Below are 144,179 nucleotides of genomic sequence, written 5' to 3'. Positions count from 1 at the left end.
GTTGCATGTTTAGTTTTTTTGTTTAAGAAACTACCTAACTTTTCCAGAATGGATGTACTGTTTTACATTCCCACTAACAATGTATGAGTGAACCAGTTTCTCAGCTTTCTTGGCAGCATTTGGTGTTGTCATTGTTTTTTATTTTATTTTATTTTAAAAACATTTATTTATTTATTTGGCTGCGCCAGGTCTTAACTGTGCCATGGGAGATCTGGTTCCCTGACCAGGGATTGAACCCGGGCCCCCTGCATTGGGAGTGCAGAGTCTTAACCACTGGACCACCAGGGAAGTCTCTGTTATTATTTTTTATTTTAGCCATTCTGATATGTGTGTAGGGGTATCTCATTATGATTTTAATTTGCATTTCTCTAATGGTTAATGACGTTGAACATCTTCTCATATGCTTATTTGCCATTTTTATAGCTTCTTCGGTGAAATGTCTATTCATGTCTTTTGCCCATGTTCTAATTCTGTTTTTAATTTTTTTCTTTTTTTTAACTGTTGAACAATTTAGAGAGTTCTTTATATAGACTAGATATTAGTCCTCTGTCTAATATGTGGTTTGCAAATATTTTTATTCCCCAGTCTGTAGCTAGTCTTTTGATTCTCTTAGTAGAGTCTTTCACAGAGTAAAAGTTTATAATTTTTATGCAGTCCAATTTATCAACTTTTACTTATGGATTGTGCTTTCAATGTCAAGTTTAAGAAGTCTGCCTAGATCCTGAAGAATTTCTCCTATTTTTTCTAAAAGTTTTATAACTTTACAGTTAAGTTTGTGATACATTTTAAGTTAATTTTTATATAAAGTGTGAGACAGATTGAAGTTTATTTTTTATTTTTTTGCCTGTGGATGTCCAATTGCTCCAGTAACATTTGTTGAAAAAGCTATCTTTTCTCCATTGTATTGCTTTTGCACCTGTGTCAAAATCAGTTGGGCATTAGTTATGAGGGTCTCTTCCTGGGTTCTCTATTCTGTTCCATTGATCTATGTGTTTATTCCTTCACCAATATCATACAGTTTTTTTTTTTTTAATTTTTTTAAAATTTATTTTTGGCTGTGTTGGGTCTTCGTTTCTGCACGAGGGCTCTCTCTAGTTGTGGCAAGCGGGGGCCACTCTTCATTGAGGTGCGCGGGCCTCTCACTGTCGCGGCCTCTCTTGTTGCGGAGCATAGGCTCCAGACGCGCAGGCTCAGTAGTTGTGGCTCACGGGCCCAGTTGCTCCGCGGCATGTGGGATCCTCCCAGACCAGGGCTCGAACCCGTGTCCCCTGCACTGGCAGGCAGATTCTCAACCACTAGCGCCACCAGGGAAGCCCTATCATACAGTTTTGATTTACTGTAGTACAGTACAGATAGTATAGATTACTATAGTACATCCTGAAATCAGGTAGACTGAACACATGGATACCTAAATTAAAAATACAGTACCTTTCACAATCATTCAAAAAAATAAATAGGTGTAAAGCTAACAAAACATGTATGGGACTTCTATGAAAAAGACTACCTAACACTGATGAAAGAAATCAAAGAGGATGTAAATAAGGGGAGAGAGATACTGTGTTCATGGATTAGAAGATTCAACAGAGTAAAGATGTCAATTCTCCCCCAATCGATATACAGATTTAATATATATCCTATCAAAATTCCAGCGAGTTTTTGCAAACATACATAAGATTATGCCAAAATTTATATGAAAAGGCGAAGGAACTCATAGCTAAAATAATTTTGAAAAATGAGAATAAAGTAAGAAGAATCTCTCTTCTCTTTTTGGGAATTGATGACATACATATTAAATATTTTCTTATAGTTCTAGAGGTCCCTGAGTCTCTCTTCATGTTTTTCTCTGTTGTTAAGTTTGAATAATTTCTATTGTTCTGCCTGCCGGTTCACTAATTCTTTCCTCTCTCTTCTCCATTCTGCTATTGAATCCACCCAATGGGCTTTTTTTTTTAAGATTTTTTTTTTTTTTGATGTGGACCATTTTTAAAGTCTTTATTGAATTTGTTACAATATTGCTTCTGTTTTATGCTTTGGTTTTTTGGCCCCAAGGCATGTGGGATCTTAGCTCCCCAACCAAGGATTGAACCCTCACCCCCTACATTGGAAGTCAAAGTCTTAACCACTGGACCGTTAGGGAAGTCCTTGGTCTTTTAATGTCAGTTATTGTGGTTTTTTTTGTTATTGTGCTTTTCAGTTCTAAAATTTCCATTTGTTTTTTTCTTCATTATCTTCTAATTCTTCTTGGAGACAATTTTTCATGCTAAGGCTTTCTGTTTTTTCATTTGTTTCAAATATGTACACAATTGGTCTTGAAAGCATTTTTATCATGGCTGCTTTGAAATATTTGTTAGATAATTCCAACATCTCTGTCTCTTGAGATTAGTATCCATTGACTTTTTTTTTTTTAAGAACTTTATTGAACAATGTATTCACTGTTTTGTTCCTCTACCTTCTGCCATTTTTCAGGCAACTTCATAACTCCATCTTCCCAAAGTATTTGTTTATTTATTTATTTATGGCTGTGTTGGGTCTTCATTTCTGTGCGAGGGCTTTCTCTAGTTGTGGCAAGCGGGGGCCACTCTTCATCGCGGTGTGCGGGCCTCTCACTATCGCAGCCTCTCTTGTTGCGAAGCACAGGCTCCAGATGCGCAGGACCAGTAATTGTGGCTCACGGGCCCAGTTGCTCCGTGGCATGTGGGATCTTCCCATACCAGGGCTCGAACCCGTGTCCCCTGCATTAGCAGGCAGATTCTCAACCACTGCGCCACCAGGGAAGCCCTCCATTGACTTTTTATTAAAATTTGGACATTTTCATATTGTATTAGGAGACTCTAGATCTTATGTAAATCTTCTGTTTTTAGCTGGAAGTTTCTGACAGTGCTTTCGCAGGGAAAGGGGACCCTTATTACTGCCAGGGGAATCTGGGTGGTCCAGATTCCCTATTTGGTATCTATTGACACCAGAGCAGGGAGGTTCCTAGTTGCACCTAGGCAGGGATGGGAGTTCCAGCTCTCCAGAGATACTGCAGTGGGGTTGGCCTTGTTACCACTGGGCCATAGTGAAATTTTTGACTGTCCACTAGGCCTTCTCTGACATTACCTCAGTGGGGTATATTCACATGTTTTTAAAAAATCTTCCATATAGCTAGGAAATGGATGTGAGTAAATTTCCTTAATGAACTTTTTAGTTTTCCATTTCTGTCATTTCTCTGCTGATTAATTCTTTTATTGACAGTAAGTATCTTCCCCTGTCTGAGTCTGGCAACTGCCTAGATGCTTTTTCTTCACCCATAATGAATTTTCTTACATGCAGCTACTATTTTCTCTCATCTTTATTTCTACTCCTCCTACTGTTTATCACAATTCACCTCCTCTTTGCCTTGCTTCTCATTGTCTATTCCTTTTGAAGGTTTGTTTGTATTGTGTGTGCTCTTTTCAGAACATTTCACTTTTAAAATAAGGGGGTTAAGTTAAAGTGCTGAGAATGCAAGTCAATGCATCCTGAGTTGAGATTTCTCCCAGTGAGTGGAGCAGAACATCTCAAGTTGACTGGGGAAGGGTCAATAGGAGACATGAGCTGAGGAGCTGATTTTGAAGACTAAAACCCATTTCCTCTGAGGAAAGGAAATAGTGCAAAACTATTTTGGACCATATTTCCTTGTCTCAGCCACTTGCGTGGTATAGTGGCAATCAGAAGCTATAAATAGATAAACTTTGCTAGAAGCATATTAAAGAACCATCAGGAAATGGTTGGCCTTGTTCATGATATTTTAGAAAGTAGCATGTTCCCAGCTGATACCTTTATCTCTAATTTCACTTTTGCAAATATTATTCATGGATATTGTCACCCCTTTGTCAATCTCTGGGATTCTCAGAGGTGTCCTTTTAATTAATGCCCCATCCTCCCTGCTCTACACACTCTTGGGCTTCTGGATGGCCAAGTCAGATTTCAGTGATTGATTAGCAAGTTCTGCTAATGATTTTGATTAGTTTTATTTGTTTTGCATGTAATTATCTTTTCTTGGTAATTAGAAGTTAGTCACAGTTTCATACTTGATATAATTTTGGATAAAGAATATCCTAGTTAAACCTAGATATATTTATAATTTCCAAGCAGTTATAGAACAGGCTATCCAAATTTATAGTGGTTGTATCTTCTGAGGGAAATAGTGTTCCATTTTGTCTTAAAATATAAAGCAGTTTTTGCTTATGAAAGATTACTGATAACACATTGATTGCATTTAAAAAAATAATGTTTCTTGACAAATTATTTGCTAGATAAAATTGATATTAATTTAGGACATAGTAACCTTTTCTTTGGAGAGGCATCTGAGTGAGTTGGCCTTTTGGATGCATTTGTTAGATTAATCTCTTTTTCGAATCCCAGTTACGCCGTATCTGGTGTCTGGAAAAGAAACAGTGCAGTGTCCCTGCCCACCTGTGTTCACAGACCCCAGTAAAACAGTATATTTGTGGACTATAGCATTCATCTAGTGTGTGAGCAGGTCTCCCTTTATCCCCTTAGGGAAAATGAAGTGGTTATGTGGATTTATCCAGGTCAACGGCAAAGCCGGGCTGAGCAGGGCTTTAGCTGATCCTTCTCTGAGTATGTGGACAGCTGTGTGGCTCCCTGAGCCCCTGCTGAGAAGAGCAGAAGCACCAGGGCACCCTGATGGGGTGCAGTAGCCATCCTTCTTTCCCTGGCCTGCCGGGAAGGCCAATGGGATGAGAACATTGCTGCACTTTTTTTTTTTTTTTTATAAATCACGGTTCTCAGCTCTTCTTTTTTTTAAATTAAATTTAATTAATTAATTTATTTTTGGCTGTGTTGCGTCTTCGTTTCTGTGCGAGGGCTTTCTCTAATTGCGGCAAGCGCGGGCCACTCCTCATCGCGGTGCGCAGGCCTCTCACTATGGCGGCCTCTCTTGTTGCGGAGCACAGGCTCCAGACGCGCAGGCTCAGCAATTGTGGCTCACGGGCCTACTCGCTCCGCGGCATGTGGGATCTTCCCAGACCAGGGCTCGAACCCGTGTCCCCTGCATTGGCAGGCAGATTCTCAACCACTGTGCCACCAGGGAAGCCATTGCTGCACTTTTGACAGTGTTCATTTTGTCAGCCACGTTCTTTTGTAAGCTCTCTTTTGGAGGCACTAATGATGAGTATGAACCACTTTCTACGAATGCTTTAAGGTCATCTTAATTGGCTGTTTTTGATTATAAAGCCTTTTAAAGAGACTAACTACATATTCTTTGACTCACAGCTGCATATTAATGGTATTTCCTTTGGAATTTGATGAAAGCAGCTTCAACTCCAATTTTTGTATGATTTGATAGTGGTTACAGAGTAATCTAAACTAAAGCTCCCAGTGTGACACGATTCCTCCAGCGACCCAAGGGGAACGTTGGCACTGAATGACTCCCATGCGTGTGCTTTATCGGCCACCTGGCTGTCACGAATGGCAGCTCGTGAGCAGGTGAGGGAGCCGCGCCAGGGGACTTGTCAACGTCACTGATGCTGCCGGCTAAACAATTCAACTCCCTTCGGCTTGGTTTTCCCACAGATACTGCTGACTGTGATTGCTGATAAGCCGAATAAGGCTGGAGGTCAACAATCCCAAGACTGCTCTTAATTATTAAAGGATCAACACGTCTTAATGCGCACGTCCTCTGAACTGAGGGCCAATCAACGGGGTTTCAGAGAGGGACGCTTTCCCTTTCTCTTTAAATATAGCAAAAAGAAACAAACAAGCAATTGTTAAGGGGAGCTAAAGGGTTTTCCTTGTATTTTGATTCTAAATTTGGAATTTAAAATATTGAACAGGGAAGCAGCTGTTAATTACCATCCAGACTCAAGCTGCTGTTTGAGTCTCTTTGCCGCCTTCATCTATACTTGGTTAATGGAACCCTGACTTCGTCCCACACCACAGAGCACTTGGACCCAACAGCACAGAGCCTCATTGGAGTCTTGTGTGACTGCCATGAATTAGTGGCTTCTCTTATCCAAAATTAAGCTCCTCGACGTGTAATTATCCATCCCATACATTGAACCTATCTCCAAGGTAAATGTTTCTGCAAGGCTAACCACTGATTGTAGCACAAAACAGGTACAAAAAATGAGTCCTCCTCTCCCCACCGGCTCCCTGTCACCACCATCAGGCAAGTCGTGCATCCTTGCTCCGGTGGTTGGGCTGGGCTGCTGTAACATTTTTAAAAAATGGAAATATAGGGACTTCCCTGGTGGTCCAGTGGGTAAGACTCCACCCTCCCAGTGTAGGGGGCCCAGGTTCAATCCCTGGTCAGGGAACTAGATCCCTCATGCATGCTGCAACTAAGGCCTGGGGCAGCCTAAGTAAATAAATATTTTTTAAAAATTGACATACAGGGGGCTTCCCTGGTGGCGCAGTGGTTGAGAATCTGCCTGCTAAGGCAGGGGACACGGGTTTGAGCCCTGGTCTGGGAAGATCCCACATGCCGCGGAGCAACTAGGCCCGTGAGCCACAACTACTGAGCCTGCGCGTCTGGAGCCTGTGCTCCGCAACAAGAGAGGCCGTGATAGTGAGAGGCCCGCGCACCACGATGAAGAGTGGCCCCCGCTTGCCGCAACTAGAGAAAGCCCTCGCACAGAAACGAAGACCGAACACAGCCAAAAATAAATAAATTAAAAAAAAATTGACATACAGTTGATTTACAATATTATGTTAGTTTCAGGTGTGCTGTAACATTTTTGGTGATTACACAAAGGCAAAGCTAGCCCGAGGAAGTGTTGGCGGTGCTTCCCCCCTTTTTCCCTTTCTTTTCAAAATTTGAGGGAAAGGTGTCAAATTTGTTAAAAACTGTAAAGTTGGATTTCATTAAAAAATTAGGAAACCACTGAATCAAAATAGTTTACAGTTTACAGTCTACCAAAGGAGTGAGCAGCTGGGTGGGTTATCTCCAAACACGTTTTACTTACAAGATGATGAGACTACCCTGAAAATTTGGCTGCAGTGAGTCATCAGAAGTGTCTGTTCCAATTCTTAGTGAGATGAGGTTTCAGGGAGTCTGCCTGAGTACCACAAGTATGTGGCAACTTCCACATTCAGTTGCTGAGAGGTTGTACACTAATAGCAGAAAAGACAACAGAAACAGGCAATTCACTCTGAAAAAGCAAGACAACAAAATGGCCAAAACACAGAAAAAGGGAGGTTGAAACTAATTAATAAGCCTAGAAATCCAAATTAAAAATAGATTTTTTGCCTATCAAATTTGCAAAGATAGAAGAAATCGTAATACCCAAGATTGGCAAAGGATAAAGGGGATTTACTAGAGTCAGATCGACTGGTTTTGTTTCCTAGCTCTTTCTCTTACTAACAAAGGGAACTTGGGCATTTCATTTATTTTCTTGAAGACTGGTTTTGTCATCTGTAAAATGTAGATAATATTAGTAACCGCCTCACAGGGTTTTTGAGGGAATTAGTGAAATAAAGTGTTGAATATATCATCTGGCACATAGTAAATACCCAATTAATATTAGAATAATAATTATTATTATTAGAAGCTAGAATCCTAATACACTGAAAGGGGAGTATAAACTGGTAAAACCTTTAAGAATGAACATTTGACATATATGTTAAAACCTTAATGATGTGTATACATTTTTTTGTTTTAAACTGAATATTTAAAAAAAATTTTTTTTAAATTAATTAATTTATTTATTTTTGGCTGTGTTCGGTCTTCATTTCTGTGTGAGGGCTTTCTCTAGTTGTGGCAAGCGGGGGCCACTCTTCATGGCGGTGCGTGGGCCTCTCACTCTCGCGGCCTCTCTTGTTGTGGAGCACAGGCTCCAGACGCGCAGGCTCAGTAGTTGTGGCTCACGGGCCTAGTTGCTCCGCGGCATGTGGGATCTTCCCAGACCAGGGCTCGAACCCATGTCCCCTGCGTTGGCAGGCAGATTCTCAACCACTGCACCACCAGGGAAGCCCCGATGATGTGTATACATTTGACTTAGCTGTTCCACTTCTAGAAATTCGTTCTTAGGAAACAAGGCATAATGATACGCTTACAAGGATATCCTTCATGGTATTTTTTATAATGATAAAAATGGAAACAATTAAAATGTCTCAAAGTAAGGGAATAGTTAAAAATTACAGTTTGTCCAAAAACACTAATTCAAAAAGATACATGCCCCCCCCACCCAGTGTTCATAGCAGCATTATTTACAATTGCCAAGGTATGGAAGCAACCTGAGTGTCCATCAACAGAGGAATCGGTACTTACCATAACCAAGTACCACAAATTGAGTGACTTAAACAATAGAAATTTATTTTCTCGCAGTCCTAGAGGCTAGATGTCCAAGATCAAGGTTTCATTCAGGGTTGGTTTCACTCTGAGGTCTCTCTCTTTGGCATGCAGTTGGCTGTCTTCTCTCTGTGTCTTCACATGGTCTTCCCTCTGTAACTGTGTCCAAACTTCCTCTTCTTATAAGGACACCAAGTCATATTGGATTAGAGCCCACTCTAGTGAACTCATTTAACTTAATTACATTTTAAAGATCCTGTCTCCAAATTCAGTCACATTCTGAGGTACTGGAGGTTAGGGCTTCAACATATGAATGGGGGGGAAACACAATTCAGCCCATAACAGAAATCATTTGATAATATTTCTTGTCTGAGTGTTACTCATCTGAGCCATATGGTAAACTACGTGTCCATTCCTTTTCCCTTCAATGGGATATTTTCAGCCCCTTTGCAGAGCCCCTTGAGGAAGACTAATGACATGTATCTCTCTTGGAAAGTCTGCTCATTGGCCTCAGCATGGGCAGCGGTGGAGATTTCAGTTTGGGTGAAGGTTACCTTAGATTGGTTGTCCTAAATCACCTCCGGAAAACAGCAACATTCAAGGTTTTCCTGGGCACTTTGAGTCTGCTCCAGAGTGAACTCGGGGCTCCTGTCTAGTCCACGGTCCCTAACTCACAGCTCAGAAAGAAACATTCCAGGTGGACCTCCCAGGGAGGACTTCCTGAGGTAGAGTGTGGTGTCCCAGCATCTCACCAGATTCAGATGCATAGTCTGAAAATGAAGTCTTCTTCTGGGTGTGGCTGGGGCCACACAAGGAGAATGAGTCACTGGTGAAGATCAGTAGTAAAAATGGTTCTATAACTCTATCAACCAGAAGCTTCCTTTATTACATAAATCCAATTTACTTTCATTAAAACAGAGATTTAAAAAAAGAGAGGACATAGAAGATTATTCTCAACTGGAGGATTGCTACAGTTTAAGATTAACGTAGAAGTGGAAGTGAAGCTAGAGACATCAAGTTCAACCCCATGTTTGAAAGGTTGGGAAACTGTTCCTCCAAGGCTGTCTGGATTTGCCTCCAGTCACACATCTGATGAGCATCTATGGCTGATCTCAAATCCAGAGGTCACTGGTCAGTGTTATTTCCCTGTACTCCATGAGGGTTGGAGGAGCATGTGTGCTGGAGGGAATGTGGGATGTAGGATTTAGGACCCATGAGTTTCCACCCCAGCTTAGCCACTAAGCAGCTGAATGCCAATGGGTACCCTGAATCCTCTCTCTGGTCTCCTGTTTTTTTTTTTTTTAACCTTCAGAATGAAAGTTGGATAATATAGTTCTTTCTATCACTAATAGCCATCCCACAAGTCTTTCCTGGGTGCCACTCATTCTGTATTCAGGTGACAAGAGTCAGCAGGTGGATACAGATGTGTTTGACAGAGAAAGGTTATGTAATGGTGTCTACCATACTAAAGGAAAGAGCAGTGAGTGATCCCACATTTTATCTAACGATTTCATGAAGATTGAGAATTAGGAGGTAAGAAAATTACAAAAGACATAAAATGAATAATAAAAGTTGCAATCTTATGTTCACCTCCATGTACATTAAAAAGCGAGCTTCTACCCCACTATTCATATATTGATTAAATGCTGATACATTTTGCTTGCTTTCTCAGATTTCCTGTAACAATAATTTTTGCCTGTTTTTATTAACAAGTAAAACATCTTCATTCCGGGGATTGGTTCAAGATGGCAGAGTAGAAGGACATGCGCTCACTCCCTCTTGCGAGAGCACTGGAATCACAACTAACTGCTGAACAATCATCGACAAGAAGACACTGGAACTCACCAAAAAAGATACCCCACATCCAAAGACAAAGGAGAAGACACCATGAGATGGTAGGAGGGGTGCAATCACAATAAAATCAAATCCCATAACTGCTGGGTGGGTGACTCACAAACTGGAGAACACTTATACCACAGAAGTCCACCCACTGGAGTGAAGGTTCTGAGCCCCACATCAGGCTTCCCAACCTGGGGGTCCAGCAACAGGAGGAGGAATTCCTAGAGAATCAGACTTTGAGGCTAGCAGGATTTAATTGCAGGACTTCAACAGGACTGGGGGAAACAGAGACTCCACTCTTGGAGGGCACACACAAAGTAGCGTATGCATCGGGACACAGGGGAAGGAGCAGTGACCCCATGGGAGACTGAACCAGACCTACCTGCTAGTGTTGGAGGGTCTCCTGCAGAGGTGGGGGGTGGCTATGGCTCACCACGGGGACAAGGACACTGGCAGCAGAAGTTCTGGGAAGTACTCCTTGGCATAAGCCCTCCCAGAGTCTGCCATCAGCCCCACCAGAAAGCCCAGGTAGGCTCCAGTGTTGGGTCAACTCAGGCCAAACAAGGAACAGGGAGGGAACCCAGCCCCACCCATCAGCAGACAAGTGGATTAAAGTTTTACTGAGCTCTGCCCACCAGAGCAACACCCACCTCTACCCACCACCAGTCCCTCCCATCAGGAGACTTGCACAAGCCTCTTAGATAGCCTCATCCACCAGAGGGCAGACAGCAGAAGCAAGAAGAACTAGAATCCTGCAGCCTGTGGAACAGAAACCACATTCACAGAAAGATAGACAAGATGAAAAGGCAGAGGGCTATGTACCAGATGAAGGAACAAGATAAAACTCCAGAAAAACAACTAAATGAAGTGGAGATAGGCAACCTTCCAGAAAAAGAATTCAGAATAATGATAGTGAAATGATCCAGGACCTCGGAAAAAGAATGGAGGCAAAGATCGAGAAGATGCAAGAAATGTTTAATAAAGACCTAGAAGAATTAAAGAACAAACACCTAGAAGAATTAAAGAACAAACAAACAGAGATGAATAATACAATAACTGAAATGAAAAATACACTAGAAGGAATCAATAGCAGAATAACTGAGACAGAAGAACGGATAAGTGACCTGGAAGACAGAATGGTGGAATTCACTGCCGCAGAACAGAATAAAGAAAAAAGAAAGAAAAAAAATGAAGACAGCCTAAGAGACCTCTGGGACAACATTAAATGCAACAACATTTGCGTTATAGGAGTACCAGAGGAGAAGAAAGAGAAAGGACCCGAGAAAATATTTGAAGAGATTATAGTCGAAAACTTCCCTAACATAGGAAAGGAAATAGCCACCCAAGTCTAGGAAGCGCAGAGAGTCCCAGGCAGGATAAACCCAAGGAGAAACACGCTGAGACACATAGTAATCAAATTGACAAAAATTAAAGACAAAGAAAAATTATTGAAAGCAACGAGGAAAAAACGACAAATAACATACAAGGGAACTCCCATAAGGTTAACAGCTGATTTCTCAGGAGAAACTCTACAAGCCAAAAGGGAGTGGCATGATATATTTAAAGTGATGAAAGGGAAGAACCTACAACCAAGATTACTCTACCTGGCAAGGATCTCATTCAGATTCGATGGAGAAATCAAAAGCTTTACAGACAAGCAAAAGCTAAGAGAATTCAACACCACCAAACCAGCTCTACAACAAGGCTAAAGGAATTTCTCTAAGTGGGAAACACAAGAGAAGAAAAGGATCTACAAAAACAAACCCATAACAATTAAGAAAATGGTCATAGGAACATACATATCGATAATTACCTTAAACGTGAATGGATTAAATGCTCCAACCAAAAGACACAGGCTTGCTGAATGGATACAAAAACAAGACCCATATATATCCTGTCTACAAGAGACCCACTTCAGACCTAGGGACACATACAGACTGAAAGTGAGGGTATGGGAAAAGATATTCCATGCAAATGGAAATCAAAAGAAAGCTGGAGTAGCTATACTCATATCAGATAAAATAGACTTTTAAATAAAGAATATTGCAAGAGACAAGGAAACACTACATAATAATCAAGGGATCAATCCAAGAAGAAGATATAAGAATTATAAATATATATGCACCCAACATAGGAGCACCTCAATACATAAGGCAACTGCTAACAGCTATAAAAGAGGAAATTGACAGTGACACAATAATAGTGGGGGACTTTAACACCTCACTTACACCAATGGACAGATCATCCAAACAGAAAATTAATAAGGAAACACAAGCTTTAAATGACACAATAGAACAGAGAGGTTTAATTGATATTTATAGGACATTCCATCCAAAAACAGCAGATTACACTTTCTTCTCAAGTGTGCACGGAACATTCTCCAGGATAGATCACATCTTGGGTCACAAATCAAACCTCAGTAAATTTAAGAAAATTGAAATCATATCAAGCATCTTTTCTGACCACAATGCTATGAGATTACAAATCAATTACAGGGAAAAAAACATAAAAAACACTAACACATGGAGGCTAAACAATACATTACTAAATAACCAAGAGATCACTGAAGAAATCAAAGAGGAAATAAAAAAATACCTAGAGACAAATTACAATGAAAACACGATGATCCAAAACTTATGGGATGCAGCAAAAGCAGTTCTAAGAGGGAAGTTTATAGCAATACAATCGTACCTCAAGAAACAAGAAACATCTCAAATAAACAACCTAAACTTACACTTAAAGCAATTAGAGAAAGAAGAACAAAAAAAACCCAAAGTTAGCAGAAGGAAAGAAATCATCAAGATTGGATCAGAAATAAATGAAAAAGAAATGAAGGTAATGATAGCAAAGATCAATGAAACTAAAAGCTGTTCTTTGAGAAGATAAACAAAATTGAGAAACCATTAGCCAGACTCATCAAGAAAAAAAGGGAGAAGACTCAAATCAATAGAATTAGAAATGAAAAGGGAGAAGTAACAACTGACACTGCAGAAATACAAAGGATCATGAGAGATTACTACAAGCAACTATATGCCAATAAAATGGACAACCTGGAAGAAATGGACAAATTTTTAGAACAGCACAACCTTCCGAGACTGAACCAGGAAGAAATAGAAAATATGAACAGACCAATCACAAGCACTGAAATTGAGACTGTGATTAAAAATCTTCCATCAAACAAAAGCCCAGGACCAGATGGCTTCACAGGCGAATTCTATCAAACATTTAGAGAAGAGCTAACACCTATCCTTCTCAAATTCTTCCAAAATATAACAGAGGGAGGAACACTCCCAAACTCATTCTATGAGGCCACCATCACCCTGATACCAAAACCAGACAAAGATGTCACAAAGAAAGAAAACTACAGGCCAATATCACTGATGAACATAGATGCAAAAATCCTCAACAAAATACTAGCAAACAGAATCCAACAGCACATTAAAAGGATCATACACCATGATCAAGTGAGGTTTATCCCAGGAATGCAAGGATTCTTCAATATACACCAATCAATGTGATACACCATATTAACAAATTGAAGGAGAAAAACCATCTAATCATCTCAAGAGATGCAGAAAAAGCTTTTGACAAAATTCAACACCCACTTATGATAAAAACCTTCCAGAAAGTAGACATAGAGGGAACTTACCTCAACATAATAAAGGCCATATATGACAAACCCACAGCCAACATCATTCTCAATGGTGAAAAACTGAAAGCATTTCCACTAAGATCAGGAACAAGACAAGGTTGCCCACTCTCACCACTGTTATTCAACATAGTTTTAGAAGTTTTAGCCACAGCAATTAGAGAAGAAAAAGAAATAAAACGAATCCAAACCGGAAAGAAGAAGTAAAGCTGTCACTGTAGATGACATGATACTGTAATAGAGAATCCTAAAGATGCTACCAGGAAACTACTAGAGCTAATCAATGAATTTGGTAAAGTAGCAGGATACAAAATTAATGCACAGAAATCTGTTGCATTTCTATACACTAATGATGAAAAATCTGAAAGAGAAATTAAGGAAACACTCCCATTTACCACTGCAACAAAAAGAATAAAATACCTAGGAATAAACCTACCTAGGGAGACAAAAGACCTGTATGCAGAAAACTATAAGACACTGATGAAAGAAATTGAAGGTGATACAAACAGATGGAGAGATATACCATGTTCTTGGATTGGAAGAATCAACATTGTGAAAATGACTATACTACCCAAAGCAATCTACAGATTCAATGCACTCCCTATCAAATTACCAATGACATTTTTTACAGAACTAGAATAAAAAATCTTAAAATCTGTATGGAGACACAAAAGACCCTGAATAGCCAAAGCATTCTTGAGGGAAAAAAACGGAGCTGGAGGAATCAGACTCCCTGACTCCAGACTATACTACAAAGCTACAGTAATCAAGACAATATGGTACTGGCAGAAAAACAGAAATATAGATCAATGGAACAGGATAGAAAGGCCAGAGATAAACCCACGCACCTATGGTCAACTAATCTATGACAAAGGAGGCAAGGATATACAATGGAGAAAAGACAGTCTCTTCAATAAGTGATGCTGGGAAAATTGGACAGCTACATGTAAAAGAATGAGATTAGAACACTCCCTAACATACAAGAAAAATAAACTCAAAATGGATTAAAGACCTAGATGTAAGACCGGACACTATAAAACTCTTAGAGGAAAACATAGGAAGAACACTCTTTGACATAAATCACAGCAAGATCTTTTTTGACCCACCTCCTAGAATAATGGAAATAAAAACAAAAATAAACAAGTGGGACCTAATGAAACTTAAAAGCTTTTGCACAGCAAAGGAAACCATAAACAAGATGAAAAGACAACCCTCAGAATGGGAGAAAATATTTGCAAATGAATCAATAGACAAAGGATTAATCTCCAAAATATACAAACAGCTCATGCAGCTCAATGTCAAAAAAACAAACAACTCAATCAAAAAATGGGCAGAAGACCTAAATAGACATTTCTCCAAAGAAGACATACAGATGGCCAAGAGGCACGTGAAAAGCTGCTCAACATCACTAATTATTAGAGAAATGCAAATCAAAACTACAATGATGTATCACCTCATACCAGTTAGAATGGGCATCCTCAGAAAATCTACAAACAATAAATGTTGGAGAGGGTGTGGAGAAAAGGGAACCCTCTTGCACTGTTGGTGGGAATGTAAATTGATACAGCCACTATGGAGAACAGTGTGGAGGTTCCTTAAAAAACTAAAAATAGAATTACCATATGACCCAGCAATCCCACTACTGGGCATATACCCAGAGAAAACCATAATTCAAAAAGACACATGCACCCCAATGTTCACTGCAGCACTATTTACAATAGCTGGGTCATGGAAGCAACCTAAATGCCCATCGACAGACGAATGGTAAAGAAGATGTGGTACGTATATACAATGGAATATTACTCAGCCATAAAAAGGAACGAAATTGGGTCATTTGTAGGGATGTGGATGGATCTAGTGACTGTCATACAGAGTGAAGTGAGTCAGAAAGAGAAAAACAAATATTGTATATTAACGCATATTTGTGGAACCTAGAAAAATGGTACAGATGAACCAGTTTGCAGGGCAGAAATTGAGACACAGATGTAGAGAACAAATATGGTATGGACACCAATGGGGGAAAGTGGTGGGGCTGTGGTGGTTGTGCGATGAATTGGGAGATTGAGATTGACATATATACACTAATATGTGTAAAATGGATAACTAATAAGAACCTGGTATATAAAAAAATAAATAAAATAAAATTCAAAAAAAAACTTCATTGTCTTTTTAAAAAAAATTTTATTTATTTTTTGGCTATGTGTGTCTTCGTTGCTACATGCGGGCTTTCTCTATTTGCAGCGAGCGGGGGCTAGTCTTTGTTGCAGTGCACAGGCTTCTCATTGCGGTGGCTTCTCTTGTTGCGGAGCACCGACTCTAGGATGCATGGGCTTCAGTAGTTGTGGCTCACGGGCTCTAGAGCACAGGCTCCGTAGTTGTGGCGCACGGGCTTAGTTGCTTCTCAGCATGTGGGATCTTCCCGGACCAGGGCTCGGACCCATGTCCCCTGCATTGGCAGGCGGATTCTTAACCACTGAGCCACCACGGAAGTCCCTGTCTTCTTTTTCTTTTTTAACATCTTTATTGGAGTGTAAATGCTTTAAAATGGTGTGTTAGTTTCTGCTGTATAACAAAGTGAATCAGCTATACGTATGCATATATTCCCATATCCCCTCCCTCTTGCGTCTCCCTCCCACCCTCCCTATCCCACCCCTCTAGGTGTTCGCAAAGCACCGAACTGAGCTCCCTGTGCTATGCAGCTGCTTCCCATTAGCTATCTATTTTACATTTGGTAGTGTATATATGTGTCAGTGTTACTCTCTCACTTCGTCCCAGCTTACCCTCCCCCCTCCCTGTGTCCTCAGGTCCATTCTCTACATCTTCGTTTTTATTCCTCTCCTGCCCCTAGGTTCTTCAGAACCTTTTTTTTTTTTTTAGATTCCATATATATGTGTTAGCATACGGTATTTGTTTTTCTCTTTCTGACTTACTTCACTCTGTATGAGAGACTCTAGGTCCATCTACCTCACTGCAAATAACTCAATTTCATTTCTTTTTATGGCTGAGTAATATTCCATTGTATATATGTGCCACATCTTCTTTATCCATTCATCTGTCAATGGACACCTAGGCTGCTTCCATGTCCTGGCTATTGTAAATAGTGCTACAATGAACATTTTGGTATATGACTCTTTTTGAATTATGGTTTTCTCAGGGTATTTGCCCCTGTCTTCTCTTCTTGAAACACTAAGCTGTAATTTTTGGGGTGCCAAATGTCAAGAGATTGAAGAAAGTTACTTTTCTTTTTGATTAGGTTAAATATTTTTGCCTTTCTTCTCTTTTCTCTTTCTCTTGGAAGTGTATGATTAGATTTGTTTTCGAAAGGTATTATAATCTTAGCAAAATTTTCATTAGCATTCCCCATGCACACTTTTGTTAAAGGAAACTCATGTTTTGCTCAAGTCACCAGAGAAATGAAAGGAATAATTTAATGCTAAACATGCTTGTACTTTGCATTAATTTAACTGGACCCACTTCTCTGATATGAGAATAGAAATAAGGCCATAGACCAGTACCCACTCTCAGAAAAATTCATAAGTAGCGTGATTTCAAGACTGTTTCCAATTATCCCATGTCCTTTTTGGTTTTAAAGGATGAAACTCTAAATGAGGAGTTGTACCTTCCTGTAGGAAATAGAGCAATAATTGCTGACATTTTTATGTGCTGCTGGAGAGTGCATGTGAGGTATAATGCATATATTTCTACATGGTTCCCACATCAGTTGTACAATTTTGAACCTGGTTTACTTGCATTAGTCCTTTTACTAAATTGATGCAGCTAATTTCATTCATTTTATGAAAATTCAATATATATGGAAATATATATTGAAAATATATGGAAACCTGATAAATTGTATTTTACTTGCCAAACCATCTCTTATCATACAGAGTGATTATGAGTAAGTGTTCTTGGGATTTTTTTCTGCTTCTCTTTTTTCCAACCAACAAGGGAAGACCATCTATTTTCTCTTGGTATGAACTCCCATTTCTGTGATTTTAAATGTACCCAAAACCTTGCTCTGGAGAGTCAGATCCAAGAGCCTATATTGCTTGTGACCTTCACGTGGTCACTTTCAAACAAATTGCTTTGGTAAATCTTTCATTTTTGTGTGATTTTGGTCAGTGTGAGTTAGAAATTACTCAGGTTGGTGAGGAAATTTGTTTTTTTTAATTTTTAAATTTATTTTATTTTATTTATTATTGGCTGCATTGGGTCTTCATTGCTGTGCATGGGCTTTCTCTAGTTGTGGCCAGAGGGGGCTACTCTTTGTAGCGGTGCACGGGCTTCTCATTGCAGTGGCTTCTCTTGTTGTGGAGCACAGGCTCTAGGCACGTGGGCTTCAGTAGTTGGAAATTTTTAAGATAACTCACTCTATGTACCAAAGAACAAAATGTTACAAAAACTGCCTGCTTGTGTCCTGTAGTTCTTGACAAAGAATCCTGGCTGAAAAGAACTGACAGTTATAGAGTATGACCCCTGCCCCTGGTCTAGCTCCTTCCACCCTCTGTTGTAGGCTTCCAGGGACTTTTGCTCCTGCAACCATTGGCTACTGAAAATGAGAAGTGAAGTAAGAGCCGCTGAAATGTGCACAGAGCAAAGAGTGGATAAGACCCCATCCTGGTCTGCTCACGATCCGTGCACACCACAACCGTAAGGGAATTCATTAATTCACAGTGAGAAATCACTGTCACAGAGACCTGAAATACTCAGAATCTGCATGTCTTTCTCCCTATAAACAGACTTACATGGGAAGCCAAATAATAATTATAAAAATTGCTACATGAGTATGGAATTAGAAAGTGAGGAGTTAATAGCATCAGGCTGAAAGAGCTGGATGTATCCATTTCATAAAAGGGATGTTCTTACTAATGGGACCACAGTATTTGAAGTCCATTAGCTAATACTCCTTCATCCCTAGATGTGCTTGGATAGGCATTCTAACATCTACCTCGGTGACTCACCTTGTTCTGTATTTCCTAACTGACCAGCTCCTTTTAATGACTGATACGTTCTTTATTTAGACCTGTCAATATATTTAATCGTATCGTGGTGAAGTTAGCCCTGCCTGGGAGCCATTCTGTCTCTTTAAAATGATGGTCATTCATCCATCAAATATTTATGGAATGTTTCCTGTGCACCAGGTCCTGTGCCCTGCATTAGGCCTGTAAGTGAGACAAACAAGTGATACAGCCTGGTGGGGGAAATAACAATTACACAAGCAATCACAGCAATGTGTGACGTATTACAGAACGAAAAGAGCAAGGAGCCATAGATCACATCTAGTCTAAGGGGCTTCTGGGAGAAAGTGATGCCAAATTTGACAGCTGAAGGATGGAGGTGGGAAAGGCAGAGATGAGAAGAGTATTCTTGGTAAAGGGAACTTCCTATGTGAAGGCTCTGAGGAGAGAGAGTACAAGCTACCTGTAAGGCACTGAAATACTGTCATTAGGGCTAAGTTAGAAGGTGAAGATGATAATGGCTGGTGATCTCGGCAGGGAGCTTCATGAAGGATCTTAGACCTGTTAGGTAGATTGGACTCTTTCCTAAAAACAGCGGGGGAAACTTTGGGGCGTTTTAAGCAGAATGATGATTAGGTTTGCAGTTCAGAAAGATCACTCTGGCTGTAGCATGGAGAAGGGATTTGCAGGGAGAAAGATTAGAACAAGTGAAGCCAATGAGAGGGTCATGGCGTTACTGCAGGCAAGAATCGTTGGTGGGTTGATAGGGTGAATCAGGGTAGTGGCAGTGAGAATGGAGAAAATAGTGTTTTCAGATATATTTATGGGGAAGAATAGATAAGACTTGATACCTAGATGAATCTGAAAGGCAGAGGCGATGAGGAATCAAGAACAACTCCAGGTTTGCTGAGATAAGGGATAGTAGGGGAAGATCGGGTGTGGGGAGAAGATGATGAATTCATGCCAGAACTTACTGAGTTTGAAGCGTTCATGAGTCTGGAAGGCAGCTGGATACGTAAATCTGTAGCCCCGGAGAATTGTCAGAGCTGGAGACAAGATTTTAGAATCATCATCATCAGTACAGTCTTCGAAGTGACGAGAAGAGATGAGCTCATTTATGGGAAATATGGAGAATATAAGAAGAGATCAGCAGGAATTCCCTGGCAGTCTAGTGGTTAGGACTCTGAGCTCTCACTGCTGAAGGCCCTGTGTTCAATCCCTGGTCAGGGAACTAAGATCCCACAAGTTGCGTGGCCAAAAAACAAACAAACAAACAACAACAACAACAAAAAACAAAAAGAAAAGAAGAGATGAGCATTAAATTTCTGCTGGAATAAAAGCAGCCTGAGAGGTAGAAGGAGGTGGTTTAGATGAACGGCAATTCAACCCTCAAATCCTGTCCTGTGTGTCTGCTCTAGAACCATTTTCCTATTCTGATTTTCTTAGCACAGCTTTCTCTGGAAAATATACTAAGGCAAGGGTTAAAGTGATGTTCATGCTTTGTATAGTATGTTCCAACCCAGTGTAGCAAGGATGAGGAAAAAGGAAGAGAAGAAAGAGAATCAAAGCAAAATGATGCTCAGTGGGGACCAGATCATGAAAGATCTTACTAGACGTGTTAAGGAACCTGAACTCTACCCACGCTTCCTACCGTTGCTACCATTTCACAATGAACAGGTGCCCCAAACTGCTGAGTTCCAGCAACATATCAGATGCCTGGTCCAGCCAGGTCTCCAGCAGAGCAAACACAGGGAACAGTGGAATTGTGGCACACGCTTGGGAAGTTGATGAAGGAAAAGAGCTGGCAAAAGAAGAAAAAGAAGTGAATGAATGGTTACTGGAGGTTTGGTGAAGTGCCCTTTTGTGCTCGTTGCATGAAAATGTAGCTTCATAATACTAAACTCTCGTTTGAGGAGAGCAGATCAGGTTATAAAATTCATGACAGCTTCCTGCACCTTCTGCCATTTGGCTTTTGGGCTCACTTACAATGTCATGGTCACAGTGCTCTTTGTGCCCCATAGGTCAGCAGAAGAATTATCTTCTTGCCTCTGATTATAGCATATTCTCATTTAAGAGTGGTCTTTCCTGATCTTTGCTTGCTGCTCCCCCATCTGTCCCTCCAGTTTGCACATTTGCACAAATTCAAGCTAGAACTCACAGCTCTCCCTGTAATGTAACATGTCTGCAGTGCTCAGTGTTAACTCACTGAATTGAAAGGATCAAACAGACTAAAGTTTTCTAAACAAGAAAAGCCTCTTATGTTGAATGCTTCCTGAAAATGTGCATATTTTCATTTCACTGCTTTATAAATTATCACCAGGAAGTTAAATCTTTGTAGTCTATAAACAATATGGTGAAGTGCAATTCTTTTTTCTCTAATGGATTTGGTTTTAAAGAAACAAAAGCTTGGATTCAAATGTTTCGAAGATGTTTTCTATGATCTCTTGTTATTTAAAACTCATTCATTAAACATCTGATGACTAGGTCTATTACATTTTCTTAAGCTGATGAAACGCTCGTTTTGGAAGGATGGAATGAATAATCACACAATGATTTCACTGCAATACATCTTTGTAGATGTCCAGTGTTATATGGAATTGTGTCACAATTTGCTCTACAAATTGACAGGCTAGCAATCATTATTTTTCATGTATAAGCAGGAGTCCATCTTTGATCTTAATCATATTTTCAGTGGTGGAGGAGGTGGAGGTGGTGAAGCATTATTATTTTCCCTGCATAGAAAATGCCACAAAATAAATCATGTGCAGGGCTGTCATAACGGCCACAATGGTTATGACAGGAAAAAAGAATAGTTACAGCTACCCTTCAGTACACAGTGAAATAGTGAACAATTTGTTAAATATCTCTGGAGTCAATTAAACTGGCATATGATCAGTTTGGTGGCTGCCCAGCCTCACTGGGAGCCAATTAGAATTCCCCCAAAATGAAAATGGATGAATCTGGAAAAACATTGTTAGGTTTACGAGGAAAAGCAAACACATCATTGAGCTAAGAGTAATCTTGGCGGGCATTCTCTGAAGGCTCTCGATCAGTAGAGGACTGTGTAGTTGTGCCATATTCACAGGTTTTTGACTGTTTCTTCTGCAATATTTTAAGCCATCACTGCAAGGGAATTAAATTAGTCAGATTTAGCCTCCACAATGCGACAGAACCATTTTGTAAATTGCAGCCATTATTAATTTTGTTCCAGAAGCAGCCTTGCATGAAACATTCGTGTGATTTTTCTTTTCTTTTTGCATTTAAACTACAGATAAACACCACAGATTGCTCCAAATGAATGCTATGAAAATGCTGAAGACTTTACTGCAATTTCTTTTAAAGTCACCTCTTCAATTGTGAAAGATGTTCGAACAATCCAATGATGGATGTTCATTAGTTCACTGCTGTCAAGACAAGTTACTCCACATCTCTGATACTGATTGTGTGTTTGCAGTCATGGTTGAGTGGTTGAAGAAAAAACACTCCACAGAGCTCTCTCGACTGTGTCCAAACCGGCACCCGCTTGAAATATCATTGGCTTACTCAGCAGCATCAAAACCCACAAACGCAAATAGGTTAGATCCATTCCAGAGACTTTTCTGCAGCAGTAAATGGATTTGCCCTCTTTAGAGCAGGGAGCACAGTTCCAACACAATTATTCTTATTGGACCAGACTAAGGAATTTACTTCAAGTAAGGTTGCTGGTTGTCCTGTGGAAGCTGTGTCAGAATAAATATTCACCAACTCTTCAGAGGCATAATTTGTTCATTCTCCCATGAAGCATTTGTGCCCCATGAACTGTACATAGCGACTTTGTTTAGACAGCAGAAAAATTCTTCTACTCTGTTAACACTTGTGTAGCTCAGGTAAGGTACCATTTTAATGAAAACACGTTAACATCCAGTTCTTTGCAAAGGGCCCATTTTCACATGCCAGATGTCCTGAAGCAGTCGCTCTTTGTTACTTGTTCACAATCAATTTTATTAAGGGAAAAATTCCAAGTGACAGATGTCACCAGTGAATGTCCACATCAGTTTAACAAAGAAGCGCTTTGAAATGTATCATTGTCGGTAACTATTTAAATGCAAAACCTATACTGTTACGATTTGACAAGATGTAAAGCTTTTCAGATGCAGGAGGACAGTCACTGCCAACTCCTCATGTGGTAGAGCATATACTTCATCCTTCTCCGCATCCAAACCTTCCTAAACCTAAGATAGTGCTGGACATAATGGGCATCTCCATAAGAGGAGATGCTTGATGATGAAAGAGATGATGACTATGGCCCAGTGCTTTTTATGGAGGTGATGGGGGTATCTGACTGATTGAAAGGAAAAACTAGAGAGACTGGTATATGTCATGACCAGTAGGAACAGGATGGGATGTGCTATCAAGAACAAACAAAACTTTTTATGAAAGTGTGAAAATTCATTCTTTCTAAAAATATTGTGTTCCTACTAAGTATAAAATATTAGGTAGAAATTCTAAGTGATACAAAATCGCTGTGGGATAACTTAGATTTCCTGATGTGGCTTGGGCCGTGAATGGTGGCATCTCATTTCTGTGTCTTGAAATTTAAGGACTGTCAACTGTGGGCCTCTAGTTAACAGAAGGTCATAGTATTGGTTTATAATGATCTTGAAATGAGGTCGTTAGAACTGTCCCTAAAGCGGAGCACTTTGGGAGAACTTCTTCTACTGGACTGAGAATTAGGCAATAGGAGCTCTAGGGATACTAAAAATGACCTTGGGAGTGTTAGGTCATTCCTAACACCAACACCCCATGTGTGTTTAAAGCAGCCATCAAGTATATTAAGGCTTGTATCTTATTCCTTCGTCCATTGACTCTGGAAATGTCAACACCATTTATATGTGTCCAAGGTAGCCTCCATTTGTATACGTCAAGCTGGGACACCCCTCTTCTGTTGGCCCTGTAAAGGGAATGCTCCTTGTCCCCTAATATCCTGGACGTGACAAATTCCATGTCCTCACTGTAAAGGCGTCATTCAGAAACTTGTTTGATAATTTTCTCTTCATATGCCCTGCCCAGCTGACAAAGGTATTCTTATTTTTTTGACAGGGATTACTTTTTCTCCTTAGACTTTTGAATCTTTTAAATATTTAACGTAGTAACCAAGTGCTACAGCCGAGCCTCCTCTTTCACTGGTATCAGGGATAATACTGGGGCAGATAGGGTTGGAAATAACTCCTTTTCAAAGAGACATATTTTTTTCAATTCGGTCTCTGATTAAATCAGTGCTTCCAATTTATCATAGCATGTTAGTAACAAAACCAGTCAATTTTTTGCCAGGGGCATTCCATCTTCTAGTAAAATCTCCAGGACACAAAGAGTACATTTATCATGAGGGGATTATAAAGGTTCACTTTGACATTTCAAGGGAGACTGATTATATGTATTCTTTTCATGAGATGCTGAAAATCTATGTGTATGTCAGTTATGCCCAAGAAACTACAGCTCTTGACAACTTCCCTACCTCCAAAGTTAGACTGCTGGCTCCCCCAGTTAGGGGAAATTTCCACTTTTAGCTTGCTATGGACTGAATATTTGTGTCCCCACTAATTCATGTGTTGAAATCTAACTGCCAAGGTGATGGTGTTAAGACGTGGGGCTTTTGAGAGGTGCTTAGGTCATGAGGGTGGGATTAGTGCCCTTATAAAAGAGATCCCAGAGAAATTTTTAAAAAAATTAAAAAAGAAAAGAAAAGAAAAACAATAAAAGAGATCCCAGAGAGATGTCCCTTCCACATGTGAGGTCACAGCAAAAAGGCAGCATCTATAAACCAGGAAGTGGGCTCTTATCATACACCAAATCTGCTGGTACTGAGATCTTGGACTTCTCACCCTCCAGAACTGTGAGAAATAAATATTTGTTTATAAGCCACCTAGTTTATAGTATTTTTGTTATTACAGCCCAAACTAAGATGTAGCTTAAATATAGTTCCTAGTATGTTGTAAATAAATAGAATTTTTAAGCTTTAAGCACATTTATAATATACAGATAATTGGGAAAGCAAACACTTTTTACAGTTTTTATTATGGAAATTTTCAGATACTCAAAGGTATAGAGTATAGTATAATAAACCCACATATACCCAACTTCAGCAATTATCAACATTTAGCTAATTATGCCTCCGTCCCTCCACCCATTTTTTTGCTGCAGTATTTTAAAACAAATCCCAGACATCATGTTATTTCATACCTAAAGCTTTCGTATGCATTTCTAACTAACAAGATCTTTCTCCCCCTATTTAAAAAGAAAGAAACATAACTACTATGCATTACCATAGATACTAAAATCAACAATAATTTCTTTAATTTCATTTAAACCCAAGACAATATTCAAATGTCCTTGATTGTCTCAAACTTGTCTTTTTATGGTTGATTTACTTATTAGCAGGTTCCATACAAGGTTCCCATGCTGCATTTAATGAACGTTAGGTCTTTTTAATCCACACACCCTGACCCGCTCCATTTATTCACGCCATTAGTTTGTTAGAGAAACGTCATTTATCCTGAAGAATGTCTCACATTGTGAACTTGGTCAATGCTACCTCATCACGTCAACACATTTGTTCTTCTCTCCTCCATATTTTTCTATAACTGAAATTTAGGCCTAGAAAACTGGTTAGATTCAGGTTGAATTTTTTAGACGCAATTCCTTCCCAGGCAGTGTACGGTGCTTCCTCAGGTGTCACGTCACAAGGTGATGATCGTCCCAGTTATTTTACTCATGCTGAGATTGGGTGGGGTGGGCAGGTGGTATTAGGTTAATGTCTCCATTATAAGTTTTGCCATCAACCTTCCCCCAAATGAACACCTTTTAATTACATGTTCACTGACAACGGATTCACTGTCACTAAGTTATGTACTTGAGACTCTTTGACCCATGCTCCCTTCAAACACATCTCTGGTTCCTACGCCGCTCCTTATTCCTCGTTTTGACACCAATTTTATGCTTCAAGAAAGGCACTTCCTTTAACAGAGTTCTTTACTCTCCATTTCCCTCAAAGTGCTTACACAATTTTCTTTTTTATTGACAGGCACTTTTCTTCATCCTCCCGCCACCCCCACCCTTTTTTTTTAACCAAACACAGATTCGTCAGTGGTTTTAAAAATTTTTTACTTTATATTGAAGTATAGTTGATTTACAATGTTGTGTTAGTTTCAGGTGTACAGCAAAGTGATTCAGTTATACATATACATGTATCTATCCTTTTTCAGATTCTTTTCCCATTTAGGTTATTACAGAGTATTGAGTAGAGTTCCCTGTGCTATATAGTCGGTCCTTGTTGATTATCTATTTTATATATAGTAGTGTGTATACGTTAATCACAACCTCCTAATTTATCCTCCACCCCCACCTTTCACCTTTGGCAACCATAAATTTGTTTTCTAAGTCTGTGAATCTGTTTCTGTTTTGTAAATAAGTTCATTTGTATCGTATTTTAGGTTCCACATATGTGATACTATATGATATATGTCTTTGTCTGACTTACTTCACTGAGTAGGATAATCTCTAGGTCCATCCATGTGGCTACGAATGGCGTTATTTCATTCTTTTTTATGGCTGCATAGTATTCCATTGTACATACGTACCACATCTTCCTTATCCATTCATCTGTCGATAGACATTTAGGTTGCTTCCATGTCTTAGCTGTCAGTGTTTTAGACACAGATCTCTTGGTAAGTAAGGCCCAGGATGCACTTTAATTTGCGCAATTGCAACCATGGCATCATCCATATGATAGGTCTGCTGGGCCTTCATCTGTAAGGTCCTGTGGGTTCAAGTAGGCTACTTGGAGGAACTGCTGTGATTTGTCAGTGACCTTGCAACACAGAACCACCTAGAACCTTTCAAGTAGTGAATGCTATTGAATAAACAACTTATAATTAACTATACTTGAATTTTCAAATTCCCACTGTTCATGTGATACATAAATAGTAAATAACATATGTTCATATATAACCTACTGAGTCCCAGTCTTGGGAGCAAATAATTCCTTTGCATGGGAAGAGTGGGTACAGAAGATATTTACAGTGGATTCAGAAAACCATTAAGAAAAAGGGTTTGGGGTAATAAGAAAGATCCTTTAGGTAACAATTCAACTGGGCAATATTTATTTTTCAACTAAGCTGTTACATTTCCATGGACCTGCTCCCACCTCTCCAGGAGGGGACACTCTGAAGAAATAATAGGAACAGTTACCATTCCATGAGTGCTTTATTGGGTGCCAATCACAGGAACAGGCTTCACATTCCTGAGGTTCTGAGAGATTATATAACTTGTGCAAAACCACACAGGGAGTAACTGTCAAAATTTTTCATAAACAGAGGTCTCTTAAATATGACACTACATAGTTTTTTTGCTGGAAAGGCCTGAGAAAAGCCACAACTTCTGCAGTTTCTACATTGTGGAGATTTGTGCAGCAGTCATTAGTAATAGGAAGAACTCTGAAGACAAAAGATTGTACTCTCAGGGTTAAACTTTGGGCAATTGAAGATAATGAGACAGAACTGTTTGCAATGACATGTTAATGACAGTTCCAGAAAGCCACCAAACCAGCACTCCCCAGTGAGAAGCATATGATTAAAGAATGTGAGTTGAGGATGGAGAAGCAGGAATAGAAAACGAGATAGGAGCAGTGAGGTCATGACTCTGGCTGTACTGCTCTCGGCCAAGGTCTTCACCAAGAGAGAACAGATGGGTAGATAATCCCACACCCAGGCTGGACTTGGACTTCAATTACTTGTAACTTGCTGCCTATATCTGTGATAAAAATCATTAGGTTTAATTATTCTCAACCAAATACATTTTCAAATTGGGTGACTCTCTTCAGTTATTGTGTAGAGCAGCATCTGGACCAGTTGGACTTGACCCATATGGGTAGTCATTCTCTGGGTGCTGTAATAAAGTAGATCAAGTGAGAATCACACTTACAAAATAGTTCCCAAATAGGTATAATGTTGGAAAGAACCAGCTGTTACACCTGCATTAGAAAAACACACATAGACTTATCAGATTGCTTAGTCTTAATTAATATAACCAGTAATTAGTAACCAATATAACCATCATAAAATGTGCAGTTCCTATGAAACTTCCTTACTTGACTACTGCAAAGATCATCCTAACTAGATAACTCCTTCCATTTTAAAACCAGCGTTTAATTATATCTGTGATACATGAAGATGTTCTCTCTCCAAAAAACCAAATCACTACCGACAATGCAAAAATTCAACATTTATTCTGGGGTTATAAAGTAATTCCTTCTGAACAGATCTCCACAAGCAAAGGAAAGCAATTAATTCAAAGGAGCTTTATGTTTTTAATTTTTAAAAATTAAAAAAAAATTTTTTAATGTAAAAAATAATTTATCTTTAAGGCAGAAACATAGCTCAGAGGATACTTGCAAATGAGAAATGGGGACAGAGGTGGGAAGAAGTGTAAGTTGCTAATTTTCCCATCTTAATTGGGAGACAACAGAAACCTCTTGGTTTCTGAAGTTGTTCCATTGGTGTTGGTATTGAGGTTATTGATTTTACTTTATTTTTATTTTTATTTTTTTAGTTATTTCTGAGATATACATTTTAAAGTAATAACTAGAATTATGACTTATAACGTTATACCAGAACATATAAGATTTACAGAAATTTAATGTAATGTCGGAAACATTTATATTAACATATTTCCATACAAATAACCCAAAGAAAGTTTAGTATTAGTTGTTTTTTTTAGTTTTGTTTTGTTTGTTTGTTTTTTTATACTGCAGGTTCTTATTAGTCATCAATTTTATACACATCAGTGTATACATGTCAGTCCCAATCACCCAATTCAGCACACCACCATCCCCACCCCACCGCGGTTTTCCCACCTTGGTGTCCAGATGTTTGTTCTCTACATCTGTGTCTCAACTTCTGCCCTGCAAACCGGTTCATCCGTACCATTTTTCTGGGTTCCACATACGTGCATTAATATATGATATTTGTTTTTCTCTTTCTGACTTACTTCACTCTGTATGACAGTCTCTAGATCCATCCACGTCTCAACAAATGACTCAATTTCGTTCCTTTTTATGGCTGAGTAATATTCCATTGTATATATGTACTACATCTTCTTTATCCATTTGTCTGTCGATGGACATTTAGGTTGCTTCCGTGACCTGGCTATTGTAAATGGTGCTGCAGTGAACATTGGGGTGCATGTGTCTTTTTGAATTATGGTTTTCTCTGGGTATATGCCCAGCAGTGGGATTGCTGGATCATATGGTAATTCTATTTTTCACTTTTTAAGGAACCCCCATACTGTTCTCCATAGTGGCTGTATCAATTTACATCCCCACCAACAGTGTAAGAGGTTTCCCTTTTCTCCACACCCTCTCCAGCATTTGCTGTTTGTAGACTTTCTGATGATGCCCATTCTAACTGGTGTGAGGTGATACCTCATTATAGTTTTGATTTGCATTTCTCTAATAATTAGTGATGTTGAGCAGCTTTTCATGTGCTTCTTGGCCACCTGTATGTCTTCTTTGGAGAAATGTCTATTTAGGTCTTCTGCCCATTTTTGGATTGGGTTGTTTGTTTCTTTAATATTGAGCTGCATGAGCTGTTTATATATTTTGGAGATTAATCCTTTGTCTGTTGATCGTTTGTGAATATTTTCTCCCATTCTGAGGGTTGTCTTTTCGTCTTTTTTATGGTTTCCTTTGCTGTGCAAAAGCTTTTAAGTTTCATTAGGTCCCATTTGTTTATTTTTGTTTTTATTTCCATTACTCTAGGAGGTGGATCAAAAAAGATCTTGCTGTGATTTATGTCAAAGAGTGTTCTTCCTATGTTTTCCTCTAAGAGTTTGATAGTGTTCAGTCTTACATTTAGGTCTCGAATCCATTTTGAGTTTATTTTTGTGTATGGTGTTAGGGAGTGTTCTAATTTCCTTCTTTTACATGTAGCTGTCAAGTTTTCCCAGCACCACTTATTGAAGAGACTGTCTTTTCTCCATTGTATATCTTTGCCTCCTTTGTCATAGATTAGTTGACCATAGGTGTGTGGGTTTATCTCTGAGCTTTCTATCTTGTTCCATTGATCTATGTTTCTGTTTTTGTGCCAGTACCATAATGTCTTGATTACTGTAACTTTGTAGTATAGTGTGGAGTCAGGGAGTCTGATTCCTCCAGCTCCGTTTTTTTCCCTCAAGACTGCTTTGGCTATTCGGGGTCTTCTGTGTCTCCATAGAAATTTTGAGATAATTTGTTCTAGTTCCGTAAAAAATGTCATTGGTAATTTGATAGGGATTGCACTGAATCTGTAGATTGCTTTGGGTAGTGTAGTCATTTTCACAGTATTGATTCTTCCAATCCAAGAACATGGTATATCTCTCATCTGTTGGTATCATCTTTAATTTCTTTCATCAGTGTCTTATAGTTTTCTGCATACAGGTCTTTTGTTTCCCTAGGTAGGTTTATTCCTAGGTATTTTATTCTTCTTTTTGCAGTGGTAAATGGGAGTGTTTCCATAATTTCTCTTTCAGATTTTTCATTAGTGTATACGAATGCAAGAGATTTCTGTGCATTAATTTTGTATCCTGCAACTTTACAAAATTCATTGATTAGCTCTAGTAATTTCCTGGTGGCATCTTTAGGATTCTCTGTGTATAGTATCATGTCATCTGCAAACAGTGACAATTTTACTTCTTGTTTTCCAATTTGTATTCCTTTTTTTTCTTTTTCTTCTCTGATTGCCGTGGCTAGGACTTCCAAAACTATGTTGAATAATAGTGGTGAGAATGGACATCCTTGTCTCATTCCTGATCTTAGAAGAAATGCTTTCAGTTTTTCACCGTTGAGTTTGATGTTTGCTGTGGGTTTGTCATATATGGCCTTTATTATGTTGAGCAGGTTCCCTCTATGCCCACTTTCTGGAGAGTTTTCATCATAAATGGGTGTTGAATTTTGTGCAAAACTTTTTCTGCATCTATTGAGATGATCATATGGTTTTTATTCTTCAATTTGTTAATATGGTGTATCACATTGATTGATTTGCATGTATTGAAGAATCCTTGCATCCCTGGGATAAATCCCACTTGATCATGGTGTTGATTCTTTTAATGTGTTGTTGGATTCTGTTTCCTAGTATTTTGTTGAGGATTTTTGCATCTATATTCATCAATGATATTGTTCTGTAATTTTCTTTTCTTGTAGTATCTTTGTCTGGTTTTGGGATCAGGGTGATGGTGGCCTCATAGAATGAGTTTGGGAGAGTTCCTTCCTCTGCAATTTTTTGGAAGAGTTTGAGAAGGATGGGTGTTAGCTCTTCTCTAAATGTTTGATAGAATTCACCTGTGAAGCCATCTGGTCCTGGACTTTTGTTTGTTGGAAGATTTTTAATCACAGTTTCAATTTCATTCCTTGTGATTTGTCTGTTCATATTTTCTATTTCTTCCTGGTTCAGTCTTGGAAGGTTATACGTTTCTAAGAATTTGTCCATTTCTTCCAGGTTGTCCATTTTATTGGCATAGAGTTGCTTGTAGTAGTCTCTTAGGATGCTTTGTATTTCTGCGGTATCTGTTGTAACTTCTCCTTTTTCATTTCTGATTTTATTGATTTGAGTCCTCTCCCTCTTTTTCTTGATGAGTCTGGCTAATGGTTTATCAGTTTTGTTTATCTTCTCACAGAACCAGCTTTTAGTTTTATTGATCTTTGCTATTGTTTTCTTTCTTTCTATTTCATTTATTTCTGCTCTGATCTTTATGATTTCTTTCTGTCTGCTAATTTTGGGTTTTGTTTGTTCTTCTTTCTCTAGTCCCTTTAGGTGTAAGGTTAGATTATTTGAGATTTTTCTTGTTTCTTGAGGTAGGCTTGTATAGCTATAAACTTCCCTCTTAGAACTGCTTTTGCTGCATCCCATAGGTTTGGGATCATCGTGTTTTCATTGTTATTTGTCTCTAGGTATTTTTTGATTTCTTCTTTGATTTCTTCAGTGATCTCTTGGATATTTAGTAATGTATTGTTTAGCCTCCATGTGTTTGTGTTTTTGACGTGTTTTTCTCTGTAATTCATTTCTAATCTCATAGCATTGTGGTCAGAAAAGATGCTTGATATGATTTCAATTTTCTTAAATTCACTGAGGTTTGATTTGTGACCCAAGATGTGATCTATCCTGGAGAATGTTCCGTGCACACTTGAGAAGAAAGTGTAATCTGCAGTTTTTGGATGGAATGTCCTATAAATATCAATTAAATCTATCTGGTCTATTATGTCATTTAAAGCTTCTGTTTCCTTATTTATTTTAATTTTGGATGATCTGTCCATTGGTGTAAGTGAGGTGTTAAAGTCCCCCACTATTATTGTGTTACTGTCAATTTCCTCTTTTATAGCTGTTAGCAGTTGCCTTTTGTATTGAGGTGCTCCTATGTTGGGTGCATATATATTTAAAATTGTTATATCTTCTTCTTGGATTGATCCCTTGATCATTATGTAGTGTCCTTCCTTGTCTCTTGTAACATTCTTTATTTTAAAGTCTATTTTATCTGATATGAGTATAGCTACTCCAGCTTTCTTTTGATTTCCATTTGCATGGAATATCTTTTCCCATACCCTCACTTTCAGTCTGTATGTGTCCCTAGGTCTGAAGTGGGTCTCTTGTAGACAGCATATATATGGATCTTGTTTTTGTATCCATTCAGCAAGCCTGTGTCTTTTGGTTGGAGCATTTAGTCCATTCACGTTTAAGGTAATTATCGATATGTATATTCCTATGACCATTTTCTTAATTGTTTTCGGTTTGTTTTTGTAGGTCCTTTTCTTCTCTTGTGTTTCCCACTTAGAGAAGTTCCTTTAGCATTGTTGTAGAGCTGGTTTGGTGGTGCTGAATTCTCTTAGCCTTTGCTCGTCTATAAAGGTTTTGATTTCTCCATCGAAACTGAATGAGATCCTTGCCGGGTAGAGTAATCTTGGTTGTAGGTTCTTCCCTTTCATCACTTTAAGTATATCATGCCACTCCCTTCTGGCTTGTAGAGTTTCTGCTGAGAAATCAGCTGTTAACCTTATGGGAGTTCCCTTGTATGTTATTTGTCGTTTTTCCCTTGCTGCTTTCAATAATTTTTCTTTGTCTTTAATTTTTGCCACTTTGATTACTATGTGTCTCGGCATGTTTCTCCTTGGGTTTATCCTGTATGGGACTCTCTGCGCTTCCTGGACTTGGGTGGCTATTTCCTTTCCCATGTTAGGGAAGTTTTCAACTATAATCTCTTCAAATATTTTCTCTGGTCCTTTCTCTCTCTCTTCTCCTTCTGGGACCCCTATGATGCGAACATTGTTGCGTTTAATGTCCCAGAAGTCTCTTTGGCTGTCTTCATTTCCTTTCATTCTTTTCTCTTTATTCTGTTCCACAGCAGTGAATTCACCATTCTGTCTTTCAGGTCACTTATCCGTTCTTCTGCCTCAGTTATTCTGCTATTGATTCCTTCTAGCGTAGTTTTCATTTCAATTATTGTATTGTTCATCTCTGTTTGTTTGTTCTTTAATTCTTCTAGGTCTTTGTTAAACATTTCTTGCATCTTCTCAATCTTTGCCTCCATTGTTTTCCTGAGGTCCTGGATCATCTTTACTATCATTATTCTGAATTCTTTTTCTGGAAGGTTGCCTATCTCCACTTCATTTAGTTGTTTTTCTGGAGTTTTATCTTGTTCCTTCATCTGGTACATAGCCCTCTGCCTTTTCATCTTGTCTATCTTTCTGTGAATGTGGTTTTGTTCCACAGGCTGCAGGACTGTAGTTCTTATTGCTTCTGCTCTCTGCCCTCTGGTGGATGAGGCTATCTAACAGGAGCTTTGTTTTTGCAGCCATTGAAGGGGAAGTGTTGAGGAAGAATCCCCTGGAATTTGCCTAATTTTCGGTTTGCTTCCATGGGGGAGCCTGGCCATGTGCTGGGTTAGTTAACAACTCGTGTCTAGGGCTCACTAAAAGGAATTTCAGGGGTTATGTAATTTATTGCCTGTCTGGAAGCAAAACCAGCAGGGAATCCATTTCTCAGGGGGATTTGGCAGTGACATGTATTTTTAAAAAGACCAAAGAGATATTTTCTGTGTTTTTTTCCCTCTAAGATTATTTCTTCTTCTGCAGAGTCTATAACCAGAATAGTATTCATTCTACTATTTAAAAAACAGTAAAATTTTCTGTGTCATGATTCTGGAACACTTTTTTTAGCTTTGTTATCTTTTCCTGTAGGGCTGTCATTAAAGTATGCCAATGAGAAGAAAAACAAAATTAAAAGCTATTCTGAGAAATTAAGAATCTTTTTTCTTAGGAATTTTTTTTCAGGTGGAAGAAAAATTGGGGATTTGAGGTTACTTTCATTATCGCTCTTCAAAAATCACAAATAGCTTTTACCTTTTTCTCTTTCTTCTTTTTAAACAGTTCAGACATTTTCACTTTAAAATAACCTTCAGTTGAGAAGAAAGGCAATGTAAAACTTCAGTAAGGCAGAGGAATCTGAATAATGTTTTAGGGCAGTTATTCCCAGGGGATTTGGAGGACTAGGGTTAGATTTTATATCAGAATTACCAATGGCTTTTTTCAAATTGTGTTTGCTTAGTAAGGGCAAGACAGAATTCGAAGGGATTGAAGATGATACAGAGAGGGCAGTGGCCTTTCCTGTGGAAAGTGGTTAATGCTGCATTTAGTCAGAATTGTTGAGGGGTTCTCAAATGAATGAACATTTGTCCAGATTCCTCCCTCCCTCCCTTCTTTCCTTTTTTTGGGGGGGGGGAGATTCTGTTGCACATCCAAACTCACTTGCTTCCCACCAAAGACGTTGCAAAAGGCCAGGTATTTGTCCGCACCTTGCTCTAACCAGCAAAGTGCGAGAACATGCTTCAGCTTGACCAATCACATGCTCTCACTGGAACTTTGAATGAGGAGCGAGTGACACAGAAGCAGGACAGCTCCAGTTCCCAACGCCAGTGGCTGAGCTCAGTGTCCAGAGCCGGGGGAGGGGAAGCGGCAGCAGCAAAGATACCCACACACATTTCTGGTCCCGTTCCCCGGTCTTGCTGGCCAATTTTGGGAGCTACTCAATGTGCTTCCAGCACGTTCTTTTTCTGTTGTGTCATTTGGTGTGGGTTTCCATTGCTAGCCATAAAATCTTCATGGACACAGGCTCTTTCTGAGATTTGGCCCTGGAGATGTAGAAGTTAACCTGAGCTCCTGTCACACGGCACAGAAGCAGTCACCTGTGCGGGTGGCCTTGCTAAAGTCTGACCTGTACCTTCTTACCTGATTTCACTCAGGACACTGTTCTTGCCCAAATCAAAGCCCAAAGGAGAATGATGTAATCACCAAGAGTTCAGAGAACAGAGTCAAAGAAGCATAGTTTCAAGAAAAAGGTTGATGTCACCCTTTCCAGCCCTTTCAACATTAGTTGAATTCCTATTCTTTTATGGAGAGCAGCAGTTCTGGAAAAGGCACTGGTGTCTTGAGGTTCAATGTTGGGGTTCACTTAGTTAAACCTTGTTGAAGACAAACCTGCCAGCAGCTGACAGTCACCTTTTCCTGTTTCCTTCCCACCCATCCACTGAATCCATTTCAGGGTGGCGAAAAGTAGCAATGCAGAGCGAAGGCCAGCTCTTACCTGCTGAGACGTTCTGAGACAGAGCCTCTGAAAATGAGAATATAATTTATCAAGCAGTGTGTGTTCAATGATTCAGAGAGATCCGTATGTGCTTTTGTTTCAGCCGCTCTAATCAGAATGCGTCAAGTTCAGTTAGATTCTTCTATTATCAGGCTCGTTCCTGAGTAAAGCAGAGTGGCTGCTCTCCTGAGAGGCATGGTCTTCCTGTAGGGATGTGCTAAGTTTGCAGAGGGGTGTTCTTCATCATCCGGGACCTTTGGTTTAGGACTGAGCCCCCTTCCATTGTCAAAAATCAATCTATTCTTTTCATAAGGAGTTTGACAACATTCCAGCATCATTATCCACCGCTGGTTTTTAGCAAGCAAAGAAAAAAGGTCTAAGGCGAGATCTTCAAGAGTGAGTGATTTCGAGGGAAGCAGTGTGGGCTGGAGCCAGAGGCTGATGCAGAACAAGAGGTCACATTGTTTAACAGACCACAAGGAAATGACATTCCTTTCCGGTCTCTGCTGAAATGAAGGTCAAGTCTTCCGGTTTGGAGACAACTGGTGTCCCAAGGGGACAGAATGTTTTACAGTCAGAGGAATGTGCTGTCCAGCAAATAGATCCTGAAATACATGAATGGCCAAGGATTAGTATAAATGTTTCACTGGAGGAAAAGGATCCTCCCCCCGATTCTAGCAGAAGCTTGTGCTTTTGTATAAAAAGAGAAACTCTGGAGATAAAAATGGGAATTTAGTGTGAAGCAAATAATCTTTTTTTTCCCCAACTCAATATTCCATCTGCCTTAAGGGTGAAGGATGCATAAGAAGCTCTGTGGCAGTGGAAACTAAGCAGGGTTTTCTCTATAGTAGCTGAACATGCTCCACGTGGGGGCAGAGTCTAATGGTTTATTTGTGAGGATGGTCAAGTAAGGGCAGGGGTATAGAGAATATAGAAGACAAGGTAACTAGGAAGAGCTCCTCTGAATGTATTTCTATGTCACCACTCTTGGGGTGTCTGAAACCAAGATTCCTTACCTGTTGCTTTGGGCTGAGATTTTCATGCTGATTCCTTCATAGGCAATTTGCATTAGAAAAATTTGCAATTCAGGGATGAAAATCCACAAATTTGCTTTCTTTTACTATTTGGTGGATGTCTCTAAACTATATCATCAGTCTCTTGGGAAACTTAACAACTGGCAGCCCTCATGAGGACACTGCAAGTGACGGCCAAAACTTCGAGTCCCCCGGGAAAAAAAATAATCTCAGTGATTCTTGGATTAAAATTCCATCTGTAATTTACTTCCTCTGTTCCTCTACTTTGATATCTGTGTTTTCATTGACTAGTTCCTACTGTTGGCTCTTTAATAACATCCTGAGGGAGTCTTGAGATTGTTGACACTTTTAGCAAATTACTAGAATTTTGACAGCATTTCCGTCACTCACCTTTTGTTTTAATAATAATAATAATAATAATATTTATTGAGTGCTTACTACATATGTGTTAAGCACTATGTAATTTTTATAACAAGTCTACTTAATGTTGGTGCTATAGCTCATTTTAAGGATTACACAACTATAGCACAGGGATTATCTAAGTCATTTCTGCACACTAGCTGTTTTCTTGTTTGCTATTATGTTTCTGGGGTTTTTTGTTTTTGTTTTTTTTGCATGTGTTCAGGGAGAGTCTTACTGGCTTTGTAGGTTGATGAAAGCACATTCTGATATTTCACTTCTTTACGCCCTCTTCCTGCCATGTCAGGAGAACCTCATTAGATTTTGTGATTGTTTCTGATCTTTTTCAAGTTAGAGTTGCTTAACTTACTCTTCAGCAGTGTATCAAAGTTGGCTGCTGGTGGCTGATAGGTATTATCAGAGGCTGCAGATCAGAAAATGCTTCATCAACTTGAGTGCTCTGTGGCTGTGAAAGGGCAAGCACATGGGTATTTCCTTCCATCATAGTGATGGAACGGTAGTAAAAATTAACTAATTTGCTGTCTGAATGGATGTCTTTGATTCAAGGCCTTAAAAAACTATGCTAATACTGCCTTTTATCTATTTGAAATCTTGTATTGAAATTTCCTGAAACTCTAAAAGGGTTGAGCACACAAAATTAGACTTTTTCTAAATGCTGGGTGAGTTGACTCAGAATGCATAGTATGTTAATTTGGTTTCTTTAATATTTACCAACGTGCTGTCCAATAAATATATATATGACATGCAGGAACCAAATATTTTAAATATGGATACAAAATGAGCAATTTAGGAAACAACTATAAGATTTTTTTATTTTCCCCAAATGATTATAAAATTTCCCAAAATAGATTCCTTGGGACACTAACCCCACAAGTGGTTCCCTGAAAAAAAGAAAAAGAAGTTAAATGGTCCAATAAATTTGGGAGACAGTGCATACTTTGTTTCTTACTTGGAGAGATGAATGCACATTAGCATGTAGTAGAATCTGCAACACTCTGCAGTAGGAAATCTGGATTTTATTTAAGCCCATTCTTTCTCAAATGTACTTGACCATGGAATATTTTATTGGGTAATGCATTTAACATCCCACAGACAACCTTTTGGGAAATGCTGGACAGTGAAAATGGAAAGAAAGAGACAAGCTTAAGCTTTTCAGATGTGGATTCTTCTACTAGAGAGATTTTGAGAATGCCAACCCCTGCCATCAGGATTAGTGCAGGTTCAAGCCTATGAGAGAAATTTTGGGGGCAATGTGGAAGAACAGCAGGGGAAAGTCTGTACTGATACGCACCAGTCCAACAGCCTGGCATGTAATTTGGACTAGCTCCCCATTGTTGGCACTCTCTGTAATCAGAGAGAAGATCCTGTGTTCACTCCCCTTCCTTAACCAGATGCAAAACAGGGGAAGAGACTTGTGAAAACTGGATACCTACCCTTTTATTTATATTTGTAAGAATTTTGGTACATCAGAGTTTTTTCCAAAGTAAATCACATATATATTAATACTTTTGTTTTTTCCTTAATGGGAAAATACTACTCTTGAGTATCCTATAATCAGTCGTAAGGTCAGTTTCTATGTGTTGATTTCTTTAGACCTATTGAATAAGAGAGGAATTTATATATGTCACAACCTATTGCATTGTATTTGTTTTGAATGTGAATATTGCATTTCATGCCCTATGCTTTCCCACACCCCGTGGTTATATCATTCGTAGGAACTATTCCAATTAGATCATGGCTCTTGAACGCTGGCCAAGCCAAGCTCCAAAAAAATGTGCTGGTGTCAATTTTTATTAGCACTTTTGCTTAGATAACAAGCTCCCAAATGGAAAAGGTGACAGAGCAGAGTTGAGGAAAGCTCTACTGTATGTCAATAGATCAACATCTTGAGTTTTCAAAGAGGCTGCATGTCTTTCAGTTGTCTTTAGAGGAGGGAAATGGATCAGGATTTCATAAACTTGAATTCTTGGTCCATGGCCCCTCGCCAGCTTCCCCCCAGGATCCTGCCCAGCTTTTGGTCTTACCAGCAGGCTTGTTATGCGCTCCCTCTGAAGAGGGCTTTTTAATCTGGAAGAGGACACTGTCTCCCTTGTTGAGAGGGAGTCTGGAAGGATGTTCCTGGGCCTCTTGGAATCTCATTCTGCCTAATGTACTTGGAAATGAATTCACTTGTCAGAGAACAATTGACAAAGAAAGAAAAATCTCGATTAAATTTTTGGTCTAAAAAAAGCTGCTCTTAATCACTTCTTAAAATAGCAGCACTCTTTCATCACTGAGCCCACAAAAATGTGCAGGCCTGAAATTTGGTCAGCCTTGTTTCAAAGATATGCTTATAAAGTCTGTGCAGCCCTTCACCACCTAAAACAAAACAAATCAAACACACATACACACAAACCAATTAACTAAAAAAAAAATGTGTTTCTTCATAAGCCCATTCCTACAATTCCTAGTATTGTTCAGGAATAATATTAGCTTTCTTTCCAGTGAAAACATTTTACTAAGAATTTTTTAGCATTCAGGCAAATCTCCAGACCAGGACTATGGTATCATGTCTGTGTCCTCAAGTGAACAGTCTTCTGAGATACCCATTTAATACCTCTATCAGTGAGGATTGCCAAGTGTGACCTAAGCTTGAGATGCTTCTGATGTCATTTCTCTATGCCATATTAATCAGCCACCTCAAGGGCATCCAGCCTGTGCAGAAAGGAGAGACTAGAAATCTGCTAAAGTTAAGATTATTGGAACTTGGAATTACCACACTAGTATAGATAGATTGATAGATAGAGAGATACATACATACATACATATACAATAGTACATGAAAAAAAATTGTTGCAAGTTGGGCTTCCTGGGGAACAGACTCTGGATGGACAGTAGTTTGTAGGATGCTTACTGGTGCCTGTGGGATCCACACCTGTGGAAGAGAAGGAAAGAGCAGCAGCAGAATTAGGCAGATAGAGAAGCCAGGCTGAGATGAAGTCTCAACAAAGGCCTTAGCCAACCCCCCGGGAAGCGCCGATGCTGGGGTGGTCCTTCAGTGTTGTCCCAGTTGGACCCAGTGTTGTCCCCTCATACCTCTGTGTTGACTTTGGATTGGTCTGCCCTGAGGAGGTGTGACCTTGGGTGAAGTGGCTCTTAGGCTGAGACAATTCCTGAAGGGGCCTGGCAGGTGAGGGTTTTCCGCCAGCGGAACATTCAGCATCTGGGGAGTTCTTTGTCCTGGAGGGAGAGTGGGACATGCAGTGGAGCATCCATTATAAAACTCTTCCGTTTTCTTTTCTAACACAGAGGAAACTCATCCCACGGACCTAGAGAAACAACGCTCTATTAGGACAGATGTTTATTTTAAAGAAATCTTTGTGCCTCAAGGAAAGCAGTGATGGCTGGCACCCAGTGGCAGTGGTGCTGTTTTCTACAAGTTGGGGACAAGCTCTGTCATAACCATGATTTCCACTCGCCTGGGTAGTGGGAAAGCACCGTGTTAGTTGTGATGACTTTGGTGTCCCAGTCTTGGCCTTAGCATTCTTTCTCTACTGTCCTGCCACCCCTTGCCTCTGTCACCATGACCCTCTCTCTTCTCATCCCCATACTGCGCTTTCTCCCTTTGCCTGGTGGGTCCTTAAGTTTCGATATTTGGGGGCATATTAATATTATTTTATTTTTAATAATGTTTTTGTGTATGACCATCCCTTTGACATCTTCTATATCATATTTCACCCTTGACAATGAAATTCTGACAACAAAGAATGCTATTGAATGTTTTCTTTCATTTCTATGAGAGATAGCATGTGTAGGATTTAAGTGCAAACCAGACGGCCAAGGTTTGAAGGTGACCCCACCGCTTACCCGCTGTGTCCATTGGGCAAGTTGTTAATTCTCTGTGCCTCAGTTTCTTCATCTGTAGAAGAGAGAGAATAATAGCACTTTTCACAGGTTGTGATGAGAATTAAATGAGTTAATATTTTTAAAGTGTTTAGGACAGACCCTGGCACATAGTAAACATTACATAAATATTTTCTTATTAAAAAGTAAATTAAAATACTCTGGGCATGCTTTCTATACTTCCTTGTCTGGAAAAGAAGGGGGTTTGGAATTAACATTGTTAAGCACCTACTATGTGTCAGAAACTGAATGAAAGCACATAGATTGCTTTACTTAATCCTCATGATAGCCTACAATTCAGATATTACTCCCCCTTTATGGATGAAGAAATTAAGATCTGCAGAGTTTAAATTGCTCACCATTATGGAGCTACTGAGTGGTAAACTGGAATTCAAACCCAAGACGACCTGCCATTAACGCCTTTGTCCCATTTTTATTTGTTCCCTTTTGCCTCATCCCCAGTCCTTTTTTATGTTACCCCCTTGAAATGGTTTTCCATTCTCCAGTGAAGAAAACCTGATGTGCTCAGAAGAATCCAAACCAGAATTCCTAACTCCCATAAGAAGTCCCTCTGAAACTATTAGTTTCATTTTTTTTTCCTGCTACAACATCAAACAAGGAGTAATGGCATGAAAAAATATGACTTGACAACATCATTTATATTATAATTTTTCCCATATTATGAACTTCATCCCTAAAACAATACCCTTTATGGCAGAATTTAGCTTACTTGTGTTCTATTGTTAACTGCAAAAATTACATTTTAGTTTTTCGGGTTTCTTTGTATTCAGAGAGCTCATGAGCAAATATTTCTACACAGAAGAAAACCCCAAACTGAGAAGATTAATTCATAATAAGTCAAATTTTGATGCTAAAATAGTTTGATCTGAGATTACCATTGACTACAAATTGCCATCTGTGCTTACTTGTTAAAGATGTCAAGTGTAATGAATTCAGTGGACCCACTATCTGACAACCTCTGTTAACAGGATTTGCAGAATACATACTGGTATGTTAATTTTCAAATTAAACCTGCCAAGTGGTTGTTGGCTTTGCAAAAATAGCTGCTTCCCTCATTTGACCAAACTTTGAAAGGCCCATAAGGGAAAAGAAGTGATCATTTATTTAAGACGTTCTGTGTGTGCTAAGCATTGTGCTGAGTACTTTGACCCACGTTACCCTAATTCATCCTCCACACATTCCTGTAAGGGGGCAGTTAGTAGCTTCTTCAGTGAAAAAAGGTCCCAGAAGGCTTTTGTTTCAGACACCATGAGATGGAGGAACTCTGACTTGAGCCTTTATGTGCAAGACTCATTATTAACATGTATGTGCAGACCTGATATTCCTTTCCATGTTTTGGGGGGAAAGAGGACAGACAGAAAGAAGGAATCACCTTATCACCCATGCGTTTCCCAATCACCTTCAGTGGTCAAAACCCTTAAGAACTTTTCAAGGGGCTCATGTCCTTGCATGAAGGCTACAGGGGAGAAGCAGGCAGATTGATCTTGTTCATGTTTGGTCAGGGAGGAATGCCGTCTTGGGTAGAGGCAACAGGTAGTGGAAAGGAAAAGAGAGACTGGGGCACCACTACTTGTGAACTGTATCAGGAACAGAACATTGACAGAGGAGGCAAGACCTAGGCTAAATCAGAATATCAAAAGAAAGCCTTGACCCAGAAACTTGACCTTGAACCTGTACCTCTTCCCTAAACTTCCACCCAAGGCACTGCCTCATTTTCCACATTTCCAGGAGCACACTATTTGTCCTGCTGGCTGGAGCCCCTACTCTAGCCTACAGAAGCCCCCCTAAGTGTCCTGGGTTGGACAAGGTCTCACCATTGTCAGACCTCAGAAGGTAGAAGGGACAGATGAAGGGGAGGTCCAAGTCCCACTGCAGTAAGGGAATAAAATGCATTTCTTTTTTCCTCTTTTGGCTGCGCCACGTGGCATGTGGGATCTTTAGTTCCCTCACCAGGGATCGCATCTGCGCCCCTTGCAGTGGAAGCGCGGAATCTTAACCACTGGACCACCAGGGAAGTCCCTAAAATGCATCTCTGACATCTCAGCTTGAAAAGGAATTTATTTCCCACGATATAATTGTAAGAAATGGTATATAGACTCTGAAGTATTATTGGAGTTAAACTCCAGAAACAATTTGCAAGAAATGGTTTTGTGTTGTTTTGTTTAGATGAACTGGCCTGAGGACCTAACAACCACGAACAACATAATTTTTTTTGAAAGTGTCTTCCCAATTTTTTAACATTTTTAAAAGTATTTTTAAAAATATCATAAGGTGGGGCTAGCTTAAAGTTGAAGAGCTATGGAAAGGACAATCAAAAGGATCTAAGAAATCTCCCTAAATAGGGGAAATAGGAATGCAACAATTGACAAGTGAAATTAGAAATGGCTCACAAAATGAGGTGCTAAAATTAGGGCAAAATGGGGAAAGAAGCTGAATATACTTTGAAATGATTAAGTAATTTACTGAATACACTAATGCTCAAATTTCTGACATTGTTTATTAGCATTTATCTCAGATAACGTACATCTACCATGAGATAAAATATACAGCAAATATATGAATCTCCTTATTCATTTACTAATTTACTTTTATTTTAAAATTTTAAGTATTTATACAAATGTGTACTACAGTTCTTTTCCTGACAAAAATTTATACTGTGTTAAATATGCGTCCAAGTTCTTAAACAAATCATGCATCTTACTTTTTATAATCTTGCCACATCCCCATTGTATTTTTACTTTTGTAGTTTTCAGTACTGTCTGAACCTATGCTAAGTGGGAGTTTTCTTCTATATTTTTATTTCTGAGTTTCTGTATTTTATTGGACCTTACATTTCTGTAGAGTCATAAACTAAGAAAAAAAAATCCTTGCTTACTTTCTAGGCAAGGCGTGATAGCTGAGGAAATACTTGCTGTTCCTTTAATATTTTTCTACATAATTGGATCTATTTTAGCAGTCTGAGCTATTGCAGCTATTATGAATTGAACAACGGAGGAAGGCCAATTATTCCAGAGCTGCATTTAACGGCTGCTCACCTTATACAGCTATTTCTCTTCAAAATCAACTACAATGCAACATGCATTTTCTGAGGAATTCAAGAGGCAGGCAGATCAACACTATGGAACAGCAGCATTTTAAAGTCTAGCATCAGACATTAAGAATCTTGGACCATCTGTCCTGTCATTGTGCTTCTTAGAGTTCCTGGCCAATTGCACTCTTAACTACATTTTAAAAATGCAGATTGATGGTTAGGAACTATATCAAAGAATTTTTGTTCATAAAAATCTTCTATATGAGAGGCATGTTCTCATATGCCCTGTCTATTCAGTATAGATGACTTCTCCCAAAATTAGCCTCAAAATTGGCTTGAGCAAACAGCTGTAAGCATTAGGGGAAATGCATATGCCAAGATGAAAATCCAAATGAAAGGTACCAGTTGAAAGAGACTGGAAAATTGGGTAATAAAATTCACTTTAAAAATAGCAAGTGGATAACATAGACTGCTGATATGACCTCTGTGTGTCCAGAAGTGATGCCACTGAAGCAAACCTGACACCCGGGAGCTCCAGGCCAATTAGCTCCACCCAGGCTAATTGATTGACTTCTCTTTGCCTTAAGAAATATGGCGGCTTGAGAGATGCTTGTCTTCAGCACCTCCCTACTTTATGTGATCCCCCATCATTGCTCATCTCAACACCTTACTTCAGTTTCCTGAGTGCTTGGGATCCCTTGCATCCTTCCATCCTCCCTGGTCAGTGCCCCAGGCCCTCAGTCTTTCCTACCCATCAAAGCATACCTGAAATGCATTCAACTCCCTCAGGGCACGTCTCCCTCCAAGATAGTAACATAGAATGATTTGGGAATCAGATAAGCCTGGGTCCAAATTCTGGCTTGGCTACTTATTAACTGTGAGACCTTGAGTGATGTATTTAACCCTTTTGAGCATCAGTATGTTCATGAGTAAAATGGGCATAATAGTAGGAGTAGCTAATAAGGTTGCTGTGAGGATTGTAACACATAGTATATTTGAAGTGTCTGGTATAATATCTGAAAAACAGAAGGGGTCCAGTAAATGCAAGATATTATAAATGATTTGATATACAGTAAAAAGAACCCAGACATTTACATTAGTGAAAGAGCTAGCAAAAAATGTACAAGCACTCTATAAGAAAAATTACAAAACATTATTGGGAGAAATTAAGTAAGATCTAAATAGATGGAGTGATATGTCACGTACGTGGATTGAAAGAGTCGATATATTAAAGATTTAAGTTTTTCCCAAATCAATCTCCATATTCAATGGAATCCCAATAAAAATCCCCAGAGACTGATTTTCATATTGGCCAGCTGATATTAAATTTTACAAAGAAATAAAAAAATCCCAAGAATATTCATGCCACTCTTGAGGAAGAGTAATGAGGAGAGAGGATTTGTTCTGCCAAATATCAGGATTTGTGAAGCGATATCAGTCGTGACTGTGTGGATCTGTCGCAGATAAACAGACTCCTGAAAAAGAATAAGGATAGCCAAAACAGACTCACGCATAGACTGGTATGACTTATGATAAAGGAGGTAGTCCAGAACAGTTGGGGAAATGAAGGTCTTCTTGTTAAATGATCATGGGATAACTAAGTATCTAAAGGAGAAAAGAATGAAACCGGACCCCTTCCTAACACCACACACAAAGATCAACTTCATGTGGGTTATAAACTTCAATGTGAAAAGAAACATTTAAAAGTGTTTATATGATTATACATATCTTTCTGCCATTGGGCAAGGTTTTAAAATATGATAGAAAAAAGATTGTAATGACATTAAACTTGAGTAATCAAACTCATGAAAAGGCACCACAAAGAGTGTGAAAATACAAGCCACAGAAGGAGATGATATTTGCAACACATAATCAACATAGAACTTGTATCCAAAAATCAGTTATAAAAAGGCAGACAACCCAATGAAAAAAATAAGCAAAAGACTTGAGTAAGCACTTCACAAAAAGGGACACCCAAACAACTAATAAGAAGATGCCAAGAAGCTCAAGTTCATTAATAATCAGAAGGTACAAGCTGAGATCCCAGTGCACACACCAGAGTGGCAAAATTAAAAATCTGATAATAACAAGTGTTGGCTGGGATGTGGACTACAGAACTCTCATACACTGTTGATAGGAGTAGAAATGACTACAATTACTTTGGAAAACAGTTTGCATTTTCCAACAAAATTGGAGCTACACATACCTCACAACATAGCAATCCCACTTCTGGGTATATCTCTAGAAAAATGCACACAACTGTGCCTCAGGAGAAGTATAAGAGTGTTCTAAGCAGAATTTTGATAATAGTCTTCAACTGTAAATGAACCAAATGTGCATTAGCAGTATAATGGCCATAAACATTAAATGGATGAATAAATCGTGGTACATCCATTAGCACATTGCAATTCTATAACAATGTAAAATGAAAAAATAGAGCTTCTTTAAAAAGAATCTTACAAACACGATATTGATCAAAAGAAGCAAGGCACATAAGAATGCATACAGTATATTTCTTTTTTTTTTTTTTAAATAAATTTATTTATTTATTTTTGGCTGTGTTGGGTCTTCGTTTCTGTGCAAGGGCTTTCTCCAGTTGCGGTGAGCAGGGGGCCACTCTTCATTGCGGTGCGCGGGCCTCTCACTGTTGCGGCCTCTCTTGTTGCGGAGCACAGGCTCCAGACGCGCAGGCTCAGTAGTTGTGGTTCACGGGCCCGGCCGCTCCGCGGCATGTGGGATCTTCCTGGACCCGGGCACAAACCCGTATTCCCTGCATTGGCAGGCGGACTCCCAACCACTGCACCACCAGGGAAGCCCAGTATATTTCTAATTGACATAAAATTGAAAAATAAGAGAAACCACACTTTGTAGGGAAAAAAACTATAAAGAAACACTAGGAGAGCTAGGACAAGACCTCCCACCATAAGAATCAGGGCGGTGGTCACCTCCAGAGAGAGAAAGAGGATTGTGAATAGGAAGTGTCATGGGGGGGGCTTCAGAGGAGCGACCAATATTCCATTTTATATCTTTGATATTGGTTACAAGCATATTTACTACATAATTATACATTACACTGTATATTTGTGTGTTTCTGAATTCTGTGTGTGTGTGTCATATGTAAAAATAGAAACAATATTTTAGAAATATACCCACCAGATAGAGAATCATGTCGGTACTATTTTAGATTCCAAAAAAAGCACAGTTATTATCCAGCCTCTGTGCTTTGAACATAAAACCAATGTCATGCTGATATCTTGAGCAGCCTTCCAAGCGTCACTGACAAGCTGTGTTTAATGTTAAATAATAAGATAACATGTAAATGAAGCGCTTACTATGTCCCAGGCAATGTGCTAAAGGTCTAGCACACATTAGCTTATTGAATCCTTACAATAGCCCTAGGAGGTAAGTGTTATTATGAAAATTTTACAAATGAGGGTAATGTATGTTTGTCAGGGAAGTGTCTGTGTAAAGTCTCGCGCAGACTGAGTAAGTGGCAGAGATTGACTCCAACCCAGGTTAGTTTGACTTTCCAGGTGCCTTGCTGAGCTGCTGTTCTGTTTTCCTCCTCTGTTAATGTTTAGACTTGGTCACTAATAACAAAATCTTGAACATAACCAGATGACTACTATACAGAGATGGTTCCTACAGCATGGCCCTGCCCTCAGGGAGCTCCTGGTCCACGAAGAGAGTCTGGTAAGTAAACAAATAAACAAAACCAGTAGTTCATGGGTTTCTAAAGTGGAATGAGGACAAACAAGGCTGAAAGAAGGAAACAGATAAAGGTAAGAGAAGATGCTTTAACCGTAGCCTTTTAACCAACCAACCAACCAACTAATTTATCCTTCTTTATTACCTACTCCTGTACTTGTCTCTAATTACTTTGGAGCTAACTCTATCCCATAACTTGCTTTTTCTTTTTCTTTTTTAAAACCAGACTCCAAGTTTTTCCATTCTTTGTCTTAGAAGTTGTGATTTTCGGGTTCTCCTTCTCCCTACCCTCCTGCCCCCCACCCCAGCTCCCACCACTTCTCCTCCCCTCCTTCTCCCTCTCCTCTGCCTTCTCCTCCTCTTCCTCCTCTCCTGGCTTCTTAAATCCTACTTGTCCTTTAACGCCTGAATCAAATGCACCTTTCTCTGTAAATCTTATGACACGCCCTCCCCCTCCACTGGAAGTGAATGCTCCCTTCCTGACATCCTTCCACATTTTATGTTTGCCATTTGTCCAGTCTACAGCGTATTTGATCTTGTGACATAATTATTTATGCGCATGTCTTGTCTTCCCTGCTAGAGTGCAAGCTCCTTTAGCCCAGAGACCATGATTAATTTCTCTTTGTGTTTGTCAGCCTTGCTGGATAGACATGGACACATAAACAGAGCTGAGAGGTGTTTTGGCAGCAACCTGACTGAACTTTTGGTGGTTGGATGGGCCTTCTGGAGCAGAGGTATCATGAATACTGCAATAACAATTTACAGTATATTAACATCTTAAGATATTTTTAGTTGGGACAAATGGAATCGACAAAGAGGGAGGGTATCCACAGATGAAAGAATATTGAAATTATTTATGAAAAGATTTTCTCCTTTTGCAAGAAAGGTCATTTATGAAGAAACAGCCAAGTTTTCACATGTATACAACATGGAAAGTATGGCTAATCACCATTGATCTATGTTACCACGCTCATGAATTCAACCATCAGCAGCAATAATTACGGAATTTAGAACACAATATACGTAAAATACCATGTTACATTATATTTGCAGTTATTTCATTTTTGCTTAATGATATGGAATAAAATCACTAAAATCCTTTCAATTCTGGTTTGGAAATTGCTTCTATTTTTGTTTCTTAAGTGGATTTCTCATCATTTCTTTATTACAATTTTTTCTTTGTTTTTCTCTGTTGGAAAAACTTTTCCAGCTACCAGACCTACAGAGTAGGTAGAAAATTTGATGAAAATCTGTGAAAGTTTGATGACTTTTAGAGACCTCGCCTTGAAATTTCTTTTTGTTTTTTAAATGTTTAATGTTAAATGATCCCTAGGGAGCTCTACTGTATAGCTACCTGGAAGTTCAATGTAACACATTCGAGTTAACCACCTCAGAGGTGTACATCCAAAAGGGGGCAAATGATAGAAAAGATGAAATTTTTAATGCAGGTCAACAGGATGCTAGCCTCAATTCCAAATTCCTCCTTTCCCTGATGGTATCCAGGGACAGCTCACATCTTCTCCCTGTGACCATTTGAGTCTCCTTCTGAGGTTGTAGCTCTGATCTCCCCTATCTTAGGCTTCTTTTTTTTTATTTTTAAAATTTATTTATTTAATTTACTTATTTTCGGCTGCGTTGGGTCTTCGTTGCTGCACACAGGCTTTCTCTAGTTGCAGCGAGCGGGGGCTACTCTTTGTTGCGGTGCACGGGCTTCTCACTGAGGTGGCCTCTCCTGCTGCGGAGCACGGGTTCTAGGTGTGTGGGCCTCAGTAGTTGTGGCTCATGGGCTCTAGAGCACAGGCTCGGTTGTTGTGGTGCCCGGGCCTAGCTGCTCTGTGGCATGTGGGATCCTCCCAGACCAGGGCTCAAACCCATGCCCCCTGCATTGGCAGGTGGACTCCCAACCACTGAGCCACCAGGGAAGCCCTCCTCAGCTTCTTATATGGCTGTTGCCCTCATGAAACCATAGACCAAAATTGGCCACTGTCTGTTGGTTGGACTATTTCCAGAGATTCACTTGCAGTACCTCATTAGTGGGTCTTTAATGTACAAAAGTACAGGGAGAGACATAGGTGCAGACAGCAGCCCTAGGTCTGGGTCTCATGGCAAATGGGAACATTTTCTGGATGTAACATCACTCTGGTGGCTGTCCCTGCAGATGTGGGCATCTACTGCTTTGTATACATTTTTGCAGTGGCTTCCAAACATTTTTGATCCTTCAAAAGTGAAAAAATTTGAGGATGATTCTCCCCCAATATATGTATTTTTAATGTATGCAAAAAATAAAAATGAAGAAGCAATGAGATAAAGAAATGTAAATAGGTGCTCTAATATTTTCTTCTAATGTTACAGAGGATCATCTTGCAAACCCCACCTTGGGCATCACTGCGTGGGTCCACTGCTCCATGGCGAAGGGTGTCTCAGCCACTATCTGTCTCTTTTGCTGCTCCTGAGCTAATAGCTAACGTCTCTCCATGTTATGGTTCTTCTTAATGTGTCTGTGTGTCTCTCCACTTTTGCTTTGCCTCCTATGGTGCTGATTCCCTCTGGATGTGTCACATACAAACTCCGTTAAGAAACGGATCAGTGAGGCCCGTCAGTCACTGCTCTGTGTGGAGCCCTCTTCTGGGCAGAGCTTTCTCGCCAGGCCCCAGGAGGACTGCTGACCAGCTTAGACAGCTTTGTGAAGTTGGGAGTTTGGCCTTGGTGCAGCCATCTACAGCCCTGGCAAGCGCTGCTGCCTTTTATAACACACGCATTCGGTGTGACGGGGGTCATGGGCAAGCCAGTCACTTGTAGGGACCGTGCATGGCTCCGAACTTGGCAGGGGTGCTCTTCTCATAGCCATTCTTCTTGGGTCAGTGTTAGGGTTCTTGGTTACAGATCCTGATGTAACTCTTCCTTTCGTGTATGGCCCTCCACTTCAAACAACCCCCAAACCATCAACTGCAGAGCCACAATTTATGGGAAGGCCCCACCATTTCTGTCTCCTGATGTCCCCCGTAAAGAAACACTCACTGAATCCACTTTTTGTTAATAAAAGTCCCTCCCTCCTGGAAGGAAATACGAGTTTTCGGGACAGTCCAGCACATCTCAGGGTGAGTTCTCTTTGCACATGGAACCCTTCCCAGAAGTTTTAAGGGTGAGCCTTTGCCCACCTTCCCCTCCTGGTTGAGAATTTTAGATCTAGAACCACCTGATAGCAAGAATTCGTTCGGATCCTCTTTCTTCCCAGAGCCTATGGACATTTGTCCAAACTGCATCCATGGCACACGGCACAACATGCCTACATGTGCCCTGTGTCCTGGAGGCCGAGAAGACGAGGCTGCTTCCGGGCCTGGCTCCACCTGCGTGACTCAGGGGAGGCAGGGGCTAAGTGCCAGGGTCTGCAGCCTGGCTGCCGGGGCCCACAGTCCAAGGTCAGCCCACGTATTCGTGCTGTGATGTGAACACATCACTTATCTCTTTGTGCCTTGGTTTTCTCCTCTGTGAAATGGCAATAATAATAGAACCTGCCTCATAGGATTATTGTGAGGATTAGCTGAATTAAGATACAAATGCTTATTACAGCTAGCATTCAGTAAGTTCCTAAAAGGAATAATATACTTTTTGTGTGTTTTTGTTTTTGTTTTTCAAACTAGGAGGGCTTATTAGACTCCTTGCTGAAACCACCGAAGATGAACAAAGTAAATGGATGGGTTTTGTTATCTGTGACATGCAGGAGCAGCAAGCTGGGGTCTGTCCTGTTCACCTCTCTATCCTTAGTACTGAGCCCCATCCCTGGTACAATGCAGACATTCAATAAATATTAGTTATTGGTCTAGAAAATGTTAGGAGATACAGTTATATAAAAGTGAGTATTCTTAAATGGATTTTCATAAGTTTTTCTTTGCTGAAAGAAAATGCAGTGATGCTAATAGACTCTGGGAATATGCAACAAGGATCATTTCTGTTTATTGCCTGCCTCCCCCTCCCCCAGCCAGATACCTTATGTAATCCCCATAAAATCCTCTGAGGTAGGTATTAGTAATCACATTTTGCCAATGGGAAACTGAGCTTTACAGTTTGTGACCTTCACAGGGGTCACAGGGCATTGGGTGACCGAAAGGGGATGTGAACCCGGGCCACATGGATGGCTCTGAAGTCTGAGCCTTTTCTGCTGATTTATTTCCCAGCGGTGAGGACAGCTCAGAGGAAGAGCTGCCTGCCTAGTGCCTCAAGCATCCAGAACTTTGAGAGTGAAGTCAGTCACTCTGGGATGTAGGGTCCTCATGCACCCTAGATGTGTCACTTAAACCACCCACTATCATTCAGTTCCTAAACTGGTCATCAGAAACTGGTGTTTATCCAATTAGAATTAAGAGGCAGACAAATTGCTACACTAAATTCAAGTGCTTGATGAACTTTTCACCATAGGCTTGTCTTGTTTGATATTTCTTATTTTAAAAAAATGCAGAATTTAGTTGATGCATTACATCAGAAAGATCAGAAACTCAAAGATGTATAATATATTGGGGAGACGGGGGAAAACTGCAAAGAGTGTGGAATGGGGCAGTTAATTTCAAGCTTTTGTTAGCATCTGCAAAAAAAGTTAATGCCTACTTACCTTCAAACCAAAGGGGGGTTTGCAGGAAGCATTATTTAAATGCTTAAAAAATAGGGTTTTAAATAATTAAGATAAATGCTAAAAACAGCTAAGTAATAAACCCCTTTTAAATATTTTACCAAAGTATATTGCTAACATGCCTTATATTCAGACTATGTCCTGATTTGGATATTTCATGTTTCTACAGTTTACTTTGTAGATCACTAATCAAAATTAAATAGTGACTATGCCTAATTACAATGATCAGTCTTCATAGGCTGCAAAGAGAATGGAAATCTTAGAAATAAATGCTTTTGCTCAGAAAGAATTCTCTCTGAAATAATCACTCTGATGAGTGATTTGTTGAGATAATGTGATATAAGGGGTTGCCACTGGAAGTAATGGGATGACAAGAAACTGGAAAATTTGTGATGAATATCAAGAAAATACAAGGTTTTAAACTTTTAGACTCTATGGAAGTCTTCGTGGGGCAACAGGTAAAAGTCCTGAGTATTTATATCAGTTAAGCCCCAACACAAACATGAGGCTATTTATTCAGTAGGATACATTCCAGTGCTTTCTAGATACCATTCAAGAGTATTATGAAGCACACTTTTAATGTTATCCCTTAGATCCTGAGCAGGTAAGACTTTGGTATCTGTGCATAAACACTGAATTTTAATTCCACCACAAGTAATTATTTTCCCAAGTAATTTTCTTTAGAAGTATAAATTGTCTGACTCTACCTGCTTGGAGGAAAGGGGATTTTTTTCTTGGAGAACTATGATCTGATCTGTTGAGGGGCTGCAGAGCTGAAGGCAGGAACTTGACCTCTCTGGGTGAATCTGCTCAAAGTTCCCTTGATGAGAATATTTAAGTCACAGAAACACAAACACCTCCAACCTGGATACAATGCAGTCTTATTCAACTCACGGGGCATTTCTCTGTACGTCAGGAATTCCTCTAGGTTCCCCAGGGTCCTGACATGCAGCCAAGATTGAGAACCACTGCCAGAACGGCTGAGAGTTACATCCTGTCTCTTACCTGAGGTACAAACCTGCCTCTACTCTGTTGATTCTCACAAGCCTTGGATTACTGCTTCTGCACTTTTGCCTGAACTCAAGGAAGATGGTCTATGATACCTCTACCAAGGCTCTTAACCGTGTTGGTTCATTTTATCTGTCAACTTGACGGGACCATGGGTGCCCAGATTAGACATTGTTTCCGGATGTGTCTGTGAGGGTGTTTCTGGATGAGATTAGCATTTGAATCAGTGGACTCACTCCAGTGGATTGCCCTCCCCAAGTGGTTGGGCATCATCCAATCTGTTGAGGAACTGAACAGAACAAAAGGCAGAGGAGGGAGGAATTTGTCCCCTTTTTTCCCCTGCCTCACTGATTGAGCTGGGACATCACATTTCATCTTCTCCTGCCCTTGGACTAGGATCTATATCATTGGCTCCCCTGATTCTCAGACCTTTGAACTTGGAGTGAATCATACCACTGGCTTTCCTGGGTCTCCAGCTTGCAGACATCAGATTTGTGGGACTTACTCGTCTTAATAATTGCATAAGCCAATTCCTCATTTTATCTCCCTCCCCCCCCTCCTCTCAGATCTCCTATTGGTTCTGTATCTCTGGAAAACCTTCACTAGTACACTAACACTTTTCAATTCATTGACTCCTTGGAGAATCCAATAAAAACAATAAGCCTTCTCCCAAGAAAACGCACTTTATCTTGGAAGCAATTTAAACATGTTTTAGAACCCCAGAATCCCAACTCTAAAAACCCTGATTAAAGTCCCTATCTCACCTAGATCATGCCTGAAACCAGATGTCCCTCTTCTTATCTATCTGGAGTTGTTACCTCTGAAGCCTGTGCCTGAGCCCAGGGGGACTAGGAAATTGTCATGTCCTTTCCCAAAGAAGCAGGATATACCACTAGTAAAGCCAGATGCTGAACTCTGCTGGTGTAGCTGTTCAAAAATTATTTAGAACCCTAGAGGTACAGACATAAGAATATAATTCAAAACCAGAGCAGAGGTCCAACAATGCAACCCCATAAATGTTATGTCCAAATGCCCTGGGATGATTTGCTTCAGTCTGGTTACCAGAACCAATCTTAACAGCAGAGATGGGATTAGCCTGAGTGGTTTAGTTGGGTCTCACCCCTGCAGCTGGGAGGGAGTGGATGGACAGCCCTGCAGCTGGGAAAGGGTGGATGGACACTATAGAGGCCACTTTGCAAACAACCATGACATCAACACCCACTCTCTCTGGTTGTCCTGTGGCAGCTCTCGGGCGTGCCATGTCAACTGCACAACCACCCACCACGTGCTCCTGGAGCTTGTGACCCCACTGCGATGTCCACATCTCTAAAGCAGTGTTCACCATTTGTCAGGAATCTCAATGTCTCCACCTATTTTCAAGCACCTTTTCATTGTTTCTCCATTATCAAAGGGTTTAATTTTTCATCTAAAATGTAAGAAACTACATAATCTGCATATGTAGGTTTGTCTTATGACAATTAGAACAAAATTTAGTATTGAGCAAGACACACTTGAAACCGGATTGTTTTGTTTTATAAATTGCTTAATACAGAAATGTGGTTTGAATCATAGTTCCTCCAAGTATTATCTAAACTGGGATTTTTTTTCCATTGTCAAGTAGAAAGAAGCAATGTCATCTTTAATCCAAACAAGGAAATGTTCATTAGTCCATTTATTTGAAACATTTTGTTTTGTTTTGTTTGTTTTTTAGTCTACCTTTCTACTTGGCAGCATTCAAACTTAGAGAATCCAGGTGAGATAAATGATAATCTAAAAAAAAAATTGGCTCTAAAAGAGAAAATTTGTTTAGATCATTAACTATAGTAGATAGTGAAAAGTAGATAAATATCAACACCTCCCAAAAGGCAATAGGCCGTTTATGAATGAGTTCTGCAAAACCTTCAAGTAACAGATAATTACTATTTTAAACTGTTGAAGAGTATTAAGAAAGAAAAAGAGAAGCTCTCTTATTTACTCTATATAGCTAGCATAACCCTGATGTAAAAATTGAACAGGCATAGTGAAACAGAGCAGGACCCTATGGTGCTTGCCCCCCATGTCCTCAGTCTGCCTTTTGTCTGTGGAAAAACTTTAGCCAAAGAATAAGTTTAATCAGAGAAGTGAGAAAATGCAGAAACAAAGGAAAACAGTCCAACAAGACTAAATAATAATACTTTTGTCATTAAGTATAGTCAAGGACCTTTAGTTCCTCCTCAAGGGCTATAGATAACATTCTGAGCCATATCCTTTGAGCTGTCTTACAGATACTTAAACCCCCTCCACCAGGTGGAAGAAGTTAACTACATGATGACCAGACTGTAACCATGACATAAGCTGCCACAATTCTGAGAGCTGGCCTTAAAGAAATGGGAACAAATTGACCCTGGAACTGAAGATTAACTGTACTTAAAACAATCAAGAGGATGCCGATCAGACCACCGATGACCAACGTCAAGACGACTGTCAGAGCTGACTGCGCTGTTTCTGCGTGTAGCCCTCTCCCCGCGTCTATAAAAGCTCTTGCCCACTGATTGTCAGTGGGGGGAGTCGGCCTTTGCACAGGCCTCTGCCCCCTCCCCCGCCAGGCTGCCGGCCTCTGAAATAAAGCAAACTTTCCTTCCCACCAACCTGGCTCCTCATTGGCTTTAGAGCGGCGAGCAGCCCAACCCCACTTCCGGTTACAGTTTCTGGCTCTCAACCTGGGGCTGCTGTACTCTCGCGACATCTGGCTCCCGGGGTTTTCCCGAGCAGAGCCGCCATGACGACGCGCCGGGATGGCTGTGAGGGGCCGCTGCTCGAGGCTCGCTGGCCCCGAGAGGGGGCTTTGGGGGGACGCTCCTAGCAGCTGCCGAAACCATGTGTTTGGGGGATCCTCCCTGTTTCTCCCCTGCTCGGCATTGGCTGTCAACGTACGCTTTTCGTTGGTGGAACGGAAACATGCATCTGGACAAGCTGACGAGCTCCAAGACCGAGTAAGTCCACTGATGTTTCCCGGGCAAACTTGTCTTTTGAGCACGAAGCTCTATTGGGCATTTTGCCAGTTGGTTCTGACGTGTGTCTGACGTCGAGGACCATTTGTGAGCACGAAGCGCTGTTGGGCGTTTTGCCAGTTGGTTCTGATGTCGAGGACCATTTGTGTTGGGGAAGTGTTTGTCTGGGACACCGTATCGGTCGTCTTGGAGGATTGTGACAGTTCTGTCTTCTGGTGTGTGAATGTGTATTCCATTTGTGTGATTGGTATCTTTGTTGTCTTTTGTAAAATGGGAAGTTCAGGTTCAATTCATTAGAAATATTTTAGCTATGAGATTATGACTAAAGCAAAAAGAAAGATGATTTTTTAAACAATATATGACAACAGTATTCTTTTTTTAAAAATTTTTATTTATCTTTGGCTGCGGTGGTCCTCGTTGCTGCGCGTGGGCTTTTCTCTAGATGCTGCGAGTGGGGGCTACTCTTCGTTGCGGTGCGCAGGCTTCTCATTGCGGTGGCTTCTCTTGTTGTGGAGCATGGGCTCTAGGCGCACGGGCTTCGGTAGTTGTGGCTCACCGGCTCTAGAGTGCAGGCTCAGTAGTTGTGGCACACAGGCTTAGTTGCTCCGCGGCATGTGGGATCTTCCCGGACCAGGGCTCGAACCACTGTCCTTTATTCCAGAGGCCAGCAACCTGAGGGGGAAGGTGGACTCCTGTTCAAAACCTGACTTCCCCCCACTGACAATGAGTGGGCAAGAGCTTTTTTTAGGTGAAGGGAGGGGGCTATGTGCAGAAACAACGCAGTCAGCTCTGACAGTCATCTTGAAATTGGTCATGCAGTGGTCTCATCAGCATCCTCTTGATTGTTTTAAGTACAGTTAATCTTCAGTTCCAGGGTCAATTTGTTCCCATTTCTTTGAGGCCAGCTCTCAGAACTGTGGCAGCTTATGTCATGGTTATAGTCTGGTCATCATGTAGTTAACTTCTTCCACCTGGTGGAAGGGGTTTAAGTATCTATAAGATAGCTCAAAGGATATGGCTCAGAATGTTATCTATAGCCCTTGAAGAGGAACTAAAGGTCCTTGACTATGCTTAATTCACTCACAAAACACAGTTGGTTTTCACACAGCACCACGTCAGTATTGCATACAAAATAAGCCATGGTCCATGTCCTAGCAGAACTTATGTTTTTACTGATGAGACAATACTTATTCTTACCCATGTGAAATTTAAAAGCCAAAAAATGGTACAGAATGCATATGGTCCTCAAAAAGACAAAAGGGGTAACTGTGAACCTGCATAGTTAGAATAGGCTTCAAGGATCTTGATCTGAGTCTTGAAGGACAGGTTCAATGGAAAGTCAGCATTCCAGGTAGAGGGAAAAATATAAGGAAAGACTTGGGGGTGATTCAAGGATCAGTGAAAAAACAAACAGGCTGGCACAGTGGCTTTGGATTGGGGAACAATGTAAGAAAAAGTTTGGATTATGAAGAACCTGAAATGAACCCGTAAAGACTGGGTCTTGATCTTATAGGAAATGGAGAGCCATAGAAGCCTGTTGTACAGAGGAGAGACACAAAGAACACAAAATACCATATGTTCTGTAAATGAGGACGTAGGAGAGGGGAGATCAGAGACAGCTAAGAATGTATTGCAATAAGCCAGGTCTCAGGTGGTGATAGCGATGGTACAGGTGATGGACCTGAAGGGCACTAAACTTTAACTTGACTTGTAGTCCCAGCTCTGCACTAACTGGCTTAATGATCTTGGACAAGACACTTATCTCTGGACCTTGGTTTCCTCCACTCCCAGGATCCCTTGGGATTAAATAAAGCATCTTTGAAGGTGACAACAAGCCAACAAAAATGGACCAAACAGATAGAAGTCTGTGACCCTCCTGTCTACCCTTGCTTCAACCAAATCAGACTCAGCAGCAGCAGCAGCAGCAGTAATAGTAGTAGTAGTAGTAATAGTAGTAATTTGGGGGCTTCTAGGTATCATTCAGAGAAAGGGTTCTGTTACTCTAGAAGTTTTGAAAAAACTGGACTATAGGAACTTCCTTCTAAGACATAAAAATCTGTGATTCTATGGAGGAGAGTAGTTTTAAAAGAGAAGACTTTGGAACTATATTCAATATCTTGTAATGAACTATAACGGAAAAGAATCTGAAAAAAAAAAATGGCAGAAGCACATTGGCTTCTAAAGAAATGATAGGAGTAAGGATCTCAGAAAGCGACTCCTCCATAAAAGCAGTCAGAATACTGACAAAAATTGTCAAAAATAAACTTTTTCAGAACTCTGGAAAGTAACCAAAAGTTTACAACAATCCAAGGAACCTCAATGCGAGAAAAACAGCTACATCTTGGAAACTCAGCGAGTTTGGTGGCATTGTAACTTGCTCTCTCCCCTTCTCCCCAGCTCCACAGTAGCCTTGAAAACTAAAGGCCTTGTAACCATGGTAACTGTGAAAGCCAGCATCCTAGCAGCCACTGCAGGCAGCAGACAAGTTTGGAGCTGCCGCATAAGCTGTCTCCCCAGAGAATTGTTTCTATTTGATCTGTCTGGCTGCTCCAGCCCCATTCTCAAGGTTTGTCTGTATTTGACTGGACTCAGAACTTGCTCTATGTGGAGAGCCTATCGCCAGGGTATTTGTCGAAAACGATCAGTGGAAATCATTTAACATCACAACTGCCTGAGATGGGGTTACAAGTTGGGATACGCAAGAGGCTGACCAAAAGACTCAAAAGAAAAAGCATGGGAAAGAGATATGCACAGAGCACTAGTAAAAACTTTTACATATTTCTGACAATCTAGAAGGCCACACACATGCTGTGCTCACGGTCAGGAAACACCCGAGAAGACCCTAATCTCTCATCTCCACCTTACTTTGAGACTGTGCAAGTAGGAAGTGAAGATTAAAGCAGAGTTATAAACTGCTGGAGCATTGAAGATATGCTGTAATGTACCTGGACCCTTTGGCAAAGGTGGAGAGACTTACTAGTATTTAAGAAAATCTCTGTCCAATCATTAGCAAGCTCACCAGAGACTTCAGTGGCAGTTCTGCAAATCAGATCACACTTCACCCCCAGCGGATTGTCGTTCTTGCTGTAGGTTGTAGTTGCTGCCCTTGTGTTTTATTTGCTTATCAACTTTCCTGGACTAATTCTGTAAAGCCTGTATTCTTTGTTGCAGGTACAAAAGAAGAAAAAAGACAAGAGACAAAAAAGTAAAATGCCAGACATAAATCCTACTTTATCAATAATTACAATGAATGTAAATAACACATTCTAATCAAAAGGGAGAGATTGGAAGAATGGATTTAAAAAATATAATTCAAGGAGTTTACATTATGTGACAGATGCAAGGCAGACATGAACACAATGGAAGTACAATCATATGCATAAAATATTGAGAATTATCATTTCAGAGCTTGAAGAGATCTTCAGAATCATCTATCCAAAGCCCTCATTTTCCACATGAAGGCAAGTGCAGGAGACAAGTGGAGCCACCATTGTTTTGTTACTATATAGGATGTTTTAATTTGTAAATAGTCTAAGTTTTCAATCTTCTCCTTTCTCCTTTGCTATGTCCAGCAAGGTATTTCCTAGCCCAGAAATATAATATTATGAATCAATATTGCTTTATGATTTTATTTTTTTACACTTAAACTTTTGTGTAAATCCTAATACAGAATGCTAATTAATGCTTTTCTCCAAATCATCATCAAGAAACTTGTTATTTCTACTCTGACTATAAATACCACAATATTCTTCAATCTGTTTTCTCTAATCTCTATTTTTTTCATGAATATGTCCCTGATTCAGAATCTATTTCAATTTTTGTGGTTTTACGTTACAACATATGGTAAAGTAAGTCTTTTCAATCTTCTTTTTCAAATATATATTGACTCATCTCAAGTTGTTCTTCAAGTAAAATTTTAGCATCATTTTTTAAAGTTCTAAACAGATTTTGTTTGGAATTATGGTTGGCATTGCATTAAATTTATACAGTCCTGCCATGGGGTGTCAGAGTCAGGGGAGGGTAAAAAGGATGCTCATATAGAAAGTCTGGAGTGGGATGTTAGAGCCCAGGTAGGGTGAAGAAGGAAACATGCAGAGCTGTTGCTTGGTACTGTGTGTCAAAGCCTGAGTAGGACCTGGGGGGCATCCATAAAGCGAGGACAGCCTAGTCGGGGGATCAGCAGAACGTGGTTCATGTCTATGGTATCCCTGAAAAGGAGCATAAGTTGAACTCAATTTTGAGGAAACATGAGACAAGCCCAAATTGAAGGACACTCTACAAAACAACTGGCCTATAGTCGTCTAAAGTATCAAGGTCATGAAAGTCAAGGGATGAATTATTAAAGATTGAAGGAGACTAAGGAGGCATAACTAAATGCCATGCATGATTCTGAAATGGGCATTTTTGCTGTAAAAGATTATTGAGATAATTGATGAAACTTGATTATGGGGTTTAATGATTAGAAGACAGTAATATATCAAAAATAATTTTCTGACTTTAATGGCTATATTGACATTATGTAGAACATCATTGTTTTTAGATGATAGGAAAATGGGAAGGTAATTTACTCTCAAATATTTCAGAAAAAAGCAGGTCTTTCTATTGTACTTCACCTTTTATGTAACTATGTGATGGCTTCAAAAGTAATTTTTTTAACAGGAAGCAATTTGTGCTGAAAATGTATAGACCAAATTGAGAGAGAATTGAATGATTTCAAGATTGAATCTTTCCATTCAGGAACATCTAAGGTAGCTCTATTAACTCAAAGTTTTTTTTTTTTTTAATACTCTCCAGGAAAGTGTTGTTTTTTCTATATATCTTGAATATTTCATTCTTAAGCATTTTATAATTTTTTTGCTATTGTGAATGGAATTTTTTTCCATTTCAGTTCTTCTTCCTCTTCTCCTCCTCCTTCTTCTTTTCTGATTCTATTGAGTTTTATGTGTTTCATTTGTATCTTCAGCACTCAGCTGACATTCTGACCTTTTATTATATTTTTAGTTGTTTCCCTTAATTTTCTTAGAACTAAATCATATATCTGCAAATAATTTCAGTTTTATCCCTTCAATTTATGAAACTGTATCTTATTTCTTTTCTGATCTTTTTGCTAATAATTCCACAATGATGTAGCAAAAAGTCTTAAAAACTTATATCCTTGTTTTAAGATCAATTGAGACAGGATAGAAAGCCCAGAGATAAACCCACGCACATATGGTCACCTTATCTTTGATAAAGGAGGCAAGAATATACAGTGGAGAAAAGACAGCCTCTTCAATAAGTGGTGCTGGGAAAACTGGACAGCTACATGTAAAAAATGAAATTAGAACACTTCCTAACACCATACACAAAAATAAACTCAAAATGGATTAAAGACCTAATAAGGCCAGATAGTATAAAACTTTTAGAGGAAAACATAGGCAGAACACTCTATGACATAAATCACAGCAAGATCCTTTTTGACCCACCACCTAGAGAAATGGAAATAAAAACAAAAATAAACAAATGGGACCAAATGAAGCTTAAAAGCTCTTGCATAGCAGAGGAAACCATAAACAAGACGAAAAGACAACCCTAAGAATGGGAGAAAATATTTGCAAATGATGCAACTGACAAAGGATTAATCTCCAAAATTTACAAGCAGCTCATGCAGCTCAGTACCAAAAAAAACAAACAACCCAATCCAAAAATGGGCAGAAGACCTAAATAGACATTTCTCCAAAGAAGATATACAGATTGCCAACAAACACATGAAAGATTGCTCAACATCACTAATCATTAAAGAAATGCAAATCAAAACTACAATGAGGTATCACTTTACACAGATCAGAATGGCCATCATCAAAAAATCTACAAACAATAAATGCTGGAGAGGGTGTGGAGAAAAGGGAACCCTCTTGCACTGTTGGTGGGAATGTAAATTGATACAGCTACTATGGAGAACAGTATGGAGGTTCCTTAAAAAACTAAAAATAGAACTACGATACAACCCAGCAATCCCACTACTGGGCATATACCCTGAGAAAACCATAATTCCAAAAGAGTCATGTACCACAATGTTCATTGCAGCACTATTTACAATAGCCAGGACGTGGAAGCAACCTAAGTGTCCATTGACAGATGAATGGATAAAGAAGATTTGGCACATATATACAATGGAATATTAGTCAGCCATGAAAAGAAACGAAATTGAGTTATTTGTAGTGAGGTGGATGGACCTAGAGTCTGTCATACAGAGTGAAGTAAGTCAGAAAGAGAAAAACAAATACCGTATGTTAACACATATATATGGAATCTAAGAAAAAAAAAACTGGTCATGAAGAACCTAGGGGAAAGACGGGAGTAAAGACGCAGAACTACTAGAGAATGGACTTGAGGATATGGGGATGGGGATGGGGAAGCTGGGACAAAGTGAGAGAGTGGCATAGACATATATACACTACCAAATGTAAAATAGATAGGTAGTGGGAAACAGCCACATAGCATAGGGAGATCAGCTCAGTGCTTTGTGACCACCTAGAGGGGTGGGATAGGGAGGGTGGGAGGGAGGGAGATGCAAGAAGGAAGAGATATGGGGATATATGTTTATGTATAACTGATTCACTTTGTGATAAAGCAGAAACTAACACACCATTGTAAAGCAATTTTACTCCAATAAAGATGTTAAAAAAAAAAACACATACCCTTGTTTTAATCCTAATTTCAGTGGGAGTGCCACTAATGTTTTATGTTAGCTATGATATTTACTATTTGTTTTTAATAGATACTCTTTATCACAGTAAGAGAATATATTTTTATTCCTTAGCTTGCAAAGAATTTTTTCCCCTAAGGATTGGATATTGAATTTTATCAAGTATCTTTGTGGCAATTATGAAGATATTCATATTTTTCTCAATTAACTCATTTGAGAATGAATTACACAAACAGATTTCCTAAAGTTGAACCCTTCCTAAATTCTTAGAAATAATTCAAGTTTGGAATTAATATAACATTCGATTTAATGTTATAATGTTCCATATAGGATTTTTACAACTATATTTATAACTGATATTGGTCTTTTATTGTTCACATCTATTATGCTATTCTTGTTCATTTTTAACTTTAAAGCAATGTAAACCTCATAAAATTGACTGGGAAATATTCTGATTTTTCTATCTTCTGTATTTGCACAAATAACATAGGGACTTAATCAAATCTTCAACGAATGGAGAGAATTGTCCATAAACCATATGGGTCTATTGCCTTTTCTTTTCTTTTCTTCATTACAGTATTATTATTTTTAAGCTTTTCAGTTTCTTTCCTGGTTTGCATAGTTAGTACACTATGCAAATTTGATATGCTCTTGAGTCAATTTTGATGTTCTACATTTTCGCATAAAATCATCTCTTTACTATGTGTTCTAGCTTCTTTTGTTCCCTTGCTGTCTTTTGTTGTATTGATCAAGTTTCCTTTGATCTCTTTCTCAAGTGGTTTAAAAGCTAGATGTCCAATTTTTATTCTGTTACTGGTTACCCTTACATTAGAAATATATTTGAACTTAAATTTCCCTGTCATTCTCAAGAACAAAGTAATATCTATGCATTCTCACCCACTCTGTTGCCCTCCTCTTCCCAAAGAAGACAAAGTTAGCTTGATTTACATCCCTCTTTCTCCAATCCTCTCCTAGATTTTGTTCAAGTAGCTCCAGGTAATTTTAAAATGTTACACATTTTTATATTAAAAATGTTTATAATTGCTTTACTCTTCACAGATGTAATTAATTGTTCTTATTTTTTTATTTCTTTTTAATCATCGAGTAATACAGGGATATATTCTAATTCTAAAAATTCAATCATTCTACATAAAATTAAAGTCTTCCTTTATCACCACTGTCAATGCCAGTATCTTCCAAAGAAGTTATTGCTATTATGAATTTGGTATATATTCTTTCAAGTATATGGTGATGCATGGCATATATACCAAACCATGTGTTATACATGCAATATTTATACTATGTACATTTAGTATGTTTAATATGGCACAGTTATTATGTAACTCCCTTTTTCCTTAACTGGCCAGTATGTCTTAGAACGTTTTTCATGTCAGTATGTACAGATTCACTTCATTCTTTTGGACTGTTGCATCCCACAGTAAATATGTGCCCTAATTTATTCACCCATTCCCCTATGATTAGACATGTAGGTCATTGTGTTGGAGCTGTTGCAGTGTTGAAGTGAGCATCCTTTATGTGCTTCTTTTTGAACACAAACAAGTGTAACTCTAGGGTTTTATATCAATTGGGCTTTAATTCAGGAAAGAGAAAATACTCTAGGTTTTCCACACATAAAAGGATTTAACATAGAAATAAGTTGTCAATTAAATAACTGTAAGTGATGGAGGTGTGGAAATCAAGGTATTTCATTGAAACTTTGACTTCAGTGTCAACCACTCTTAGTGTGATCCCAGGATTTCGTGATAGCTGCAGCCACTTCTCCAAGAGCTGCTGCCATCACCTCCACCGCCACCCATGTAGCTGGTGATTAGACAGTGGGGTTATGACATATGGCCACTGCAAACCCCCCACCCTTTAGAGCTTGCTTGTATGTCCACATTGTTGTAGAAAGATGGTATATCTTTCTTCTGTGTTCAAAAAAAGCTCAGACAAATGTGTTTAATTGGCAGAACCAAATTTACATCCAGAATCCTAAGCAGCAAGAAGAGTCTGAGGAATGTAGTTTTTAGCTTTCTAGTATCTCCAAATAGAAAAAAATGTATGAAGTCAAAGTTGAGAGTCAAACCACTCTATCACAGCTTAACCTTTGCCTGCTCAATATCCATAAGCAAATTTTTATGCAATGGAGTCTTCCAAACAGCAGCAATTACTCGCATTATGCAACCATCCCCCATGCAAATAAAACACACCCTCTTCCCAAAAAAAAGACCCAAACCCCATTAAACACTGTATCCATCCCTGAAGATGTTCATTCCTTTTCTGGTTCAGCCACAAACATATCTTTGTATCCAATAACCTCATAACCAAATTACAGTTAACCATCACCACATAGAAACAGAAGTGAAGAGGAGGAAAGAAATAGAAAATTGGTCAATTACATACAAATATATACATAGCAAAGCAAGGAAGAAAAATATGTAGAGCTATTATATTCCTTAGTCCTGCAATAAGTCAGAAGAATATAGTTGGTATTTATAACTTCCTTTGCCCACTACCAATTTTCTGTATCAATTTGCCCTCAGCCAGCAATTCCATGGTCAGAGTTCTATATCTGGTGGGGTGACCCAAGCCTTCCATCCCTAAGTCTTAGCCTGAGCTCTTCCTGGCTTTACCTCTATTGCATTGCTGTGGTCTTCCGTAATCTTTAGTATTGGATATAAAAATACTAGGAGACATCCTCGGGGATTCTCTGGGTTATAAATACTCCTTCATGCCCTTGGTATGTGTCAGTAACTCTATTTCTGTTTGATAATCAGGGTCAATCACTCAAGTTAGAGCAGTGAATCTCGTCTTTGTCTATTAGTTCAGCAGCAAGAGAACCCCAAAGTTCAGTGAAATCATTGAGTCATAGGTGGAAGGAGCTTGGAAGGGGCCCTTCTTTGGGAAATAAGACATGTAAGCCAGAAGAGTTCAAAATCATGGTAATGAGAATTCCCTGGTGGTCCAGTGGCTAAGATTCCGTGCTGCCAATGCAGGGGGCGTGGGTTCGATCCCTGGTAGGGGAACTAAAATCCCACGTGCCACACGGCCAAGAAAAAAAGATTCCAAAATCATGGTAATGAGAAGCAAAAATATTACAAGTGAGTAATTAGGTGTAATAGTGAAAGGAACCACTTGCATTTTACCCACTCAATTCCCAAACCCTCTTATTTTATTGGCAGGAGAATCAGCACCATATTATAGGACATTTAATATTTATTCTGATTATAAAAGTAATTTTAGATCATTAAAAAATGATATCATTCAAAACTATATAGAAAGTGAGATTCTCCTTTATTCTCTTTCCTGTCTTCCAGTGGTAACCATTGGCATCATTTGTATTATAGACACACACACACACACACACACACACAAATATACATGTGCTATACTATTATTTATTACTAAATTAGTAAGTATTTTTACTCAGGGAATGTGAGTATACACTTAAACATTTAAAAATATATTTATTCATTTATCCTTGACAGATCATCTTATTCCTTTGAACAGTGGTATAGTATTCCATGGCTGGTTACATCGTAATTTATTTAGTCAATGCAATATGAATAGACATTTAGTGGTTTATAAGTTTTGCTTTTTTAATATCTATGCACATATGGTGGATAATTTTAAAAAGTAGAAATCTCACCTTTCCTCCTTAGATCTTCACGAAAGCTAGCAAAATATAGAGGCCACCTAACCTTATGCTTTCACCAATTAATTTGGAAAGTTAGACTTGCTTTGGGTGTTAATTCAGAATCATTTCAAAGCAAAACAAGCCTCTTTGTTTATTTTTGTTTGGAGAGGAGGGCATTGGAGCATGTGGTACTGCTAAGTGCAGTTTGTATATAATTGTTCCTTAAATAATTGTGTGGCATAAGTTGCTTTCTAAAGAATATATGTATCTATAAGGTACATTAAAAATAACTTTTATTTTTGTCTTCAAAGAAAATAAAAATAATCTGTATAATGGTATTTTAACTGAATCTACACACACACACACACACACACACACACACACACACACACACACACACCCCAGAAGCAGCAACTGCTTAGATTAGACAGGTGTTTATACTCCATTTGTAATAACTTTACATTTTTTAGTCACTGAACCACTGTATCATCAATTTTCATTTCTTTTTATTTTACTGTGAAGTGGACTGGTTCCAAGTTGACTAAGTCACACATTTAAAATAATTAAAAGTTTCACATTGCAGAAGAAAAATATACTCTTTCCTCCACCTTGGTGTGTGTCCTTTTCTCCACTCATGTATCACCATAATACTGAAAAATAGTAAACCAGAGCAGCATTTCATGTCTAACCTTCTTGCCTCAAATATTTAAGATGAAACTCATTAGTATATACAAACTCTAAGATGTTGAAACAACTAAATGTTTTTGAAATGGCATTTACAAATGTTTGTGTATTTGCAATACTTTTAAAAGAGTATTTCATGCTAGAAATGTGCCTGTATACAAATGAAAAACCAAGGTGAATAAAGTCAAGTGCTAGGTACTGCAAAGGCAAATGCATCTTAATTGAAGACAGAAGGCGTTGCCCACTGGTCTTTTTTTTTTTTCCACACCACTCAGCTTGCGGTATCTTAGTTTTCAGACCAGGGATGGAATCCAGGCGCCCCCGTGGTGGAAGCGCGGAGTTCTAACCACTGGACCGCCAGGGAATTCCCCATGCCCACTGGTCTTAATGAGGCCACGCCAGCCTGTGAATTCTCTTCTCTTACAGTCTCCTCCTACACCCCTCCACTTCCTATCTCCACAAATTGCTCTTGTAGATGCACTGCACTCATATTTATTTCTCTCATTTTAGGTGATGGAGACTCCAGAATGTCTATGCAAAAGAATTAAGTGGTGCCAATCTCGTAGGGAGAGCAGCTTGAAGCTGGATTTACATTGCTCTTTACATAAAATTGAGAACATATTGATTCTTTTAAAGAATATCCTTCCTCCCCACAACCCAGCAATACCATTGCTTTTCGAGTGGAAAGGGAACTTCCAATCTACCCTGATTTTGTTACTTTAATACATGAGACTGAGGCCCACGAGCTGAAGCTAACTGCCCAGCTGATGGCAGACCCAGTCTCCTGTCTCTCACTCCAGTCCTGATATCTGGGAAGCATACTCAAAATGTTAAGTAATTATCACAAGCTTGATATTTGGTTTTTGAATTTGTTTTATATTTATATTGAAATGTTACAATTCCTGGTCTTTACTTATTAGTGAATTTAGGAATTCATTTTAAATGAAATAAGTCATACAGCAAAGGCTTAATTTAGGGAAATATGTAGAGTTGAAAAAATTCACTTTTCTACTCTTTCTCATTGCAACTTCTCTGGAACTCTTCTAAAATAGTGTTGTGGTTGTATGTCCAAATATTCTTTCTGCTGCATGAGAATTTGGATGCACTAAAAACAAAGTTTCAACAAAGGTAATTAGGTAGTTTATTGTAGGTTCTGTCTTCAAAAAATTGAAAAAGGTTTTCTCAGGTGAAGGCTGTAATAAGCTGGAAGGTAAGATGGCTGCTCTATTGACAATGACAGTTCAAATTTTGATTATATGGAAATTGGGAAAGAATGGCACAATGGAATCTAAAAACCCTCCTTGCAGTATTAATGTTCCATCTCCCCATTAGTACATGTTCCTAGTCTTTACTGTTACCCAGAGAGGTGGGTAAAAGTGCCTTAAGGGCAGGGGAGCCTTAAAGGTACAGTAATTACTACATAAAACTGGTGTTAAGAACTTCAGTGCTTCTTTCCAACACCAGAAGTTGCTTCCGGAAGTGGATATCCACGTCATAATACGTGTAGGATGCCAGAGTGAATGGTGTGACATAGAAATAGTTCTTGCATCTCTCTGTGCAAAGGTTCAGAGACATGAAAAACCTTGGTTCTTTCAGGCATATGCAAGATTTTCAGTAAAGGCGAGCAGTGCCATCCAAGAGAACTTTCTTTAAGATGGAAAGGTTTTATGTCTGTGCTGTCCAATACAGTAGCCACTTGCCATCTGTGGCTATTGGTCACTTGAAAAATGGCTAGTGTAACTGAGTGACTGAATTTTAATTTTATTTCATTTTAATTAATTTAAATTTAAATAGCCACATGTGGCTAGTGGATACCATGTTGGTCAATGCAGTTCTAGAACACAGGAGAGTAGATGAGAGTGAAAAGAGATGAGATTGTAAGAAGACATGATAGGAAGTATGGACTTTGCTGTCCCGAAGGTAACAAAGAGAAACTGAAGATGGCTGATGGTAAAGGCCCTGAAGTTGGCATAGAAGTGTAAGCTCAACGGCACAGGTAGAGAGACTGGCCATGGACTGTAGCTCATTGCCTGGGATCAGAGGAAATGAGGCAAGGTCAGGTGTGAGAGAAGCTAGGATTTATAAAGGCATGGAGAAGGGAAGCAAAATTTAAGGAAAGTCATATCAGGTAGATTCCTTTCTTTTCCAAGTAGCAAGAGACCAGTTTGTCTACTGAAATTGAGGGAATGAAAGATGAAGAGTAGTGCTTGGAAGATGTGAAGAGGAGAGTAGGGTTGGTCTGAAATTATCGTTTGGGGACTGGCCAATGATAGTTATAGGATTTCCAGGTGGTGAGACTGGGGGCAGAGCTGAGGTTGAAAACTGTGGCTTTGAAATGGCTTCAAGTTGCCATTCCAGAAGGTTTATTTATTTGGGTATGGAATTGGAGAAGGTGTACTGCAGCAGGAATCCAGGGTCGTAGCCCCAAGCAGTTGCTGCAAAAGGCCTGGGATGCAAGGAAACTGAATAAGCTGGCAAGGGAGTCCTTCAGGTAATCAATAACTTGAGGTCATGAAAGACCTAGAAGAAAAAGTTAGGTCATGTGTAGAAAATTGGAGTTGAAGACTTCAGAGGCATGTTTATCAATGACCACAAGATCTGTGGTGTGGTGATGGTAATGTAGGCTGAAAGGTTTAGAGGTGAAAGGCACTGGAGTTGAGGTGTTGAGGGTCATCCACATTAAGAATGAACAATATGGCAAGACTTGTGTTAGAAAGTGAGTACGTGAACCAGATGTCTTTAATGAGTGACAGAAGTTATCATGACCTCAGCGATAAACCTACAGAGGAGGGAGAAGAAGGTGGTAGAGTAAGGTGGCATGAGCATTAAAAGGAAGGTATTTTTACAGGACGGTAGATGAATAATGCCAACTCTACCCCCTGATCCTAGAAAAACACTGATAGGAGATGAGCGTCTCCAGTGGCTGGTGGGAATGCAGTGTCCTCCAGAGTAGAGACAGATTTTAGTTAAGGAAGGAAATGGAATAAGTGTTCAGTGACCAAGTTAATGATATTGGGGAGCTTATTTACTGGGTATGGAGAGTTCAAGAGGGTCCATGGGTTACAGAGCAGTGAGGGGACCAGTGAGAGGTGAGAGAAAGTATAGCACAGGGACACAAGCAGGGTCTTTTATATTGTAACAAATTTGCTAGTACAATATATAGTCATTTTTGCTGACTTTGGAAATGGTTTAGGGAAAAAACAGAATTTGGACCCTATCACCAGTTAGATGTGGGGCAAATAGCCTTCACCACAGGTGGGGGAAGATTAGGTCTAGAACTTTACGTTTTCTCTCATTCACTTCATGGCTGTGCATTCAGAGGGAGGGTGTAATGGAAGAGATTTGTTGATCTGCTTTTCTGACTGTCTTTAGAGACAGGATAAATTCTCATTAGTCTGGGATGATTCAGGTGTGACTGACTATCTGAAAGAGAAGGATAAATTATACTACCTTACCAGTGCTTTTACATTCCAATGATTTTGTGAATCTAAGCTAAATTAGCTCTGATTTCTGAGTATTATAAATATAGTGGAATATCACTTCAACATTTTTTGAGGGTTCATGGTAACCTAATTTTCTAAACTTAAAATCAGAACATATGGTCCAGTGATAGATGTTTTCTAATCTCTAAACTGAATAATAGGAAACTACACTTGGTTAGACACTGAAAGCACTGCCTTTATAGAAAAGAATAAAATAAATTTATATTGGAATTGTCCAGAAAAGTCTAAGATATATGACCACTATACTTATAAGTGAGAATAATTTATCAGGTGGGTATTTCAGTAACTATGCCTTTTTGGATATAGTTTAACAAATTCTGATCTAGGGCACAGAATGTCTCAGTGAGTTTCCAGTGAAGTCCAAATCCGAGAAATGAGAGATATAATTCTTATTGAGTAATTTAGACTTTTCTTCTCTACTTTAAGGCACTCTGGTCTTGCTTTTCTCCCATTTTTCTAAGAATGAATGCCTCATACAGGTTCCTTGTTTTACTCAACTGCTCAGAAACACATTATCTCACTTAAAATGAGGAAGCCGGAATTCCCAGGTGGCACAGTGGTTAAGAATCCGCCTGCCAATGCAGGGGACACGGGTTTGATCCCTGGTCAGGGAAGATCCCACATGCTGCAAGGCAACTAAGCCCCTGCACCACAACTACCGAGCCTGTGCTGTAGAGCCCACGAGCCACAACTACTGAAGCTCGCATGCCTAGAGTCTGTGCTTCACAACAAGAGAAGCCACTGCAATGAGAAGCCTGTGCACCACAACGAACAGTAGCCCCTGCTCGCCGCAACTAGAGAAAGCCCAAGTGCAGCAACGAAGACCCAGTGCAGCCCTAAATAGATAGATAGATAGATAGATAAATAAATAAATAAATAAATAAATAAATAAATAATGAGGAAGCCAATGAGAATGAGTTAGCTCTGTTTTCAGTGCTGTAATGCAAGGAAAATTCCTTCTTCTGTAAACGATGAATTCTCAGCATGTTTAGCCACAGCTAATCCTATTCCTTTGTGTGCAATGTGGTCCTGTACTTTGGAACATTTTAAGAGCATTACCTAGCTAGGCAATAAACATGCTTTTAAGGGCTTATTGGTAGTATGCTGACTCAAAGCAGAAATAATATCATTTCAAGTTGCCACTTCCTCATTCATTCTTTCTAAAGACCCCTGTATGCTTTTCAAGGTCTCTTGCCCCCTCTGTGACAGTTTGATTTTGTAAGAGAATAGTCTTAGAATTCACTTTGTTCTACAATCTTAAAACAGAGCAAAACAGAACAAACAAGAAAATCTCCATATTTGTTCGAAATTTCATGAGGTGAAGACTTCTGGTCAAGAGATCAAGTCCAGCCTCTTCTTACCGGGGGGTGCGTGGGGCATACCTGGAGTCACCTACAACCTATGGCTGGGACCTGCCCATGCCACAGAAACCACTTTTGGAGAAAAGAACTTTAGTTGGGGTTATGGAACTGGAGGAGAGGAAAAGTAAAGGAGTGAGAGGGGAATGAGAGGAGAGAAACCCCTTTAGAGCAAAAAGTGGGCAAAGGAAGGCAAGACCAGAGCTAGACTAGGGATTTAGATCAATGGAATAAGATAGAAAGCCCAGAGATTAACCCACGCACCTATGGTCAACTAATCTATGACAAAGGAGGCAAAGATATACAATGGAGAAAAGACAGTCTCTTCAATAAGTGGTGCTGGGAAAACTGGACAGCTACATGTAAAAGAAGGAAATTAGAACACTCCCTAACACCATACACAAAAATAAAGTCAAGATGGATTAGAGACCTAAATATAAGACTGGACACTATAAAACTCTTAGAGGAAAACATAGGAAGAACACTCTTTGACATAAATCACAGCAAGATCTTTTTTGATCCACCTCCTAGAGTAATGGAAATAAAAACAAAAATAAACAAGTGGGACCTAATGAAACTTCAAAGCTTTTGCACAGCAAAGGAAACCATAAACAAGACGAAAAGACAACCCTCAGAATGGGAGAAAATATTTGCAAACGAATCAACGGACAAAGGATTAATCTCCAAAATATATAAACAGCTCATTCACCTCAATATTAAAGAAACAAACACCCCAATCCAAAAATGGGCAGAAGACCTAAATAGACATTTCTCCAAAGAAGACATACAGACGGCCACGAAGCACATGAAAAGATGCTCAACATCACTAATTATTAGAGGAATGCAAATCAAAACTACAATGAGGTATCACCTCACTCCTGTTAGAATGGGCATCATCAGAAAATCTACAAACAACAAATGCTGGAGAGGGTGTGGAGAAAAGGGAACCCTCTTGCACTGTTGGTGGGAATGTAAATTGATACAGCCACTATGGAGAACAATATGGAGGCTCCTTAAAAAACTAAAAATAGAATTACCATATGACCCAGCGATCCCACTACTGGGCATATACCCAGAGAAAACCGTAATTCAAAAAGACACATGCACCCGAATGTTCATTGCAGCACTATTTACAATAGCCAGGTCATGGAAGCAACCTAAATGCCCATCAACAGATGAATGGATAAAGAAGTTGTGGTACATATATACAATGGAATATTACTCAGCCATAAAAGGGAACGAAATTGAGTCATTTGTTGAGACGTGGATGGATCTAGAGACTGTCATACTGAGTGAAGTAAGTCAGAAAGAGAAAAACAAATATCGTATATTAATGCATGTATATGGAACCTAGAAAAATGGTACAGATGAGCCAGTTTGCAGGGCAGAAGTTGAGACACAGATGTAGAGAATGGACATATGGACACCAAGGGGGGAAAACTGCGGTGGGATGGGGATGGTGGTGTGCTGAATTGGGCTATTGGGATTGACATGTATACACTGATGTGTATAAAATTGATGCCTAATAAGAACCTGCAGTATAAACAAACAAACAAACAAAACAACTAATACTAAACTTTCATTGGGTTATTTGTATGGAAATATGTTAATATAAATGTTTCAGACATTACATGAAATTTCTAAAAATCTTATATTTGTATTTGTATGGAAATATGTATGGAAATATGTTAATATAAATGTTTCAGACATTACATGAAATTTTTAAAAATCTTATATTTGTATTTGTATGGAAATATGTATGGAAATATGTTAATATAAATGTTTCAGACATTACATGAAATTTCTAAAAATCTTATATGTTCTGGTATAATGTTACAAGTAATAATCCTAGTTATTACTTTAAAATGTATATCTCAGAAATAACTAATTTTCTTGTCAACTGCTTATTATGAACTTTCATCAAATCTTTAACCGTGGTCATTTTTAAGTCTTTTGTCATTTACAGACAGTTCTGGGTGTACTCTGATGATTTTGCAAATATGTTCCTATAAAAGGGTTTCATCTTCAATAAATTCATGGAAAAGACTCTGACAAGTACCGACAGAAAACAACTGTAAAACAAGAATTGTGTTTCTTGCAAAATTATCTTTCACAAGCAAGAGGAAAATATTTTCTGTATAATAAAACTGAAAGAATTTACCAGCAGCAAATTTTCACTTATGGAATTTCCAAAGGGTGTTTTTCAAGTGGAAGGAAGAAATCTGCAAAAAAGATCTGAGCTATGGGGAATAAAATGGCATATAATTAAAATAATAAATATATCACTAAATCTACTCACTATTGAGAGTATTAAACAATAATGTCTAAATTGTGGGGCATCACAATAAATAATATGGAGCTAAAAGACTGGACAAACATTGAATGTAAGCTGGGGAATGAGTTGGCAGTGACTGAAAATAAAACAGTAGACTTCTGTGTATTATTTAGAGAGTGGGAAAATATATCCATTAGAAAGTCACAACAGTTCTAAATATGTAATATGATAGACTAATAATATATGAAGGAAAAATTAATAGAATTACAAGAATAAATTGATGTATACTAACCACAAAGTGAAAATTTTCAACCTACCTCTCTCATTATTTATAGATCAAGAATAATATCAGAAATATAGAAAACTTGAGCAACGTAATTAGCAAGCTTGATTCAATGGACAACAGGAAATTCACTTAAAGAATATGAACATTCTCCAACAATATGGACATTTACTGATCGATCACATATTAGGGTACACAAAAACTCTCAAAAATTTTCAATAAATGGTTATCATATAGATCACATTCTTTAACCACACCTGATTAAATGAGAAGTTAAAAATAAAGCCATGAGTTAAAAAATCTCCATGTAGTTGGAAATTTAAAATAACTAAATAACTCATGGATTAAAGATGAATCAAAGTGGAAATTAAAAAATACAAAAACTACATGACAGCAAAAACATCATATATTGAAACTTGGAGAATGCAACCCAAGAGATGCTTCAAGGGCAATTTTTAGCCTAAAATGTGTATTAGAAAAGTAGAAGGTTGAAAACTAATGCAATTGCCGGTTTTGAAAGTTAGAAAATTCAATAGCATATGACAATAGTAAAGATAAGAGCAGGAATCAATGAAAAAAAAAAAGGAAAGATACATTAGAGAGCATAAAAAAGCCAAATGTCGGTTGCTTGAAAATTAAAAATAGATAAACCTCTGTAAGAATGTTAAAGAAAAATAGAGAGGATACAAATGAATAATATTATGAATAAAAAAAGAACACAACTAGAGGTGCATCAAAGATAGAGAACATGGGAGAATACTATCAATAACATGTTTCAATACATTTAGACAATTTGGAAGAAACAATGAATGTTAAATGCATAGACTGATAGTCTGGTGTTTAAAAAATCCACTTATATATTGTTTACAAGTAAAAGTTGATGGAAATTTTCTTCACCTGGCTTACCTGTCCTAAACTAACCAAATTATGTCCATTGTCTCTGGGTAGTAAGGTACCTAATACAGTAGAAATTCACAGACGTCTGAGCCAACAAATGTCACACAAGTCAGAATTACTTTGCCTCTAAGGTTCTTGGAGACCTGCACAGGCATGTCTTTACTTTATCAGTCACTTTCCTGAGGGTGTGAGGTATTTTAGGCCAGCCCTGAAGTTCCTTGAGCAGTATCTCTGGTTTCCATAAAATTGACCAATCAAACAAATGCTTGTACAAAGCTCTTCACTACTGGAGCATCATGGACCTTGGCATAGGACATCAACCTTGAGATGTCAATCTGGGACCTTTTCTGAGGGCTGAGTTCTTTCTTGGAGAGCCTAAGGGCTGACTTTACTAAAATCTGATTCCACATTTTCCTACCTATCGTGACATTTAGTTATGCTAATTTCATAGCGTCAGGTCCAATCTTATTATATAGGCTGGTAGTCAGCTGTCTAGGGCAGCAAAATATTATTGGCATTAAAGATTTGGTGACTATGTTGGCAGAAAATAATTCTATTTTGAAAGACTACAGAGGAGACCTTCAAGATGGCGGAAGAGTAAGACGTGGAGATCACCTTCCTCCCCACAAATACATCAGAAATACATCTACATGTGGAACAGCTCCTACAGAACATCTCCTGAACGCTGGCAGAAGACCTCAGACCTCCCAAAAGGCAAGAAACTCCCCACGTACCTGGGTAGGGCAAAAGAAAAAAAGAAAAAACAGAGACAAAAGAATACGGACGGGACTTGCACCAGTGGGAGCACCAGTGGGAGGGAGCTGTGCACCAGTGGGAGGGAGCTGTGAAGGAGGAAAAGTTTCCACACACTAGGAAGCCCCTTCACTGGTGGAGATGGTGGGTGGTGGTGGGGAAGCTTGGGAGCCACAGAGGAGAGTGCAGCAACAGGGGTGCAGAGGGCAAAGCGGAGAGATTACTGCACAGAGGTTCGGTGCCGACCAGCACTCACCAGCCCGAGAGGCTTGTCAGCTCATCTGCTGGGGCGGGTGGGGGCTGGGAGCTGAGGCTCAGGCTTTGGAGGTCAGACCCCAGGGAGAGGACTGGGGTTGGCTGCGTGAACACAGCCTTAAGGGGGCTAGTGTGCCACAGCTAGCAGAGGGGGGGAGTCTGGGAAAAAGTCTGGAACTGCCTAAGAGGCAAGAGACCATTGTTACGGGGTGCACGAGGAGAAGGGAGTCAGAGCACCGCCTAAATGAGCTCCAGAGATGGGCGCGAGCTGCGGCTACCAGCACAGACACCAGAGATGGGTATGAGACGCTAAGGCTGCTACTGCAGCCACCAAGAAGCCTGTGTGCAAGCACAGGTCACTATCCACACCTCCCCTCCCGGGAGCCTGTGCAGCCCGCCACTGCCAGGGTCCCGTGATCCAGGGACAACTTCCCCTGAGAACACATGGCACGCCTCAGGCTGTTACAATGTCACACCGGCCTCTGCCGCTGCAGGCTTGCCCCACATTCCATACCCCTCCCTCCCTCTGGCCTGAGTGAGCCAGAGCCCCCTAATCAGCTGCTACTTTAAGTCCATCCTGTCTGGGTGGGGAAAAGACGCCCTCAGGCGACCTACACGCAGAGGCGGGGACAGATCCAAAGCTGAACCCCAGGAGTTGTGCGAACACAGAAGAGAAAGGGAAATTTCTCCCAGCAGCCTTAGGAGCAGTGGATTAAATCTCCACAATCAACTTGATGTTCTCTGCATCTGTGGAATACCTAAATAGACAACGAATCATCCCAAAATTGAGGCGGTGGACTTTGGGAGCAACTGTAGACTTGGGGTTTGCTTTCTGCATCTAATTTGTTTTCGGTTATATGTTTATCTTAGTTTAGTATTTAGAGTTTATTATCATTGGTAGATTTGTTTATTGATTTGGTTGCTCTCTTCCTTTTCTTTTACATATAGATATATATATATATTTTCCTTTTTCGCTTTTTGTGAGTGTGTATGTGTATGCTTCTTTGTGTGATTTTGGCTGTACAGCTTTGCTTTTACCATTTGTCCTAGGGTTCTGTCTGTCCTTTTTTTTAGTATACTTTTTAGCACTTGTTATCATTGGTGGATTTGTTTTTTGGTTTGGTTGCTCTCTTCTTTCTTGCTTTCTTTCTTTTTTTTAATTACTTTAAAATTTTTCTTTATTTTTAATGATTATTTTTCATTTTAATGACTTTATTTTCTTTCTTTCTTTCTTTTTTTCTCCCTTTTCTTCTGAGCCGTGTGGCTGATAGGGTCTTGGTGCTCCAGCTGGGTGTCAGGCATGTGCCTCTGAGGTGGGAGAGCCGAGTTCAGGACATTGGTCCACCAGAGACCTCCCAGCTCCACATAATATCAAACAGTGAAAGCTATCCCAGAGATCTCCATCTCAACGCTAAGACCCAAATCCACTCAACGATGAGCAAGATACAGTGCTGGACACCCTATGCCAAACAACTAGCAAGACAGGAACACAACCCCATCCATTAGCAGAGAAGCTGCCTAAAATCATAGTAAGGTCACAAACACCTCAAAACACACCACCGGACGCAGACCTGCCCACCAGAAAGACACGATCCAGCCTCATCCACCAGAACACAGCCACTAGTCCCCTCCACCAGGAAGCCTACACAACCCACTGAACCAACCTTAGCCACTGGGGGCAGACACCAAAAACAACAGGAACTAGGAACCTGCAGCCTGCGAAAAGGAGACCCCAAACATAATAAGTTAAGCAAAATGAGAAGATAGAGAAACACAGAGCAGATGAAGGAGCAAGGTAAAAACCCACCAGACCTAACAAATGAAGAGGAAATAGGCAGTCTACCTGAAAAAGAATTCAGAGTAACGATAGTAAAGATAATCCAAAATCTTGGAAATAGAATGGACAAAATAAAAGAAACGTTTAACAAGGACCTAAAAGAACTATAGAGCAAACAAACAATGATGAACAACACAATAAATGAAATTAAAAATTATCTAGACGGAATCAATAGCAGAATAACTGAGGCAGAAGAACGGACAAGTGACCTGGAAGATAAAATAGTGGAAATAACTGCCTAAGAGCAGAATGAAGAAAAAAAGAATGAAAAGAATAGAAGACAGTGTCAGAGACCTCAGGGACAACATTAAATGCACCAACATTCGAATTATAGGGGTCCCAGAAGAAGAGGAAAAGAAAGGGTCTGAAAAATATTTGAAGGGATTATAGTTGAAAACTTCCCTAACATGGGAAAGGAAATAGTCAATCAAGCCAAGGAAGCGCAGAGAATCCCATACCGGACAAATCCAAGGAGAAACACGCCAAGACACATACTAATCAAACTATCAAAAATTAAATACAAAGAAAAAATATTAAAAGCAGCAAGGGAAAAGCAGCAAATAACATACAAGGGAACCCCGAGAAGGTTAACAGCTGATCTTTCAGCAGAAACTCTGCAAGCCAGAAGACAGTGGCAGGACAAATTTAAAATGATGAAAGGGAAAAACCTACAACCAACATTACTCTACCCAGCAAGGATCTCATTCAGACTTGACGTAGAAATTAAAACCTTTACAGACAAGCAAAAGTTAAGAGAATCCAGCACCACCAAACCAGCTTTACAAGAAATGTTAAAGGAACTTCTCTAAACAGGAAGAACAACAGAAGGAAAAGACCTACAAGAACAAACCCAAATCAATTAAGAAAATAGTAATAGGAACATACATATCGATAACTACCTTAAATGTAAATGGATTAAATGCTCCACCCTAAAGACACAGGCTTACTGAATGGATACAAAAACAAGACCCATATATATGCTGTCTACAAGCGACTCACTTCAGACCTAGGGACACACACAGACTGAAAGTGAGGGGATGGAAAAAGATATTCCATGCAAATGGAAATCAAAAGAAAGCTGGAGTACAATTCTCATATAAGACAAAATAGACTTTAAAATAAAGGCTATTACAAGAGACAAGGACACTATATAATGATCAAGGGATCAATCCAAGAAGAAGATATAACAATTGTAAACGTTTATGCACCCAACATAGGAGCACCTCAATACATAAGGCAAATGCTAACAGTCATAAAAGGGGAAATTGACAGTAAAACAATCATATTAGGGGACTTTTAACACCCCACTTTCACCAATGGACAGATCATCCAAAATGAAAATAAATAAGGAAACACAAGCTTTAAAGGACACATTAGACCAGATGGACTTAATTGACATTTATAGGACATTCCATCCAAAAACAACAGAATACACTTTCTTCTGAAGTGCTCATGGAACATTCTCCAGGATAGATCATATCTTGGGTCACAAATGAACTGTCGGTAAATTTAAGAAAATTGAAATTATATCAAGTATCTTTTCCGAACACAATGCTATGAGACTGGACACCAATTACAGGAAAAATCTGTAAAAAATACATATACATGGAGGCTAAACAATACAGTACTAAATAAGCAAGAGTTCACTGAAGAAATCAAAGAGGAAATAAAAAAATACCTAGGAACAAATCACAATGAAAATACGATGATCCAAAACCTATGGGATGCAGCAAAAGCAGTTCTAAGAGGGAAGTTTATAGCAATACAATCCTACCTCAAGAAACAAGAAACATCTCAAATAAACAACCTAACCTTACACCTAAAGCAATTAGAGAAAGAAGAACAAAAAACCCATAAAGTTAGCAGAAGGCAAGAAATCACAAAGATCAGATCAGAAATAAATGACAAAGAAATGAAGGAAACAATAGCAAAGATCAATGAAACTAAAAGCTGGTTCTTTGAGAAGATAAACAAAATTGATAAACCATTAGCCAGACTCGTGAAGAAAAACGGGAGAAGACTCAAATCAGGAGAATTAGAAATGAAAAAGGAGAAGTAACAGCTGACACTGCAGAAACACAAATGATCACGAGAGATTACTACAAGAAACTATATGCCAATAAAATGGACAACCTGGAAGAAATGGACAAATTCTTAGAAAAGCACAACCTTCCGAGAGTGAACCAGGAAGAAATAGAAAATATGAACAGACCAATCACAAGCACTGAAATTGAGACTGTGATTAAAAATCTTCCAATAAACAATAGCCCAGGACCAGATGGCTTCACAGGCAAATTCTATCAAACATTTAGAGAAGAACTAACACCTATCCTTCTCCAACTCTTCCAAAATATAGCAGAGGGAGGAACACTCCCAAAGTCATTCTATGAGGCCACCATCACCCTGATACCAAAACCAGACAAAGATATCACAAAGAAAGAAAACTACAGGCCAATATCACTGATAAACATAGATAGAAAAATCCTCAACAAAATACTAGCAAACAGGATCCAACAGCACATTAAAAGGATCATACACCATGATCAAGTGGGGTTTATCCCAGGAATGCAAGCTTCTTCAATATATGCAAATCAATCAATGTGATACACGATATTAACAAATTGAAGGAGAAAAACCATATGATCATCTCAATAGATGCAGAAAAAGCTTTTGACAAAATTCAACACCCACTTATGATAAAACCCCCCAGAGAGTAGGCAAAGAGGGAACTTATCTCAACATAATAAAGGCCATATATGACAAACCCACAGCCAAGATCATTCTCAATGGTGAAAAACTGAAACCATTTCCACTAAGATCAGGAAAAAGATAGGGTTGCCCAGTCTCACCACTATTATTCAACATAGTTTTGGAAGTTTTAGCCACAGCAATGAGAGAAGAAAAAGAAAAGGAATCCAGATCAGAAAAGAAGAAGTAACGCTGTCACTGCAGATGACATGATAGTATAATAGAGAATCCTGAAGATGCTACCAGAAAACTAGTAGAGGTAATCAATGAATTTGGTAAAGTAGCAAGATACAAAATTAATGCACAGAAATCTCTTGCATTCCTATACACTAATGATGAAAAATCTGGAAGAGAAATTAAGGAAACACTCCCATTTACCATTGCAACCAAAAGAATAAAATACCTAGGAATAAACTTACTTAAGGAGACAAAAGACCTGTATGCAGAAAACTATAAGATACTGATAAAAGAAATTAAAGATGATGCAAACAGATGGAGAGGTATACCATGTTTTTGGATTGGAGAATCAACATTGTGAAAATGACTATACTACCCAAAGCAGTCTACAGATTCAGTGCAATCCCTGTCAAACTACCAATGGCATTTTTCACAGAACTAGAACAAAAAATTTCACCATTTGTACGGAAACACAAAAGACCCCGAATAGCCAAAGCAATATTGAGAAAGAAAAATGGAGCTGGAGGAATCAGGCTCCCTGACTTCAGACTATACTACAAAGCTACAGTAATCAACACAGTATGGTACTGTCACAAAAACAGAAATATCGATCAATGCAACAGGATTATAAGCCCAGAGATAAACCCACGCACATATGGTCACCTTATTTTTTATAAAGGAGGCAAGAATATACAATGGAGAAAAGACAGCCTCTTCAACAAGTGGTGCTGGGAAAACTGGACAGCTACATGTAAAAAATGAAATTAGAACACTTCCTAACACCATGCACAAAAATAAACTCAAAATGGATTAAAGACCTAATAAGGCCAGATAGTATAAAACTTTTAGAGGAAAACATAGGCAGAACACTCTATGACATAAATCACAGCAAGATCCTTTTTGACCCACCACCTAGAGAAATGGAAATAAAAACAAAAATAAACAAATGGGACCAAATGAAGCTTAAAAGCTCTTGCATAGCAGAGGAAACCATAAACAAGACGAAAAGACAACCCTAAGAATGGGAGAAAATATTTGCAAATGATGCAACTGACAAAGGATTAATCTCCAAAATTTACAAGCAGCTCATGCAGCTCAGTACCAAAAAAAACAAACAACCCAATCCAAAAATGGGCAGAAGACCTAAATAGACATTTCTCCAAAGAAGATATACAGATTGCCAACAGACACATGAAAGATTGCTCAACATCACTAATCATTAAAGAAATGCAAATCAAAACTACAATGAGGTATCACTTCACACAGATCAGAATGGCCATCATCAAAAAATCTACAAACAATAAATGCCGGAGAGGGTGTGGAGAAAAGGGAACCCTCCTGCACTGTTGGTGGGAATGTAAATTGATACAGCCACTATGGAGAACAGTATGGAGGTTCCTTAAAAAACTAAAAATAGAACTACCATACGACCCAGCAATCCCACTACTGGGATACTACCCTGAGAAAACCATAATTCAAAAAGAGTCATGTACCACAGTGTTCATTGCAGCTCTATTTACAATAGCCAGAACATGGAAGCAACCTAAGTGTCCATCATCGGATGAATGGATAAAGAAGATTTGGCACATATATACAATGGAATATTACTCAGCCATAAAAAGGAACGAAATTGAGTTATTTGTAGTGAGGTGGATGGACCTAGAGTCTGTCATACAGAGTGAAGTAAGTCAGAAAGAGAAAAACAAATACTGTATGCTAACACTTATATATGGAATCCAAAAAAAAAAAAAAGGTTATGAAGAACCTACGGGCAGGGCAGGTATAAAGATGCAGATGTAGAGAATGGACTTGAGGACATGGTGAGGGGGAAGGGTAAGCTGAGAGAAAGTGAGAGAGTGGCATGGACTTATATATACTACCAAATGTAAAATAAATATTTAGTGGGAAGCAGCCACATAGCTCAGGGAGATCAGCTTGGTGCTTTGTGACTACCTAGAGGGGTGGGATAGGGAGGGTGGGAGGGAGACGCAAGAGGGAGGAGATATGGGGATATATGTATATGTATAGCTGATTCACTTTGTTATAAAGCAGAAACTAACATACCATTGTAAAGCAATTATACTCCAATAAAGACATTTTAAAATAAAAGATTACAAAAAAGAAAACAGAGTTAAAAAGGAAAGTTTAAAATATAAAGTTTGCACCCTTGAAAGAAACAGTGCTATAAGAAGAAGGTTTGAAACTTAAGATTCATGCTGAGCTTCTGTCTTTCTAGAATAACTAAGAGAGCTCTATGCCCAGGCAGATTTGAAAAACGGAAAACAGCTTTCTCTTTTCTCCAAAAATATTATCTTGCAGACTTCCACTCTGACATTCTCACAACAGGAAATTTCTGTTAAAAATGTTTAAATTCTATTTTCATCAAAGTAAAACACACATGGAGTTTTAAAAAGTTAACACATCTAATAAAAAACTGTACTCCCTTGCTCTAATACCTGAGTTGGGTTTCTCAGAAGCACCCTCTTTATTTCTTTTAGCTATTTCTTCTGATAATTACCTATATAATTTAAAGTGCTACTCTCGCTTGGATTTTTCAGTTTTAGGCACTGATTGCTGACTTCTTGGTATGAAAGATGAGCATTTGGAACTCTTATAAGACCACCCGAACCCTCAACTTCCTCCATCTTCCCAATATATTTATATAACTTTTTAAAATTTTTTATTTATTTATTTATTTATTTATGGCTGTGTTGGGTCTTCGTTTCTGTGCTAGGGCTTTCTCCAGTTGCGGCAAGTGGGGGCCACTCTTCATCGCGGTGCACGGGCCTATCACTATCACGGCCTCTCACTATCGCGGCCTCTCCTGCTGCAGAGCACAGGCTCCAGATGCGCAGGCTCAGTAATTGTGGCTCATGGGCCGAGTTGCTCCGCGGCATGTGGGATCTTCCCAGACCAGGGCTCGAACCCGTGTCCCCTGCATTGGCAGGCAGATTCTCAACCACTGCACCACCAGGGAAGCCCTATATAACTTTTAAATAAAATCAATAACCAATGTTACATTTTCATGGCTATGAAAGTATCATTCACACCTGAGGAAAATCTTGTTCCAAGACTGTATTTTCTTTTTTTTTTTTTTTTACAGTTTTATAGCTACTTTATTTATTTATTTATTTATTTTTCGCTGTGTTGGGTCTTCGGTTCGTGCGAGGGCTTTCTCTAGTTACGGCAAGTGGGGGCCACTCTTCATCGCGGTGCGGGGACCGCTCCTCATCGCGGTGCGCGGGCCTCTCACTATCGCGGCCCCTCCCGTTGCGGGGCACAGGCTCCAGACGCGCAGGCTCAGTAGTTGTGGCTCACGGGCCCAGCTGCTCCGTGGCATGTGGGATCTTCCCAGAGCAGGGCTCGAACCCGTGTCCCCTGCATTAGCAGGCAGATCCTCAACCACTGCGCCACCAGGGAAGCCCCTGTATTTTCTTTTTAATGAAACTTTCTATGTTCGTTGGAATTGACATTTGATTCATTTTTACTTGCTTTTTAATTTTTTTTCATGTTCCCATCACATATTTTTCTCAAACTCTTCACAAGAACTATAAAACCCATGGTACTATTTTAATTACTTTTCTACAAGGGGAAACATAGCAGGTAACCTACCAATTCTAGTGTGTTTCCCCCTGGAGACATAGTTCTTCAATGCTTCTAGCCCTCTCTCCTATTCTGGATGATATGATCTGGCTTATTGCAGACAGGGCATCCTGGGACTCCCCTGTGCCTCACTACTGTCTTAGATCCCCTGTTCCTTACATTTGCTCTCTGTTCTCCTTGTTTACTCGCTTATTTTGCTGCATAGTATCACCCAGTAGCTTCCTGAGAAAGAGTGCATGGGAATTGGCAAGTAACATTTCTGAGACCTTGAATGTCTGCAGATGTGTTTATATCACCTTTGTACTTCTGGTAGATTGCCTGGATATGGATCCTAATTTTTTTTTTTTTTCACAATTCTGAAGGTATTGCTCCATTGTCTTCTAGTTTCCAATGTCTCTGATACAAAGTCTAATGTTATTCTAATTCTTTATCCTTTGAATTAACAAGTTTTTTTCCCTGGAAGCTTTCTGGATTAAAAAAAAAACTCTGGTGTTTTAAAAATTATGACAAGTTTTGCTTGGGTCCTTTCTTGTTTATTTTGCTTGGTTCATTATTTCAATCCCAGGAAATTATTTTGTATTTGTTATTACCGAAATCTCCTCATCTGTGTTTTGTTTTCCTCTTCTGTATTACCTATTATTTGGATGTGGAAGCTTGAATTAATCACACAACTTTCCAGAATTTTTCTTTCCTGTTTTATGTCTCTTTATCTTAGACTCTACTTTCTGGGAGGTATTCCTCAATTTATCTTCCAGCCCTTCTGTTATTTTATTTACTTATCTTTTGTCTATCCCGTTTTTAATTTCCATGAATTCTTTATTGTTATCTGTGTCTTTTATTATTTTTTATGGAGTCAATATTTTCTCTTAGCTCTTTGAGGAGATTAAATGCATGCTTTAAAATTTTTTTCAACTTTCTGAATTGTGTTATTTCCCTTGATTGCCCATGGCTTCTTTATATTAAGAAGCTGTTTGGAATATGTGTGTGTAAAGGCAGGCCATATTGACTAGGGCTCCATGTGAGTTTCCTAGCAGAGGCCCAGCTGTTTCAGTGAGTATTATCAAATGTCAGTATATGCAAATATTCCCTTCATCCTCCACTCAGTCTTTTTATATCTCAAGAGAAAAGAATTCTCTAGTCTCCAGCCTTGGGGAATATGCCTAGTTGCCTGCATTCTTGGAGTTGAGTCATGAAAAAGTGGTGGGTGTCTCGATATTCAGTATATAGTCTTTTAAATTTCATTTTTAAATTTACATAAGGTAGTATTCACTCTTTTCGGGTTTTGTTCTATGAGTTTTGATGAATGCAAAGAGTTTCAGATCACCACTGCAATCGAGAAATAAAACAGTTCCTTCATCCTCCAAAATAGCTTCCTGCTTGTCCTTTGTAGTCAATCTCTCCTGCAAGCCCTAACCACTAGCAACCACTGATATCTTTACCATTCCTAAGGTTTTACTTTTCTAGAATATCATATAAATGGAATCATTCTTCTTTACTTTTTTATGTCCAGTTATTTTCATTGGGCATAATGCATTTGAGAATCATCCATCCTGTTACATACATCAACAGTTCATTCCTTTGTTTGCTGATTAACATTCCATTATATGGATGTACCACAGATTGTTCATCTATTCCTCTGTTGAAGGACATCTTGATTGTTTCCAGTTTTTGGTGATTATGAATAAAGCTGCTACAAACATTTTCATATGGGCCTTTTTATGAAAATAGGTTTTCATTTCAATCCTACCCCCTAGGAGTGAGATGGCTAGGTTATATGGTAAATGTATATTTAACTTTGTAAGAAACTGACAAACTGCTTTCTAAGTGGCTGTACCATTTTGCATTTTCATCAGCAATGTATGAGAGCTCCAGTTGTTGTACAACCTCACCAGGATATTATTAGGATTTGTTTGTTTCCTTTTTTTTAAAATAGATTTATTTTATTTATTTATTTATTTATTGGCTGCGTTGGGTTTTTGTTGCTGTGCCTGGGCTTTCTCTAGTTGTGGCGAGTGGGGGCTACTCTTTGTTGCGGTGCGTGGGCTTCTCATTGCGGTGGCTTCTCTTGTTGCTGAGCACAGGCTCTAGGTGCGTGGGCTTCAGTAGTTGTGGAACGCAGGCTCAGTAGTTGTGGCTCGTGGGCTGTAGAGCGCAGGCTTAGTAGTTGTGGTGCACGGGCTTAGTTGCTCTGCGGCATGTGGGATCTTCCTGGACCAGGGCTTGAACCTGTGTCCCCTGCATTGGCAGGTGGATTCTTAACCACTGTGCCACCAGTGAAGTCCCTGTTTGTTTGTTTCTGAAGTCATTCTACTAGGTGAATAGTGCTATCACATGGTGGTTTCAGTTTGCATTTTCCTAACGACTAATAATGCTAAATATCTTTTCACACACTTATTTGCCATCTATATATCTTATTTGGTGGAGTATCTTTTGAAATATTTTGTGCATTTTTATAGGGCTGTTTATTTTCTTATTGTTGAATTTCAAGATTTCTTTATTTATTCTGGATATATCAGTGCATTTATAGATGTCCGATTTGCAAATATTTTCTCCTAGTCTGTGGCTTGGCTTTTCATTTCTTTAATAGTGGCTTTTACAGAGCAGAAGTTCTTAGTTTTAAGGAGGTACAATTTATCAATTCATACTTGTACAGATTGTACTTTCAGTGTCATATCTAAGAGTCCTTCGCCTAATCAAGGTCATAAAGATTTCCTCCTATGTTTTTTTATAAAAGTACTATAGATTTACATCTTACATTTAGATCTATAATCCATTTTGAATTAATTTTTGTAAAGATGTTAGGTATAGGTCAAGGTTTATTTTTTTTCATGTATGTATGTCTGATTTTCCCAGCAACATTTGTTGAAAAGATGATTCTTTCACTGTTGGATTTCCTTGCACCTTTATCAGAAATAAATTGTCTGTATTTGTGTGAGTCTGTTTCTGTACTTTATATCCTATTCCATCCATCCATCCTTTCACCAATATGTCACAGCCTTATTGTAGTTTTAGAGTGAACCTTAAAATCAGGTAATATGTGGCCTCCAAATTTGTTTTTATTTTTCAAAAGTGTTTTGGTTCTTCTACTTCTTTTGCCTTTCCATATACATTTTACGTCAGCTTGTTGACATCTATAAAAATTCCTCTGGGATTTTGATTGGGATTGTTACACATGAGACTAGGTCCCTGGTGGAACATCCCAGATAATTGTGGAGGACACATATGAGACACCTTTTGAAGCCTCCTAGAAACAGTCAAGAGAACTTTGCATAGGTGTTCTAAGTCAGCATGCATTATCCAACAGACCTCAACATCTGCTCCCAGTCAAGATGGAGTAACAGGCATTGTTTCCTGGAAGAAACAACTAAAAAATAAAAAAACCCTAAAAATGATATATTAAACAATGGTTTTCAAGAGATTGAACAATGGTTAATGAAGAACCGTTTTCCCTGAGAAATGGGAAACAAATGAGGTGAGTATTATGCACGATGGTGTTGGGAATCTGGAGATGTTATGTCTGCTAAAGTTTGCAGAACAGAATACCAGAGAGGAGAAGGCTGCGCAGAGAGGGAACTCCAGAGATCGCCAAATGGTACCTTTTGAATATTCTGCAGGACACTGATAAACACATGCATATGAGAAAACTCCCCAAAGCAGGGGAAAGAACCACTTAAAAAGATTGGAGTGAACATACTTGGTGTTTACATGGGGCCTGAAATAATTTCTGTTGCCATCAGCCAAAATGAAAAGACTCATAATTCTGGGGTCATTGGGTAGAACACTCAGGAAGATCCTGCCTAAGAAATGGGGAATAATTAGCCTTAGACTAGACAGTACTCTGCTTAACAAATCAGAAAAGCCAGATCCAAACAAACCAAACAGTTTTACAATAATTTAACTGTATCCAAGTACAAAGCTTAAGTAGATTTACAGGAATACAAAACAGCACACAACAAGGTAAAATTCTTAATGCCCGCCACTCAATCAAAAATTACCAGGCATGCAAAGAGGCAAGAAAATATGATCCATAATGAGGATAAAACTTAAATCAGTCAAAGTGGACCCAGAATTGAAACAGATGCTAGAATTAGCAGACAAGGACATTAAGATAGTTATAACTGTATTCCAGATGTTCAAAAAGCTGGAGGAAAGACTGAACAAGTAGAGATATGCTATAAATAAAAAAGCTCAAATCATATTTCTAAAGATGATAACTAAAATCTCAGAGAGGAAAAAATTCACTGAAAGGATTATTGGCAGATTAAACATTGCAGAAGAATGATTATTAAACTTGGTGACATGCAAAAGAAACTATGCAAAATGAAAAACAGACAAAACAGAGAAAATAATAACAACAACAAACAAGAAGACCAGGAGAATTATTGAGATGTAGTACCACTGCAGTGGCCTATCATGTATGAACTTGAAGTCTACAGAAGAAAGCACACAGAGGTTGAGGTAAAAATATTTAAAGAAATAATGACTGAAATTTTTTCAAATCTAGAAATCTATATATCCAAGATGATCAATGAAGCAAGCAAAACAAAAAACCAAACCAGACCAAGCCAAAACAAAAAAACTATGAAGAAAACTACACCAAAGCATATCATAATCAAATTCTCCAAACTACGATCAGGAGAAAATCTCAAAAGGAGCCAGAGAAAAAACGGTATTAAGTAGAAGGGAATGATGATAAGAATTACCGCAGATTTTTCAATAGAAGCAATACAAGTGAGATGGCAGTGGAGCAATATCTCAAAAGTGGTGGAAGAAGAATTATCAATGAGAATTCTATAGTCAGTGAAGATAACTTTTAAATACAAACATAAAATAAGGACTTTTTCAGACATAAAAATGCTGAAAGAATTCATTACCAACAGAGACACACTACAAGAAATGTTCAAGGAAGTCCTTCAAACAGAATGAAAATATCAGATGGAAATATGGATGTATACAAAGGAATGAAGAGCACTGGAAATAGTAACTATGTGCATAAAAATAAAAGGCCTTTTTCCTGTTTACTTAAATCTTGTAAAGGAAAATTGACTATGTAAAGCAAAAACAGTAACAATGAATTGTTAAAACAATTATGTTTACATATATTTAAAACATATGTAGCAATAAAATGAATGACAACAATAGCACAAAAGACAGGGTGGAGAAATGGAAGTTGTAAGGTTCTTTCACCATATGTGACATAGTATAACATCACTTGAAGTTAAAGATAAGTTAAAGATATTTAGATGATACTAAAACCCCTAAAAAACTGCTAAATAACAAAACAGAGTTATGGAGTTATGTCTAATACGCCTACAAAGGAGATAAAATGTAACTTTTATAATTTTTCATTAATTCAAAAGAATGCAGGAAATGAAGAAAAGGCACATAAACAGATGAGACAAATAGCAAGATGGTAAATTTAAGTCTAAACATATAATTAATCACATAAAACTAAAAGGGTTTAAATACCGTAATTAAAAGGCAGAGACTTTCAGATTGGCTAAAAAAGTGGGACTCAACTATTGGCTGTCTACAAGAAACCAACACAAACAGGTTAAAAGTAAAAGAATGGAAAAGAATATACCATGCTAATACTAATCTAAAGAAAGCTTGAGTGGTTATATTAATATCAAAGTAGACTTTGGGACAAAGAATATTATGTTGGATAAATGGGATTATTTTATAATGATAGAGACTTCAATTCATCAAGATTGGATAACAATCCTAAATGTTTATATATCTAATAAAAGAGCTTCAAAATACACAAGGCAAAAACTGATAGAACTGCACAGAGAAATAGACAAATCCACAAATGTAATCAGAGAATTAAATCTAATTGATAGAACAAATAGAATATCAGTAAGGATGTAGATGATCTGAATAACACTATAAATCAATTTGACCTAATTTATATTTATAAAACACTTCATTCAACAGCAACAGAATACACATTCCTTTCAAAGGCACATGGAACATTTGCTAAGATAGATTGTGTTTTGGGTCATAAAATAGTCTCAACAAGTTCTCTGATCACAATGGAATTAAATTAGACATGTATAACTGAAAGATCTCTGGAAAATATCTGAATATTTAGAAATGAAATAACATTTCTAAATAATCCATGGGTCAGTCAAGAGATCAAAAAGAGATTACAAAGTATTTTATACTGGATGGGAGTACAAACAAAGTATCAAAATATGTGGGATGCCATTAAAGTAGTAATTAGAGGGAGATTTATAGCACTAAATGTCAATATTATTAGATAATAAAAAAGGTCTCAAATCATTGACCTCAGTTTCCACCTTAAGAAACCAGAAAAAGAAGAGCAAATTAAACCCAAAGTAAACAGAAGATTGGACATAATTGAAGATTAGAGTGGAAAACAGAAAAACCACAGAAAAAAATCAGTGAAACCAAAAGCTGGTTCTTTGAAAAGACAAATAAATTGAACTCCTAGCTGTATTTATCAGAAACAAAAAAGAAGAGACACAAATGACCAATATCAGGAATACAAGAGGTTACATAACTACAGATTTTACAGATAATACGTGGATAATAAGGAATATTATGAACAACTTTATGCCAGTAAATTTGACAATTTTGAGGAAATGAACAAATCTCTTGGAAGACATGAACCATTAAAGCTTACTCAAGAAGAAGTAGATAACTTGAATAGCCCTATACATATCAAAGTAATTGCATGTATAGTTAAAATTCTCCCTAAAAAGAAAATTCCATTTTCATTGGTAAATTTTACTAAACACTTAAGGGATAAGTAATACCAATTCTATATGAATTCTTCCAGAATACTGAAGCATAGGGCATACTTCCCAGACCATTCTATGTGAATAACATTACCTGTATACCAAAACCAGACAAATATGTCACAGAAAAGAAAACTACAAAGCAATATCCCTGGTAGACATAGATGTAAAATTCTTAACCAAACTAGAAATCAAATCTAACAATGTATATGAAGAAAAGATAATATATTATGGCCAAGTGAGGCTTATCCCAGGAATGCAGAATTGGTTTAACATCTGAAAATATATGAAAATAATTCATCATATAAACAAGTGAAAAAGAAATACCATATGAATATCTCAACATACACAGAAAAAGTATTTGACAAAATTCCATTCCTGATTAAAAATTTTTTTTCTCAACTTGATAAAGGGAGTATATAAAAAAATCTTTGGTTGACATCACACTGATGGTAAAAGACTGAGTACTTTCCTCCTAAGATAAGAAACAAGGCAAGGATGTCCACTGTCAGCACTTCTATTCATCATCATATGGACTTTTTAGCCATTGCAGCCAGGCAAGGAAAAGAAATGAAAGGCATCAAGATCAGAAAGGAAGAAGTAAAACCAGTTTTATTCACACATTACATGATTACCTATGGAAAAAATCTGATGGAAATGGACAAAAAAAGTTGCTAGAACTAAAAGCTGAATTTAGAGAAGTTACTGGATACAACATCAACATACAAAAGTCAATGTGTTTGTATATCTTAGCAGTGAGCTATGAGAAACTGAAATTGAAAAATAGTATCATTTACATAGCACCAAAATAATAAAATATTTGGGATAAATCAGACAAACAACGTGCAAAACCTACACACTGAAAACTACAATCCGTGCTGAGAGAAATTTTAAGAGATCTAAGTAGAAGGAGAGATACATCGTGTTCATGGGTTGCAAGACTTAAAATTGTTAAAATATCAATTCTTTCCAAATTGATCAAACAGATTCAACATAATCCTAATATAGAAAAGTAAGCTCAGGGCTAACGTTCTACTAAAACTTCTAAACCATGCCATAGAATTGGTTTTAGGAGAAATTATGGCCACAGTTGCCACTGCATTAGGTATACTGGGCTTTGCAAGGCTGCCAGCAACTCATCTTGGCTTCAACTGCTCCTGCTGCCAAAAGGGATTCCTCTTATACTTTGCCTTGCAATCACAGCTTCTGCTAAGAGCTGAAAGTCTTCTCCATCACTCTCTCCAGTAAAATGGACATTTCAGCCACACAGCTCACTTCTGAACTGAAGTCTCCTGTGGGTGTAAAGGACTGCTGGTGCCAAGTTACCTGCCTGTGCTCTAGCTGCAAAGGAGGTTGAGGCAGTGAGACATCCACTTTTTTAATCCTGGAAAGGTGGAACTTACAAAGTGGAACATTTCCCAAAATTAGAAGGGTTTTCAAAAGTGTTAGGCAGCCAGAAACATATGTCCCATATATAGGCCAAATACTAAAAATATTCAACATAAAATAATTGGGCTTCAGCTATATTTTAAAAGAAACTCCCTAAATTAGATGTATAAGAATCCTTTTGTTAGTCCTCAAGACAAGAAAGGCCTGTGTTTTAATCCAGGATATACATCCATCTCCATGTCCCTCTGATTCACTTTAGTTTCAAAAACGTGTATGTAGGTGGCATTCAGGAAGACAAGATACAAAAACAAAAAATAGCTTAAGGGATGCAGAAAGTCTCCATCAAAAGTTTGAGAAGAAATGACCTATTTCCCTTTGTCCAAACTGCATCGTTTTCCAGAGAGTCAGAGAAAATGGAGAAAGGGGGCCACATGTGATTAGCACATGAGCAGACATGGACCACCTCTGAAGTGTTTCAAGAAGAGTTAATGCTTGGGTCTTGGGGCTTTTCTCTCACCTGGTTTCCTTTTGCTGCTTTCAAAAGATTCAGAAGTTGCAGAAAAAAATACAGACACCAGGGTCATTGTTAACATTGCTGTTATACTTTGAGGTAGGGGTCCCCAACCCCCGGGCCATGGACTGGTACCGGTCTGTGGCCTGTTAGGAACCGGGCCGCACAGCAGGAGGTGAGCGGCGGGCTAGCGAAGCTTCACCTTTATTTACAGTCACTCCGCATTGCTCGCATTACTGCCTGAGCTCCGCCTCCTGCCTGCATTCTGGTGAGTTGTATAATTATTTCATTATACAGTACAATGTAATAATGATAGAAATAAAGTGCACAATAAATGTAATGCGTTTGAATCATCCGGAAACCATCCCCCTCCGCCCCGGTCCGTGGAAAAATTGTCTCCCACGAAACTGGTCCCTGGTGCCAAAAAGGTTGGGGACCGCTGCTTTAAGGCATTCCTGGCATCTTGGAGAACAAATTAGCAAGTAAACTTTGAAAGAATACCCTTTCTTCGTGGGTATCGGGGATTTTTTTTTTTTTAAATATCTTTTTCTATAGCTTTATGTGGATGTGGTCTAAAAATATGTAATCTATTTCTCCAGGCCACCACAAGAGCAGGGAGTTAATGGACGTACACACACACACACAAGTGCACACACAAACAAAGGAACACATACATATACCTATAGTATTTATATAACCCCCCCGCCCCTGCACTCCAACCCAAACTCTGTTATAGGGCTTTAATCCTCCACCTACAGAGCATTCTTTACATGCCCCTGAGGAGTCTAGCTCCAGACCAAAAGCCTACATGGGATTGTTCAGGGCCAGCTAGTTACAAAGGCTTTGCCTGGTCGGCCCCATGGGGCAATCTGTCCTCATCACACCAGCCTTGGTGCGCAGCCACGTCATTGCAGTTTTCTAGAGGGAGTTGCAGTCAAGGACTCAGGTCCCCCAAGGCCAGCCACCCTCACCCACATATCTGCATTCCAATAGCCCAGGCACCTCCATTCAGAGGCCTCTTTCTGAATGTCCAGAAACAGCTGCACAGCAGTGCAGTAGAAGTACTTTTTTTTTTTTTTTTAATGAATTTATTTATTTATTTTTGGCTGCACTGGGTGTTCGTTACTGTGCGCGGGCTTTCTCTAGCTGCGGTGAGCGGGGGCTACTCTTCCTTGCGGTGTGCAGGCTTCTCATTGCGGTGGCTTCTCTTTGTTGCAAAGCACGGGCTCTAGGTGCGCGGGCTTCAGTAGTTGTGGCTCGGGGGATCTAGAGCGCAGGCTCGGTAGTTGTGGTGCATGGGCTTAGTTGCTCCGCAGCATGTGGGATCTTCCCAGACCAGGGCTCGAACCCAAGTCCCCTGCATTGGCAGGCAGATTCTTTTTTTTTTTTTTTTTTTTAAACATCTTTATTGAAGTATAATTGCTTCACAATGGTGTGTTAGTTTCTGCTTTATAACAAAGTGAATCAGCTACACATATACACAAGTTCCCATATCTACTCCCTCCTGCATCTCCCTCCCTCCCACCCTCCCCATCCCACCCCCCCAGGCGGTCACAAAGCACTGAGCTGATCTCCCTGTGCTATGCGGCTGCTTCCCACTAGCTATCTATTTTACATTTGGTAGTGTATATATATATGTCCATGACACTCTCTCACCCTGTCACATCTCACCCCTCCCCCTCCCCATATCCTCAAGTCCATTCTTTAGTAGGTCTGTGTCTTTATTCCCATCTTGCCACTAGGTTCTTCATGACTTTTTTTTTTTCCTTAGATTCCATATATATGTGTTAGCATACTGTATTTGTTTTTCTCTTTCTGACTTACTTCACTCTGTATGACAGACTCTAACTCCATCCACCTCATTACAAATACCTCCATTTCATTTCTTTTTATGGCTGAGTAATATTCCATTGTATATATGTGCCACATCTTCTTTATCCATTCATCCGATGATGGACACTTAGGTTGCTTCCATGTCCTGGCTATTGTAAATAGAGCTGGCAGGCAGATTCTTAACCACTGCGCCACCAGGGAAGTCCCAGAAGTACTTATTTTTGAACTCATAGCTCCAGTGGCAGTCTCAGAGATCACGCTGGCTTGGGAATTCAGTTTGTATTTTTTTGCATGTCATTTCTGGAGTATCAAGTCTCCCATCAGAACTTTTTCCAATGGATCTTCCAATGATTTTTTGGGTACCAAATTCTAGACATTGAATCATGGCTTCCTTAAAATACCCAGAGTAATTTCTGTTCCCTATCCTGAACCTTGACTGATACACCCCTCTTGCCAATAGACCTCTGGGATATAAGCTTACACACAAGCCCGAAATGTCCTCTCTCACCTTAACCTCACCCATGCCCCCCGCTATAAATATTTCCCCCTTGATGAGGAGCACTGAGAAGTACTTATCTTCTAATGGTGTTTTAACTAAGATGTCTAATTTTGAACTTCAGAAGTAGTTGCTAGAGAATGGGTACTATACATTTCTCCTTTTATCATTTTAATGGGAATGTCCTGGAGACAGTTTGACTTGAATTTCTCCTTTGCCATGGTCTTTTACACACAAATCTGAAGACTAGGTCAAGCATCTTTTTTTTTTTTTTTTAAGCAGTTTCAAGTGAAGACATACAAACCTAATGATTACTATGGTGGACTAGATAATGTTTCAAATGATAACATCCTCCCAAGTCAGCTCCATGTACTGTAAAAATCAATGGGTTTTGCTCTGCTGGAGAGAAAGAGCCGGGATTGTGCAGATTTGGTGCCTTTGCCCATCTCTCTGCTCCACGGCCAGCCAGCGGCTCTTTCTGGGAGCTACGCCTTATGTATATTTCTGCAGCAGTGTCAAAGGGATTTCTTACTATATGGTGCTATATCCAATTAATTCAGAAGACTAAAAATACAGCCAGAGACACTGGAATTTGTGACTGCAGAAGTCTCTGACCAAGGTTTCCATCCTGACACATTAAAATAACATTATTGCATCAGAAGAAAACCTCTGGGCAAAAAGCAAGGGAGCTCCCTCTTCTTAGGTAGTAAAATCGTGTGTGGTTTTCAATTTTATGTAGTACAGCTCTTTCAACACTGTATATTTTCAAATGTCATAGGTATTTTGGGCATATGACCTGTCTGCTTAATGATTTAAGCTGCAGTTCCAGCTTAATTGCCTCAACCTGGTAAGTTTGTTGCATGAAGAGATCAGCAGCTGTGCATATTACAAACCAGGAAGTATTTTTGACAATGTTTCCAGCAATTTCTTTGCTCTTTCCTCTGAGTTTGAAAATGAGAGGAAGTTCCCTGTTTTTACAATGAAGTCAAGGCTAATTTTCTGATTGCTGTTTAATCGAACAATGAAAGTTCAACCAGCTTACAGTGGTGGCCATTGGCAGTTATCAATGGTTAACACATATAAATGCCCTCAGGCCCTACGTTTCCTGCAATAAGTGCGTGGCAATCTATAATTCTCATGTCCTTTATGTGGGACAAATTATACATTCCCATCTTCCTGTTCAACTTACTCCTTCTGGACAAATATATCTTAACCATACTTAGTACTGGCTGGCTCTTTGGATGGAAAAGGCCGAAAAGGAGATTACTTTGAATACTTTGCAACATGAATACAACTTAAGTATCACCCTGCCGTTTCTGTATCTTAGAGGTGGGTGGAGAAAAACCCGCAGGTGCATCTCCCTGCCAGAATATATAGTAACATAGTTTTGGAAGATTGTATAATGTAGTGCCCATTATACCATTGGTTTCATGAGATAATTATGATGCACTAAAGCAAATCAGCATACTAGACTGGATGAATATGCTTACATTCTAATTTTGCATAGAAGGTGATTACTGTTATTATTATTTATAGAGTACAGTAAGTGTATATAATGCTTGATAAACATGTAGGCAGACAAGGGCTCGGCCCAGAGGTGCCTCAGTTCTAACTGCCTGACTTAGACAATGTAAATGAAAAAAAGCTACTCTGTGCAAAAGTGGAAGGGGACCAGGCAGAAAATGGGGTTAACGAAATAAGTGTTCCTGAAGGACCAAAGGATAAAAAGTGCGTGTCCTTTTAGACTTAGGCTGAAATTGCTCTTAACAGTTCAGGGAGAATCAAATACTGTAACTAAATCCACTTAGAGATACTTCCTGAAACCTGTTAATAAATTTCAGTTGGTTTCTGTAAATTCAGCTGTACCCTACTGGCCCAGGTCTAGCTGTATGGATTCCTAGATCTCAAAGCACTGCTCCTAGGGGCTTCACAAAGAAAGCAGAAAAATAGAAAGGTACCAGATTGCAGGCTCTTTGAAGGCAGGAATGAAGTCTAATAGGCACTTGACCTTCTACATCCATTCTCTTGGCTAGGATTTTTCTTGCCTTGATACCTGTGATGGGAAAAATGAAGCCTTTGTAACTAGCAGCACTGTTTTCACATATAAGCAAATCCACATACAGGAGTGCCCCTTATAAAAATCTACGCTATGAAAAACCTACCCCTTGTGGAAGCCCTCCCTGAAATGTGCACCGAAAACAACAACGAATTGTCTCTTTACTATTGCTCTTTAGGCTTTATAATGTGACCAAAGTGTTCTTTGGTGCCAATACAGTCCATTTAGGATGAGTACTCCATAATTCATGAAAAAGCATCTCCAGGGAAGGCTCTATGTGCTATTTAGAAATCTATGGTGAAGTATAATTACACTATATGAACACATGTATAAGGAAAATGTCATTATTTTTTAATATAATAATACCAGCCAAAAATCCAACTTTCATCACAAACTTACTGCTAATCTGTAATAGTACTTTAGGATTATTAGCTATAAATTAATATAATTACATGACAACTACCTGTCTTGGTTGTGACAGTTTTGAAATTTGAAGTTATCAGTTTAGGACTTCAACTTCTTTTTTTTTTTTTTTTTAAAGAATTTTTTTTTTTAAGGCATTGTTTACTTTATTTATTTATTTTTGGCTGTGTTGGGTCTTCGTTTCTCTGCGAGGGCTTTCTCTAGTTGTGGCAAGCGGGGGCCACTCTTCATCGCGGTGCGCGGGCCTCTCACCATCGCGGCCCCTCCCGTTGCGGGGCACAGGCTCCAGATGCGCAGGCTCAGTAATTGTGGCTCACGGACCTAGTTGCTCCGTGGCATGTGGGATCTTCCCAGACCAGGGCTCGAACCCGTGTCCCCTGCATTGGCAGGCAGATTCTCAACCACTGCGCCACCAGGGAAGCCCAGGACTTCAACTTCTTAAAAGAAATCAGCCACTTAGATTTTGTCTTTGGGGTTAACTCTACTAAGATTAGAGGGCACTACACAAGAAGTTCAAATACAAAGCTATTAATATATCATGAAGCATGAAATATTAAGAGCAAATCCAAGTCTTGAGAGAAGTTGCGGGAAATTTCCAGCGTTTTATACCAAATTTGCTATGTTCTAAAGACAGTGTTTAAAATTTTTGATAATGTTTTCTTTATCATGAGCTATTTAGGCTCTTTTAAAATGTTTCTCTAGAAAATGTATTACATAATTGAACAGATTTATTAAAGTCATTTTGACCATAATCTATAACTGAGATATATAGATAACAATATATATAAGATATATGTGTTAACTGGTTTTTAGGTAAGTCTTATGTGAAATAATTTTTATTCTTATTCTTGCCATTTTTTGAGGGGGGGGGCAGAAAATGAGAAGCTATATTAAGGAGCTTGTTTTGCTCAGGAGATAGCTTCTGGAAGGACAGAATTATGGGTCTCCATAGCTTTGCCAACATGTATTTGCTAGAGGGTTTGATTTAGAGACATTAATGGTTACAGAGTATGTTATGAAAAGCCACTGCTATATTAAAATAGTGTCCCTCCCCTGGAACACCACCACCCCTACTCCCAATAGAGCTATTCCTTCTTTGTAAACTTGATGTTCTGGCTCTACGGTAGCTATGGATTGGTGTGTATGCGTGCGTGTGTGTGTGTGTGTGTGTGTGTGTATGTAGCTAATTTTCCACCTGGTCTCTGAAATGTGCCTGATAGTTGAATTGCCTTGTCAACTATAGTGTCTCTATTTGGGGGCACGTCATGCAAGCTTTGGTCTGCAGCCTATTGGGCCATATTGGCAGTGCATGAACCTTTGTGAACTACCACATTGATTAAGGCAAAGTCCAGGGTGAGTTGAGCTAACAATGTTTCTTACCTTGTCAGAAATGCATACACCCAACTTAAATGATACGCTGCATTCTGAACAATAGGATAATATTTGTAATGCACTTTGGACAGCACTTCTGAGTTCCAAACACAAAACTTTTAAATGTACATGTCAATAGATAAACATGAAAGAATTCTCATAGAATAAGAGCAGCAGGTGATATTTCTACGGATAATTTAAACGCCCACTCAGCTATGACAGTTATTCATTTAAAAAAATTTATTTATTTATTTTTAGCTGTGTTCGGTCTTCGTTTCTGTGCGAGGGCTTTCTCTAGTTGTGGCGAGTGGGGGCCACTCTTCATCACGGTGCGTGGGCCTCTCACTATCGCGGCCTCTCTTGTTGCGGAGCACAGGCTCCAGATGCGCAGGCTCAGTAGTTGTGGCTCACGGGCCCAGTTGCTCCATGGCATGTGGGATCTTCCCAGACCAGGGCTCGAACCCGTGTCCCCTGCATTGGCAGGCGATTCTCAACCACTGCACCACCAGGGAAGCCCGACAGTTATTCTTTTGAGAGTTATTTTTCCTATTCTCCCCTCCCCTTCCTGCTCTTCTCCTTTCCATTTCATATTTAAATATGTATATTTTATATATATATATGAGTCAGTTTAAACATTTTTTAAATGTAGTTATTTTATACTCTTTAAAAAACAATTAATTAAATCAACATGCATTTATTAAGTGTCTGTCATTTACCAGGCACTGCACTGGGTCCCATGGAAAGGAAGACAAAATTACTGCCCTGAAGACTATAAATTTAGAAGCAAGACAGATATGCAAACAACCAATCACATTAGAATGTGAAGAAAGTTAATCCTGCAGAGGAAGGAGTACTTAGGCCTGCCACATCAAATAGCCATTACTTACTGTGGCTACATCTGCCAGGTTGTGGCACCTGCTAATACAGCATCACTAATTAGCTGTTGACATTGAACACTTAGAAACAAAATTGTGACCCAACTTAGAAGGTTCATATGTACCAGCATAGCTGCCAGTTCACCATCTTGTTTTCAAACCTTTTTTTTTTTTTTTTGCCAATGACTTGCTTATTCCCACACTATTAATCTGAATTAACATTTTCAGGAACAGTGATTCCCACTGAGGAATTGCTGTTTCTGAAACATGCATCACTAGGACTTGGTTATGTAATTCCTTCATGATGACAGGGTGTTTTTAAATTTATATATTAAAAAATAGGTCGGTTGCAAGAGGACCTGGAGGCTGGTACTCGACGTCCTTCTCTGAAATTCCCTTGTTCTGTGTTCTAATTAGGAACATGCTGTATCTTTACTTATTTTAATTATTCTATTTATTTGTTAACTCCAACCCGTAGTTAAGGGTATCCATAACATTGCCTAATTAGCTAGAATTCTAATTTTCAAATGTGGGAATTCCTAAGATTATTAAATGTAAGGCAGTAGAGCAAGATTCCACACTTCCGTCTGTTTTGTTCAACTTCCTCTGAGATTCAAGATTGCAATGAAACTTTCAGCTGCTTCAACCAGGTCTTATACTACTTTTAGTAACTTTGAGAAGTTGAAGTTAAAAGTGTGTTTGTGGACCGGGGATCTTTTTCACCCATTCTGTTTACTTCCCGCTTCCTACCCTCACCTGTTCCATTTTAAACAAGTATTTTCATGAACGAGGCATCTCGGCGATCAAACAGTGTTCTGGATTCAGAAAGGAAGACGCTTGCTGTTAAAGACCACTGCCACTAGACAGGAGCAGAATTGCTGGCTGCTCTCTTGGTCACTGCAATGCGTGTATGACGCCTCGCTGCTGATAGCGGATCCGGCCCGGGCAGGAGCTCCTGCACATTTTGCTCCCGCCCCGAGTCTACGGGCGGCCCCAGGCTGGGCACCGCCGCAGAGTACAGAGCGCCGTGGGCGCAAGGAGCCGCGCACTCTGCTCCATGAGATGGCTGGGTCGCTGCTGAGGACAAACGCTCCAGGGACAATCTTTAGCTATCCTAGAACCTCTTAAAGACCCTTCACTTGGCGCCTCCGCAGAAAGTCTCTTCCATTTTGGGCCCAGGATACCTTGAGAGAACGAGCGAAGTTAGGTGGCTACTCAGGCCCCCTTCGAGAGTAAGTTCCTGGAGGGTGGCAAAGAGTCACCCCGATGATCTCAAGGAACTCGGCTCGGTGTTCTAGCTACCGTGGCTTCAGACCCAACACCCCAGGGCAGGGTATGGGGCATCCGGAGCCCGGCCTTGGCCTGACCCCTTTCTCTGGTTCCGGGTGCTTTGGCCCAGCTTCTGGCGGAAACTCCCCCAGGGTCACGCGGGGCGGGGAATTAAGTGGAGAAGGCCCGGCCCCTTTGATCCCTGGGCAGCAACTTCTCAGTGCACAGCGGCAGCGGGCTGGAGGTGTGCTCCGAGGAGGCGAGAGGCGCCCTCAGCGCACCAAAGCGGTCTCCCTTCTAGGACCCTGCGGCGGCAGTGGGGGCCAGGAAGACTCTGAGAGCTCCCCATCCCGCCTCCTTCCTACTGGAGCATGAAAATCAATCCTCCCTAACGGTCTACTCCCCTCCTCCTCCCAAACCTCTGGCGCAGCTTTTTAAATGCTTCTCGTGCATCCTCCAACTTTGGGAAAAGACAGTGCCCAACTCCCGCTCTCCCGACGCCCCTTTCGCGTTAATCCAGTTCCTTCGGTCGCATCCAAACTCGGCGTCCGTAGTATCCCCGCCCCAACCTGGAAGCGAGCGCCCCCGCCTGCTCACGGCCGCCCTTCGGCTCCTGTTTGCAGGGAGCTCGGTTTCTGGCTCGTCACAGGATCCAGCTGCGGTTCCGACCGGCCCCGGGCTGGCGAGGCACACGTGCGCGGGCACACACACGCGCTCACACTCCCGCGTCCTCGCTCCCCGCACCCCACCCTCTGCGCCGCTCCTCCGCCGGGCGCGGGGTGGGGGTGGGGTGACGTCAGGACTGCAGTCCCGAGGAGAGCGGCTGGAGAGGGCCGCGCGCTCCTCGCCCCTGAGGCTGGAGGCGCACTGGGGCGGCCGCCACTCCTGCGCTCCTCCCTCTCCTCTGCACCCGCTGTCGCGCTGCCAGCCCGCGGGGGAGCCCCGCGAGCCGCCAGGTGAATTGAAAGTCGTTTCCGGGGGAGGACGGAGAGGGTGCTGCAGTCCTGGCAGGCACTGAAACTGCAACTCGGACAGAAACGACCCAGCCGACGAGTCGTGCGCGCGGCGCCGTGCGCAGCCTCCCCGAGCACCTGGGGGCGGCCGCCGCTCAGCTCGCCGCCCGGCGCGGCGGCCGGACCTCGGCCCCGGGACTCCGGCTCCGGGCGCGCTCGCCCGGGAGAGACCCCCCCCGCCCCCCAGCCCTGCGCCTTTCGCGGCGGCGCTGGTACAGGGAATGCGAGCGCGCCAGCTCCAGGTCACCGCCGCGGAGCAGCTGCCTGTGGGAGAGCGAGGAGAGGCGAGGGGGCGGCAGCCTCGGCCCGAAGTAAGTGCAGCAGAAGTTTGCGTCGGTTTCCCCGCCGCTCCCTGGAGCGAGTGGGAGGTTTATCTCCTACCCTAGCTCGCTGAGGATAGCGGACTTACAGGGGAGGCTCGTCCGGGAGAGAAGGTGAGCGTCACTGGAAGGGCGAGGACCCGGAGGGCCAAGGCAGGGTGGGACCCCTATGGGGCGAGGGGGTGCCAGAGGAGGAGACCCCCAGCTGCGGGGAGGGACGCGAAAGGAACCTGGCCCTGGAGGTCTCGGAAAGGGAGGGATTTGGAGAGAGTGAAGGTGGAGGTTGGTTGTCACACCTACGCTGGTGACCTTGGCGTGCCCCCCTGGAGTGGCGAGCCAGGGGCGTCTCAGAGGTTGGAAACGGGTGCGCCTAGGAGATGGCGTGGCTTCTCACTCAGGGCTGCGCGGGGCCATCGCTGCCGGATGCTGGAAGACGAGGGCAGGAGGAGGCAGAACCCGGCCCCAGGCAGCGACGCTGAAGGGTCGGGACGCCGGGGCGCCGGGGAGTCCGGATCCAGGGGCTCGGAGTGGGAAGTTGGGGTCTTCTGAGGTGCTCCAGCCTCGACGGGGGAGACAGCGGTCCAGGGAGAAGGCGGGTGTGACGCTCCGGGTCCCTACAGCAGCTGTTGGGCGCTTTTGGAGCCTCGGTGGCTAATTGTCATTAGGCGGCTTCTCCGAGGGCGAGAGCGCTCGGGCCTCCCGCCCGCCCTCCCCGCGCCGCCCTGCGTCCCCGCAGTCGTCAGGCTGTTCCCAGCAGCCGCGAGGGCCAGGGAGACCCGGTGTACTCAAAAGACACCCTCGGCGTTCTGTTCGCTTGTTTTCGGGGTACGTTAGCTCTTGTCTTCTCTAACCGGCCTCCCGAAGGAGCTTTTATTCTTTAACTGACTAAACTTTGAACGGGGAAAAAAGTTCGTGGAAGCTGCGCTCCTCCCTGGAGCAGAGCCCTGAGGAGGGCAGAGGAGGGCGGTGCGGGCACATTGCCCACCCTCTTCTCAACTAGGGAAGCTTCTCAGGGAATTTTATATTTAATGGGATACGATTATTCTGGGAAGGCAACGAAGGCATCATTTTCCAGACTAGGACCGTCTGTGCTTAAGAAACCAGAATCCCACTCAGCCTCTGGTACCAAGGGTGCACTTTGTGGGGAGAGGGAGACAGTTAATTAAATTCCAGTTTTTGGAAGTCTTTCATGATGCATAGTGTTTACCCAATTTCATTTACTCAGATTCCTTCGTTTATTAATGCAAAATAATTTATGAGACCCACTATGTGCCAGGCATTGTGTTAGATGCTGGGGTAATAGAAGTGATTGATGTATGGTCCCAGTACTCAGGGAGCTTACAGTCTGAGAGATGTGGTCTCGAAAGAAGATGGAAAAAATACAAGTTCTACAGGTAAGGGCAGGTGATATCTGATTTTCATAATGACTCACTTCCAGCTCCTTAACCATGGGGTCCAACATCTGCTAGATTTCGACTTCCCTGAAGTCAGGGCCATTGTTATTCATCTTTGATGGCCAGAGGACAACCCTTTGCCAGGCACATAGTAGGTCATCAATAAGGTCCATTAAATTGATGGATGAATGGATGAATTATTCATAGTGAAAAGTATAATTGGGGGAACATGTAAAGAAGAAAAAGAATGACTGGGAAGGAGAAGAAATAGAGCTGGAGAGGGCAAGAAAGAAAAGAAGCTAGGGTTCATAAACATTTGAAAGTATATATTCTTTAACAAACAGGTTTTGTTTCCCATTTTCACACAATGGAAATTGGCATCACCCAACTCAAGTTTCTCTTTCTATGAAATACACACATCTCTTTGGATATTGAGATTATAACTTTTTTATAGCAGGGTCTCTGTTAATTTACCATGGAGGTCATAATGCCATGCTCATGTGAATATGTTGATAATATGGTGATTTGGATGTGTCTAGGATAGTGGGACAGGTTGGTGAAAAAATACTTCAGAATTACCCAGATCATTTCTTCAAACATCTCATAATATTTTGCTACTTCATGTGCACATTTGTATCCCTGTGCTTTAACCATATTTAATTTAAACTTGATTAAAATATTTATATATAGATTTTACCAATGAAGATTAAGCATATATATGCAAGACTGTCCTTGGTTTAATTATTTGAACCGAGGTTACCGTTGCGCTCAGGTAGAAGGTGGTAACAGACTGTAAGGTAACTCACGGTGCACTCAGGTTCCAAGATGAGTGATAAAGACTTTTTTTCCCATTAATTTAATTTTATTATATTTACCAGCTTCATATATTCTTTTACATGTACATCAGAACTACTACTTCCTTTTAAAAAATCAGTATTTATTAATGGTAATAATAATTCAGTGATTTGAGTCATGAGTTTACAGGCAGTAATCCCGGATTTAGAGCCTTCTCAGTGAAATGTGATTTGGAGCCATTCTAAAATCTTTGTAAACCTCATTTTTTCTACTAACAAAATAAGATTATTTTACTTGAATGATTTAATTAGGCATTTAAAATCAGAATATGTCAATGTAGAGTACTGTTTTATTTTGGGCATTGTATTCTGTAGTTGATGTCGTTAATTTAGCATACCAACACTGACGACCAATTTGTAGTTAACGAATAGAAAAAAATCCGTATTTTCCATTATTAGGTACTTTGTAGATGTTTTAGGACATTATCAGAGTTCTAGAAAGAGTATTGTGATTGTGGACAATGCATGGTGATTAAAATTATGTTTAGAAGTAAATGTAAGTAAATACTAAAAAAGTAGCTAAAGTTAGGGATTCTTTAACCGAGCACTGCAGAGTTTCTTCTGTTGTGGTTGTTTAATTTGGATTATTACCATAATCATGCTGTTAGATCGAATGACTGTTTGAAGGAATCTTACAGGTGAACAAGGAGTACGTTCTAGAAATGTAGTCAGGGTACAGAAATGCTGAGAGTTAGGAGTGTGGCGTCATAGATTACTGAGCTTGTAAATTATCTAGCCCCATTTTTGCAGATGAGAAAATGAGGAGCTAAAACGGTGAAGGTTCTGAATTTCCCAGGATCCCATTCAGATGCACAAAAGAGTCCCACATATCGTCCATTCCAGGCTTGAAAGGAAAGCACGCCCTCAAGGCACCTAAACACAGGGGCAAATTAATAGATCTGCTGCCATCCTTGGATTTCCTCTTTCCTCTTATTCTCTCCAGGTCACACTCTCCTCCTGGCTCCATCTCTGAGAGGAATCCCACCTGCCAACCCGCAGTTCTCGCTGCTCCTGCTGCCTTTCCAGGTCTTTCACAGGACAGAGCAGCAAAGGAATTGCCCACAGTTCCGTGCCTGCCAGCCCCACACACGGGTCTGCGCCTCGGCGGAACTGTGAAATAAGTTTCCATTGGGTGCTCGCCATATCTCGTTTCCTACATTTTGACACAAATGCGCGTCCCAGAATCATAGTTTGGGAGCTGGAAGGGGCTTTAGAGATCATCTGGTCTCTGTATAGATCATTTTAAAGACGAGGGAACTCCTCTCCAGAAAGGGTTCTGTGACAGTGATACTATAGGGCAAGGACTTCATGAATTGAGTTTTATTCTCCTTGGCTGCTTGTGTTCTGTCTCCACTGAACGCCGCTGACTGGAGGTCGATCCCATGCCAACAACAGCCTGGATTGAACTTCCATTATTTCCCAGCTGGATTATTGCATGTGGGCTCTGGCGGGAGACAACTTGTGTTTATCTTCCAACCCTGTCTCTCCCCAGCTACATGGGCAAGTTACTTTTTTTTTTTTTTAAATTAATTAATTGTTTATTTTTGGTTGCACTGGGTCTTCATTGCTGTGCACAGGCTTTCTCTAGTTGTGGCGAGCGGGGGCTACTCTTTGTTGCGGTGGGCAGGCTTCTTATTGCGGTGGCTTCTCTTGTAGAGCACCGGCTCTAGGTGCGTGGGCTTCAGTAGTTGCAGCATGCGGGCTCAGCAGTTGTGGCTCGCGGGCTCTAGAGTGCAGGCTCAGTACTTGTGCCCCACGGGCTTAGTTGCTCTGTGGCATGTGGGGTCTTCCGCGACCAGGGCTCGAACCCGTGTCCCCTGCATTGGCAGGCGGATTCTTAACCACTGCGCCACCAGGGAAGCCCCTGGGCAAGTTGCTTTTTATTTATTACTAGACTTTTGTTTTGTTTATAGGTAATTACCTACATATGGGTATAGATGTATTTGCATAATTATTTGTTTATTGTTTCCCCTTTAGACTATAAGTTTTATAAGAAAAAGAGTGGAATATTTCTTGCTGGCTGCATGTCTGAGACTTAGCACACTGTTGGGCACACAGTGGACACTCAATAAACATTTGTTGAATAAAGGAGTGAATGAATGAGTGAGTGAGCATAGTAATGATTGAGTGAAGGAGGCGTCACTTAGGTAGAATTGGAATTCTTAATATGAGAGCCGTATCCTTCTAGAGATTCTAAATCTAAAATACTGCTCCCTTTGCCAGTGTCCCTTTCTGGATGGATGAGCCCCTGGTGTGCCCCTTCCCCAGACCTGCTTCTCCCATTTACTCCTCTCGGCAAGGGGCAGCTCCGTTCTTCTGGTTGCTTGGGTCAAAAGCCTTGGAGTCATCCTTCACGCCTCTTCTTTACAGCCAGCATCAAAGTCATTTACAAATCCTGTAGCTGTGCCTTCGTGATACATTCCAAGTCTGACTAGTTCTCCCTGTCTCCCTTGCCACCAGCCTGGACTGGGCCTCCGCCATTTCCCAGCTGGGTTACTGCAGTGGCCTCCTAGCTTCTCTCTTGGCTTCCATCTTGGCCCTGCCTCAAAGTCTAGGTTCCACACACAGCCAGAGCCGTACTATGAGCACATGAGTCACATCATACTACTCCTCTGCTTACGTTTTCCCATGTCTTCCCATCTCTTCTCTGAGGAAAAGAAAAAGCCCTTGCAGTACATTAAATGAGTAAGGCTCTACACTGTCCGGCCCCTTCTGACTCTCCGGCTTCTTGTACTCCCCGCCCCCCCCATAACTGTACTTCCATCACACTGACCACCTTCCTATTCCTACAGCCCACCACATATGCTCTCTTCTAAGCAACTTTGAACTTGCTGTACCCTTTTTCTGGAATGTTCTTTCCCAGTCACCTGCTGGACTCACTCCTTCCCTCCCTCTTTTCTCAAATTCTCCTTCTCACTGAGGCCTCTCTTGGCTACCCTATTTGAGATGACACCCCTCTAAGGTTTTATCCCCCTTTTCTACACTGATTTCCTTTTAGCTCTTGTGACTATTATGATCATAAATTCTACCTGCTTCTGTCTTGTGTTTCCCCCGCTAGAAGGCAAGCTTCATGAAGGTAAAGATTTTATCTGCTTTGTTCATTTCTGTATTCCTAGTGCCTAGAACAATGTGTGGCACATAGTACGTGTTCAGTAAATATTTGTCAAGTAAATAAATTGGGGAGAAAATAGTGCCTGTAGCATAGGGTCTTGTTAAGATTAAATAAAAATGCATGTTCAGTTCTAATCACAGCGCCTGGCACGTGGTACATGCTTAATTAGTATCAGACGTGATTGTTATGTTGTCATCTCTGGTCTCCTGGACTTTTTGTCCCTCCTTTAACCCAGACTGTGGTCAGAAGCCCTGCTCTCCCAGGATCTTTAGCTGTTATTTTTAGAAATGACCTTGAAGGAGCCCCAGTGGTGGTTTATATGTGCTGCTGGAAATAATTAGGAAATAAATGCTGTTAACTCTCTAAGATATGGCGTAATTCTTTCCGAGACATACCTTCTGGCCTGGGGCTTCTGGAAGGCGGCTGCTGTACGCTCCATCTTCAGGGTGAGCGCATCATAGTCTATCCCGATCTCCATGCAGTCCCTTCTGGAGTGGGGCAGGGATCTTCTTCCCCTAAGGGATGACATTGTAGTTCTTAAATGGCAGTGGCAGTGGGAGGATAGGAAGAGTAGTATCCTGGGGGCCAAAAGTGGAGATCAGGGCCAAACTGGACAACAGAACTGTTTCTGGAAACTTATTTCATAATGTAGTCATCTGATGAAGTCAGGACTGAGAGCAGGAACATGAGAAGGGACAGAGGGAGACTGTATAGGTCACTAGTTGGCCACCGAGGTTGGGTTTTAACTACTTTTCTTGTCTCTTAATGCTGGGTTTGCTTCTTGCTTGTCTTAACATGACTATTCTCATTGGTTGCCTCCTGGCCCAACGAATTTTATCTGAGGAGGAGTTATGAGGCCGTATCAATTAACCAATGAGGTACTACATAAAAAAATAATAATTAATTAAAATGGACCCCAGTAAAGCTATCCCCAGGGCTTAGAATTGCCTGTGTGCTAAATACCACTCCTTAATTATAAAAACACAGCTTAAGAATAGGCTGTGCCTGTTTAAATGCACTGTTGCCTGAGCTGATAGGATGTTTTTTTACGGTTCTACCAGGACATTGTGAGCAGATATTGTGCCTGTGTGTTAAAGTTGGGTACACTATTATATTTCTTTAAAATTACCATGCTAAACCCTATAGCTCATAAATCCTACTAGCTCAGGGCAGTCACACTTTATGAGTTTACTCAACAGATAGTATTTGCAATCCTGAGTGTTCATAATGGTTTTGCCTTAACAGAAAAATAACGTTATGTTGTGCCCATGTTTTGCTCTAGAAATAGAAGGAGCGCCTTGGGTTTAGTACTTGCGGATTACCAGATCTGTTCTTAGCATGCTCTGTGACCTTGTCCAATTTGCATTACTTTAGAGTAGCTTTTCTGGAGCCAGGAAGAGTTACCAAAGCAGCAAAAATGGGGCCAAGAACCTTGAAGTAGAGCCGTGAGAAATCCATTTTCTTATAACTGTAAGACATGCAGCCAGAGCAACTTTTCAAGAGACTGTGTGTGTGTGTTGGGGACTCTAGGATAGAAACCCAAACTATCGTAACACTGAAAGGAAAGAGGGGGTGACTTTTAGCTTTCCAAACAACTGTGTACACAATTTTTTTGTGCCTGGTTTACAAACACACTTTGTTCTAAATGTTCTTAGTAAGTAGGTTGTTTGGAAATTTTTTTCTCCTAGAAACAATGTTACATGTGGAATTTAGGTTCCCAGCTACCTTGGGAAAAGCCTATTTAATTCATTGCTGAGCATTAAAAAATGATACTATAGTTTGTTTCTTCATATGAGAAAATGAGTATTAATTTCTAGTTAATAAAATTCTAATTTCCATCGTGTTACAGCCAAAAGATCTAGGCTGGCAATTTGTAAGTAATCTCTTCCTTGACTCTTTATCGGTATATTCAACAGACCAAGAGATTATATATATTATATATACATATAATATGTAGTATATATATATTATATGTAAAATACATAGTATAATACATATGCTATGATATATGTATTATAGTATATAATTATACTATATATAATTATATATACTATATATTATACATACATATAATAAATATATATAGTTATTCTATTAAATAGATAATGTTGGATCACCTGTATTTACCAACTTTTAAAAATCAAGTTATAAACTCATGTTAAATTAATAAAGCATAAATCAAACTGTATAATCAACATTAAGTATGTAGACATCCTTGAGAATTAAGACGCACACAAGGCAAATCTCAGTGTTGCTGTATCCACCCACCAGTGTCACTCATGGTTTTGGAAGGAATAAGATGCTCTCCTGGTCTCCCCCCCTGAGGCCTCTGCTGTGGCCCTCTCTGCACAGGAGAAGGGTGCTTAGCTTGCTGGAAACTTGCTGAGAGTCCACTTTTCTCAAGCACACCTGTGTCCTTTGCTCACCAGATCCCTAATATTGGATGCTGGCGTCTGGCACCCCCTTTGTAGGAGTCACAAAACAATGATCCTTTCCTTCCTACTTCGTCCTCCTTCTCTCCTTCCTACAGTCTTCATCGCCTCTCCTTCCTTTTGGCCTCATTCTGTGGTTAAACCCCAGCATTCAGGTCTCTCAAACGCCTTTACACAGAGTGTGACCCGTCCTGCCTTTAGTGGTGATCAGGAAATCTTCTCTGTTGCCTTTTCCCCAGCTTTATTGAGATAATTGACATATAACATTGTGTACATTTAAGGTGTGCAATGTGTTGATTTGATACACTTATATATTGACAAATGGTTACCACCATAGCATTAGTTAACACCTCCATCACATCACATAATTGCCTTTTTTTTCTTTTTTTTTGGTGGTGAGAACATTTAAGCTCTACTCTCTTGACAGTCCATTGATACACATATATTGAAAAATGATTGTCACCATAGGATTAGCTAACGCCTCCATCGTGTCACATATTTGCCATTTCTTTTCTGTGGTGAGAACATTTAAGCTCTACTCTCTTGGCAATCCATTCCCTTGGTTAATGCCAGGAGCTGGTTTTACCTACAGTCCGGGCAGTTAGCTGGCCCTTCCCCTCACAACAGTCTCCAGAGACCTGGGAGTGGAGACTGTCCTGGTCACTCATGCAGAGAATGGGGGTCGCAGCACAGTAGGGACAGGGAGAGGGGGGATGAGAGACAGTTACTGTGAGATTCTGAGGTTTCTTTTCTTTGGAGGATCTCGTACATTGCCCTGAGTACTTCCCTATCCATTTCTAACTTTGTTCCATGGTGTTGCATGAACACATTCCCTGTAGACCCAAAAGCAGATTCAAAGCTTCTTCCCTACCCTCTGATTTCTGTAAGGTAGAGAGGTGAGAACATTTTCAGAAGGTTTTCATTTAGAGGTATGCTGGCTCCCTGGAGAAGCAAAAAACTCTGATTTGTTGCATTTGTTGACTTCTGTGTTGTAAATATTTCTGCCATAGCTTATTTCAGCATGACGTCAGCTGGCTCTCAGAACCCTTCAAAATTTAACAATTGACTCTAATGAAATCTGTACAAGCTGTCGTCTGTATTCTACTCTTCATATTGCAAACAATGATGTAAAAGAAAAGATACAAGTTTTCCTCTTGTCCTTTGTCCTACACACCCCCATCTCTCTCCTTTTTAAAAATTTTTTATTTTATTTTTATTTCATTATTTGTTTTTTATTGGAGTATAATTGCTGTACAATGTTGTGTTAGTTTCTGCTGTACAGTGAAGTGAATCAGCTATATGTATACGTATATCCCCTCCCTCTTGGACCTCCCTCCCGCGCCATCCCACCCATCTAGGTCTTCACAGAACACCGAGCTGAGCTCCCTGTGCTATACAGAAGGTTCCCACTAGCTATCTATTTTACACATGGTACAGTATTTATGTCAAATCTAATCTCCCAATTCATCCCACCCTCCCCTTCCCCCTCCATGTCCACACATCCATTCTCTACATCTGCCTTTCTATTCCTGCCCTGCAGATAGGTTCATCTGTACCATTTTTCTAGATTCTGCATATATGCGTTAATATACGATATTTGTTTTTCTCTTTCTGACTTACTTCACTCTATATGATAGACTCTAGGTCCATCCACATCTCTACAAATGGCCCAATTTCATTTCTTTTTATGGCTGAGTAATATTCCATTAAAATGGAGCTGGAGGAATGAGGCTCCCTGACTTCAGACTATACTACAAAGCTACAGTAATCAAGACAGTATGGTACTGGTACAAAAACAGAAATATAGATCAATGGTACAGGATAGAAAGCCCAGAGATAAACCCACGCACCTATGGTCACCTGATCTACGACAAAAGAGGCAAGAGTATACAATAGAGATAAGACATCCTCTTCAATAAATGGTGCTGGGAAAACTGGACAACTACATGTAAAAGAATGAAATTAGAACACTCCCTAACACCATACACAAAAATAAACTCAAAATGGATTAAAGACTTAAATGTAAGACCAGACACTATAAACTCTTAGAGAAAAACAGGAAAAACACTCTTTGACAAAAATCACAGCAAGATCTTTTATGACCCACCTCCTAGAGTAATTAAAATAAAAACAAAAGTAAGTGAATGGGACCTAATTAAACTTAAAAGCTTTTGCACAACAAAGGAAACCATAAACATCCCTCTCCTTTTTAACTCTGTGAATAGTAGGAAAAAAATGTATACATCCTGGAGTCAGCAGATCTGTTCTGCAGAGGCCCAGATAGTAAACAAATATTTTAGACTTTGCAATCCATGCTTGGTTTTTGTCACGTATTCTTTTTTTTCTTAAACAACCATTTGAAAATGTAAAAACTATCCTTAACTAAAGGGCAGTACGAAAAACAAAACACAAGCTGAGGGTTAGATTGTGCCTCTGGGTCTGCTGACCCCTGGAATAGATGATCAGGGTATGCCTTTGGAAATTTGAACTTTAGAAATTCGAAATTTATAATTTATTAATTTATAATTTAAAATTTCTGTATATAACATAAATCGTGTGATATAAATTATACACATACATATATGTATGTATATATATACATACATTTCAAAGGAAAGGCCCAGACTGAGTGAGGTTATCCTGAGCATTTCACCATAGGAGCCAAGCTTGGGTCTCTGTTGGAAGAATGAGGGCTCTGGGGGTTGGGGTGGGAGGAGGTGAGGACACCGCAAATGGTGATCTCAGTGATGACTAAGGAGAAGCATGGTCTCAGGGCATCTTTTTTCTTCCTTCCTTTTTTAAAAAACAGTTTTATTGATATATAATTTAATGTATTTTAAAATACATCCACTTAAAGTATACAGTTCAGTTTTTTTTGGTGTATTCATAGGATTGTGCAACAGTCGTCACATTCTAATTTTAGAACATTTCCATCTCCCCTAAAAGAAACTCCCATACCTTTACCAGACAATCACCATTCCCTCTCTACCTTCCAGCCCCTGGAAACCACTAACCTACTTTCTGTCTCTATGGATTTACCTATTCTAGACATTTCATATAAATGGAGTCATACAATGTATAGCCTTTGTGAATGGCTTCTTTCATTTAGCATAATGTTTTCAAGGCTCATCCATGTTGTAGCATGTATCGGTACTTCATTTCTTGGTGCATTGTATGGATATACCACATTTTATTTGTCCAGCCATCAGTTGATGGATATCTGGGTTGTTTCCCGTTTTTGGCTAACATGAGTAATACTGTTATGAAAAGTCACATACAAGTCTTTATATGTATATATGTTTTAATTGTTCTTGGGTAGATATCTAGGAGTGGAGTTATTGTGTGATATGATAACTCTTATGTTTAGCATTTTGCCGAACTGCCAAACTGGTTTTCAAAGGGGCTGCGTCATTTTACATTCCCACCAGCAGTGTATGAGGGTTCTATTTTCTCCACATCCTCACCAACACTTGTCTCTTTTTTTGATTATAGTCATCCTAATGATGTGAAGTGGTATCTCATCATGGTTTTGATTTTACATTTCCTTATTGACTAATGATATTGAGCATCTTTTCATGTGCTTATTGAGCATTTATATATATTCTTTGGAGAAATATATGTCTATGGAAAAATATTGTCAATTTTTAAATAAAGTCATTTGTCATTTTATTATTGGTTTGTAAGTTGTCTAAATACAAGTACCTTGTCAGATATATGATTTGTAAATATTTTCTCCCTTTATGTGGGTTGTCTTTTCACTTTTCTGATGGTTTAATTTGCAGCACAGAAGTTTTGACATTTTGAGGAAGTATAATTTATCTGTTTTTTCTTTCATCACTTGTGCAACAAATTCAAATTCATTAAGATTTATTCTTATGTTTTCTTCTAAGTGTTTTGTAATTTTAGCTCTTGCTTAATTTAGGTCTAATCCATTTTGAGTTAATTTTTGTGCATAGTGTGAGGAAGGTGTCCAATTTTATTCTTTTGTATGTGGATATTCAATTGTTCCAGCATCATTTGTTGAAAAAGGTTGAATTATCTTGGCACCCTTGCTGAAATTAATTGACTATAATGTGGAATTTATTTCCTGACTCTCAATTTTATTACATTGATCTATCAAAATGTCTATTCTTATGGCAGTACTGCATTGCCTTGACTACTGTGGCTTTGTAGTAAGTTTTTAAATTGGAAAGTGTGAGTCCTCTAGTTTGGTTCTTATTTGTTGAGGTTGTTTTGGCTATCTGGCTCCCTTAAATTTCCATATTAATTTTAGGATTTGTTTGTCTAATTCTGCTAAAAAAATCCAGCTGGGATTTTGGTAGGAATTGTCTTAAATCTGTCGATCAATTTAGAGAGTAATGCCATCTTAACAATATTAATTCTTCTGATACATGAACATGCCATGGCTGTCTATTTATTGAGGTCTTCCTTAATATTTTCAACAATGTTTTGTAATTTTAAGGGTATAAGTGTTGCACATATTCTTAAAAATTATTCTTTAGTATTTCTTCCTTTTCAATCTGGGTGCTTGCTTGCTTCCTTCCTATTTGCTCTGTCTAGAACCTGTAGTTCAAGGTTAAATTGAAGGGATGAGAGTAGGCATCCTTGTCTTGTCCTTGATCTTAGGGGGAAAGTATTCAGTCTTTCACCATCAAGTATAATGTTAACTGTGAGTTTTTCGAAGGTGCCTTTGATCAGGTTGAGGAAGTTCTGTTTCCATTCCTGGTTGTTGAGTGTTTTTATCATAAAATGGTATTGGATTTTATGAAGCACTTTTTCCATGTCTATTGTGCTATCACTCATTATTTCTGCTCTTTCCATTTTAGCTCTTTACTTTTATGAAACTCAAAGTGGAGATGAGAGGGAAATGGAGTAGAGTGAGGGAAGAAAAAATGGTTTTAGGCTGGTCATGGGGAGAAGGAAGGGAGTAAGAGGGCAACAAGATTAAGTTGAACAGTAGAAAAAGAAGGATGGGGATGGGAGAAACATGAGCACACATTTGGTCCCATCCCCTAATTTTCTAGTGGACACACAGGCCCAGCAACACGGGATGACTTCCTTCTAACGTAGCCTGAGACGTCAGGGCCAGTACGCAAGGCAGACCTGCCCACCTCCCTTTTGGGTGCTCTTTCCACTGGTCAGTACTATCCCTCAAGCTGAGCTCTAAAGGATAAGGAGTTTCTGGTCAAGTAAAGAATGAGGGGAAGGAGGTTTCAGGTAGAGGACGCCTGATATACAGAGACCTTGGGGTAGGAGAGAGCTTGTTTGGAGGCTTCAAAGATGGCAGCTCTGGTTGGAGCCCTGAGTGAGAAGACAGTGAGAACTGAGGTGGAAGAGTTGGGTGGGGCTTCATCACAGAGTCCTGGGGGCTGGCAAGGAGTGTGGATTTATTCCAAATGCAGTGTGAACAGTTTTCAGGAGGGGAGCAACTCAAAAAGATTTGTGTATTACGAAGATGGCGTGCTACTTTTGGAGAGATTAAGTGGGGTCGAGGTGGAGCGTCCAGGTGTGACTCTGCAGAGCTGAGATGGGTGAGGAGACGCAGACAGACTAGAGATTTGGTTTGGAGTTAGAATCGACAGGACTTGCAGATGTGACCTTTAAGGCATTGGTGGGAATTCCAAGAGGAAGTTGGGTGTGTTTAGACTAGAGAAGAAGGGTCATGTGGATCCCCTCCAAGGGAGATGGGTTATTCTGGAAACAGATGTATTGAGAAGTGCAAAGTTTTGGGTTAAGGTGTTCATGACTTGTTCTCCAGGTGTTTTGACCAGATGCTGCCTCACCCACCAGTAGTGGGTGAAAATTCATGGAGAAAAAGCAACTTCCTTCCACCTGAAATGCCCTTTCTTCTTTCCTGATGGACATGTGCTTACCTATTCTTCAAAGCAGGTCTCAAATATTACCTCTTCTGTGAAACTTATTATGTCTCTCTAGCCCTTATTACTAGATAGCCCTTATTCTGCCTCAAGTGCTGTCATATCTCTGTTTAGCACATGGTGATATGAGGCTGTGCTGCCTCTTGCTGGGAGCTCTCTGGGCAGAATTCCTGACCCCTCCTCTGGCTTCTCGTGACCTCTGTTATAGCTCTTTTTATATTGTGCAAAGAGTGAATTGAATGTTTTTCTTCTCTGGTAGAGTGAGCAAATTGAAGGCAGGGTCCGTGTGTTGTTTATTTTCATATCCCCAGTGTTGAGTACATGATAGATGCAGAATGAGTGAATGAAGGTATGAATGAACGTGAGTGAACGAATGGATGGCTGAAGGACTAAGAAAATGAAGTTGCAGGAGTGGGATGAGGCTTTCTGTCACCTTATGCAGGCAGCATTTTTCTAGGCCAGAGACTCTCCGAGCTGCATTATAATTCAGGCCAGTGTAATTTCTAGCTTTGCCATCATACGATTTTGAAATTTCCATTAATCCTTCGATGTGTTCTAATCAAATAATGCTATTCTCAGTTTAAAAGATGATGAAGCTCCTGCACTGGCAGGTATTATGCTCTTTAAACACAGTTGCTCTGCTGTCACCAAGGACATTTCTGCATCTGATATTGATTTAAATACTCACTTATGAATGTGATGAAGACGGCTTTATTTATAGCTAATGAGGATTGTATTGGCTGAAGAAATCGGTGGTGTGAACAGTATGGTGTATGCTTTTTAATCCAATGTGAATGAGTAGAGTAGCTTCCTTGATGAGCATTCACAAGGCTTTTCATTCTGTGCTGATGTGAAGTTGAAAAATATTGGGTGCTATGATTTTACTGTGTTTTAGTGTCAAGTGGTAAGGGTATTTTTTTTTTAACATCTTTATTGTAGTATAATTGCTTTACAATGGTGTGTTAGTTTCTGCTGTATAACAAAGTGAATCAGTTATACATATACATATGTCCCCATATCTCCTCCCTCTTGCGTCTCCCTCCCGCCCTCCCTATCCCACCCCTCTAGGTGGACACAAAGCACCGAGCTGATCTCCCTGTGCTATGCGGCTGCTTCCCACTAGCTATCTATTTTACATTTGGTAGTGTATATATGTCCATGCCACTCTCTCACTTTGTCCCAGCTTACCCTTCCCCCTCCCCGTGTCCTCAAGTCCATTCTCTACGTCTGCGTCTTTATTCCTGTCCTGCCCTTAGATTCTTCAGAACCACTTTTTTTTTTTTTCAGATTCCATATATATGTGTTAGCATAAGGTATTTGTTTTTCTCTTTCTGACTTACTTTACTTTGCATGACAGTCTCTAGGTCCATCCACCTCACTACAAATAACTCAATTGGTGAGGGTATTTCTGAAAAATTCTTTATATTTTGCAGGTGATTCAAGTTACATTGAACTTTTGCTCAAATATAGATTTACGCAGGTGTGCCTTGATTTTGAAAAATTTTTGTATAAAATTCGAATTGCATAATATATACAGTGCAAAGTCTGTTACAAAAGAACCGTCAGGTAGTTCATCAAATGTCTATGGAGTGGGTATATTGAGTCTAGGGGACCAGGTCACCATCTACCCTTCTCATTCTCAAAGGTTCTGATCAATAAAGCAAACCAGCCAAGCAAGATTGCCAGCCTGATGGAAAATATAAATAGTGATTTTGCTTGTCTGTAGAATCCTCAATGCAGAGGTTTGTGAAATCTGTATTAGAATATATGCTTTAGGCTTATCCAGAGTGGGACTTTTTACTCCTACTCTTTATTTAGAATTGGACCCCACAAGCTCAGGTGTGCTTGCAGAGGGAGAGAGGGCCCAGCTCTTCAGACAGACTCCAAGACCACTTGCTTGAATATGGATGAGGCTGGCAGGCTGCTTCCAGAAAGAAAGTGTCGTAAGTGGAATAATGGCCACCTCACCCCCAAAACTGTCTACATCCTAATTCCCCAAAACTGTGAATATTTTAACTTACAGGGCAAAAGGGACTTTGTGGCTTTGATTGTGTTAAGGATCTTGAGATGGGGAGATTATCTTGGGTTTTATTATTATCTTGGGTATTATTCTCTGGGTGGACACAATATAATCATGATGGTCTTCATATGAGTGAGGCAAGAGGGTCACAGAAGGAGATGTGACGACAGAAGCAGAGGTTGAAGTGATGTAGGGCCACGCACCAAGGAATGTGGACAGTCTACAGAGGTTGGAAAAGGCAAGGAAATTGATTTTCCTTCCCCTAGAGCCTCCAGAAGGATTGCAGCCCTGCTGACAGTTTGATTTTGACCCAGTGAGACTTCTGACCGACAGAACTCTTAAGATAACAAAGTTGTGCTGCTTTAAGCCACTCCGTCTGTGATTTTTGTTACAGCAGCCCTTAGAAACGAATACAGAAGGTTTGGGGACCTGCTCAGATGTGTTTACCAGAAGGGAACAAGAAACAAAGGACAGCCCTCTGGGTCCCATCCCAGAAAGTGAAAGATGAAGTAACCCTGCCCGCTAGTAAGCCATTGTCCAGTTAATGGCAAACTTCAGCAGATCAAACCAACTCCTCCCCTCTTTTGGGAAAGAGTGAGTGAGGGAAAACAGAAACTAATTAAAGTGTTTCAGTGGGAAGAAGTTTAACTCCGAGAATTCGAGACTTACACAGCCATGGCAAGATGGGAGAGCCAAGCACACGGTGACCACTCTTAAGAAATCCGGAAGCAGAAGTCTCAGAAGGGTGCCATTCTACAGGGCATTCCTCCGTCCTGCTGTCTGCCTGCAGTCACCACCAAGAAAAAAATAACTTTCTGCCCATTTCCTGAGTTGTTTAACAGATGTGAAACCTGCCGCCGCCAAATGGCAGATGTTAAGTACTTGATGACCATGGGCACCCAGCCCCCCAGGGCTCCTGGAGCCTAAGGACTGATAACGTTAGCCCCTGTGACACCGCCCTGTTCCTCACCATCAGCCAGTCAGAGAACTGTGCGCGAGCTGATCACAGACCTTGCGACCCCCCTCCTCCCTCACCTGGCTTTTAAAAATGCTTTGTGGAAACAGTTTGGGGAGCTCGGGGGTTTTATTAGAGCATGAACCACCGCGTCTCCTTGCATGGCCCTGCAATAAACTTTTCTCTGCTCCAAAAAAAGGCAAAAACAAAACCCAAAACTTTCACCTTCCAAATCTCATCGGAGGCCCTCTCAATGATAGACTCTCAGAGGGACCCTGCAGGCAAGGGAGAAAGCTAGTTTCTAGACTCCTCCGAAGCTCCAGGGTGAAGTATACAGGGTATCAAAAATATCTGGCACAGAGGGTGAAGAGGAAACGATGACAGAAGTTTGCTTCTCTCTAGTTTGAGGGAGGAACACGGGGAGAGGAACATAAACATTCCTCCCTACAACCCCCAGTCCCTTTGTTCTCTTGACCTTGGGGCTGTAGCCACCATTATGGGCCCAGTCAGTGGACATACTGGCAGACTCTTTAAGTCACTGCACAGTTGTGCAGTGGACTTGGTACTCAAGAGGTTGGAGTTGGATGTGGAATTGAATATTAATGGATAAATTTAAAATGATTGTGTTATTACTTAACTACAATTTACCAGGTATCTATTTTGAACCTACATTATTTCAAGGACATTTGTCTTTGAAGCTTTTAACAAATAATTTAAGCGAAATTAATATTCATTGCAAATGTCAGAAGCAGTTGAATTTTATTTTCATAGGGCCTTTGAACTTTATGTTTACTGGGAGAGATAAAATGTTATCATGCAATGATTTCTACTTTTTAAAATTTGATAAGTTGCTCAGGTAACTGTTATCTAATTATTAATAGTTGTAAATACCATTTAATTAAATAATGCAGGAATAAACTCAGCCAGCATGCCTTATTTCTTTTGCTCTCAATCGAGTGTTTTTAGAAGATTTGCATGTCACCTATTAGTTCAATCTTTAATTGCCTCTTAAGAGTATAGAATTGCTTATGTTCCGCCAAAAGCAGCAAAGAGGATGAATTGGTTAGGGTGGAGTGTAGTAGCCAGATATTTGGTTCTGTATGTGATCTCAGAGGATGAAGGTGGGGAACAGCCAAAGTTAACACCAGGGGGTCAGTAGGAATGTGTATAAATTGAGTGGAGAGGGAGCCAAGTAAAGCCAAGGTTTCTAACCATGAACTAACCGTTTGGAAAATTGCAAGGGAGGGATGTGTCATGGATTAATTGAGGTAGCAGGAGTTAGGAGGGCAGGGAGCAAGTTGCTAGAGCATCACTGAATGTTTGAACAGCTTGACGCTGTCATACTTTGAGGTGCGTTTACCTGCTCAGGTACCCGGGGTGGCTCTTGCAAGCCCATCTAGCACATGTTCTGGTCTGTAAACCTGTGTTCATTTGGCTCTTTGCATTATTTCTCCATTTCTAAGACCTCAAGGCCCATATCAAGAGCTATTGGTTGCCGTTTACAGTCACTAATGGTTTCAGTGTTATTTTATCATTTGAGATTTTGTTTTTGTACTTGCAACAGATTAGTGTGACTCCTACCCAGGCAGACTATCATTGAACAGACATAGGTCTAAATACTGTTCTTCTCTAAAAATGCATCAGTCAGCAAATATTTTAAAAGTCCTTTGCATGTTTACCAGCCTCATAGGAATGATGGTGTCAATAGTAGTGACCATTGTGCAAATCATGTTTTCAGTTAATATGGAAGTTTTGCTCTAATGTAGTCCCTTTTTTTTTTCTTTTTTCTTTTTTTTTCTTTTTGGCTGCGCTGCACAGCTTGCTGGGATCTTAGTTCCCCCGACCAGGGATTGCAGTGAAAGCGCTGAGTCTTAACCTCTGGAGTGCCAGGGAATTCCCTATATAGTTCCATTTTTAAGGTTCTGCCTAATTTCTCTGTCTAGAAACCTGTGTTGATTTGCATGCTGAATGCTGATATTATTATCATTATCCTTGTTATCAGTAGTAGTTATTCTTTCACAAGACACCCACTAAAACTTTTTAGTGTCTCTAATAAAGTTTAGCTTTAATTTTTACTGGAATATGTGATGTGATTCTGGACTTGAAAGCATTCTAAAAATTAGTCAATTTAGTTTACTCTATTCCCCAGCAAAATTAATGCTTCATGATCTCCTATTTCTTGGTACCTCTAGGCAATTTTATTTATATCCTTGACTTCAAACCTACTCTCAAATCTGTTCAGCTCAGAACTCCCTTCTAAATGCAGACTTGTATCTATGCTGATTGTTAGGTACCCCACCCAGCTGTTTCATAGGCACCTCACACTTAATCCGTACCGATCTGAAATCATCATCCCTCCAGATCTGCACTCTTCCAGATCTGCTCCCCTTTCTATATTTCCTTACTCAAGAGATTGTCCCAGTCGGCTATCTAAACTTTTCTTCGATTTCTTCTTTAACTTCACCTCCATATGCAATTCGTTGCGAAGACCTGTCAATTCAGGCTTGGGTGGTTCCTCTTACCCCAAGCTACCTTTTTTTTCCTTATGCTCCCTTAGCACTAGGTACCCACTTTGATTATAACAGTTATTTTATTGTATTACAGCTGCTATTTGCATGACTGTCTCTCCCTTTTGATGGTGGAGGAGAGAGACTTCATTTTATCCCTTTGGTGGCTAGCCCCAAATTTGTTAAGTCAGTGAAGTGAGTGAAAGAGTAACTAAATTGGATGAAAGTACTGTGACCAGATTTTGTCCATATTATGTCCTAAATAATTTATTTTATTGAGCCTGCTATTCCTATTTTCTCTTTTTTTTTGGTTCGGGGAGGTGAGCTCCATGTCGTCTTACTCTGCCATCTTGATCCCCCTCTTATTGGTCCCCAAATTTCTTGGTAGAGTTACTACTAAAGGATATGTTTTTTGAACTTGGCTCTATTTCCAGAATAATTAACCACTGTTTGAAAATGTTCATTTGAAAAATATGTCTTAGATTCTAATTTTGTTCATTTTTTAAATTCTGTGGCTCAGAAGCTTTTAAAATTTTAGTTTTAAAAAAACATTGATAATTTCTTAACAAGGAGATTCCTTTTTTATCTTACTTCCTCTTTACTATTGAGTATTATGTGACCAAATGATAAAAGTTGTATCAATTTTAGAGTCTCTTCAGTGTAGCTTATAAGAGTTCACCTTTAGTATTTTGTGACTCACAATGTGAAGTTTCAAATATATACCAGAGAGATTTAAAATGAGCATTAAGCATATGACTAACATGTAACTTTGGGAATTTCAGTGTCAAAACATGTATATTCACTTTGTCTCATCTACAAATATTATCTTCTTGAAAATAAGGTAGAACTGATTCTAAAGAAAGTAGTCACATTACCCAAATTTTAACAATTAAACTTGCCTGTGAAAGAAAAAGGCAAAGCTTATATGACACTTTAACTTTTACAACACTTCATTTAAAGGATAAATGTCATTACTCAGTCTGCCAAAATGACCTCTGAAAGTCATGATCTTTAAAAAAGAAAGGGTTTTGTTTCAAAGGGGAACACTTTGCCCCAATTTGCAAGTTAATTGTTGTATTTTTGCCTTAACAGTGATGAGAAAGCAGAAACTGTGACACAAATGATATAAATGTATGTTTCAATTTTGAAAGACATTATTGTTCTTTTTATGCCTTAAATAAGCTTTTATGGAAGCATTCTGACTAATGCTGTATATAGCAAACTTATGCTCATATTTCCATTAGATGAGGATATGTCATTAAAATATAGGAACATAATAGACTCTGTGCACACAAAATGAAACAAAATATGCTCAGGGCATTTGGAAACCTTCTCCTTGTGAAGTAAATGAGCAATACCTTTCTTTAAATCCATCTGAAACAAAACTCTGATTTACAATATAAGGCTTAGTTTTGGATCATTGAATCCCTTTGGTATTGGATTCTTATGCACACATTTTGTAGTAGTTCTAAATAGGTAAACTCATCATCCTTTTGTGCTAAGCACCCCCTGTGCTAAATCAATGCAATATGTAAAAATTTTGGATTATAAATTATAAATTAAGGCATTAATTCAATATATACAGTTAAATTCTCCTTCAATATTAAAACCTCCCGCCTAGTTTGCCCCTTCTCTTCACAACCTGACTTTCTGGAAGAGTTCTCTGCACTCTTTATCTTTACTTCTTCACCTTATTTTCACCTCTAGGTTGGTGAACTTAAAATGCTTCTTGGTATTAAGAAATACTTAGTTATCCCTGTGCTAGTGCATTTTAAAATGAAATAGTTTGAATTATGCATATACAAATGTTTGTTCTAAATTAAGCTCACAGGAGGACACAATAGCCAATAAGAGCTGATTTTTATTGAGCATTTACTATGGTCCAGGCCATGTGCTAAACTCTTTACATGAATTATGGTAAGTTATGCTCCACAACCACATGAGGAGGTAAGAATTTTGTCCACTGATAACTAAGCGAAATGAGGCACAGTAAGTTGTGCCCATGCTCTCAAGCATGATAATACAGGTCACCCTAAGATCACCCCAACCTACTGAATAATTAGAAATTGCTGGAAATGTGCCAATTAAGGTTAGAGTCCTAGAATCAGAAGTCCACTTGGGAGTGGAATGGCTAGGGAGGCTGATTTCTTTATTGTTACATTGCATTGTTCCTAATAGATTATAAGTCAGAGCAAAGAAGATATGTACAATGAGAGTAGAAATAGGGATAAGAAAAAAAATGAATTTATGATGAGATCAGTATACAAAATGTATGCTACAAGATCCTCTACCCTTGGAGATGTGGATCAGAAAATCGGGCTCTGAACTCACTTGCAGCCAATGCAAAGGTAAACATGTCATCAGTGATGTCATTCACCGTGTCTACAATCTGAAAACAGAGCAGTTCTTCAGGAAAAGTGCAGTTACCCTGATAACGAGACCCAGACCCTCATAGCAGTGATCACAGAGAATTACATATAAATCCCCTTAAAATATGTGTATCTTTCCAAAAAGTTTTTCATATGGGTTTTCTGGCTTTCTGGAGCTGTGTTTTAGTGTCCAAAGCCATTATGATCAGGCTTTCCTATTGGTTATCCTAAGTCCTCTTTCTTTCCATTTTAGCCTACTAGTGAATAATTCAGTAGGGGCAGAGTAAATGTGAGTTTTCTCTTCCTCCCCACCTTATATACTCAGTACAAATTGTGGTGCCAGTAGTTAAAATCAGTGACTGCCTTTGACATGGCCTTTCATGTATTAAATATCTTAGTCCTTATAAGAATAGTTTCATTTCTCATTTTTCTTTTTCAAACTATTTAAACGTGGTTTACAGGATAGCAGAAATATTCTGAAGAGTCACTTGTTTATAAGCAAGTTTTGCATCACGGGGAAATGTTCTATGATTCAGGATTTGTGCCAAGGTTTTTTCCATGTTTAAATAATTTTTTGTTTGCTTTGTTATTCATCACAAGCTTAAAATAGTTTTAAAATTGCATTATTTTTTAGTTACTGATAAATCCTTTATCTGGGGAGAAGAGTATGTGGATGGAGAAACATCAAGACTGGTCTGATGTGAAATAAATTTACAGAGATGGAAAGTTCCTATCTATACCTTTTTTTTTTTTTAAACCAGGAGCCATATTACTTGGAGAGAGAGATACAGAAAGAGAGAGAGGGAAGGATGGAAAGAAAGAAAGCAAAATACAAACATAATTAAAGACAAGGATTTCCTCCCCTTCAAGAAACTTATTTAGTTAGATAGAATGTGCATGCAAAATAGGTGTTTATGTTTGATGGTTCCTCAAAAAATTGAACATAGAATTACCATATGACCCTGTAGTTCCACTCCTAGGTATATACCCAAAAGAATTGAAAACAGGTGTTCAAACAAATATATGTACACACATTCATAGCAGTATTATTTACAATAGGCCAAAGGTGGAAACAACCCAAATGTCCATCAGTGGATGCATGGATACACAATCGTGGTATATATATATACCATAGAATGTTATTCAGCCATAATTAGGAGTGCAGTAGTGATGCGTGCTACAACATGGATGAACCTCCAAAACACATTATGGTGCGTGAAAGAAGCCAGACCCCAAAGGTTACATATTATGTGTTTCCATTTCAATGAAATATTCAGAATAGGTAAATCCTATTTACCAAATGCAGGTTGGTGGTTGCTAGGGACCAGGGGGAAGGATGAAGGGAGAGCAACTGTGTAATGGGTAGGAGTGATGGGATGATGGAAATGTTTTGCAACTAGATAGAGGTGATGGTTGCACACCATTGTAAATGTACTGAATGCCAATAAATCATTCACTTTAAAATGGTTAACTTACGCTATGTGAATTTCACCTCAATAAATTAGGAAATAGCCATATTTACATATTATGTGGGAATAAGGAAATACATACATGCCAGATTAAACAGTCAAAAATTTCAGATGTGTTTGCCTCCAGGACAGAGGAATGGGGGTTTGTGGAGAGGTTGGACAGTGTCATAGTATTTTTGTATTAAACTTTGCAATAGCATTTAACTTGCTAAACTATGTGTGTCACTTGATGAAATTAATTTAAAAATTTTAAAAAGTGTTCGCGTACCAAGATTTTATAATAATATACAGTAAATAATAATGAAATATCTAAATCCTGGAGAAGTTAAAAAAATTTTTTTTTAATTGAAATGTAGTTGATTTACAATGTTGTGTTAGTTTAAATCCTGGAGAAATATTGAGTAAAAACCCTTTAGAATATTGAGGGTTATTTAAAGAAATCTCTTTGTGGAAATGAGCTTTGAGCTGGACTTCGAGGCTGAGGTGACTAGATTAATGAAATGAATTGGCGGGGGCGGGCGGGGGACAATGGAGACATGCAGAGGGACTGAGCTGAAGTACTGGAGCATCGTAGAAAGAACTTACTCAAAGATGTATGTGGAGGTACCAGGAATTCAAAAGTTGGTTACTTCCTCTCTATTTTGTTTTTCACTTGCTCTAAACACTTCCTTTGCTTTCAATTTTCTGTTTGGTTAAATAAAGAAAGAATATTGGAATCTCACAGCTACATCTTGGAACTACTATAAGAATATTCTGTTCTGGGGTAGGAAAATCCCTCCTAAATTTCATAGATAAAAATTCAGTGTAAGTATATTAACTACTTTAAGCCTAGAATTATTCCACGAACATGCACAGGACATCCATATAGAAATGGCTCATGTTCTCTAAGGGATAAAAAATCTGTGAGTCTAGGTTTTGCTTAGAAAATTAAAATGAAAGGTATGAATCCGACTGACACGTTTTTAATGTATCGAAGACCCTAAGAATATTTTTGGATTCAGGGCTTAGCTTCTATGCACCCAATTTTGTATAGGCTTTTGTCATCTTTAAGTACTGTTTTTCTAGGCCCACTAAAAAATCATTTTTAGAATGAAATATGTGAGACCTTTGTAAAACACCTGGGAAATTAGCCAGTTTCCCCGAGAGAGTGCCCTTGAAAAGTCAGGTGGAATTTCCAAAGTGACTCTGGGAATTCCAAATTGCCATCATCCCATTCTGACCACTCTGCCCAAAAAGGGCAACCACTAGGCAAATTGGAAAGTGGGTTAGAGCTTCCTGTCCCCAGGATTATTTTAATTTAATATCTTAGAGCTGTCACCTTTCACCCGACTGGCTCTGACAAACCCCATGCATTGCACAGCATGTGGGTAAAATAATAGGTAAAGCGTTATCATCTGTAGGAGTCAGGGTTACTGTTATAAATAACATCTTTTATTCCTTTTTTAAAAAACGTGATGAACTACTGCTATTGCTTTCACTGCTGGTGTAGGCTATTCCTTTTCAATGTGTATAAAAGTATAAGTAAATAAATAATCCATGTTCTTGGTTACCTAAACCAGTTCAAACTAACAGAGGTAATTAAAAATGTTCTCTGAGTAGGTTTACCTTCGATATAAATAAGTTGTTCAAATTTTCCAGAAAAATTTCCCTCATTTAGAAATTAGACTACTTGCCTTCTGAGACAATATAAGAAATTAGCATAAACCCACCTGTTGGAATTTAAAAGAAATCAACCCTAGCACATGTAATGGATGCTTCTAATAAAATTTTGAAATTTTGCTTTTCCATGAAATCAGGCACAGAAGGTTTCCTATATTTTGTCTTCTTTTATTATTCTTGTTTCTATTCAGATTTACCTTTTATGCTTTAAAAATATTTTGCTGTTGCAACCCAAGTTCTGGTGAACAGAGGAATGGATAAATAAAATGTGTGTGTGTGTGTGTGTGTGTGTGTGTATACACACACACACACAAACATATATACATATATATATGCAACGGAATATTATTCAGTTTTTAAAAAGAAGGAAATTCTGGTACATACTACGACATGCATGAACCTTGAGGACATTGTGCTAAGGTGAAAGATGCCAGTTACAAAAAAAGCAAATACTGTGTGATTCCACTTATGTGAGGTACTTAAAGTAGTCAAATTCATACGGACAGAAGTAGAATGGTGGATGCCAGGGGCTGGGGGGTAGGGGGAGTGGGGAGTTAGTGTTCAATGGGCACAGAATTTCAGATGGGAAAGATGAAAAGTTCTGGAGATGGTTGGTGGTAGTGGTTGCATAACAATGTGAATGTACTTAATGCCACGGAACTGTACACTTAAAAATGGTTAAAATCGGAAATTTTATATGTATTTTACAATTAAAATTGTATATGTGTGTGTGTGTGTGTGTGTGTGTGTGTATGCATATGTAAATGGTGTTAGCACTTTTCCATGAAGCCTATCATTAGCTCTTGGATTAGAATAAATGCTCATTGTCATGCTAAAGAAAAAAATTTTGCCAGTATTTTTAAAATTATTTTAAAATTCAAATAATTCTGAATAAAAATATTTTCCAGATGTATCTACGTTCTTAAATATAGTCTATTTATAGTCTTGGTTTTCCTGGTGAGCCATCCTTTGGAGTAACAGACCGCAAGTGATGCAGTATGCTTTAGCTCTGTTTTCTCGTTAAATCCTCACAATTATTAATGAGGAAACTGAGGCTCAAAGAAATTAAGTGCCTTACTCCAAATCACCCCATGCCAAAGCTGGGACTTGAGCTTAGTCTGTGTAATAAGAAGCTTTGGACTGACTGCAGGTAACAGAAATCCCAATGGAAATTGGCTTCCACAAGGAGATAATAAAATTCATATACTCCAGTTCCCAATGGGCAGGGTTTGGGTCTTGAATCTTGGGTCTAGGTGTTCCTCTGTTCCTCCCTTAATTCTGCCCTATACAGTGTGTTGGCCCCATTCTCAGACTGGTGGCAAGTGGTGAAAGGAATTCTTGACTGTCACCAGACAGCCCTTCAGTAGACTTCAGCACACACCTCCTTGGCCTGGGTTGGTTCACATGCCCATTCTTAGACTCGCCAGCAGAAAATGATGAACTTAAATTATAATTTGGGGTCAAGTGGCTGGTGTTAGCCTGTCTGATTCTCATGTCCCATGCCACTTTCTTAGGGCTTTTAATGTTTTCAATCTGCTTCCGCACTGAATGGCCCTATGCTTCTGTGCTTCCTGCATGATTGTATCTGGCTTATTACAGTTTCTAACCCTAGCTGACCCTGTAGACTGCTACTTCCAGTTTCTGTTAGTGTGTTTCCTCCCAGCAGTATGCCCATTCCTCCTCGGATTATTTGATTATCAGCTTCCTAGCTGCTGTGACCTGGGGAAATGAAAAAATATTACTTTATTAGGCTTTTATATAAAAATTTAAAGAGAGACTAATGGTAATGGCGTGGTGGTCTCTCCTAAGGGAAAAAAGAATGCATGAGCTTTAATGCGTGCAACTTGTATCATCACTTTTTGTTGTTCAGATTTGGTTTTGCACATTTACTGCTTCTCAAGTTTCTCAATTGTTGAGACTGGCTTATGAGTAACTTCTAGTGGTGAATATTTGAAGTTATACAGAAGACTATATCATACTTTTATGTTTTTCAAAACTATTATGAAATTAGCAGAATTAGAATTTTTAGCATTCCTAAGATGCTATCCAAGCTATTTTTCACAGTGATACTTGATTTATCAATAGTGGAAGATAAGGTCAGAAGGTGGAAAGGGAGCTAATTGTGGAAGATTTCTATTGCCAGGCTGGATAACCTAGCAGATTCTCTCAAATTTTATCCCTAAGTATCCCTAAAGGTTGAAGAGAATGAAGGCATAATCCCATAACTTGTGTGGTTATTAGCCCTAAATGGTTCCAAAAAGCCCATCAAAGCTTTTGTGTTGTGATTTAAAACTTTATGTAAATTTTGTATTCCCCACCATAATGTGTGTAATTACTTGTAATATGAGTTATGCTTTGATTGCTTGTCATGGAGTTAATTGATGCACCAGGAAGATATGCCATGTTTATCTGATGACTTTTGCCTTCAGTCTGTTCCACACCCAGGAGGGCTTGCATATCTGACCATAACCTTGTGCATGTGAAGCTCTCCAAGTTCATTCTTCCAGCACTTGAAGCCATTGGGTCTGCCTCAGTTCTATACCATGGGAGCCTCCGTACACCCAGTATTTTACAAAAGTCTTTCTTCCGCAGTGCTGCTGACCTCACAGGTTTCCTTCACTCTTAGGTCTTCAACTATACCGCTTCTATGTTTCTGGCATTTTTCTTCCTTTCAAAACTGAATTTGGACTCTTGCTATCCTGCCATCAGCACCCTGGTTCATCCTATTCCATGGAGTGAGACTGAAAACTGTTGATTTGTTTTAAAATTTATTTTTAAAATTTATTTTATTGAAGCACTGTTGATTTACAATGTTGTGTTAGTTTCTGGTGTACAGCAAAGTGATCCAGTTATACATATATATAATAGTTTGTGTCTGCTTATCCCAAACTCTCACTCCATCCCTCCTTCACCACCCCACCCTTGGCAACCACAAGTCTGTTCTCTATGTCTGTGAGTCTGTTTCTGTTTCATAGATAAGTTCATTTGTGTCATATTTTAGATTCCACATATAAGTGATATCATATGGTATTTGTCTTTCTCTTTCTGACTTACTTCACTTAGTACCAATATGATAATCTCTAGGTCCATCCATGTTGCTGCAAATGACATTATTTCATTCTTTTTTATGGTTGAGGAGTATTCCGTTGTATATATAAACGACATCTTCCTTATCCATTCATCTGTCGATGGACTTTTAGGTTGTTTCCATGTCTTGGCTATTGTAAATAGTGCTGCTATGAACATAGGGGTGCATGTATCTTTTCAAATTATGGTTTTGTCTGGGTGTATGCCCAGGAGTGGGATTGCTGGATCATATGGCAACTCTATTTTTAGTTTTCTGAGGAGCCTCTAGTGTGACTGATACTCTAGTCTTTGTGGAAACTTGCCCTGAGAGTGGTCTGTGAAAAGGGTTTAAGTGGAGAACCACAGAGTTAAGGACACCCATTAAAGGCACATAGAAAGCCATTTTGGCAGGAAGCCTGGCACGATTTGATGTTCAAGGTAAAGACTACAGAAACCATGAACTAGGTCTTGAATTCTACCTTTTTCCCTCTTTAGATTAAAGACTGTTACGTGGGTGAAATGTTGATTCATGTGACGTGTTTACGTATTTTCCCACGTTTAACTTTTTGATTGCAATCATGTTTGGGATCTATGTGAATAAGACATAATTAAATATAGCACAGCAAAGGAACTAGTTGTCCCCACCACCAGTTTCTTCCAAGTAGAGTAAAAGCAGAACACTGTAGTCAATGGAATAATTAACGTCCACCACTAATTAGAGTGAATTCTTTGGTTCGGAACAATAAATGTTATTCTGCTTACATACAGGGCTTGTTTATTCATTGAACTTTTGACTTATGGAAACTAGCATTTTACTGTAATAAACAGTTGGTTACATCTGTTATAAATTGAATGCAATTGGTTTTTCCAAGACTAGTGTTCCAGCTCTAAACCAAAATTAAAAGCAGCTGTCTGCTAATAGATAAGCACACCAACTCCCTACCTTTATGTCCTGTTGTTTAAAAATGTCTGTACCTCAAAAGTCAAGTTCAAATTGATGCAATTTCTCATTTGAAAAATGTGCTTTAGGATTTGGTGTTCTTTTCTCCAAAAAAAAAAAAAAAATGAACCAATCTGTGTGGGGAGAAAATGTTGTTTTGCAATTTTTTTCTTCATATTGTCCTTTTATTTGAATTCAGGGAAATATTTCTCTAGTAATTTTATCCACAGTTTCAGCTAAATTTAGCTTTCTCTCTTTTTAAATTCTTCTGGGGTTTTAAATTCACTTTATTTTTTTTTCATGTTGCTTGCTTTTCTTTAGTACCAACCTGGGTAATGTTCCTAGGACTTTGGGGGAAGGGAAAACTAATTTGTTTGGAAAAGGTAAGCTTAATATTCGGGCATTAGTTTTTCATTTTCCTGTTGACTTCCTTAAGTTATAAAAGAAATATAATTCACGTGATAATGTTGGCATATAGAGAAAAGTAAAGAGTTACTTGTAGTCTTATCAACACAACAAAGCTGCTATTGTAATTTTGGAGTACAATTGTCCCTCGGTATCCCTGTGGGATTAGTCCCAGGACCCCCCTCCCCTCCCCCGCCAGCTCTCCTATGCTCATACAAAACTCTGCCGATGCTCAGATCCCTAAAATGCATGGTACCATTGGTCCTCTGTATCCTTGGTTTCACTTCCATGGGTTCAACCAACCAGATCAGCAAAATTCAGTTGTTGGTTATGGGGGGCCGCTGTATTTAATTCCATTCCTTTTTATAGGCTTGTTTCTTTTTAAAAATATAGTTGTCATCATGATATACACACATCTTAGTATTCTTTTTCACCTAATGTTTACTAACATTGTGTTTTTGTTGTTATATAATCTTCAAAACTATCAGCTTTAATGCCTGTAAACATTCCTTGGAGGAGACGTATGATGATTTACAATATTTTTTATATCATTGAACATTACTTTTCACTGTTGTAAATAAACTACAAAAATAAGGATTATTCAGAGTAGAGTATTGAGATTAAATACAGTTGACCCTTGAACAACATGGGTTTGAACTGCATGGGTCCACTTATATGTGGATTTTTTTTTTCAGTGATAAATACTACAGTGCTACACAATCCATGGTTGGTTGAATCTGTGGATCTGGAACCCCAGATATGGAGGCACCATGGATATGGAGGAACATAAGTTATATGCTGATTTTCAACTGCCTGGATGGTTGGTCCCCTAACCCCTGCATTATTCAAAACTCAACTGTGTGTTTTTAGACTGCTAAAATGTTTTGATAATTCACTTTTCAAAAGTATCCCAGCATGGGGTACTTCCAGGATTTTAAGTGATACAAATTAAACTATACAATAGCTGATACTGAATGTTTTTAAAGGTGTTAATTGGCTTTAATTGGCAATTATTTGGTTGTTAGTTAAGATCAAATGTTTTAACATGTTTATTTTCCAGTTGCATTTTGTCTTTTGTAAATTGTTCTTTGTTATCTGACAATTTATCTGCTGCATTTCTAATATTTTCCTTATATATTTGTATATAACTGACTGCTCCTTATCATGCTAAGAAGTATAACATTTTTCTTTCAAATGTTTTTATCTTGTACCATTTGATACATACAGAATACGGAAGCAGACGTGTAAGTTATAAAAATAAATCTATATTCTTATATTACCTCCTTAACTGGAACCAGGCAACTTAACTGGAACCCAGCTTAACCAGATTATCTGCACCTAACTTAATAGAATCTAACCCCGACCAATCCCTCTACTTGTGTGCAATTCCTAGCCATTCCTTCTTTGGTAAGCACTAGTCTTACTTTGGGATTTATCATTCTCTTTGAAGTTATTTTAAAAGTTTTTATGTTTGTGTTCCTGAGCAATATTTTGATCAATTTTGCTTTTTAAAATAATTTTAAAAAATTGTTTCCTACTCGACACAACTTGCTGCTTCTTCTGCAGTGTGATATTTCTATGAATGATCCGTGTTACTGTCATTACTGTCCCCTGGGGGCTCCAGGCGAGAGATGAACTTTGCAAAAATCAGTGTTTATGAGAGTTCTTACCAGGTCTGTTGTTAATCCCATCGGACATCTCTTTCCATGATGAGCTCAGTTTTATGATTTCCTGTGCAGATCACCTCTAAGTTGAGCACATGATATGTGCTAAAATCAGCCTGAGGGAGAACAACTTCTCTGACATTTAAATGGATCTGACCTGTGTTAGTTTTGAAAATTCCCAGCAAGAGGGGACATTTTATTCCGATATTCCACTGGAATAAATTGATAGTTGCTTGAACTATTTTCAAGACAGTACAATTCCACTCACTTTCGTGGATGAAGGCTCTAAAGCATGGAGGTAATTAAAGTTGGTTATAATATAAACTATTATAATCATGGAGTTCACACCCTGCTGTCTTGAGAAAAATGACCAGTACCCACCTCACCAACACTGCACCATAAGTTTTTCTAACTGGGATTTCTTGTATTTAAGGGTTATGTCTGATTTAGGAGCTAACTAATCTCTAAAAAGCATCCTATCATTCGGAGTTATTCAGTGCTGTGAACCTCTGTTTACAAATTGCATTTATAAGACTGGAACTGAAAGCAGAATAGAATAGAACCAGTAAAACTTGCACCTTCTCATATTTATACTAGTTTTCTAGAACACCTTTCACTGGGCTGGTGTTTGAATGTTTGGCTAATATGACCATGTTTTTTGTGTCCTTTTTAATCTTCAGAAGAAATACAGATGCCTCTGGGAACACAGTTAAAGGAGTAATTAATTTCTGGCTGGGGTCAGGAAAGACTGGACAAAAATGTAACATTTGAGGCAAGGTTGGAAGGATGAATAGTTTTCTGGTAGAAAAAGGGAAGAAAGCATTCCATGTAGAGGGAAAGCATGAGCAAAGGCAAGACCAAGCACAATTGCCTGACATGCTTGGGTCCAGGCTGAGTCCAGTGGGAAGAGGATGGCCTTGGAATTAAGGAGCAGGACTTTAAAAACAGGAGCAGGACTTCTTGGTGTCGAAAGTTTCCAGTTAGCAAGTGCTTGAGCAAGTGGGTGGCCTGCTGTCCCTGAGGCGGTATGACTTCCATTTCTTTCTTTTTTTTTAAAAATTTATTTTATTGAAGTGTACTTGATTTACAGTGTTGTGTTAATTTCTGCTATACAGCAAAGTGATTTAGTTAAATATATATATACACACACATACACACACACACACACACACACATTCTTTTTCATATTCTTTTCCATTATGGTTTATCACAGGATATTGAATATAGTTCCCTGTTCTGTACAGTAGGACCTTGTTGTTTATCCAGCCTATTATTATAGTTTTCATCTACTAATCCCAAACTCCCAGTCTATCCCTCCCCCAACACCTTCCCCCCTTGGCAACCACAAGACTTTTCTTTATGTCTGTGAGTCTGTTTCTGTTTCATAGATAAGTTCATTTGTGTCATATTTTAGATTCCGTATATAAGTGATATCTTATGGTATTTGTCTTTCTCTTACTGACTTACTTCACTTAGTACCAATATGATGATCTCTAGGTCCATCCAAGTTGCTGCAAATGGCATTATTTCATTCTTTTTATGGCTGAGTAGTATTCCATTGTATATGTAAACCACATTTTCTTTATCCATTCATCTGTTGATGGACATTTAGGTTGTTTCCATGTCTTGGCTACTGTGAATAGTGCTGCTATGAACATAGGGGTGCATGACTCTTTTTAAATTAAAGTTTTGTCCAGATATATGCCCAGAAATGGGATTGCTGGATCATATGGTAGTTCATTTTTTTTTTTTTAACATTTAACTTTTTAACATTTAATTCAATACTAAGTGCCAAGGGCTTATGCTAACAGCTTAAGTTAAAGAGTCAGAGTTTTACTCAGAATAAGACCAAAAGAATCTAAACTATTATTTTTTTTCCCCAGATATACATTTTTTTTTCACACACACACTGTATTTTATTTTTACAAGAGATAAATAGACTGACACCAAGCATTGTACATGGATGACCACAACAAAAGCAACAATGATTGCAATTACCAAACATGAAACACACTCATACTATGTCATAATATTGACATTCAGTCCAGTAATCCTCCACTGTAACAGCTCCTTTACTTTGCAGTGAAAATTGATTTGTATATTCTTTGCCTCTGAGTCCTTGTGGGATTTTTTTTTTTTAATTCAGACAGAAAGTCACAAAAATTATACTCATCCTCATCAGTTCACTCAGTCCCATGTAATTAATTTTTTTTTCATCTTGATCTTTTGTTAGCACTTTTATGAGTTCATCAGTTTTTCATTAGAGTTCTGAAAATGCTTATTCATTCAGTTCAGCAGTACAGTCAGTTACCAGAAACCTGTACTTGTCAGAGTCTTTTCCATGAATTTCATGAAAATTAAACCCTTTTATAGGAACATATTTGCAAAAGCATCAGAGTACACCCAGAACTGTCTGTAAATGACAAAAGACTTAAAAATGACCACGGTTAAAGATTTGATGAAAGTTCATAATAATGCAGTTGACAAGAAAATTAGTTATTTCTGAGATATACATTTTAAAGTAATAACTAGGATTATGACTTATAACATTATACCAGAACATATAAGATTTTTAGAAATTTCATGTAATGTCTGAAACATTTATATTAACATATTTCCATACAAATAACCCAATGAAAGTTTAGTATTAGTTGTTTTGTTTGTTTTTTTATACTGCAGGTTCTTATTAGGCATCAATTTTATACATATCAGTGTATACATGTCAATCCCAATCACCCAATTCAGCACACCACCATCCCCACCCCACCGCAGTTTTCCCCCCTTGGTGTCCATATGTCCGTTCTCTACATCTGTGTTTCAGCTTCTGCCCTGCAAACCGGCTCATCTGTACCATTTTTCTAGGTTACACATACATGCGTTAATATACGATATTTGTTTTTCTCTTTCTGACTTACTTCACTCTGTATGACAGTCTCTAGATCCATCCACGTCTCAACAAATGACTCAATTTCGTTCCTTTTTATGGCTGAGTAATATTCCATTGTATATATGTACCACAACTTCTTTATCCATTCATCTGTCGATGGGCATTTAGGTTGCTTCCATGACCTGGCTATTGTAAATAGTGCTGCAATGAACATTCGGGTGCATGTGTCTTTGAATTATGGTTTTCTCTGGGTATATGCCCAGTAGTGGGATCGCTGGGTCATATGGTAATTCTATTTTTAGTTTTTTAAGGAACCTCCATATTGTTCTCCATAGTGGCTGTATCAATTTACATTCCCACCAACAGTGCAAGAGGGTTCCCTTTTCTCCACACCCTCTCCAGCATTTGTTGTTTGTAGATTTTCTGATGATGCCCATTCTAACTGGTGTGAGGTGATACCTCATTGTAGTTTTGATTTGCATTTCTCTAATAATTAGTGATGTTGAGCAGCTTTTCATGTGCTTCATGGCCGTCTGTATGTCTTCTTTGGAGAAATGTCTATTTAGGTCTTCTGCCCATTTTTGGATTGGGGTGTTTGTTTCTTTAATATTGAGCTGAATGAGCTGTTTATATATTTTGGAGATTAATCCTTTGTCTGTTGATTCGTTTGCAAATATTTTCTCCCATTCTGAGGACTGTCTTTTCGTCTTGTTTATGGTTTCCTTTGCTGTGCAAAAGCTTTGAAGTTTCATTAGGTCCCATTTGTTTATTTTTGTTTTTATTTCCATTACTCTAGGAGGTGGATCAAAAAAGATCTTGCTGTGATTTATGTCAAAGAGTGTTCTTCCTATGTTTTCCTCTAAGAGTTTTATAGTGTCCAGTCTTACATTTAGGTCTCGAATCCATTTTGAGTTTATTTTTGTGTTTGGTGTTAGGGAGTATTCTAATTTCATTCTTTTACATGTAGCTGTCCAGTTTTCCCAGCACCGCTTATTGAAGAGACTGTCTTTTCTCCATTGTATATCTTTGCCTCCTTTGTCATAGATTAGTTGACCATAGGTGCGTGGGTTTATCTCTGGACTTTCTATCTTGTTCCATTGATCTATGTTTCTGTTTTTGTGCCAGTACCATATTGTCTTGATTACTGTAGCTTTGTAGTATAGTCTGAAGTCAGGGAGTCTGATTCGTCCAGCTCCATTTTTTTCCCTCAAGACTGCTTTGGCTATTCGGGGTCTTTTGTGTCTCCATACAAATTTTAAGATGATTTGTTCTAGCTCTGTAAAAAATGCCATTGGTAATTTGATAGGGATTGCATTGAATCTGTAGATTGCTTTGGGTAGGATAGTCATTTTCACAATGTTGATTCTTCCAATCCAAGAACATGGTATATCTCTCCATCTGTTGGTATCATCTTTAATTTCTTTCATCAGTGTCTTATAGTTTTCTGCATACAGGTCTTTTGTCTCCCTAGGTAGGTTTATTCCTAGGTAGTTTATTCTTTTTGTTGCAATGGTAAATGGGAGTGTTTCCATAATTTCTCTTTCAGATTTTTCATCATTAGTGTATAGGAATGCAAGAGATTTCTGTGCATTAATTTTGTATCCTGCAACTTTACCATATTCATTAATTAGCTCTAGCAGTTTTCTGGTGGCAGTTTTAGGACTCTCTATGTATAGTATCATGTCATCCGCAAACAGTGACAGTTTTACTTCTTCTTTTCCAATTTGTGTTCCTTTTATTTCTTTTTCTTCTCTGATTGCCGTGGCTAGGACTTCCAGAACTATGTTGAATAATAGTGGTGAGAGTGGACATCCTTGTCTCGTTCCTGATCTTAGAGGAAATGCTTTCAGTTTTTCACCATTGAGAATGATGTTTGCTGTGGGTTTGTCATATATGGCCTTTATTATGTTGAGGTAGGTTCCCTCTATGCCCACTTTCTGAAGAGTTTTTATCATAAATGGGTTTTGAATTTTGTGAAAAGCTTTTTCTGCATCTATTGAGATGATCATATGGTTTTTATTCTTCAATTTGTTAATATGGTGTATCACATTGATTGATTTGCGTATATTGAAGAATCCTTGCATCCCTGGGATAAATCCCACTTGATCGTGGTGTATGATCCTTTTAATGTGTTGTTGGATTCTGTTTGCTAGTATTTTGTTGAGGATTTTTGCATCTATATTCATCAGTGATATTGGTCTGTAATTTTCTTTTTTTGTAGTGTCTTTGTCTGGTTTTGGTATCACGGTGATGGTGGCGTCATAGAATGAGTTTGGGAGTGTTCCTTCCTCTGCAATTTTTTGGAAGAGTTTGAGAAGGATAGGTGTTAGCTCTTCTCTAAATGTTTGATAGAATTCACCTGTGAAGCCATCTGGTCCTGGACTTTTGTTTGTTGGAAGATTTTTAATCACAGTTTCAATTTCATTCCTTGTGATTGGTCTGTTCGTATTTTCTGTTTCTTCATGATTCAGTCTTGGAAGGTTATACCTTTCTAAGAATTTGTCCATTTCTTGCCGGTTGTCCATTTTATTGGCATAGAGTTGCTTGTAGTAGTCTCTTAGGATGCTTTGTATTTCTGTGGTGTCTGTTGTAACTTCTCCTTTTTCATTTCTGATTTTATTGATTTGAGTCCTCTCCCTCTTTTTCTTGATGAGTCTGGCTAATGGCTTATCAATTTTGTTTATCTTCTCAAAGAACCAGCTTTTAGCTTTATTGATCTTTGCTATTGTTTTCTTTGTTTCTATTTCATTTATTTCCGCTCTGATCTTTATGATTTCTTTCCTTCTGCTAACTTTAGGGTTTTTTGTTCTTCTTTCTCTACTTGCTTTAGGTGTAAGGTTAGGTTGTTTATTTGAGATGTTTCTTGTTTCTTGAGGTAGGATTGTATTGCTGTAAACTTCCCTCTTAGAACTGCTTTTGCTGCATCCCATAGGTTTTGGGTCGTTGTGTTTTCATTGTCATTTGTTTCTAGGTTTTTTTTTTTTTTTTTTAAATGCAGGCTCTAAATCTGAGCTGGGGCCCAACAGTGAATTTTTTTTTTTTAATTTTTATTTTATTTTTGGCTGTGTTGGGTCTTCGTTTCTGTGCGAGGGCTCTCTCCAGTTGCGGTAAGTGGGGGCCACTCTTCATTGCGGTGCACGGGGCCCCTCGCCGTCGCGGCCTCTCCTGCCGCAGGGCACAGGCTCCAGACGTGCAGGCTCAGTAGCTGTGGCCTATGGGCACAGTCGCTCCGCGGCATGTGGGATCCTCCCAGACCAGGACTCGAACCCATGTCCCCTGCATTGGCAGGCAGACTCTCAACCACTGTGCCACCAGGGAAGCCCCTCTAGGTATTTTTTTATTTCCTCTTTGATTTCTTCAGTGATCTCTTGGTTATTAAGTAGTGTATTGTTTAGCCTCCATGTGTTTGTACTTTTTACACATTTTCTCCTGTAATTGATATCTAGGAAATCAATGACAGGATTGTGGTCGGAAAAGATACTTGATACGATTTCAATTTTCTTAAATTTACCAAGGGTTGATTTGTGATCCAAGATATGATCTATCCTGGAGAATGTTCCATGAGCACTTCAGAAGAAAGTGTATTCTGTTGTTTTTGGATGGAATGTCCTATAAATATCAATTAAGTCCATCTTGTTTAATGTATCATTTAAAGCTTGTGTTTCCTTATTTATTTTCATTTTGGATGCTCTGTCCATTGGTGAAAATGGGGTGTTAAAGTCCACTACCATGATTGTGTTACTGTCTATTTCCCCTTTTATGGCTGTTAGTATTTGCGTTATGTATTGAGGTGCTCCTATGTTAGGTGCATAAATATTTACAATTGTTATATATTCTTCTTGGATTGATCTTGATCATTATGTCATGTCCTTCTTTGTCTCTTGTAACAGTTTTTATTTTAAAGTCTATTTTGTCTTATATGAGAATTGTACTCCAGCTTTATTTTGATTTCCATTTGCATGGAGTATCTTTTTCCATACCCTCACTTTCAGTCTGTGTGTGTCCCTAGGTCTGAAGTGAGTTGCTTGTAGACAGCATATATATGGTTCTTGTTTTTGTATCCATTCAGCAAGCCTGTGTCTTTTGGGTGGAGCATTTAATCCATTTACATTTAAGGTAGTTATCAATATGTATGTTCCTATTACTATTTTCTTAATTGATTTGGGTTTGTTTTTGTAGGTCTTTTCCTTCTGTTGTTCTTCCTGTTTAGAGAAGTTCCTTTAACATTTCTTGTAAAGCTGGTTTGGTGGTGCTGGATTCTCTTAACTTTTGCTTGTCTTTAAAGGGTTTAATTTCTATGTCAAGTCTGAATGAGATCCTTGCTGGGTAGAGTAATGTTGGTTGTAGGTTTTTCCCTTTCATCATTTTAAATTTGTCCTGCCACTGTCTTCTGGCTTGCAGAGTTTCTGCTGAAAGATCAGCTGTTAACCTTCTCGGGGTTCCCTTGTATGTTATTTGCTGCTTTTCCCTTGCTGCTTTTAATATTTTTTCTTTGTATTTAATTTTTGACAGTTTGATTAATATGTGTCTTGGCGTGTTTCTCCTTGGATTTATCCTGTATGGGATTCTCTGTGCTTCCTTGGCTTGATTGACTATTTTCCTTCCCGTGTTAGGGAAGTTTTCAACTGTAATCCCTTCAAATGTTTTTCAGACCCTTTCTTTTCCTCTTCTTCTGGGACCCCTATGATTCGAATGTTGGTGCATTTAATGTTGTCCCAGATGTCTCTGACACTGTCCTCAATTCTTTTCATTCTTTTTTTCTTCATTCTACTCTTAGGGAGTTATTTCCACTATTTTATCTTCCAGGTCTCTTGTGCGTTCTTCTGCCTCAGTTATTCTGCTATTGATCCCTTCTAGAAAATTTTTAATTTCATTTATTGTGTTGTTCATCATTGTTTGTTTGCTCTTTAGTTCTTCTAGGTCCTTGTTAAATATTTCTTGTATTTTCTCCATTCTGTTTCCAAGATGTTGGATCATCTTTACTATCATTATTCTGAATACTTTTTCAAGTAGATTGCCTATTTCCTCTTCATTTGTTTGGTCTGGTGGGTTTGTACCTTGCTACTTCAACTGCTGCATATTTCTGTGTCTTCTCATTTTGTTTAACTTACCGTTTGGGGTCTCCTTTTCGTAGGCTGCAGGTTCATAGTTTCCGTTGTTTTCCATGTCTGCCCCCAGTGGATTAGGTTGGTTCAGTGGCTTATGTAGGCTTCCTGGTGGAGGGGACTGGTGCCTGTGTTCTGCTGGGTGAGACTGCATCTTGTCTTTCTGCTGGGCCGGGCCGCGTCCAGTGGTGTGTTTTAGGGTGTCTGCAAACTTAGTATGATATTAGGGAGACTCTCTGCTAATGGGTGGGGTTGTGTTCCTGTCTTGCTATTTGTTTGGCCTGGGGCATCCAGCACGGGAGCTTGCTGGCTGTTGGGTGGAGCTGGGTCTTAGTATTCAGACGGAGATTTCTGGGAGAGCTCTTGCTGATTGATATTACATGGGGTTGGGAGGTCTCTGGTCGTCCAGTGTCCTGGACTCAGCACTCCCACCTCGGAGGTTCAGGCCTGACACCCGACCAGAGCACCAAGACGCTGTCAAGCCACACAACTCAGAAAAAAAGGAAGAAAAAAGAAGAAGAATAAATTAAAATAAAATTAAATTAAATAAGAAAAATAATAATAAAATAAAAAAAATAATAAAAATTTAAAAAAGAGAGCAACCAAACCAATAAACAAATCCACCAATGATAACAAGTGCTAAAAACTATACTAAGATAAACATAAAAGTCAGCAACAAATCAGTTACAGACAGCAAACCCCAAGTCTACAGTTGCTTCCAAAGTCCACTGCCTCAATTTTGCTAACATTCATTGTCTATTCAGGTATTCCACAGATGCAGGGTTCATCAAGTTGACTGTGGGGATTTAATCTGCTGCTCCTGAGGCTGCTGGGAGAGATTTCCCTTTCTCTTCCTTGTTTGACAGCTCCTGGGGTTCAGCTTTGGTTTTGGCCCCGCCTTAGCGTGTAGGTCACCCTCAGGCATCTGTTCCCCACCCAGAGAGGATGGGGTTAAAGCAGCGACTGATTAGGGCTCTGTTGCTCTCTCAGGCTGGGGAGAGGGAGGGGTACGGTAGTCATAATTGGAATGCGGGGCGAGCCTGCAGCGGCAGAGGCCAGCATCAGCCTGAGGTGTGCTGTGTGTTCTCCCGGGGAAGTTGTGCCCACATCTCGGGACCCTGGCAGTGGAGCTGCAGGGTGTGGGTAGTGACCTGTGCTTGCACACAGGATTCTTTGTGGCAGCGGCAGCAGCCTTAGCATCTCATGCCCATCTCTGGAGCTCCCTTAGGCGGTGCTGTGCCTTCTGTGGGCAGACAGGGAAGGAAACCCCTCTCCTCGTGCACCCTGAAACAATGGTCTCTTGCCTCTTCGGCAGCTCCATACTTTTTCCCAGACTCCCTCCCGGCTAGGTGTGGCGCACTAGCCCCCTGCAGGCTGTGTTCATGCCGCCAACCCCAGTCGTCTCCCTGGGATCTGACCTCCGAAGCCCGAGCCTCAGCTCCCAGCCCCCGCCCACCCCGGCGGGTGAGCAGACAAGCCTCTCGGGCTGGTGAGTGCTGGTCGGCACCGATCCTCTGTGCGGGAATCTCTCCACTTTGCCCTCTGCACCCCTGTTGCTGCGCTCTCCTCTGTGGCTCCAAAGCTTCCCCCCCACCACCCCCGTCTCTGCCAGTGAAGGGGCTTCCTAGTGTGTGGAAACTTTTCCTCCTTCACAGCTCCCTCCCAGAGGGCAGGTCCCATCCGTATTCTTTTGTCTCTGTGTTTTCTTTTTTCCTTTGCCCTACCCAGGTATGTGGGGAGTTTCTTGCCTTTTGGGAAGTCTGAGGTCTTCTGCCAGCGTTCAGTAGGTGTTCTGTAGGAGGTGTTCCCCATGTAGATGTATTTCTGATGTATTTGTGGGGAGGAAGGTGATCTCCACGTCTTACTCCTCCCCCATCTTGAAGGTCCCCTCTCAGCCCAGTCATTTAAACGTTAGCATTATTGGAAGAAACATCCTCAGCAGCTGTCCTCACTTCTGTCCCCATCTTCATAAAGGCTTTGCTCTCTGGCTCCATCCTCTCTGCTACACCGAATCTGGAGTAACTTAAGTGGCAGCTAGGATGATGCACTCAGCATTCTAGCTTTTTGGTTCCTTGACCTTGTCAATACCAGCGACCCTCACCTTCACTTCTCTGCAACCGTCCAACCTCCTGACTTCATCCTGGAGCTCGTCGCCACTTGGAGTGATGCCATGTCCAACATTTTTATTTCCATGGGCCTCAGTTTCCAGAAGCGGACCTTCAGAGTTCATGAAAATGGTCTTTACACGCTTATCTCCAATTCTTCACTTCCTAGATATGCATCCTGACTGAGTCCAACCAGGCATTTGTACAACCAGGGGCCCCCTTGTCTATCATCCATCTCTTTTTTATTAAATCCACTGCATTTC

At 39.5% G+C, this 144,179-nt stretch overlaps 1 non-coding gene across 1 annotated transcript; it reads right to left on the bottom strand.

Moving 5' to 3' along the window:
• Window positions 1–215: 215 nt before the first annotated feature.
• On the bottom strand, window positions 216–288 carry TRNAG-CCC (transfer RNA glycine (anticodon CCC)). Its single transcript has one exon. It is a non-coding gene; the product is annotated as a tRNA-Gly (tRNA).
• Window positions 289–144,179: the final 143,891 nt, after the last annotated feature.

Source organism: Balaenoptera ricei, chromosome 2, assembly GCF_028023285.1.
Source record: "Balaenoptera ricei isolate mBalRic1 chromosome 2, mBalRic1.hap2, whole genome shotgun sequence".
In the NCBI taxonomy this organism is placed as follows: Eukaryota; Metazoa; Chordata; class Mammalia; order Artiodactyla; family Balaenopteridae; genus Balaenoptera; species Balaenoptera ricei.
Note: the sequence above shows the minus strand (reverse complement) of the source record. Positions and strands in the feature narration are given on the sequence as shown.